General features: G+C 36.1%; 6 protein-coding genes and 3 pseudogenes across 13 annotated transcripts; 6 read left to right on the top strand and 3 right to left on the bottom strand.

Moving 5' to 3' along the window:
- Nucleotides 1–19,581: 19,581 nt before the first annotated feature.
- Nucleotides 19,582–24,357, bottom strand: LOC107636619 (uncharacterized; annotated as a pseudogene).
- Nucleotides 24,358–37,661: 13,304 nt separating this feature from the next.
- Nucleotides 37,662–42,241, top strand: LOC107632446 (uncharacterized). Its single transcript, XM_088484689.1, has 10 exons — nt 37,662–37,892; nt 38,078–38,178; nt 38,895–39,004; nt 40,077–40,132; nt 40,449–40,559; nt 40,701–40,794; nt 40,957–41,039; nt 41,504–41,606; nt 41,691–41,758; nt 41,978–42,241. Exons 1-10 carry the CDS (start codon nt 37,662–37,664, stop codon nt 41,987–41,989), a joined length of 969 nt encoding a protein of 322 aa, XP_088340815.1. The 3' UTR covers nt 41,990–42,241.
- Nucleotides 42,242–47,984: 5,743 nt separating this feature from the next.
- LOC107637840 (auxin-responsive protein IAA8-like) lies at nt 47,985–95,129 on the bottom strand (annotated as a pseudogene). Its single transcript, XR_015880999.1, has 6 exons — nt 95,013–95,129; nt 52,593–52,676; nt 52,379–52,405; nt 48,793–49,021; nt 48,555–48,696; nt 47,985–48,215 (listed from the first exon to the last, which is right to left on the bottom strand). The product of XR_015880999.1 is annotated as an auxin-responsive protein IAA8-like (transcript).
- On the top strand, nt 94,936–99,542 carry LOC148568407 (uncharacterized). The gene is made up of 2 exons (XM_088484688.1): nt 94,936–96,922; nt 98,699–99,542. The coding sequence occupies exons 1-2, from the start codon at nt 96,547–96,549 to the stop codon at nt 99,445–99,447; spliced, it is 1,125 nt and encodes a 374-aa protein (XP_088340814.1). The 5' UTR covers nt 94,936–96,546; the 3' UTR covers nt 99,448–99,542.
- On the top strand, nt 99,458–100,775 carry LOC148568406 (uncharacterized). The gene is made up of 2 exons (XM_088484686.1): nt 99,458–100,569; nt 100,661–100,775. Exons 1-2 carry the CDS (start codon nt 99,458–99,460, stop codon nt 100,773–100,775), a joined length of 1,227 nt encoding a protein of 408 aa, XP_088340812.1.
- LOC148568405 (uncharacterized) lies at nt 100,759–103,521 on the top strand. Of its 5 annotated transcripts, none has more exons than XM_088485190.1 (7): nt 100,759–101,688; nt 101,905–102,198; nt 102,330–102,445; nt 102,631–102,667; nt 102,845–102,913; nt 103,009–103,077; nt 103,171–103,521. In XM_088485190.1, the coding sequence occupies exon 1, from the start codon at nt 100,881–100,883 to the stop codon at nt 101,613–101,615; it is 735 nt and encodes a 244-aa protein (XP_088341316.1). In that variant the 5' UTR covers nt 100,759–100,880; the 3' UTR covers nt 101,616–101,688; nt 101,905–102,198; nt 102,330–102,445; nt 102,631–102,667; nt 102,845–102,913; nt 103,009–103,077; nt 103,171–103,521. The 5 variants fall into 5 exon arrangements, 4 of the variants coding, with proteins under 4 accessions (XP_088341316.1, XP_088341314.1, XP_088341315.1 ...); XM_088485188.1 differs by having other exon boundaries at nt 102,615–102,667; XM_088485189.1 differs by having other exon boundaries at nt 102,290–102,445.
- A 2,332-nt stretch (nt 103,522–105,853) lies between these two features.
- LOC148568404 (uncharacterized) lies at nt 105,854–110,767 on the top strand. Of its 3 annotated transcripts, none has more exons than XM_088485185.1 (9): nt 105,854–106,244; nt 106,641–106,787; nt 108,165–108,249; nt 108,334–108,384; nt 108,494–108,601; nt 108,681–108,813; nt 110,060–110,189; nt 110,276–110,599; nt 110,665–110,767. In XM_088485185.1, exons 3-8 carry the CDS (start codon nt 108,171–108,173, stop codon nt 110,498–110,500), a joined length of 726 nt encoding a protein of 241 aa, XP_088341311.1. In that variant the 5' UTR covers nt 105,854–106,244; nt 106,641–106,787; nt 108,165–108,170; the 3' UTR covers nt 110,501–110,599; nt 110,665–110,767. The 3 variants fall into 3 exon arrangements, with proteins under 3 accessions (XP_088341311.1, XP_088341310.1, XP_088341312.1); XM_088485186.1 differs by having other exon boundaries at nt 106,104–106,244; nt 106,641–106,816; XM_088485184.1 differs by lacking the exon at nt 106,641–106,787.
- Nucleotides 110,768–137,340: 26,573 nt separating this feature from the next.
- Nucleotides 137,341–138,460, bottom strand: LOC107639430 (18.1 kDa class I heat shock protein). Its single transcript, XM_016342926.3, has one exon. The coding sequence runs from the start codon at nt 138,355–138,357 to the stop codon at nt 137,839–137,841; it is 519 nt and encodes a 172-aa protein (XP_016198412.1). The 5' UTR covers nt 138,358–138,460; the 3' UTR covers nt 137,341–137,838.
- Nucleotides 138,461–140,469: 2,009 nt separating this feature from the next.
- Nucleotides 140,470–144,179, top strand: part of LOC107636618 (mechanosensitive ion channel protein 2, chloroplastic-like) — a 7,996-nt pseudogene continuing 4,286 nt past the window's right edge.

Here is a 144,179-nt window from a genome sequence, read left to right as displayed (position 1 = left end):
AAGAAGCCGCACTCAAGCGCCAGATGTACCAATTTGACTGGGACGCCGTTCTCAGAGTTATCGCACTACCTGGCAGCAGATGGAGCTACGGATACCATCGTACCCGTCCTAAGGGAATTTTGGCTTCAGCACTTACCTTGGAGGCTCGCGTATGGGCACAGATTATGTCCCATTACGTCTTTCCGAGCACTCACGAGTCCTCCTTCACTGCGGCCATGGCCGTTCTACTATGGTGATCCTTACAGACCAACCTCTGAATCTACCAAGACATATCCAGAATGCCATGGGACACGTACAAATCGCTGGCAACTTACCTTTTCTAGCCTTGGTCTTAGATCTTGTCTCAGCAGCTGGAGTTTCCTACAGAGCTGGGGACACCAAAGCCATGCTTCCACGGGATGATCAGTATGTCCCAATGGGAAGTACCTTAGACTTCCAGCAGCCATTTTTAGCCAGCCTACTGAACCAGTTGAAGATATTCCTTCTTCAACACCACAGGCACCTACAACAGCCCAACTGCTCCATCAGATACTTGAAAAGTTGGATCGGCATGAACAGAAAGCTAAGCTGAGAGAGCGCTGTAACAAGCGCCGATTCACATACCTCAAGGAGCTGATCCTGGGAAAATTCAAGGACTCAGACACCCCGGACTCCACTTTCTTTACCAGCACAGGGAGCCACGATGGCCCCGACGATGGAGATACTACTACCAACCCACCTTTGTTCCTAATAGATGGCACCGAAGACGATGAAAGCCTTAAGTGTGGGAAGGTCGGTCAGTACCTGACTTCCAGAGGTAATTTCTCTTCCCTAACACCAATAAATTAGGATATTTAGTTAGTTTTTCTTTTGTAGAATAGGATAAATTGCATAGTAATAGATTAGTTGCATGCATGTTCTGCTTAATTGAAAAGACAATAAGTTTCTTCTAAGACCCTATCGTTGGAACAAAAATTTCACTAATTTTAATTAAAATTTTTATGTCAAATTTGCTTGAAGTTGTATTTGGAACATGATTTTTGAGCTAAAGAACACACAACCTGTGAGATTTGAGCCTTTATGAATGGTTACATTATTTAACCATAATTATTTTATTCTTGTGTGTTTACTTATCTATGATTGTAATCTATATTTTGTTTCATCCTATATGTCTAATGTTTATTATATTTATATGTTTGCATATGATTGAGGCCATTATTTGTTTAGCTCACTTATCCAAATAAAGCCTACCCTTTCAATTACCTTTGTTAGCCACTTTGAGCCTTTAAATCCCATTTGTTCTATATTTTACCACATTACTAGCCTTAAGCGGAAAAACAAGTATATACCCCAAATTGAATCTTTGGTTAGCTTAAGATAGAATTATGTGTGTTATCCAAGTATGAAAAATTGTGGGAACAAAGGATAATAAGGGAATGAGTCATGATAATATAATGGGAATTTGGATACCTACTCATGTGAAACTATAAGAATTAAAACTCTATGTGCATTGATAAGCTATGTTATTTTTATGTTTCTATGTGTATGAAAAAAAAATCCAAAAATATTCAACAAATAAATAAGGGGACAAAATTACCCCAATGCTAAGTCAAGCATTCAAAGATCAATGCATGTATGATAAAATCAAAATAAAAGGTTGATACATGAGTATGGATGTGAAAGAGATTTCTGGGTAGCTAGGTATGAATTCTAAAGTTATATAGAATATATATAGGTTATATTAAAGCTTGGGTTAATTAAAGATTCAATTTATAAGCTTACTTAGCCATATATGTATCCTTACCCTTACCTTGGCCCCATTACGACCTTGAAAAGACCTCATGATGTTTGCATTGGTATATTAAATGTTGTTGATTAGTTAGGAGAAGAACAAAAATTAGAGAGCATGATTAGAGAAGGATAGAGTGATGACCCTATACACTAGAGAGACTAGAGTGTACATACATCATCAGTGAGGGTTCCATGCTTGAATTTCTATGTTCCCTGCTTTCATGAGCTATCTTCTTGCATTTTTATCTGTTCTTACTGTATAAGAATTGAGTTAGTGTGATTTGATTTGTAATTGTTTTGAAGAGCTTACCTACTTTTGATCAAGTGGACAAAAATCATATAGTTGCATTCATATATATAGGTTGCATTGCATTGCACAGGTTTTGCATGTTCCCACTCATTCATTTTATCTCCTTCAACTAAGCATGAGGACATGCTAATGTTTAAGTGTGGGGAGGTTGATAAACCACTATTTTATGGTTTATATTGCATTTAATTGTGTGGTTTTATCATGATCTTTACCCACTTATTCATTAAATAAGCATGCATTTATAATTCCTTCCTAAAGTTATTACATGATTGAAAACTTGCTTCCTAGAGACTTTTAATTGTGTATTTTATTTTTTCTTTATTCCATTCGATGACGTGATCTGTGCGTTAAGTGTTTTAGGCTTTATAAGGCATGAATGAGTTGGAGATTGGAAAGGAAGCTTGCAAAAATGGAAGGAACACAAGAAATTGAGGAGATGACCAGCGAGAAGCGACGCGGCCGCATGGACAACGCGACCGCGTGGCAAAGCAGAACGCCGAATGATGCGTCCGCATGAATGACGTGATCACGTGACGTGCGCGATTTGCATAATCTGCAGAATCGCTGGGGGTGATTTCGGACCCTATTTTGACCTAGTTTTCGGCCCAGAAAAGCAGACTAGAGCTAGAGAACATGCAAAAACCAAGGAGATAATATTCATTCCGCATAGTTTTAGTTTTTAGATCTAGTTTTCCTCTCCTCTAGGATTTTCTCTCTACACATTCATAGTTTTTAGGATTTGTTATTTTCATTGTTTTTGCATTGGGATATTGAGAAGAGTTATTGCCTCATCAAGACTTCGACATTCTAGTTCGTTCTCTTTACTTGTCTCTTACTCTTCCATGTTCCTTAATTTACTTAATTTTACTATTGGATTATTTTAGCATTTAGTAATACAAGAATTACTTTTATTTTCAATTAATCCTTTGATCATTATTTATCATGTCTTTCTTTAATTCCCTTTCTTATGTTATGAATTTTACATTTACAATGAGCGAGTAGTTCCCTAACTTGATGGAGAGTTGATTGAAGGGAACCCTTGAGTTGGGATGCTCAAGAGAAAGATTGTAATTGGGTTTATTGTTGGATTGCTCTCTAGTCACTGACACCAATCCTCCTAAGAGTAGATTGGAACTTGCGGATAGAAATAGCATTCCAACTTGTTTGACTTTTCCTTACTTAGTGAGGGACAACTAAACATAATAACCCTCAATTGTCAATTGATCTTAAGAGTACTCCAACAAGAATAGGGCTTCCAGCTAATCAACTCCCAGTCAAGGCTTTTATTTAAATTTATATAAATTCTCTAATTTAATTTTCTGCCATTCAACTCAAACCTTTTTAAAAACATCTGATTAATAAAATAGCACACTTTTCTGCAACTCGTTGGGAGACGACCTGGGATTCATACTCCCAGTATTTTAATTTTAATTTCTGTGACACCCTTCTAAATTGATAAGCGGATTTCTGGTTGGTTGAGAACTATACTTGCAACGCATATTTTATAATCATTCTTAACTTGCCAATTTCCGCCCACATCAATAGGATAGGAGAGTTGGAGACATTATCCTTGGGTAGTTCAATTTCTTCATTGATGGAACCTATTCCAAAGAAATGTGATGACCCTAGACCTTGTTTGGTGTCTTGTTGTATTGGTGGACGCACTTTTCATGACTGTATGTGTGATCTAGGAGCTTGCGTAAGCATCATGCCATTGTCCATTTTTGTGCGGTTGAATTTAGCTCCATTAAAGAAGTCGGCGGCAAAGTTTGCCTTAGCCGATAAAAGTGTGATCACAGTGATGAGAATAGCAGAAGATGTACTTGTGGCAATCAAGGACTTGGTCTTTCCGGTTGACTTTTACATCCTTGAAATGCCTCCAACAGAAAATAGAAGCTCATCCTCCGTTCTACTTGGTAGACCCTTCCTCAAGACCTCTAAATTCAAGTTAGATGCCTTCACCGGCACATATTCCTTTGAGGTTGGAGACAAGACTATCAAGTTCAATTTAGAAGAGGTCATGAAGCATCCTCCCGAAGAGCATTCCATTCTCCGATGTGATGTAATTGATGAAGTGGTAGCGAAAGTGCGAGAAGAAGACCACAAGAAGTTGTGCTACCATATTGTTGAAGAGACGGATGACCAAGAGGATGAACATGAGAAAGTTGTTGAGAATGAACTCCGTGAGCTTGATGAAAAAGAACCTCAGCTTGAGGCAAAAAGTGAACTGAAGTCTCTTCTATCTCATTTGAAGTATGCTTTCTTAGAAGACAACCAAAAGTTTTCGGTCATTATTGCTAGTGAGCTTTCGAGTGAAGAAGAAGAAAAGCTCCTAGATGTTCTAAGAAGGTACAAGAAGGCAATTGGTTGGAGCCTAGCTGATATTGTGGGGATTGACCCTCGCAAATGCATGCATCGTATATTTCTCTAAGAGGGAGCTAGGCCGGTTAGGCAACCGCAAAGGAGACTCAACCCGACCATCCTTGATGTGGTAAAGAAGGAGGTCACTAGGCTACTTGATGCGGGTATCATGTACCCAATTTCTAATAGTGAATAGGTGAGCCCGGTCCAGGTTGTTCCCAAGAAATCGGGCATCACTGCGGTTAAGAAGGATGATGGTGGAGTGGTCACCAAGAGAGTACAAAATGCGTGGCGAGTGTGCATCGGCTATAGAAGATTGAACGCCGCTACAAGAAAGGAACACTACCCTTTGCCCTTTATCGATCAGATGTTGGACCGTTTGGCGGGTAAATCCCATTATTGCTTTCTTGATGGATTCATTGGTTACTTCCAGATTCACATTGCTCCTGAAGATCAGGAAAAGACCACATTCACTTGCCCTTTTGGCACCTTTGCCTACAAAAGGATGCCATTTAGACTATGTAATGCACCTGCTACTTTTCAGTGGTGTATGACCAGTGTCTTTTCCGATCTAACGGAGAATTGTCTGGAAGTCTTTATGGATGACTTCAGTGTTTATGGAACTTCATTTGACTGTTGCTTAGAGAACTTGGCCAAGGTCTTAGCTAGATGTGTTGACACTAACCTTGTCTTGAATTTTGAGAAGTGTCACTTTATGGTAAGGCAAGGTATAGTGTTAAGACATGTAGTATCTCATGAAGGCATTTCTGTAGACCCGGCCAAGGTCGATGTTATCACCACTTTACCTCACCCCTCATCTGTGAGGGAGGTCCACTCGTTTTTGGGACATACAGGATTTTACAGGCGCTTTATCAAAGATTTCAGCAAAATTGCTTTGCCATTGTCGTGCCTACTCCAAAAAGATGTGGATTTTGAGTTTGACAGCGCATGTGTGAAAGCATTTGAAGAGTTAAGGAGAGTTCTTACCATGGCACTGATTGTGCGAGGCCCCAACTGGACGTTGCCATTCGAGATAATGTGCGATGCATCAAACCATGCTGTAGGTGCCGCGCTTGCACAGCGCGATGGTAAACTCCCTTATGTCATTACTTACTCTTCTAAAACACTGGATGCAGCACAATCCAACTATACCACTACAGAAAAGGAACTCCTAGCTATTGTTCATGCTTTAGATAAATTCAGATCTTATCTGCTAGGGTCCAAGATAATGGTATACACGGATCATGCAGCTTTAAAGTACTTTCAAGTGGGTATCTATATATTCTGTTAGCGGTTGACTACGTGTCAAAGTGGGTAGAAGCAATACCTACCCACCTTGACGACGCCAATACCGTTGTTTCTTTTATTAGAAATCACATTGTATGCCGTTATGAGTCGCCACGAGCAATCGTGAGCGACCAAGGATCCCACTTTTGTAACAGGAAAGTAGAGGCACTGCTCAAGCGCTATGGGGTGTTGCATAAGGTTGCCACTGCTTATCATCCGCAAACCAATGAACAAGCGGAAGTGTCCAACCAAGAGATCAAGAGTATCTTGGAGAAAGTGGTCAATCCACAAAGGAAGCATTGGAGTTTTCGGTTAGGAGATGCACTATGGGCGTATAGGACGGCCTACAAGACTCCGTTAGGAATGAGCCCCTTCTGGATCGTCTTTGGTAAGACATGCCACCTCCCGGTGGAAATTGAGCATAGAGCCTGTTGGGCGGTAAAGCAATGCAACATGGATCCAACCAAGGCGGGAGTGGCTAGAAAATTACAGCTAGAGGAGCTCGAGTGCTTGAGGAACGAAGCGTATGAGAATGCCCGAATTTACAAGGAAAAGACTAAGGCATTTCATGACCATCACATCCGAAAGAAGGATTTCCAAGAAGGTGATGAGGTTCTCCTCTACAACTCGAGGCTTAGATTCATGCCTGGCAAGCTCCGTTCTAGATGGGAAGGACCCTTCAAGGTGAAGGAGATAAAGCCCTATGGAGTGGTAGAATTGTTTGATCCTAAAAGTGAAGCAACTTTCAAGGTGAATGGACATAGAGTGAAGAAGTACCATGGCTACAAGCTCTCAAAAGAGCTAGAGGTGTTCCTGCTAACGGATGCACCTAAAGGAGGAGAAGCTTAAGCAACTGAGCGTCCAACTTAAGGACATTAAAGAAAAGTGCTTGGTGGGAGGCACCCCACCGTGGTAAGATCTTCCTTGTGTATACCATCTTGTTTTTAGCTTTAGATTCTTATGAATTTTGTGACTTCTTGATGTTGTTAATTGCATAGGATTGCTAGTTTTATTGTTCTTGTTGGATAGATAAGATGTTCATATAGTTTTCATCATTTTGGTATGGATGAATTATTGACGTTAGAGAAAATGCTTTGTCTTGAATGGGGCATGAATTTATAAGTGTTTTCTTGCCTACTAGCTTAACCACCTGCCAAGAATGTGTAGAATAGCTTTTCCCTATGTTGTAAAAAAAAAAAGAGAAGCAAGGAAAAAAGGGCATCCGCACGCGAGCGCACAGTGCGCGCGCGCGCGGGAGGTGTATTTCAAACTCTTGGGCCAAAAACTCGAGACTCATGCCCACTTTGTGCTCATTTTGTGCTAGGCACCCATGCGTCAGCGTACGTGCCGTGCGCGTGCACCTTGCAATTTAACCATCAACGCGCAAGCGCACTGTGCGCGCGCGCCGATGGTGCTACATAAACTCCCTGGTACAAAAACCAGAGATTTGTGCCACACTTGTGCCTAGTCTGTGCCTATACCGACGTGTCCGCGCACTGCGCGCATCCACGCCGGTCACCAATCCACTCAGGCACGCGTCAGCGCACTGTGCGCGTCCGCGCGCCTGTACTGAATGCTAACTCTGGTACATATTACCCAAGACTTGGGCCAACTTTGTGCCAATCCTGTGCCAGGGGCACAGCTATACTCGCGCGTCAGCGCCATTGACGCGTGCACGTCCCTTGTCCGACCCTCACCAACGCGCCAGTGCACTGTGCGCGCGCGCACCGATCGCGCGAATCAGTTTTAAAGCTGCGGGCCCTGCTTCTATCCCACTTTCTTTCTTATTTCTTTCTTTCTTCTTCCTTCTCCATCATCTCTCTTTTCTTCTCTTCTTCTTCCACAATCCACCATCACCATCTCCGGTTACTTACCGGCAACCACCACCGCTTCCGGTGGCTCTACACTTCTTCTCTCCTTCTCATTCTCACAAGAAGAGAACCTCACTTTCTTTTTTTCTCCTTCTCAAGGTCCTACTTCTTCCATATCTCATCTATTACTTTCTTTGTATAATCTCTTCTTCTAGTTAGATTTTTCTTCTTGTTTTACTTATTTTCTATTTTAGTTACATGATTACATTACTTGCTTTTTATTTGCTTACTTTTTCCTTTTCTTGTTTTTCCATGGATGGTGAATTTGAATTTTAATTTGCTTTGATAGGTTTTCTTGTTGTCTCTCGTTGTCTTTGTCATGTAAGTGATGTTATGTGATGATTGTTCCTTCATTTTGGAATTCAAATTGGTTGAGTATCTCATAATTGCTCATTGCTTGATAATTGCACACCAAGTGTTCGAGGAAATGCATGAATGCCATTTTGGTTTATTTTAATCATGTATCTTCACTTTGGTGCTTCCTCCTCACTCACTTGCTCTCTTCTAAATGCATTGAGTCCACTTTTCTTATCACTTGCTAATTAGATACTCGTTGAACATGACTTGCTTGTTGTTATGGATGCTTGAGATTATTCCTCTCATGCCAATTTGCATGCTTCACTCCCTCTTGCATCCCATGCCAAGTGTTGTGACCCATATCTCTATGATTACTTTGTTGCATTATTTCTTATCGGCAATATCTTTCACTTGCATGTTTTTGTTGAGATGATTCTTTGGGTTTAATGCTTTCCTTTTTCCCTTCCTTTTTCAGGATGGCCACCAAGAAAGGCAAGGAGAAAGCTTCAAGGAAACCGGCCACAAGAAGGGCACCCCAAAGGTTAAACTCTAAGGCGCACTCTTCATTAGGAGCTAAAACGCTATCTAAGAAAGCGAAGGCACCCGCTCCTATTGATGAAAACGAGAAAAGTATACCGGCAAAGGATTCTTCAAAGTTCCCCAACCGCTTCTGTGAGCTTGTGTTCCCCTCCATGGTGGAGAGGAACTATCATGCCGAGCATCAAGTCGCTCCACCGGACAAGGTTGCTCCTTGTATTTTACCCCGCATTGAACGGCGAGGATGGAAGTTTCTTCTGAGAAAACCACGAGAGGTCAACCTCTCATGGGTGGTAGAGTTCTACACTAACTACCATCTTCCCTCTCTTCAATCGGTATACGTGCGCCAGAAGTAAGTCTCAGTTTCAGAAGAGGCTATTCAGCATGTGCTTAATGTCCTACCGGTACCAAGTGACATGGATTGCTACCAAGAGGTCTTACGTCAGCGAGAAAAGTTTGGATTTGATTGGGACTCGATTCTCCGAGTCATTGTTGAACCAGAGGCATTTTGGACCCATGGTCGACTCCGGATGAGGCCCAAGTGCATTGACGCTCGCTTCCTCACTGTAGAAGCTAGAGCTTGGGCCCAGATCCTATCCCACTATGTGCTACCTAGCACCCACAAGTCGTCCTTCACGGCAAATCTCGCTTTGCTTGTTTGGTGTATTCTCACGGAGAGACCAGTGAACATTCCACTTCTTGTCAAGCAAGCGATGGGACAAGTCCACGGCTGTGGTAATTTGCCATTTTCAGCATTGGTATCTGATTTAGTTACTACTGCAGGTGTTCCTTGGGCAGACATGGACACGAAGGCTATAATTCCAGCTAAGGGCGATGTGGTCCCAAGCGGGAAATATTTACATCTTCCCATGAACAACCCAAGCTTTGACATAGCCCTTCCATCTACTATTCCTTTCACCTCATCATTACCACCACGACAAAGATCCACACATCAAAGGATAGAAGATATACACCAGAAGATTGATAGATATGAGCGGCGCAATCAACGCCGATACACTTATATCAAGAAGCTTCTGCGTTGTGTTACTCCTAGCATGGAAGAACCCGAAATATTCACATCCACCTCAAACCCAAGTGATGGAAGCTCTGATGGAGGGGATAGTGAAGGTTCCGGTCCCGACCGTCCTTTGCGCATTGTTGGTAGCACGGAGGACCGTGCTAAATTCTAAGTGTGGGGAGGTCGTTCGACCAATCTCCATGGGTAACAATCTCTTTCTTTCAACACCCATGGATTTATCTTTTGCTTAGTAGTTAGTACATTGCATGTGTAGTTAGTTTTGCTTGTAAATACTCCTTGCATGATAGTTAGTTTCTATAGAGTTTCTTGGTCAAAATAATGACTTCTTCCCCAAGAAACTGTGTTTTGGGGTACCCTACCAATTTTGAAAAAACTTTGCGGAAAACTTGCTTCAAGAATGTATTTTGGAACATAGTGATTGAGTTAAGAACACAAGCATGTAAGTTTTGAGCCTATTATGTGGTTATATCTTCTAACCACTATTTCCCATTCTTGTGTGCATTATTCTCTCTCTATGATTGTAATCCTTGCTTTGTCTGATTCTATATGTCCATTACTTTGTGTATGAATGCATTTACATGATTGAGGCCGTTATTTCAATAGTCACTTTTCCCAAACGGCCTTAACCCTTTTATCTACCATTGCCAACCAATTTTGAGCCAATGATAAACCCTTTTTGTCCTAAATATAGCACATCAATAACCCTAAGTGAAAAACAATGAATGTCCCTGGATTTGGATCCTTGATTAGCTTAGGTAAGTTAGGGTGTGTGTCATCAAATGGGAGGGTGTACTTGGGAACTTGGGTAGATATAAAGGAGTGTATTTATAATTGAATTGGAAATTTTGTGGAAGTGGGAACATACTCATGTATTGAATGATTGAGCCATGTGCATTGGAACTTTTGTACATGAAACCCCAAGAAAGAGGGGACCAAAAAGAAAAAGAAATTGTATGTGTATATATGAGAATGTAAGAAAAATAAATAGAAAAATAAAAGAAACAAAAATAGAAAAAGAGAAAGCAATGAAAGGGGACAAAAATGCCCCAAGAGAAAGTGATAATAACAATGCATATCGAATGTGAATTGAAAAAAATGCATGAGTATGCAAAAAGTGAAACCCATGGGTAGCTAGGTATTGTATTACAGTTGTATAGGTTGTCCTATATGTCTAGTGGGATCTTAGGTTAATCAAGGACTCAAATTTTAAGCTCACTTGGCCATATACATCCTTACCTTCACCCTAGCCCTATTACAACCCATGAATAAGACCTCATGATACTTGTAAGCATGCATTAAGTAATTGTTGATTGTTAGATGAAAGACAAATCTTGGAAAGCATGATTAGGAGAGGATTGAGTAACGAACCCTATACACTCAAGCGAATAGAGTGGATACACTTCCGGGGAGGGTTTGATGCTCAACCCCTTGTTCCCGGCTTTCACAAGCGTTCATCTAGCAAGTTATATGCACTTCATGTTGATGTTCAAATTGGTAGGATTCATGAACTAAATATCACTTTCACCCCATATGCTCATATGTGTTCTTGGAGGATAAATTTACCCTTGACCAAGTAGATAGATGATTTTACTTTAGTTGCATGCATTCATTTAGGAAAATTGCATTTCATAAACCCTTTCTTACCATGATCTTTGGTCTTTTTATTTTAAGCATGAAGACATGCTTGGTTTAAGTGTGGGGAGATTTGATAAACCCCAATTTTGTGGTTTATATTGTGTAGAATTCGGGAGTTTTTGTCAATATTTCTCACACTTATTCACAAGAAATGCATGGTTTTGTGTTCTCTTCCTAATATTGCTCCATGATGAAAAACATGCTTATTTTGCCTTAGAATTGCTATATTTTGATCCTCTTTTATTGCCATTTGATGCCATGATGTATTTGTTGAGTGATTTCAGGATTTATAGGGCAAGAATAGCCTAGAAGAGAGAAAGAAAGCATGCACAAAAGGAAGGAACATGAAGATTTGGATTTTGGGAACTTCAGCATCAGCGTGCACGCGCACTTCGCGTGCACGCGTGGATGAGGATAGTTGGAAGTGACGCGCAAGGATGGACGCATCCGCGCGGATCAGAGAATTCCCACCGACGCGCACGCGCACATGGCGCGCATACGTGGATCACAAAAGCAATCGGCGCGCACGCGCGGGAAGCTGCACGTGACCTCATTAAAGGAAATCGTGCCTGGCGATTTCTGAGGCTCATCAGGCCCAAATTCAAGCTGTTTCTGCATGGAAAAGACCCAAGGATGCTAGGGGGAAAGGGGGGAATCAATCATTTTGACACTTAGACATAATTTTAGTTAGTTTTTGGGTTCTTTGTTCTTCTAGAGAGAGAAACCTTTGTTCCTCTCTAGATCTAGCTTTAATTTGATCTTCCCTTGTTGAATTCTGAATTGGATCTTGTTAATTACTAGTTTTAATTGTTTAATTTGAATTCTCTAGTATAATTTTGCTTAGATCTTGTGTTAGTTTTATGTTTCCTTGTTTTTTGTCATTTTATACCCATTCCATGAATTTTGTAGATCTTGTTTTGTTATTGTTGCATTGATGATCTCCATGATTAATTGTGTTGTTTCAGTGATTGTATGTTGGTAATTGTTAGTGGGTACTTGTTAAATCCAATTTAATTGCAATTTAATTAGATCTTTTATTAATGCTCACCATGTGTTTGATGAAATGTTTCCTTTGATTATGGAGTAGTTCTCTTTACTCTTGGCCTAGGCTAAGGGAATTGGGTAAGCTTGAGTCATTGGGTCTAATGGATTTGATGATTTGGAAACCCTTAGTGGTCAATTTGATAGCTATTGACACTAACCTACTACCAAGTTAATTGGTAGTTAGGTTGGATCTTATGGGTTGATGTTGGCCAAACCATTTAACATACTTCAAGTATAGAAGTAAACTTAATGAGTTTGGTTCCTCATAATTGTCAAGATATGGTTATTGGACAAGGATAGTGACCTCAATTCCCATGCCTAGCCAAGAGTTACTTTTATCATTCATATTTGAAAACCCAAAAATCTTGATTGTTTTGTATTAGTTATAGTTACTTGTTTAGTTAGAATAGAATTGCATTGGATGTTATTTGATGAGTTTGGAATTATTCACATTTTGTTCTAATTATTTTCATTAGTTTCTTGCATTCTAAGATTACTTGCTTGTTAATATTCCTAGTTTAATTTCTTGCTCATGACTTGCAACCCCGGATTTCTAACCAATGTTGAAGCACATGTTTGCCCATTCTTTGTGAGATGACCCGAGGTTTGAATACTTCGGTTACTTTTATTGGGGTTGAACTTGTGACAACCAAATTCCTTCTAAATTTGATACTCGAGGATTGTTGTTGGAAAGAGCTATACTTGCAACGGAATTTTATTGATAAATTCTATACCAACATAGTCTCTTGAGGTGCATCAAATCACATCTTTTTTTAATAATTATTCATGCAATGAATATAAAAAATAGTTAATTTTACTTACATAACATTATGTAATTAGATACATGTATAATTTTTTTTTACCGATAATGTATTAAATTATATTAAAAAATAATTACTTTTAATTATGTCTCTGTAATACTTAAAATTAAATTAAGTTTTATACAAAAATTAAATTTTTTTTCAAACTAACAAGTTTAGTATAGTTATAATATTATCGTTTAATAATTTTTTTTACGATTATTTAAGTAGTAAGAATAAAAATGATTACTTTTACTTATGTATGTGTAATATTTTATCCGTTTTTATTTTTTAATTTCATGTCTCCTTTCTTCTTCTCTATATTCTTTTTTGAAAAAGGGTGTCACCTGCTCTGTTAAGCCACCAAAGCGATCTAAATTCTAAACCCTAGCATTGGTTGTTGTTTATACCTTGGCTCAATAACACATAAAGACCCACTAATAAAGGTGGACTTCACTATAAATCCGACCTCTTTAAGGAGGTTGGACAACGGCATAGTGATCCAGCTCTACTTGACCTAACAAGTAACTGCCTCTTTAAATCTCTCCTACTATCTCTACCTCATCTAGAAGGTAGATTCCAACAGACTCCCAGAATAAGGGGATTGCTTATCCATCAGAAAAGATGCAACTACTCCAACAAAGGTGGTTATCAAACTCTACTATAAATACACTGGCACCCCCCACGTATAACTCACGTTCTAACCTACTAAAAACCTGCTTAAAGCCCTCGCTAACTTAAGCATCGAAGTCTGTTGCAGGTACCACCCCCACCTCCTTAAGAGGAACTTGGACAGGCGGCACCTCGGCATCAACAAGTCAAACGCTGCCATACAAGGGAACCTGGACTTCATGTTCAGGCCCAAATCAATGTTTCAAGTAACCCTCGAAACATTGGCGCCGTTGCCGGGGATCTGAAATTCTCCCTCTAACAAATGGCAGAGCACGAGCATAGAGATGGCTACACAACATTTGAGTCTGAGCCAGAAGAACAGGTAGAAGGCTAAGCCCTCTTGCTTCCACCTTCGCCACCACACTAAGGCCCCCACGGGGAAGGGACCTCAGGAAATCCTAAAACAAGAAGGATCCATTCCAAGGTCCATCATTCCAAAGCTGAGAACCGATCTCATACAACCGAGATCCTATATCTCGTTCATGGCCAGGGGGATCGATTACAACAGCTCGAGTACGAGACTGAACGACGATGGAAAGTAGAACGGGAGTTGCGAAGAGAAGTAAGGCGACGAAAGGAGTTAGAAGACAAGCTATGAAACATAAAAGGCAACGGCAGCAAAAGGTGAAAACTCAAAAGAAAAAATCAAACCCAAGAAAAATAGAAATGAGAGTTCAAGAAAAAGGGAAGACGAAACCAACCTTGAAGCAGATTGTGAAAACAGGAGAGATCATGTCTAAACCGTAAACACACGAACGATCCCCTTCACGACGATGAGAGAAAAACCCCTTAAAACCTAAGAAAAATAGTATTAGAAGAAGACAGGAGTAGTCGAAACAGTGCGATGAAATTTTTAGAAGGAAGGAAGCAGTTTTTTTCAGAAGCAGTGAAAAGAGAGAAAAGATGAAAAGTCCTTTATAAGAGATAATGAACTAAAAACGGTTCCTTTTCTCCTCTTTAAACGAACGCAGACCCCAGGAACAACTGCCGCGCATTACTCGTGCATCATTAAAGCTACACCAATGTTCAAATTTTTTAACATGTCGGGTAAACCGAGGTACTATTACCCGACGTTCATAGAAGAAGTCGCGAAATGTTTGAGCCCGATCTCTAAAAAGAACGTACTCAAGTAGGGGCACTGTTCATACCCTGGCCCAATAACTGAGAGTCAGGCCTAATAACACATAAAGGCCTACCAATAAAGGTGGACTTCACTATAAACCCGACTTCTTTAAAGAGGTTGGACAATGGCATAGAGGTCCAATATCTAATTGACCTAACAAGTAACTGCCTCCTTAAATCTCTCATACTATCTCTACCTCATCTAGAAGGTAGATCCCAATAGACTTCCAAGATAAGGATAACGCTTATCCATTAGAAAATATGGTACTACTCCGACAAAGGTGGTTATCAAACTCTACTATAAATACACTGGCACTCTCAGGTATAACTCACGTTCTAACCTACTAAAAACCTTCTTAAAGCCTTTGCTAACTTAAGCATCAGAGTCTCTTGCAGGTACCACCCTCTACCTCCTCATGAGGAACTCAGACAGGCGGCACCTCGGCATCAACAAGTCGGACGCTACCATACAAAGGGACCTAGACCTCACATTAAGATCTAAATCAATGTTTCAGGTAACTCTCAAAATAGTTGTGTTTCTGGAGAGAAAGAAAGAAAGAAAGAAAGGAAGAAAAGGAAGAAATGTCTCGGGAGATCATAATGCTACAGGTAGGGCAATGCGGCAACCAGATCGGCATGGACTTCTGGAAGTAGCACTATGATGATGGCCTAAAGCGGGTTTGGAATTTCTCCCAAAAATAGAATTTCTCCGTTGCAAGTATAGTCCAAACCCAACAATTGACCATCAACCAAAGTTTAAATCAAAGAATAGTCACAAATCAAATCAAATTAAGAGGAGTTTTAAGTCCCGGGTCATTCTCGCTAGGAATTGCAATGAAATGTTCAATTATTGGCTATGAAATCAAGGGGGTTAAGATTGCAAGAAATTAAAATGCAAGAAATTAAATAAGCATGCAAGGGAATTAAAACTCAAAGCAAGTAAATTAAAAATGGAATGCAAGGGGCAAAAAGGACTCTTGGCAAAGATTGGGAAATTGAGGACTTCTATCCTAGTTATGGACCACAAACATGGTAATTTTGTAGAATTAATCCCAATTAGTTAATCCTAACATCGAGAATAAGTCAAAAGGGCATAATTGATCTCAATCCACAAGTCCTAGCCAACTCTATTAATGGAAGGCTTAGTGTTAGTGGAAATCAAATCAACTAACAATCCTCACACAATGTAGAATAGACATCCACCACTCAAGTTCATTCAATTACCCAATTTCCTAACCAAGAATGTGAAAAACTAGGCAAAAATCCAACCAAGTATTTTATCAAATACTTGGAAGGCATAAAAAGAAAGCATAGTAAAATAACAAGAAATAATAAATTCTACAACTACCAATTGCAAGAAAACAATAATAACAACTAAATTAAACAATAAAAAACATAAAACATAAATTACATTAATTTGAATTAAAAGTAACAAAGTGTCATAAACATAAAGGAACAAAAGAAAGGAAATAACAAGTAGAATTAAAGAACAAGAGTGCAAGAACAATAAATGGCAAGGAAAACCAAATAAAAACAAGAATTAAACCTAAATCTAGGAGAGATCTAACCTAATGTACCCTAATTCTAGAGAGAAGGGAGAACTTCTCTCTCTAGAATATGACCTAAAGCATGTTTCTAATCTACCCTAATTGCTCTCCACTTGACACGGAATGATGCCCCTTTGATATAGCACTCAATCAGTTTCAGAGAGTTCAAAACTGGGCTCTGGAGGCCCAGAAATTACCCCCAACGTTTTCCTTTAAGTGAGTCATGTGCGCTGATTCGTGCGTACGCACACGTGCTAAATTTTCCTCTTGTGCGTACTGATGTGAAAATTATTGCCGGTTTGGAATTTTCATAAAATAATTCCGTTGCAAGTATATTTCCAAACCAACAATGAACTCTCACAATCAAAGTTTAATCTAAAGAATGTCACACTCAATACAAAATAACCGGGAGTTTTAAATTCCCGAGTCATTCTCCCTAGGAATTGCAATGAAATGTTCAATTATTGGCTATGAGACAAGGGGTTTTGGGATAGCAAGTAACAAGAAATTAAAGTGCAAGAAAGCAATTAAGCATGCAAGGAAATTAAAACTCAAAGCAAGTAAATTAAAAATGGAATGCAAGTGGCAAAAAGGACTCTTGGAAAGGATTGGGGAATTAAGGATTCCTATCCTAGTCATGGACCACAAACATGGTAATTGTGTAGAATTAATCCCAATTAGTCTATCCTAACATCGAGGATAAGTCAAAAGGGCATAATTGATCTCAATCCATAAGTCCTAGTCAACTCACTAATTAACTTAGTGAAAAACTAGCGTCAATAGAAACCAAACCAATTAACAATCCTAACACAATGTGGAATGGACATCCATAACTCAAGTTCATCTAATTACCCAATTCCAAGTCAAGAGTGTGAAAAACTATACAAAAGCTAAAAGAGACATTTTATCAAACACCTAGCATGCATAAAAGGAAAAATATCATAAATTGCAATAAAAATAAATTCTATAACTATCAATTGCAATAAAATGATAATAATAACTCAAATAAGTATTAAAGAAACATAAAACTTCAAAATTGCATTGAATTAAATTAAAAGTAACAAAAGTGTTCATAAATATAAAAGTGGCAAAATTGAGAAATTAACAAAAGAAATGAAGATGATCAAGACAAGAGAGCAAGAACCATAAATGAAACTACATTAAAATAAGAATTAAATGCTGAAATTAAAGAGAAAGTAAACTAAAAGCCCTAATTCTAGAGAGAAGGGGGGAGCTTCTCTCTCTATAAAAACTAAACAAAAACATGTAAAAACCTAAACCTAAGTGCTCCTTCCTTCATCCTTCTTCACCTTGGCTTGAAATAGCTTCAGAAATGAGTTGGACTGGGTTTTGGAGGCCTAGAATTCACCCCCAGTGATTTGTAATTAATGAGCTCACGTGCCAGGACTTGTTTGCTAAATCCCAACTTGTGCATACCCACAAATTGTGTGTGTACACACACTTAAGATTATGTCCACTATAGTAAATTGTATATCATTTTGAAGCCCCGAACGTTAGCTTTCCAATGCCGCTAGAACTGCTTCATTTGAACCTCTGTAACTCAAGTTATGATTAATTTAATACCGAGAGGTCAGGATGGACAGCTTTACAAATCCTTCATTTTTTGAATTCTTCTACTTTGTATGCTTTCCTTCCACTTTTTCAAGCCATTCTTGCTTTCAAAATCTTAAATCACTCAAACAAACATATCAAGGCATCGAATGGGAGAAAAGTGAATTAAATTGGCAATTTAAGCATGAAAAGCATGTTTTTCACAATTAAGCATAATTAGGAAAGAATTCACAAAAGCATGCTATTTCAATGAATAAATACAAGAAAAGTGAATTAAATCCACCTAATTAAAGTAAATAAATACCAAGAAATGTGGATTCATCATGTATGCACAGAACGTTGTGCGCACGCACAGAATATTATGCGCACGCACACATGGCTGTGTGCTCCTCCTTGATTTCTTCATGTTTTCTCCCTATTGCATGCTTCTCCTCCACTCTCATCAAGCAATTCCAACTTATTATACCTAAAATCACTCATAAAAAATACCAAGGCATCGAATGGAATGAAAGTGAAATAAAATTGGTTAAATTAAGTTCAAAATAGCACGTTTTCACAATTAAGCTCAATTTAGGAAGAGAACACAAAAGTATGCTATTTGAATGAATAAATGTGATTTTATATGATGAAATCCACTCAAATCAATCCAAAATTTATCGTCAAATATGGATTCATCACACTGCCTCGAGCATGGCATCAGCAAAGATGGCATCCTCGAAGACTTCGTCATTTAGGTCTCACTTCATACCAATTTCCCTTTTCACTTTCCTCTTACAAAACCTTACTATCAAATTATCATTTTTTTTCTTACCAATTCGAACTGCGGGTTGTTTGTTTGAATATCAATAGCAACAACTTTCAGTTCACACTGAAATCTCATCTCAGTGACTAATAATTGCTTTATGTGATGAAATATTACTTAGTCTAGGTTAGGTTACACTACAAGAAAGCTTCAGAATAGCGACACGACCGATTTTAGTGACCGAAAAAATTAGTTGCTAATAGCAACTAATTTAGCAATCGATATAGTATTTCAAGGACTGAAAAAATATTGGTCGCTAAATCGGTTGCTAAATTACAATTAGCGACCAATTTTAATGACAAAAAAAAAATCGGGCACTAATAGCGATCGATTTAGTGACTGATAAGATTTTTATACGAGTAACATAAAATTGGTTACTAAAATCAGTCGCTATTTTTCAACTTAGCGACCAAATTATCAACCGAAATGAGGAAGTAACGCTTGGAATTGTTAGTCACAAATTGGTTGCTATTTTTTAATTTACTGACCAATTTTGCAACCAATAGAGAATTAAACTGAAAAAGGTTGGTCGCTAAGCTGGTGGTCGCTAAATTGGTTGCTAATAGTTAAAATAGCTACCGATTTAGCAACTAAATATAGATACAAATTTAAAGTGATTGGTCACTAAATCGATCGTTATTTTTAACTTAGCGACTGCTTTATAATAATGTTATAACTAATTAGTCACTAAATCGGTCGCTAATTAAAAGGTTACTAAAGTACTCTACCCTCACTAACCCTAACTCAGCCTCACAAGTGACCATTTTCACCTTCTCAAATGGTTACTGAGCTACACTTTTCAGCCAGAAGCACCGCACAACACAACACCTTCTCCTTTCGCGACGTCGTCGTCTTCTAAGTTCGCAGTGCTAGCGTCGTTGTTTGAGCTCGCAGTGCCACCATCGTCTTCTAAACTCAGAGCACCGTCATAGTCATCTTCAGAGTCTGTAGCACCATCGCCGTCGTCTTTTGGAGTCTTCTGTCTATGTGCAAGGCATGCTTGACAACTTCATAGAATGATACAACTATACCAACTAATGGACCGGCGCGGCCTACACGGGGACCAACACCTATGAATAGCCCTCTCAATCCTCCATCCCTGTCCTAAGAAGAAATGTTCCAATGTTAGTCCAAAGCTTATGATCTAAATGTAATGATATGGGGGACCAATCATCAGCTTATAAAAATGCACCTACCTCCAAATCTCTATCAATGTTGTTCTTGTTGTCATCTTTAATGCCCTTTCATGATCCTTATGTGAAAATGAAAAATAGATCATGTTAGAGAACATGGAATACTCAAAGGCTCAAACTATGTGTTCATTATTAATGTGCAGTAATTAAATGCATACGTTCTAAAATAAAAATTAGTAATATGGACGGAGAAAAAGAATTACAACAAACCATTACATAAAGTTAATGCAAAGAATAATTTTTAATCATCATGCATTAAAAAGGGTCAATTATGCAACTATATATGTTTGTCTAAGACAAACCAAACCCCAACAACTTACTAATGCATAAATATTCCAGCTACATTGCACTTACATTCAAAATTTCATCATTTTCTAAATGCAATGAAAATATTAATTCATGTAAAGGTGGACATTTGAAAAGTGTCCCCACAGTCCCAAAAATAGTCATTGAATAAGTGCGTATTACTTGTATACATGGCATATGTAATTGTGTCTGCGGCTTAGTTAACTGGAGTTAAAACTAAGAGCCAAATCAGCATAATGATGCTGCAAGTTTGATTTTAGCCAGCAATCTGTGTTGTATCTAATTTCAGCTAGTTAGCTACTTCTATTGATGATCTACCCAGCCTGACCTGGTCAGGAGCTTGTCCTGACTGGTCAAACAGGCAAATACTAGTGCCAGTTTGCCTGGCAAACTTGACTAGAGGTCTGTCTTGGCTGGCAAGGCACTAGGGCCAGTCTACCCGGTCTGACTTTGCTAGAGGCCTGTCCTGGCAAGACCCGACTCCTAGGTGACCAGACACTAGGGCCAGTCTATCTAACCTTATTCGGCCAAAAGCCTGTCTTGGCCGGCCAAACACTAGGGCCAGTCGGCCCCGCCTGACCCAGGCAGGGTCATGTCTTGGCCTAGTTATCATCTAAAAGCTTAGTTTCAAGAAACCACCTCTTTTTACCGTCGAGTTTTTGCCACATCAAGTGGACATGTGGCAGTAGCTGCGACCATTCCTGCAATAAAACCAACAGTAAAATTTGCCCCAAGGATAATGGCTGTAGTTGCTTCATCACCCACGAGGCCAAGAAGTTTTTTTTCTTATCTGTAAAGAAGCTCTATGGTCAAAAATAAAAAAAATCAAATGAGCAATACATTTTATTCATTGAATGTAGAAATCCTACTGGCTCAAGGGTTGACCAACAAATTCCAGAGTATGGAACATCACGAAAAAGTTGAGCTCTAAGGCCAGTCCACCAATAACGGTATCTATGTAGTGTGAGGAAAACATAATCAAAACCACAATAATTATTAATTGAGGTAACAAAATTATAACAGATATAATCATGTGTAACAGTAACAGCATACTAACTCCTTTGTAAGAGACATGTTGGAAAAATCTACCATAAAACGTAATAACTCAGAAGTGAAAGAGAGAAAGATGCTAGAAAAACACTTCCAACTTTGAAATCTCTCTGTAACCCTGATTGGGTTGATGGCTCCAATCAATGTCTTAAAAACCCCGGATACTTCCCACTTCCGGTTGCTTTAAATGCCTAAACAGAGAGATAGAACATGCAAGTGGAAAAAAATGAGTAATTCAATTCAGCTCAACTGAAAAAACTCGTAAACACTTTAGAGGAGCTATCAAGAATTTGTAGCAAAATCATGTAATGAATCCACATTTTAGGATTTCAAATCAACTACCTGCAAGCATGTCCTTGCAAGCTCTACAAGATAACATGAAACACAAGCCAATGAACGTGCAACTGATTCGGCAACTAATGGAACATAAAGTGTTTAGTTTGGAGCATTCTGAGTACTGAAATGTTGATTTTGTTGAGTTGAGGTTGAATTGAGGGAACCCGTGAGGAGTGATAAACTCTGGTTGTTAGGGGAAGTTCTACTAGAATTTTTGTAAGAATTTAAAGAGCTTTGAAAGTTTGGTTTAAATGAAAAATGAGTTCTGTGATTTCAATTTGTGAAAATGGTTTACGATTTAACTTATCTAATTTTAAATAACGATGAAAAAAAATTTATTTTAATTAGTTGAAGCTTTAAAGAAGCAAATTATTTTATAAAACCACGAGTTTGGATTATGGAAGTGTGAGAGAAAATAGTGTTAATAGAGTTAGGTAATGGAGTTGAAGGTAAAAGAGATATTTGAGACAGGATGTAGTTAAGTTTTGATTTATAAGAATTTTTTTTATAAATGGTTGAGGACTTTAGGAGTATTATATTAAAATTGAGGATTTAGAAAATTTTGGCTGGTCAATCTATAAAGTGATTAATTAGAGAAATGATTTAATGAGATTGAATGGGTTAGTTGTTGCTACCTTTGCTTGCCGTGTTAGCTATCATCATCGTCACCGTCGTTGTGCAGTTGTGCAGTAAGTCATCTGTTAATCCTCAATGTGTTAATTTAAGTTATGAATTATGACAAATCCTCAAAGTGCTGATTATCTTATTTCATAAAAGTGACTTTGACCTCGTATTAGTGGTTGAGTATTTTGAATTCTTGACATGAATTTTATTTTATTGTATTTTGTGTATTATTAGATTTGGTTCAGTTATAGCAGCAGATTCATCTTGTTCTACAAATTTATAGAAGGTTGATTGGCATAATATCAAAATTTAAATTCTAAATTAATAACTATTTGACTGAATTTTCTGATCTGCGTGAAGAATTTGGATTAGTGAGGTAGTCCTTTAATCTTCCTAACTCTTGTGCTACATCCATGATGGATGGTCTTGTTGATCTATGTTCTACATTCACTAAATTTTGTTTTTTTTTAAGTTGGTATATATGTTTTATAAGCATGATCAGCATGATTAAGATAATGACACTTTGCGAGAGGTGTGTTTTTTGTGAAATTTTCGTTATCCGTGGACTAGTTGATAACAAACTTTAGATATGGAATGCAGTGTCATAAATGATGGAAAGTACATCAATAATGAATATAATAATGTGTATCTTGTGACAACTATTGATCTGATTCCTCTAGAAAGTTTTACACTTTATTACTTGTGTAAGATGACACCTTTCTAACTTGTTTTCATTACTTTATTTATATATTCTTGTTGCACTGGGCATAAATTTCATGTAGCATGTCTTACTTGACTTGTCATTGTTTTTTGGTTCAATGTTGATCCAACGACTACGATCTTCTGTTTCAAGAAGATTGTGCTAGTCGTGAGCATGAGAAAATTGTATTAGCAATGATTTCGTTTAAAGCTGCAGGATGATTGGCCTTATTCCACCATTAGGACTAACATTGAGGCTCATATTGTTTATTGGTCCAACCGTAGTTTCAAATATCATATCATATTATGAGAGTTTAGTCAATTCCTATTTTGGAGGTCTTGATATATTGCAACAACATGTGATTTACACTGTTGTATTCAGACTTGCTAAATCAAATTATAAGATTTTATGCTGACTATTTTTTGTGATATTTTGAGTTTTTAGACCATCTCCAGTAGAGAACTCATCCGAATTTCTATTTATGGTTCACCTGTCATAAAAAGTAACTCCACATCAGTTTTTGCGTTATAAACAGTAAATAGGAACTCAAAGCATCTCTCTCTTCTCCATTAGTAGAAACTAACTTTAGTCCTTATTGTGGTTCCACTTAATTAATTAATCAAAATAATTAAAATTAATGTAGTTACTATTTTTTCAATAATATTATTTAAATTTATAAATTCAAAAATAATTTAATATTAAAATATATTAATATTAAAAAAAATTCATATATAACAATAATACACAGTATATAATTCGGAATTATACTAATTTGTAAAATTACTTAATACAAAAAAATATAATTAAGCTCTATAGTTGATGACAAGTATTGTGAAATTGCCATATGTGTTCAATCAAGTCCTCTTTCAACTGTCTATGCTACCGCCTATTTCGAAGTTCCGCATTTCTTTGGAGAAATTGTTGGTATGGTGCAAAATCTTCCTCTCCCAGCTGAGGTTGTCATAAGCCGTTTTCGACAGCGTCATACTCTAAGCCCTGAGCAAAATTTCCTGCATAAGTGTCTCTTTCATCCTCAACAATCATATTATGCAATATCATACAAGCTCGCATTATATTTGCAAGTTTCTTCTTTTTCCAAAAGCGCGTTAGACCACATATAATTGCAAAGCGTGCTTGTAACACTTCGAATGCTCGTTCTACATCTTTTCTTTGCCCTTCTTGATATTGTGCAAATAACTTGTGTTTCTCCCTTTGTGGTTTTGAGATTGATTTGAGAAATGTGACCCATTCAGGATAAATACCATTTACTAAATAGTATCCCATAGTATAGTTATTACCATTAATAGTACACTTTACCTCCGGAGCACGGTCATTCAGAATATCATCGAATACTGGTAAACGATCTAGCACGTTAATATCATTATTTGAACCAGAAACTCCAAAGAATGCATGCCATATCCAAAGGTCTGAAGATGCTACAACCTCAAGTACTATGGTTGTAACTCCACGATAACCACTCATGTACAGACGTTTCCACACCTTTGGACAATTTTTCCATTGCCAATGCATGCAGTCAATGCTACCCAACATGCAGTCAATTTTTCCACACCTTCCGCCATTTGTAGCAGGCGTCGTAGATCATTTAAATTTAGTTTTCGCAAGTATTCATCCTCGAACACCGAAATGACACCTTCAACAAATTTTTCTAAGCATTCAATTATAGTGCTATCGCCTATGCGCACATAATCATCTACGTATCAGCAGCTATGCCATATGCTAACATTCGTATCGCAGTAGTACATTTTTAGAGTGGTGACAAGCCTCTTCTCCTAGTTGCATCGACCCTCTATTGGAAATACGGATACGTATTTGAGAGAGCATCTACTATCCGAAGGAACACATGTCTTCTCATTTGAAATCTCCATCGAAAAATGTCAGCATTATACACCGGCTCATTTGCAAAGTAATATTGGAAAAGGTGATCATGTCCTGCTTCTCGATCTCTGTTGATCCATCTATGAGGAGTTGGGATAGAGCTTCTATCGATATCTTCTTCTTCTGAATCATCGAGTAAACACTCTGATGAGCGGATAATTTATACGCTTTTTGACATTGTTTTTAGTATGTTTTTAGTAGGATCTAGTTACTTTTAGGGATGTTTTCATTAGTTTTTATGTTAAATTCACATTTCTGGACTTTACTATGAGTTTGTGTGTTTTTCTGTGATTTCAGGTATTTTCTGGCTGAAATTGAGGGACTTGAGCAGAAATCAGATTCAGAGGTTGAAGAAGGACTGCTGATGCTGTTGGATTCTGACCTCCCTGCACTCAAAGTGGATTTTCTAGAGCTACAGAACTCGAAATGGCGCGCTTCCAATTGCGTTGGAAATTAGACATCCAGGGCTTTCCAGCAATATATAATAGTCCATACTTTGGCCAAGAATAGACGACGTAAACTGGCGTTCAACACCAGCTCTCTGCCCAATTCTGGCGTCCAGCGCCAGAAAAGGATCCAAAACCAGAGTTGAACGCTCAAACTGGCACAAATACTGGCGTCCAACTCCAAGAAGGACCTCTACACGTGCAGCACTCAAAGCTCAGCCCAAGCACACACCAAGTGGGCCCCAAAAGTGGATTTATGCATCAATTACTTACTCATGTAAACCCTAGTGACTAGTTTATTATAAATAGGACCTTTTACTATTGTATTAGACATCTTTGGATTATCTTTTGATCTATTGATCACGTTTTGGGGGCTGGCCATCTCGGCCATGCCTGGACCTTCCACTTATGTATTTTTACGGTAGAGTTTCTACACTCCATAGATTAAGGTGTGGAGCTCTGCTGTTCCTCAAAGATTAATGCAAAGTACTACTATTTTCTATTCAATTCATCTTATTTCGCTTCTAAGATATTCATTCGCACTTCAACCTGAATGTGATGAACGTGACAATCATCATCATTCCCTATGAATGTGTGCCTGACAACCACTTCCATTCTACCTTAAGACTGCATGAGTATCTCGTAGATCTCCTAATCAGAATCTTCGTGGCGTAAGCTAGAATGATGGCGGCATTCAAGAGAATCCGGAAAGTCTAAACCTTGTCTGTGGTATTCCGAGTAGGATTCAATGAATGAATGACTGTGACGAGCTCCAAACTCGCGATTGCAGGGCGTTAGTGACAGACGCAAAAGGATAGTAAATCCTATTCCAGCATGATCGAGAACCGACAGATGAATAGCCGTGCCGTGACAGGGTGCGTTGACCATTTTCACTGAGAGGATAAGATGAAGCCATTGACAAGGGTGATGCCTCCAGACGATTAGCCGTGCCGTGACAGGGCATTGGATCATTTTCCCGAGAGATGACCGAAAGTAGCCATTGACAGTGGTGATGTATCACATAAAGCCAGCCATGGAAAGGAGTAAGACTGATTGGATGAAGATAGCAGGAAAGCAGAGGTTCAGAGGAACGAAAGCATCTCTATTCGCTTATCTGAAATTCCTACCAATGAATTACATAAGTATTTCTATCCCTATTTTATTATATTAAATTCGAAAACACCATTATCAATTTATATCTGCCTAACTGAGATTTGCAAGGTGACCATAGCTTGCTTCATACCAACAATCTCCGTGGGATTCGACCCTTACTCACGTAAGGTATTACTTGGACGACCCAGTGCACTTGCTGGTCAGTTACACGGAGTTGTGAACCGTGGTTTTGGCATCATGTTTTTGGCGCCATTTCCAGGGAAAGAAAGAGCAATGAACTTTACATAATTAAAGTGTAATCACGATTCCGTGTACCAAGTTTTTGGCACCGTTGCCGGGATTGTTTGAGTTTTCGGCAAGCTTTTGGTCCGGTAACATCAGTGCCAAGTTTGATCCGGCAACAGTACCAAGTTTTTGGCGCCGTTGCCGGGGATTGTTCGAGTTTGGACAACTAACGGTTCATCTTGTTGCTCAGATTAGGTAATTTTCTTTTTATTTTATTTTCAAAAGTTTTTCAAAAAATATTTCAAAAATTTTCTCACCTGTTTTCGAAAAAAAAAAATTTAGATTCAAAATTTTTAAGAATGAATTCTAGTGTTTCATGAAGCATGTGAAGCCTGGCTAGCTGTAAAGTCATGTCTAAATTCTTTTGGACTGAGGCTTCCAACCATCAGCTGTTACACGACTGTAGGGTATGTCAGGTATGTCATGTCTGAATTACATGCTGAAGCTTGGCTGGCCATTGGCCATGTCTAGTGTTTTGGACCGGAGCTTTCATTGAAAGCTTGGCTGGCTAGTGAGCCATGTCTAATTCCTGGACTGAAGCTTTAGACTAACATGGCAAGATTCCTGGAATTCATATTAAAAATTTTGGAATCCTTATTTTTCTTTCTTTCTAAATAATTTTCGAAAAATATAAAATAAAAATCCAAAAAAAATTAGAAAATCATAAAAATCAAAAATATTTTGTGTTTCTTGTTTGAGTCTTGAGTCATATCATAAGTTTGGTGTCACTTGCATATGCATCTTGCATTTTTCGAAAATATCATGCATTCATAGTGTTCTTCATGATCTTCAAGTTGTTCTTGGTAAGTCTTCTTGTTTGATCTTGATGTTTTCATATTTTGTGTCTTTTCTTGTTTTACATGTGCATTTTTCATTTCTTAGAGTCTAAGCATTAAAGAATTCTAAGTTTGGTGTCTTGCATGTTTTCTTTGCATAAAAATTTTTCAAAAATATGTTCTTTATGTTCATCTTGACATTCAAAGTGTTCTTGGTGTTCATCTTGACATTCATATCATTCATGCATGCATTCATTGTTTTGATTCAAAATTTTCATGCATTGAGTCTTTTTGTTGTTTTTCTCTCTCATCATAAAAATTCAAAAATAAAAAAAAATAAAAAAAATATCTTTCCCTTTTTCTCTCATCAAATTCGAAAATTTGGATTGACTTTTTCAAAAATTTTTAAAATCAAATTGTTTCTCATGAGTCAAATCAAATTTTCAATTGAAAATCTTATCTTTTTCAAAATCTTTTTCAAAAATCAAATCTTTTTCAAAATTCTTAGTTATTTTCAAAAATTCCAAAAATAATTTTCAAAAATCTTTTTCTTATTTTTATATCAAATTTTCGAAAATAACATAATCAATTAATGTTTTGATTCAAAAATTTCAAGTTTGTTACTTGCTTGTTAAGAAAGATTCAAACTTTAAGTTCTAGAATCATATCTTGTGATTTCTTGTGAATCAAGTCATTAATTGTGATTTTAAAAATCAAATCTTTTTCAAAACTAATTCCTATCATATCTTTTCAAAAATATCTTCTCATCTTATCTTTTTCAAAAATTTGATTTCAAAATATCTTTTCTAACTTCCTAACTTCTTATCTTTTCAAAATTTGTTCCAACTAACTAACCAACTTTTTGTTTGTTTCTTAACTTTTTCAAAACTACTTAACTAACTCTCTCTCTCTCTAATTTTCGAAAATATCTTCCCTCTTTTTCAAAAATTTCTTTTTTATTAACTAATTATTTTTATTTTTGATTTTAAAAATTTTTTCGAAAAAAAAAATACTAACCTTTTTCAAAAAATTTTTTCAAAAATCACTAACTCTTTTTCAAAATTTATTTTCGAAAATTCCTTCTCTCTCATCTTATTCTATTTATTTATTCATCTATTAACATCTCATCTCACATCTTTACCCTCCTCACAGTTGTGTTTCTTCCATTACATTACATTCTTTGTCTCCCTCTTTTCTCCCACTCACAAAAGGATCCCTATACTGTGGTATAAAGGATCTCTATTATTATTATTTTTCTGTGCCATCTTCTTTGTCATATGAGCAGGAGCAAGGACAAGAACATTCTTGTTGAAGCAGATCCAGAACCTGAAAGGACTCTGAAGAAAAAATTAAGAGAAGCTAAATTACAACAATCCAGAGATAACCTTTCAGAAATTTTTGAACAGGAAAAGGAGATGGCAGCCGAAAATAATAATAATGCAAGGAGGATGCTTGGTGACTTTACTGCACCTAATTGCAATTTACATGGAACAAGCATCTCCATCCCTGCCATTGGAGCAAACAACTTTGAGCTGAAACCTCAATTAGTTTCTCTGATGCAGCAGAACTGCAAGTTTCATGGACTTCCATCTGAAGATCCTTTTCAGTTCTTAACTGAATTCTTGCAGATCTGTGATACTGTTAAGACTAATGGAGTAGATCCTGAAGTCTACAGGCTCATGCTTTTCCCTTTTGCTGTAAGAGACAGAGCTAGAGTGTGGTTGGACTCTCAACCCAGAGATAGCCTGAACTCTTGAAATAAGCTGGTCACGGCTTTCTTAGCCAAGTTCTTTCCTCCTCAAAAGCTGAGCAAGCTTAGAGTGGATGTTCAGACCTTCAGACAGAAGGAAGGTGAATCCCTCTATGAAACTTGGAAAAGATACAAACAGTTGACCAAAAAGTGTCCTTCTGACATGCTTTCAGAATGGACCATCTTGGATATATTCTATGATGGTTTATCTGAGCTATCAAAGATGTCACTGGACACTTCTGCAGGTGGATCCATTCACGTAAAGAAAACGCCTGCAGAAGCTCAAGAACTCATTGACATGGTTGCTAATAACCAGTTCATGTACACTTCTGAAAGGAATCCTGTGAGTAATGGGACGCCTATGAAGAAGGGAGTTCTTGAAGTTGATACTCTAAATGCCATATTGGCTCAGAATAAAATATTGACTCAGCAAGTCAATATGATTTCTCAGAGTCTGAATGGAATGCAAGCTGCATCCAACAGTACTCAAGAGGCTTCTTATGAAGAAGAAGCCTATGATCCTGAGAACCCAGCAATAGCAGAGGTGAATTACTTAGGTGAACCTTATGGAAACACCTATAACTCATCATGGAGAAATCATCCAAATTTCTCATGGAAGGATCAAAAGCCTCAACAAGGCTTTAATAATGGTGGAAGAAACAGGTTTAGCAATAGCAAGCCTTTTCCATCATCCACTCAGCAACAGACAGAGAATTCTGAACAAAATACCTCTAATTTGGTAAACTTAGTCTCTGATCTATCTAAGGCCACTGTGAGTTTCATGAATGAAACAATGTCTTCCATTAGAAATTTGGAAGCACAAGTGGGCCAGCTGAGTAAAAGGATCACTGAAATCCCTCCTAGCACTCTCCCAAGCAATACAGAAGAAAATCCAAAAGGAGAGTGCAAGGCCATTGACATAACCAAAATGGCCGAACCCAATGAGGGAGAGGAGGACGTGAATCCCAAGGAGGAAGACCTCCTGGGACGTCCAGTGATCAATAAGGAGCTTTCCTCTGAGGAACCAAAGAACTCTGAGGCTCATCTAGAGACCATAGAGATTCCATTGAACCTCCTTATGCCCTTCATGAGCTCTGATGAGTATTCCTCTTCTGAAGAGAATGAGGATGTTACTGAAGAGCAAACTGCCAAGTTTCTTGGTGCAATCATGAAGCTAAATGCCAAATTATTTGGCATTGATACTTGGGAAGTTGAACCTCCCTTGTTCATCAATGAACTAAGTGATCTGGATCAACTGACATTGCCTCAGAAGAGACAGGATCCTGGAAAGTTCATAATACCCTGTACCATAGGCACCATGATCTTTAAGGCTCTGTGTGACCTTGGTTCAGGAATAAACCTCATGCCCCTCTCTGTAATAGAGAAACTGGGAATCTATGGGGTGCAAGCTGCTAAAATCTCATTAGAGATGGCAGACAGTTCAAGAAAACAGGCTTATGGACAAGTAGAGGACGTATTAGTAAAGGTTGAAGGCCTTTACATCCCTGCTGATTTCATAGTCCTGGATACTGGAAAGGAAGAGGATGAATCCATCATCCTAGGAAGACCTTTCCTGGCCACAGCAAGAGCTGTGATTGATGTTGACAGAGGTGAACTAGTCCTTCAATGGAATGAGGACTCCCTTGTGTTTAAAACTCAAGGATCTCCCTCTGCAACCATGGAGAGGAAGCATGAAAAGCTTCTCTCAAAGTAGAGTCAACCCAAGCCCCCACAGTCAAACTCTAAGTTTGGTGTTGGGAGGCCACAACCAAACTCTAAGTTTGGTGTTGAACTCCCATATCCAAACTCTAAGTTTGGTGTTGGAGAGTCTCAACAATGCTCTGAACATCTGTGAGGCTCCATGAGAGCCCACTGTCAAGCTAGTGACATTAAAGAAGCGCTTGTTGGGAGGCAACCCAATGTTTATTTATCTAATTTTGTTTTTATTTTTCATGTTTTATTAGGTTCATGATCATGTGGAGTCACAAAATAAATAGAAAAATTGAAAACAGAATCAAAAACAGCAGAAGAATAATCACACCTTGGAGGAGCATCTGTCTGGCGTTCAGCGCCAGAACAGAGCATGGTTCTGGCGCTGAACACCCAAAATGGGCAGCTTCTGGGCGCTGAACACCAGAACAGGCATGGTTCTGGCGTTCAACGCCAGAATTGGCACACAAATGGGCGTTGAACGCCCAAAATGGGCACCAACCTGGCGCTGAACGCCCAGAGTTGTGTGCAAGGGCATTTTGCATGCCTAAATTGGTGCAGGGATGTAAATGCCTTGACACTTCAGGATCTGTGGACCCCACAGGATCATCTCAGGATCTGTGGACCCCACAGGATCTCCACATACCTCCACTCACTCTCTTCTCTCTTCTCAATCATCCTCTACTCCCAATAAACACTCTTCCCTATTAACCCTTTACCACTCACATCCATACACCCACTTACCTTCAAAATTCAACATCTCCTCCCCACCCAATCCCACCCATATGGCCGAATACACACCTCCCTCCATCTCCCCCATATCTTCTTTTTCTTCTTCTATTCCTTCTTCTTTTGCTCGAGGGCGAGCAACATTCTAAGTTTGGTGTGGTAAAAGCATAGCTTTTTTGTTTTTTCCATAACCATTGATGGCACCTAAGGCCAGAGAAACCTCTAGAAAGAGGAAAGGGAAGACAAAAGCTTCCATCAAGGGTCATTAGCTCAGTGGTAGAACATTTGACTGCAAATCAAGAGATCCCTGAGATACCTCAGGGGAGACATTTTCTTCCACACAATTATTGGAAGCAACTAAGGGTGGAACATCAAGAGCACTCCATCATGCTCCATGAAATAAGAGAAGATCAAAAAGAAATAAGGGAGGAGCAACAAAGACAAGGAAGAGACATAGAAGAGCTCAAGGACATCATTGGTTCCTCAAGAAAGAAACGCCACCATCACTAAGGTGGATTCATTCCTTGTTCTTACTTCTTCTGTTTTTCGTTTTCTATGTTATGTGCTTATCTGTGTTTGTGTCTTCATTACATGATCATTAGTAGTTAGTAACCGTGTCTTAAAGTTATAAATGTCCTATGAATCCATCACCTCTCTTAAAATAAAAACTGTTTTAATTCAAAAGAACAAGAAGTACATGAGTTTTGAATTTATCCTTGAACTTAGCTTAATTATATTGATGTGGTGACAATGCTTCTTGTTTTCTGAATGTATGCTTGAACAGTGCATATGTCTTTTGAAGTTGTTGTTTAAGAATGTTAAATATGTTGGCTCTTGAAAGAATGATGACTAGGAGACATGTTATTTGATAATCTGAAAAATCATAAAAATGATTCTTGAAGCAAGAAAAAGCAACAAAGAACAAAGCTTGCAGAAAAAAAAGGGGCAAAAAAAAATAAAAAGAAAAAGAAAAAAGCAAGCAGAAAAAGCCAAAAGCTCTTAAAACCAAGAGGCAAGAGCAAAAAGCCAATAACCCTTAAAACCAAAAGGCAAGGGCAAATAAAAAGGATCCCAAGGCTTTGAGCATCAGTGGATAGGAGGACCTGAAAGGAATAAAATCCTGGTCTAAGCAGCTAAACCAAGCTGTCCCTAACCATGTGCTTGTGGCGTGTAGGTGTCAAGTGAAAACTCGAGACTGAGCGGTTAAAGTCAAGGTCCAAAGTAAAAAAAAAAGAGTCTGGTTAGGAACCCTGGACACCTCTAATTGGGGACTTTAGCAAAGCTGAGTCACAATCTGAAAAGGTTCACCCAATTATGTGTCTGTGGCATTTATGTATCCGGTGGTAATACTGGAAAACAAAGTGCTTAGGGTCACGGCCAAGACTCATAAAGAAGATGTGTTCAAGAATCATCATACTGAACTAGGAGAATCAATAACACTATCTGAACTCTGAATTCCCATAGATGCCAATCATTCTGAACCTCAATGGATAGAGTGAGATGCCAAAACTATTCAAGAGGCAAAAAGCTATAAGTCCCGCTCATTTGATTGGAGCTATGTTTCATTGATAGTTTGGAATTTATAGTATATTCTCTTCTTTTTATCCTATTTAATTTTCAGTTGCTTGGGGACAAGCAACAATTTAAGTTTGGTGTTGTGATGAGCGGATAATTTATACGCTTTTTGACATTGTTTTTAGTATGTTTTTAGTAGGATCTAGTTACTTTTAGGGATGTTTTCATTAGTTTTTATGTTAAATTCACATTTCTGGACTTTACTATGAGTTTGTGTATTTTTCTGTGATTTCAGGTATTTTCTGGCTGAAATTGAGGGACTTGAGCAGAAATCAGATTCAGAGGTTGAAGAAGGACTGCTGATGCTGTTGGATTCTGACCTCCCTGCACTCAAAGTGGATTTTCTGGAGCTACAGAACTCGAAATGGCGCGCTTCCAATTGCGTTAGAAAGTAGACATCCAGGCTTTCCAGCAATATATAATAGTCCATACTTTGGCCAAGAATAGATGACGTAAACTGACGTTCAACGCCAGCTCTCTGCCCAATTCTGGCGTCCAGCGCCAGAAAAGGATCCAAAACCAGAGTTGAACGCCCAAACTGGCACAAATACTGGCGTTCAACTCCAAGAAGGACCTCTACACGTGCAGCACTCAAAGCTCAGCCCAAGCACATACCAAGTGGGCCCCAGAAGTGGATTTATGCATCAATTACTTACTCATGTAAACCCTAGTGACTAGTTTATTATAAATAGGACCTTTTACTATTGTATTAGACATCTTTGGATTATCTTTTGATCTATTGATCACGTTTTGGGGGCTGGCCATCTCAGCCATGCCTGGACCTTCCACTTATGTATTTTCACGGTAGAGTTTCTACACTCCATAGATTAAGGTGTGGAGTTCTGCTGTTCCTCAAAGATTAATGCAAAGTACTACTATTTTCTATTCAATTCATCTTATTTCGCTTCTAAGATATTCATTCGCACTTCAACCTGAATGTGATGAACATGACAATCATCATCATTCCCTATGAACGCGTGCCTGACAACCACTTCCGTTCTACCTTAAGACTGCATGAGTATCTCTTAGATCTCCTAACCAGAATCTTCGTGGCGTAAGCTAGAATGATGGCGGCATTCAAGAGAATCCGGAAAGTCTAAACCTTGTCTGTGGTATTCCGAGTAGGATTCAATGAATGAATGACTGTGACGAGCTCCAAACTCGTGATTGCAGGGCGTTAGTGACAGACGCAAAAGGATAGTAAATCCTATTCCAGCATGATCGAGAACCGACAGATGAATAGCCGTGTCGTGACAGGGTGCGTTGACCATTTTCACTGAGAGGATAAGATGAAGCCATTGACAAGGGTGATGCCTCCAGACGATTAGCCGTGCCGTGACAGGGCATTGGATCATTTTCCCGAGAGATGACCGAAAGTAGCCATTGACAGTGGTGATGTATCACATAAAGCCAGCCATGGAAAGGAGTAAGACTGATTGGATGAAGATAGCAGGAAAGCAGAGGTTCAGAGGAACGAAAGCATCTCTATTCGCTTATCTGAAATTCCTACCAATGAATTACATAAGTATTTCTATCCCTATTTTATTATATTAAATTCGAAAACACCATTATCAATTTATATCTGCCTAACTGAGATTTGCAAGGTGACCATAGCTTGCTTCATACCAACAATCTCCGTGGGATTCGACCCTTACTCACGTAAGGTATTACTTGGACGACCCAGTGCACTTGCTGGTCAGTTACACGGAGTTGTGAACCGTGGTTTTGCATCATGTTTTTGGTGCCATTTCCAGGGAAAGAAAGAGCAATGAACTTTACATAATTAAAGTGTAATCACGATTCCGCGTACCACACTCATCGATCTAATTATCTATGAGGTGTGTTATCTCGCCGTCTTCTTTTACCATACAAAGCCTCATTAAACAAATCATCAAAATTTATAGCCATAACTTGAGGTATGTTTTAGTATTTTTTTTGAGGTGAGAAACTAGATTTGGAATGGAGTTGCTAAATTATTGATAGTTGATATTTATAAGTGTGTCCGCAACCAGTAGCTACTTCTCAGTGGCTAGTTTCAACGGCTAGTTAATGGCTAGTTTTTTCTTGTCTTAGTTTAAAACGGCTGGTTAATGGCTAGTTTTTTCTTGTCTTAGTTTAAAACGGCTAGTTAACGGCTAGTTTTTTCTTGTCTAAGTTTTGAAACAGCTAGTTTTGCAACGGTCACTTTCATAAACAATAACGGCATAATAATATTGACTAATTTAAAATGTTACATCAGAAATGAATAAAATAGACTACATCACATACCAGTAATACGCAATAAAAATAAGAACATACTACTTAACTCTACGAATACAAGGAACCGTTAAGTAAACCACTTATTGATTATTTTCTCACATATAATCTCATGAAGAGCTCGTCGTTTTTCACTCATTGTAGACGTGTCAGCATTAAGTATTTGCGTATCCATTTCACTTTCCCTTTCCTTAGCCATCCTTTCCATTTCCCTTTCTTTTGCATTTATCTCCATTTCTTTAATATACCTCTGAGTTTGTAATTCTCGTTCTTTCATTGCCGCTTGCATTTGTAACTCCTTCTCTTTGATTGCCAGGATCTTTGCTCTATGTTCCCTCTCCTCTTCTCTTTATTTTTCCCTATCCATTAGTTTCTTTTCTCTAACATTCTTAATATATTCCATGAGAGATAATTTTTTAACAACCGATTATTTTTTTGCTAAGATTTTTAGACATTTGTGCTTTTTCCTTAACTTTTCTCTTGCTCTTCTTTGATCCTTGTGGGCGAACGGTAGAGTCCATACCAGTTTCGTCAGCCAACGGTGTTTCTGGATTTGATGAGGATGCGTATGCTCCAGTTGCACTAATCTTAGTTCTCTTTGAGCCTCCACTCTGTGTAGGTAGTTGGCTTCTCCATTTTTGCTCCAAACGAAGCATGTTCCAATGCCTCTCAAAAGTGAATTTTTTACCATAATTTGTAGAATAAATTTTATAAGCTAACTTCTTTATGTCATCAGCGTTCGAACCACTCCTTATGTTTCGACTAGCTAGCAACCAGCAAATTGTGTAATAGCCTTGTTGATCTTATACCATCGTTTCTTACATGCAACTACCCCCTGCCATGTCGGTGCAAAATTCTACACAGTAGCTGTGAATTCGACTCCAAAATGTTTCGCCCTTTTGATCGGTTCCAACTATAGGGTCAGTTGAAACATTTAACCATGCACTGATCAACATCTCATCCTCTTTCCAATGCCAATGTTGAATACTATCTTGCCTCTGATTTTCAATATCATCATCATTGAGGTCGATAGCATCTAATCCACGAGGGTTGACAAAATTTGAATATTGCGAATTTGGACTAGATTGTATCGGAGTCTTAGAGGATGGATTAGAAGAGCCACCAACACCAGATGAGTTATGTCTTGATGCACTGAATTGAGTTGGAAACGACAAAGATGTTGGAGTAACATTTCCAAAAGAGGGGTTAAATATGGATGGCAACGAAAAATGTGGTGTTTGTGAATTTTGATTTTGTGGTTGGAATATAGGAAATTGATTATTATAAGGAGTTTGAAATTGAAATTAAGAAGATTTTGTGCATTTGGATTTTGAAATGTATTTGGTAGTGTGAAGTTTTGATTTGGAACCTGAGAGTTTGAGGCACTACTAGAAAATTAGTTATTACAGACGGATATTTCCGATGGATTTTATCCACGAAAATACAGACAGAATTTCAGAGGGATTTTTTGTCAGAAAACAAAAAAATGAATTAGCATAAATTACAGACGGAAAAAAGAATCTGTCTGTAATTCTGTCGGCAAAATTAATTTTTTTTTCGTGAAAAATGATTACAGATGAAAAATCCGTCTGTAATTAAATGGATAAAACACTGCAATTTATTAAATTATTACAGACAAAAAATCCGTCTTTAATTTAAAATTTTCCGTCGGTAATATTGACTTAAATCCCCACCCTATCGAGCTCTATTCACACCACACATTATCAAACGAGCTTCTCCTCTCTCTGTCAAGGTGTCAACGAGCTACTTCTTCTCTCCGCCGCTGTCGCCGCCGCTCGCATAGCACGAGCTCCTCCGGTGCTGCTCGCATCGCACGAGCCCCTCCGGTGCCGCTCGCATCGCGTTGCTCCCTTTGTCACCATCGTCGCAGAGCCCTCTCCGCTGCTTTCGTCGTACGTCTGCCCCCTTCATCGCCATTGTTGTAGTGCTCTCTCCGCCACGCAGGTTATCTTTTCAACAACTATTGTATCCATATATTCAAGTTTCCATGTTTTCTGTGACATATATTCCTAGCTAGGTTTTCCGATCTGTGATAGCTTGATCTGATCTATGAATTTCTTTTTCTTCTTTTTTGTTAACATAATCTTTTCTTATTCCAACTCATAAACCACTTCAAATTTTCCTAAATCATAAAAACCCTACCAAAATCTGAACTAGAATTAACCCATAGAAGGTGGAATCAGAGCCTAACAGCAGTGGTGCAGGTTCTAGTAGTGGTGGTGCAGGTTCATGAGTTTATATTCTAGTAGTGGTGGTGCAGCTTCTAGTAGTGGCCATCATCAACATCAACATCAACATCAACATCATCATCATCAAGTAGTTGAAGAGGTTTCAGTGCAAAGGGTGAAGAAGGAGGAGGTTAATGCAAAGATATCAGCATGGCAGAACAATAAGATTGCAAAGATTAACAACAGATTCAATAGAAAAGATACTGTTATTGAAGGTTGGGAGAGTGAGCAGGTTTAGAAGGCTACTTCTTGCATGAAGGAAGTTGAGGTAATTAACTTTTTGCATTAGTAAAAATGGCACTGATGGTTCAATTGAATGGAAATTTTGCAAGTTCGGTTCTTTGTTTGGCTATTGCCATTGTTCAGTTGTACATTTTTGTCTTTCTGAGCTGTTGAGTAATAATCCTGTTTATGCAGACAAATAAGCTCTATCAGCTGTTGAGTAATAATCCTGTTGCCTTCTGCTTGCTTGTAGCCTGGGTTGGTTCTCTCTCTAAATTTTCACTCCCTGAACTACTGTATTTGTATTTGAAATTATTTCTTTGTAATCTGATTTATAAGGAGTAAAATCATACTAGTTTCTTCTAAAACCATATTTTTACCAATTGAGATAATGAGTTCACATCAACTTGCAAAACCCTTACTGTTTGATACATTTAAAAATGTCTGTACTCAGAACCTTCTTAGCTGTATGCTTATTTACAACTATTAATCACCAAAAGGCTTAGTAGTCATTGCTGACAATGATGTATGGTGGTTTCTATGAACCAAACAAATTAAAGGGTTCTCCCAATATAAGGAATCATGTTAGGTAACTCATGAAGTGATCATTAGAATGCCAGAATTGAAAAACTATTATCTTATGAGAAGGCTTCTTACTTCATGTGAGGAAAAAGTTAATGGATTGTATTAGTTGCTTCCCAAGAAACTGGAGATTTGTGGTATCAAAGTCACACTGGATTCTTGTGTCTGTGCAGAAACTTCTCTAATCTCTACTCATCTGTGTGTGGAGTGAGTGTGAGGCTGTGAGCATGAAATTTTGTTTATTTGTTTTTTTTTATTCACTTAAATATCTTTAATTGTTTTCAAATAATATGTCCTAGTTTTTATTTCCCAAATAATATGTCCTATTTTATGCCCATGCTTATTGAAAATGTGCTTCATTCAGTCATAATCCGCTCTTAAACTAATACTTTTGTGATCAACTGATGCAATATCAATCACTTGTGTACAGTAATGCTTCTAATAGCAATGAGCAACATGACATGGAGATCAATTCTGCTCGTGTTGCAGCAGAGGAAGATGTGGCAAAGAACAGCAAGGATCTCTTTGAGCAGTTTGATGGTAAGTGTATGGTTTCATTGCATAGCAAAATTGGTTGCAAAAAAGCAGCAAAATTGTTTTATTATTGGCATTCTGACGTGTGTGTCCATTAGCAATCTGGTTTCAGAACTCTACTCTTTACCATTTTAGCATGTTTCATACCTCCCACCATATTTAACCTGTTCCTGCCACATTGTTTCATTATGCAACTAGTATGTTTTATCACTAGTTAATATATATATTCCAAACTACCATTGTTTCATTATGCATATAACTAGTATTTTTTTTATCACTAATTAATCTCTTTGACAGTTTTAATTACCAATTCATATGTAAACTAATCTTGACTCTAACAACAGCAAGTTGAGAAATCTAGAGAAGGGTCTTCCACAATACAAAGCAGCACCTTTGTTTGATAAGCTTGTGTTTGATAAGGTATGCTTTAAACTTAATCAGTTGTGTTTTCTTTTATCCTTTCTTGGCTTGTGAGAGTGGTTCAAGTTTGGAATCAGTGTATTTCTATCTCTGATTTTTGTTCTTGAGACAGTTACCAGAAACAAAACACAGAATTTCAGAATAGAGATTTTGATATCAGCTTTAAGTTTGACTCATTCTGCACTGAACTTACTCATCTTAACGTCACATAGAGAGTGGTTCATTTTGTGCAGTATTTTATAGTTGTTTTTATCTTAATGGAGTTGTTCTTTCATTTCAGGCTAGAGGCAATGCTTTGGAAAAATGTACTTGGTTCAAGATTCAAGACAGCAGAAGAATATACTTGGTTCAAGTAGGAAGTTGGGACAGACGGGTCAAAGCTCCAACTCCAATGATGTCAAGGTGGGAAACAAAAAACATGCTCCTATGAAGAAGCAGACTCCTGTCAGCATCCAGCCCCAAGATACAATGAAGTTTGCAGACTTTTCGGGATAAAGATGACAAGGTTGACAAATTGCTTACTTCACCAACTCCCAAGGCTTCTGCAAAAGCTCTACCTTCAATGAGTAAATTAGGCTTGAAAAGGATAAATCCAGAACAAAGTGTGAATTTTGACACCAATCCAATTACTCTGAGCTACTCTGAAGTTGTGATATAGGCCATGAAAATAATTTCTTGATTGTGCACCCAGACATTCTGCTGTCTGGAACAAGGGTAGTTATCTTTTGATTTCCTCCTAAATTTACTATGCCATATTATTATTTAGTCAAAATTTATTTGGTGTCTTATAATCTCCAATTAAGTAGCTCTCATGTTACAAGATTTTCCTTCATATAAGAAATTATTGATCCTTATATTCTGGGTCTATCAATTTATTTCCATGTTCAATTTTTTTGGTGTATTTATTTATTTATTTTATCCTATGGCGTATTTAAATCCCTTTCAGTTTTAATTATCTGAGGTGAATTCCCCTATATTCAGAGAAATATTTGTGTGCTTGCTCATATTTGTGTTTATTGCTAACTTCCAGGTTGCTGGCAGTTTTGGTTGCCTTAGGAGAACTGTCTTAGATGAGAGGCTAAAATGCAATGAGTACTCTACTGCAACATTGACTGGAACCTTGCTTCACCAAATTTTTCAGGTCTATAAAATTCATATTGTATCGTTTTTATCTATCTGTTTTCTCATGCTAATGATTAAGTTATAAAGATTCTGGTTCTTTTTTTTCTTCTTCACATTTATATTTCTTCTTTGAGTGATGCTTTTTGGTTCATTGGTGTAGGCTGGGCTCACAGAATACAATTCATCTATTGACTTGGAAGGTTACACAGAAGTGGTATTACTTAGGAACATTGAGAGTCTGTATGCTTGTGGAGGTGTGAATTTGTAGTATTGTGTCTATATATGTATCATGTATTACATTATGCACCTCAAGTGTGGAATATATCAGGAGGAAATTTTATTTGATGTAGTTATTGAGATTTTCCACTCAAATACTTCATGGGGAGTATTAATTCCTCTGCATGTGAACATTGCAGTAAATGAAAGTGATGTTCGGAAAACCTTGATTGATGCTGTCCCGAGAATATTGAGTTGGATTTTACGGTTCACAAATAAGGAGGTATGTCAAAAAAGTGAGTGCTTTCTTTTGAAACTTTCTGCTGCCAAATGTTTCTGACTTAGTATGCCTATGTTCAATGTAAGAGAGTGGTTATGCTATGGTGGTCAAAGGAGGTAGAAGCTAGAAAAGAAGTTTTAAGATATTTTGAAACTGGATTCCCTAAGATGTATTTGGAAGTAAAGTTCATATTGAAGATCCCATTTCATTTTGTATTATTGGATGGATAACAATTAATTACTTGTTGTAAAATGTGTAGCTGTGAATGTAATTGGTTGGATATTATGGCAGAGTATTGAGAATATCTGCAAGTATATTAGCAGAATATTTACTCATTCAAATCTGCAATAATTCTTTTTATATATTAATTTATCTATTTATTTATTTTCTTAGTAAAGTGTTTAATTTCTTTTACTCTTTTTGTTTCTTGGTTAAATGTTGTGACTGATGACATGGAGTTTTGGCAGGAAAATGAAGATCCTAATGTTTGTTTTGGATTTCACAATAGGCCTAACAAAGTTACCATATCTGAGGCAAGCTCTAATCTAACCGATTCGTTTTATCCATTAGGTAATGTCTATAGCTCCTCAATTCCAAATCATGATTACTAAACTTAATACCCTTGTCTAATCTAGTAAATATCATTTAGCACAGACATGCATTGTAAGAGAACTACAAATGGAACATGTCACAGTTATTGCACAATGTGTAAGAATTTATTGGTAATATGTTTATTCATTTTTTTAATTGTTTTATTTGTGGTACTTTACTGCTTTAGTTATAACACTGTTTTTACATAGGTTGAATTATTGTGAACTGCAATTGTCTTGGAAATTATTTGACTTTCAAAATTTGAACCTGCTTCTCTTTTTATAATATGTTTATTTGATCTCCTGCAAATGGATTATGATTTTTAATTGAAAATTGTTTGGCTTATGCAGTTTGGATCTTAGAAGAATTGAACAAGTCGCCAGGAGAAAGAATTGATCTTAGAAGAATTGAACAACTTTAACTCAGTTTGGCCTTAATTTTAGACTAGGTTTATGTTTATATTTAGGCAATTCTGATAGTGATTAGCTACAAGACCAGATTGTTTTATACACCTTTAGTGTATGTCACGGTACAGATTTTACAGATTTTCTTTTTTTCAATGGTATTTGTTTTGAATTATAGTTGATGTATCAATTTGTTTGTGTTTTGAATTATATTGACTTGTTTGTTTATAATACTTTTCTTTTAATTTGATAATACGATGAATTTGTTTATTTTTTGAAATAATATAAATATTCAAATACAAATTAGATAAAAATTTGTATTAAATTTATATTTATTTTTTATGAAAACAAGTTTATTTTGCAATGAAAAAATCTAAAAAAAATTATATTTTAATTTACTGACGGATTTACAGACGGATTTTCTGTCTGTAATCAGAGTGTGAGATGATTCTCCAAAGTTCAAATTACAGACGGAAAATCTGTCGAAAAATCCGTCTGTAATTACAGACGAAAAATCCGTCTGAAAATCCGTCTGTAATTACAGACAGAAAATCTGTCGGAAAATCCGTCTATAATTACAGACGAAAAATCCGTCGGAAAATCCGTCTGTAATTACAGACGGAAAATCTGTCGGGAAATCCGTCTATAATTACAGACGGAAAATCCGTCGGAAAGTTCGTTGTCTTCGGAAAATGGATGGAGAATTTACAGAGGGAAAATCCGTCGGTAACTGGTAAAAATTCGTCGGTAATTTTTCGACGGAAAAAAATCCGTCGGTAAATAATTTCCGACGGGGCTTTTACAGAGGGACAAAATCCGTCGGTAATTTCGTCGGTAACCAAAAATCTGTCTGTAATAAAGACTAAATCTGTCTGTAAATCTGTCTGTATTAATTCATTTTCTAGTTGTGAGGTTTGAGATTGTTAGGTATTTAGAGTTTGAGAAACGTTTTGTAAATAATTGAAAAAAGAGTTGAGTTGGTTTGGATCCATTTTCCCGAACAAAAAATAATACCAACAGAACTTTGATTTTGTAAACTTTGAAGAAGATGAAGAAGAGTAGAAGAAAGTGTGAGAATAGAAGTGTATGTAAGTAGTATATATAGAGTAATAAAATATTAATTTATTAATAATAACGGTAACATAGTAACGGCTAGTTTTGCAACGGCTAATTTTAATAATGTGGTTAGCATTTTAAATTTTATAAATAAAAATAACCAACCTAACTAAATTATTTTGCAAGGTGTAAAAATTAGATTTATTTTTTTATATAAATTAATTTAATTAATTATAATTTAATATAAATAATATTCAATATTAATTATGATATAAATAATTAATATAAATTATTAATTATATAAAAATTTAATTATTTAATATAATTAAATATTATAATTATTAATAAATTAATTATGATTTAATTATTTTATTAATTATTATTTAATTAATTCAGATTTTATATAATTATTTATTTTTATAATAACTTGTTAAGTGGTAAGTTATTATTGGTTAATATGAGTCCCCATTTAGAGGACTCTCTCTTCTTAAATTAATCACATGAAAGATAGTAGTGTATGTGTCATTTAATTTGATTCTCTACAGTTATCTTTTTCTATTTATTGATTAAATTTCTATTTTCTATTTTGATGATTTGGTTCCTAAACATATGGTGATTGTTGCTATTATGCAATACATTTCCTAAAATAATTTAGAGTAACTACTTGTAGTTCAAATACTCGTCTTGTGGTCTGAAATCTCTGTTAGTTGTAGTTATTTATTTTATTTTTCTTTGAATTTATCTTTGGTGGTTTTATTTCTAGTTTTTTTTTTTGTCGTCAAATGTTTGGAGAAACTCAGGTTTCTTTTGCCGTGGATGAGACTTTGCTACTTGCTTCACTTTCTATAGCCAAAGCACTTCTTGAGGTATTTGCTTCACTTGCAATCTAGAATTCTATATTCTAGAACCAGCATGCTAGCTTTTCATGCATAGTAAGGCCTCTTTTGGAATGGACCTTATACCCATGATATAATAATTAAATAAAGACAGGAACTTACCTTGCTTGTTCTAAGAAAGTGAAAAAAAAAAAAAAAAAAAGACTTAAATGGGCCAAGTTGAATTTTATATTTGATGTGCTAAGATTATTCAATAATATAAATTTAGAACGGGTTATGTTAATGCAGCCACATACTTCTAATATTTAGGGAGACAAATTTTAATATTAGCTATCAGTTTATATACATACATTGCAACATAAAAATTCATCTCAACTTGCATGAAATGGTGGATTTTTTATTTTAGGCTACTATTGTTAGATCTTACTCTAGTGTAATCTTTTACTAAAAAAAAAAAATAGAGAATGGAGTGGATATAATTTAACATGCTATTTCTAGAAACTTGCACTTTGATTTGATGTGCTGATCTGATTAAATTATTGCTTTTTTTTTTTATATATAATATACTTATTTTAGTTACTTATTAATTTCCTTACTTCAAGTTGGTCATCTTAATTACATTTTTGACCATTTTGTTGATAATATGTCGTACTTGTGTTCCATGGTTTCCTTGGCTTATGATAAGCCTATCATCTCAGGTGAAGATAGAACTATATTCTTCTATTCGAATGTTTTATTCACGCATTAGTTTAACTTCTTTTTTATTGTGTAGACCAATGCCTTTCCCCCGTTTGATCTTAAGTTCATAACTATTATAGAAGAATGCAAAATGGCCTTTTGATTTGTGTTTGTTCGTATTCTTTCTATCCTCAATTAGTAGTAGGAATTTCCAATTGAACAATATATATATATATATATATATATATATATATATATATATATATATATATATATATATAAGTTTTATTATTCTGTGTGGGCCATCAACTTATTAGATGAAGTGGGGTTAGCGTATATATTAAAAGACTTGGTAGTTATAGGGTACAAAGGCCCCCTTCCTTGGTTCTTAGCTCTTGCTACTTGTTTGATTATTCTTTATTTAAATTTTTATCATTGATGTCTGTAGCTTTAAAGTGATTCTGATCTTCTTCCTTGGTGAAGGTTATAATAATCTATTCTTCTTTTGTCCCATCTATTAAAGCCAACTTAGCTTAATAAGTTAAAGGCGGTACCCAAATGAATTTTAGAAAAACTTGTTGAAGCAGATAAGTTTAAGAATGTTATCTAATGCTTACTTGAGCTTACTCAATTTGTTGATGTTAGGTTGAGCCAATTCGCAACTTTTTTGCCGCTCTGTTCTTGGCCAGCATTGGGATGCTTATACATGTCCAATTTCTTTGAAATCATGTCGACATCTTATACGACAAAAAAAAAAAAAAAAAAACAAAACAAACATTGAATACCGTTGAATTTATTAAAAAAATTCTTCGATAATATGTTTATTGTCAGAATAAATTCGATAGTATAAATTTTGTCAGTGATTATTTATTGGCGGATTTTTTCGTCCGCCACTAATTACCGGCAGATTTAGAGGCGAATATTAACTGTTAATTGGCGAAATTCTAGAGATCGTTATTGTCGGATTTATCCCTCGTTAAATCCAACAGTGATCTTAATTTTTTTTAAAAAAATTGTTTAAAAATTCAATATATAATTTTAAACGGTTAAATTCAATAACTTTAAAACTAACAAAATTTAAAATTTTATTATTTTTTATAATAATTTGTCTATAATTTTTCGTTAAAAGTTTACAAATAAGTTCACACATTAAAGTTTAAAAATAAAGAAGAAAAATGATAATTACTCTTGTATGGAAAAAAGTAGCACTATAAGAAAATTACTTCTGATGGTGGCTGCAGAGTGGTGGAAGCGTGGTGGTGACAGGAGGCAATAGTGAAATCTACAGTGATGGAACTAAGGTTTAGTAACATAACAAACAACAAAAAAAAAAATGGACAACAACCTTACTTTGGCATAGTGGACCTCAACCACGGTCATGGCAACGACCTCCGATCGACGGCAATGGACACCAACAGCGGCGGCACGGCGGAGGCTTTCCACGAAGATTCCAGTAGCAGTGATGACAACGATCTCTGACAACAATGTTGCTTATTGGTGGCGACGACAACTCCAGGTGGTGGCGGTGCACCCTTTTTTATTGGACCAGAGGGAGAGAGATGAGAGAGAGAGACGAGAAAGAAAAAGACAAGAGAGAGAGAGAGAAAGAGAGAGAAAGTTTGCAGAAGTGAGGGAGAAGGATTTCACGTTTGAATTTTATTCCAAATTTATGTCGGATTTATTGGCGGAAAAATCCGGCTGTAAAATGTTTGTCATTACCTAAACGATGTGTTTCACTAAATTCTGTTACCGTCAAAATTTTTCGATGGAAATTCTCACTGTAAATTTGGCACTAATAAAATTAATTTTCACGTCTCTATTTACCGTCGGATTTAACGGCAAAATTTTAAATCCAACGATAACTTATTCAAGGGACGAATTTTCATTCATAACCGTCAGAAAATTCGCCACTAAATCTGACAGTATATTCGACTGTACTCAATATTTTTCTTGTAGTGTTATTACTTCTTCTTGTAAGATTTGAAATCCGTAAATACAATTACATCTGCTTGTTGATTACATCATAAGTTTCATTGACGGAGGAACCTTAGGATATTCTACATGTGTAGGTTGGGATGTCTTTGGCACAAATCTTCATCTAGTGGAGGTGATTGCTTCATCATGAAAACATGAAATGTTGGTTTGAGCTTCTTTGTGCTTACGCTTAGGCTTAGGAAGACAATGAAACTTTTTTTTCTATGTAGTTGGAGACAACTTTAGCACTTTTCTCGTGGCTGTGTTATTATCATTTGAAGCATGAATTTTATTATTTTATTGCCTATAAATACTTATATGCAATCGAACTCATCCTTACCGTAGAAAACGTTTATGCAATGTAAGCATACGCAAGAAATAGAAAAATTGGCTTATTAATTTTAGTGTTTAAATATTTTGAGTTTAATTTGTAAAATGGGTGTAGAATATGTAATTGAAGAAAAAAATTTTAATTTAATATTTGTGCATTTAAATATTACTAAAGATTTATTGTAATATTTTTTTATTGTTAACAAAAAAGATCTTTTGTAACATTTTTTTAATGTTAGTAAAAAGATAAATTGTAACATTTATTAGAGTATTGCTATAGAAGATCTATTATAACATTTTTTAAAGTGTTATTAGAAAGACTTATTGTTATATTTTTTAAGTGTTAAATAAAATATCTATTGTAATATTTTTTAAATGTTACATAAAATATCTATTGTAACATTTTTTTAAGTGTTACAAAATATATCTATTGTAATATTTTTCATAATATTACTATAGAAGATCTATTGTAACAATTTTACTAAATGTTATTGAATCACTACAAGATATTATCAGGATAGCGACCGATTCTGGTGGTCACTAAAACCTTGGTTGCTAATTAGAAAATAGCGACCAATTTCGGTCGCTAACCGTTAGCGACTGATTTTTTAACAAGGCCACCAAACTCTCACCAAAGAGTATCGGTCGCTAAATGGTGACGAAAATTTTCGCCACTGAGTAAATCAGTTGCTAAATGGCGACCAACTTTTTGGTCACCAATGAAATCGGTCACTAAACTGGTCGTCGATGCCTGAATTGAAAATCTAAAATTGATCGCTAAATTGGTCACTAATTCCTGAACCAAAAATCTAAATCGGTTGTTGTTCCTGATCTTATGATTATATATTTTATTAATTTCACATTTATCACTATTAAAACTTAATTTTCATAAATAATTATATTTCCACAAAATATAAAAAGAATCAAACATAGATCAATTTTTGAAATAAATACTAAAAACATTCACAATGTCTACATAGAAACATAAAATTTAAAATATTAAAAATTTCTAAATACATCAAATGTATGATCTACAATCTAGACTAAAATATGGTAAAAATAATTCATGAACCACATAACTTTGCTCTATTCATGAACAATCAGTATAGTTCAACAATTTCTGCATTAGTTTTGGCTCTTTGATTTTTTCATTGCTCTTTGAGCTGCAACCAATACAAACCATAATAGAATCTTTAAACAATCTAAAATCTTAATCTAGTAATCTAACATGTTTAGTGTAAGATGTACCCAGTCTCATTGCCACAGACCTTTTCATGATCCTCAGCCTCCTGCATGAGTCAGTGAACAACCTGCATCAACAAAGAATTTGTTTATTATAATTGGATATGATCTTTAAAGAATAACATGTAAAGCAAAAATGCTATCTACAAACCGAAAATTCAACCGCCGAATCAGCCGCCGTGTATATTTATACATACTAATTCACACTTTTTTGGCCAACTAAATAATCGGTCATCAAAATAATCAAACATGCCATAGTAGAATAATTAAACTTGTTTACATTAATATGATAAAGAAAATTTATGAGATACCAAATACGTATTTTTATTATTCTATAAGCAATGACTTGATTGATGGCTAATTTTTTGTATATATGATTTTATATAACAAAAATAGATATAACATACTCCCAAGGAACATCTCCCACAAACATCCAATCTCCATCCTTGTCTTCATAAGTAAGAACATATTTAGAGCCATGGAGAAGATCCTTCAAAAAGCTCTCACTTAATCCATCTTTTCCAGGAAGCCCAGGAGAGTTGCACTGACCTAATTTTTCATTAGAGAAGTTGCAACTCAAATTAAAGAAAATTTTTTTTTATAAAAAAAAAAGAAAAAAAAGAAAAACGTAGTTAAAGAAAATACCAATGGTGAGGTAGCTGAACATCTTCTAAAGAGCTGAAGAAAGTTTCTTATAGTTGCTATAGGTTTTGAGATCAACCTTTCTTAGATAAGGAGCAACATCCATGCTTACCTTCACATACAAACAACCAAATCCTGGTTTCCCTTCAACTTCATCATTGTTCTTTGTCAAATTAGATGTCATGGTGTTCTTTCGAAATGATTGAATTGGTGGCCACCCCACAACTTGTGCCTTGTTGCAAAAAATGAAAATTTTGATATTTCAACAGCCTCTGGATTTGAATTTCCATGCTGCGAAGAACATACACAAACTATATAACACTGAAACACAAAAATTCAACTAACAATCACACTAACTAGTAACTATGAAAAATTCTTTTTCAATCATACTAAGACTAAAAGCTTATCTCAGATTTATTTTATTTTATTTTGATTAATGGAAGTTATCAGAAATACATTCAACACAGTAATTAATATCATAGTAGCATTTTTATTTGGCATTATAATTTTAAATTGTTTGAGAAGAAAACAACATTGTAACAACCAATCAGACTAGTTTCATGAATCATACATCTTTCTGTGCACCAAATATCAAGCTTTCAATCTGAAAGAGAAAAGAGAGGCGATTAATTAATTAATATAAGGGCTTAACATGTTTGAATTCATCATTTGACCTGTATACAGTATCACTTCCAGAACCAACTCTTCCAGAAGGCACAGACGTAAAGAAGGGAGAGTCACCAGAATGCAACCATCAAGGGTACATGTGATGTGTGAGCATCTTGTTCACTTTTTTATTAGGATTTTCTAGTTGTTTTTAGTTAGATTTTTTTAGTTTCACTTGAGTTTAGTGCAAAGATCCCAAGTGGATGCAACCTTGAACTGTTTTGGTATTTTTATGATTTTAGGTGAAATTCGGAGCAATTTGGCAGAGTTTGGAGCAAAAGAGAGAAAAAGCTGGCAGCACCCTCCCTGGGCGCTAAACGCCCAGCTGGCGTTTAAGGCCAACAAGGGACCTCAGTTGTGTACAACTTTGCTCCCTATGGGGTGTTTAACCCCATTACTGGCGTTAAACGCCAGCAAGAAGTCTGAATCACCCCCTCTTTGGCTTCTCAAGTGGATTTAGCAACTATTAGTTATTATATTTTATTTTCTTTTTGTAATTTTTATTTACAAATAATATCTTTTAGTCTTAGGATTTATTATTTTATTTTATTTTCGTATCAAATTAGGTTAGTATAAAAGGGAAAAGATACTTGGTGCGTACGATCCCCACACTTTCGTACAGCAGTACCAGCAAGTGCACTGGGTCGTCCAAGTAATACCTGAGCGAGTCAGGGTCGATCCTACGGAGATTGTGGTTTGAAGCAAGCTATGGTTATCTTGCAGGTCTTAGTCAGGCATATCAGAAGGTTTGATTGTTGGATATGGAATTGTATTAGGACTTTAGAATCAGTAATAGGGATAGGGTTAAGGATTGGAGTTGCTTTGTCTTTCTGAATTAACTCTGGTACTACTTTTAACTATTAAATAATATATATAAAGGCATAAAAAAATCTCTTCTGTTTTTTACTTTTAACTATTATAATTTCTAAAAGTATAAACAAATTATAATTTTTATATTCACAAACATTAAAGTCTTTGAAATTATAAATATCTAATAAACATAATTATAAACCAAATTTTCATCCAAAATGTAATTATAAATATTGTTCCCAAAGCAAAATAAACATAATTATAAATAGTCTCTAAAAAAAAAAACATAATCCAAAACACTCAATTTTCATCTTCATTCTCTTGTAAGTTGGGTTGGGAAAAGTTGGGTTTTGCCAAAAAAATTGTAAAAATACCCCTTGCCAAAAAAATACTAATCCCGGCGCCCGGCGGGGAAGCCCGCCCGCCCTGCCAAAGCCCGCAGTTTAAGCGATGCGGGTTAGGCGGGCTTTTGCTATTTGGCGGTCCCAATTTTCTAGCCTAGCCTGCCTATTTTGGTGGGTTACGCGGGCCGGCTCGGCGGGTTTAAGCCCGTTTGCCATCCCTACCCGTGGTCATTCAATCTGACGGAGGGTGAAGCTCTAGCAGTTCATTCTCTTAGCGATCCTACTCAAAATGCCACAGACAAGGTCGAATCTTCCGGATCAGAGAGTGCTGCTTCTATGGATTCTAGCCTATACCACAGAGACCCTAATCTCCCCAAAAATCGGTTGAATTGGTGTCTCGAGAAGTCCCCAACAAAGTCATGGAGTAGCCGTCTGAGAGATGCATAAACATAACTGTTGGCTCGTGCTTTCTGGCCAAGTATTCACACGAACCCAAGTAGACGCAGGTATTTGTTAGGCATGTTCATCTTAATGTGATGAACATAGCTAATTGGTTAGATCATCCTATTCACCACGATGTAGATTGGATAATACATCTTAGAGATAGATCAAACACAGATTGAAGAAGAAACAATAGTACTTTTATTAATTCATGGGACTTAGCAGGGCTCCTCCCCTCAACCTAGGAGGTTTAGAAACTCATACTGAAGTAAAATACAATGTAAAACGAAAATAATGCTGAATGGTAGTATGTTGTTTGAATGATTATGTAAAATATACTTTAAATACTAAACAGATGACTAGTAAGGATAAAACAGTCTATTTAGTGCTAAAATCTACTTCTGAGGCCCACTTGGTGAGTGTTTGGGCTGAGCTTTGATGAGATCCACGTTCTATGAGGTCTCTTGGGTGTGGAACGCCAGCTAGGGGGTCCTCTTTGGGCGTTTGTACATTGGTCTCTGCTCTTTGGACGCTAGACGCCTGGAAGGAGGCAGGTGGCTGGTGTTGGATGCCAGTTTTGGGCCTTCTAATCCGAAGCAAAGTATAGACTATTATATATTGTTAGAAAACTCTAGAAATCAGCTTTCCATAGCCGTTGAGAGCGCTTCATTTGGGTTTCTATAGCTCCAGATAAGCTCTTCCGAATGCAAGTAGGTCAGATCTAGATAGCATCTGCAGTGCTTTCTCTATCTCTGAATCAAACTTCTGCTCTAGCTCCTCAATTTCAGCCAGAAAATACCTGAAATTATACAAAAACACAAAAACTCATAGTAGAATCCAAAAATGTGAATTTAACACTAAAACCTATAAAAACTGAGTAAAAACTAAATAAAAACTACTAAAAACTATATGAAAGTGATGCCAAAAAGCGTATAAAATATCCGCTCATCATAACACCAAAATTAAACTGTTGCTTGTCCCCAAGCAACTAAAAACATAGTAGGATAAAAGGAAAATTAAGATACATAAAATTTCTATGTTTCAAATGAAGCTTAGTTACATTCAGTTGAGTGGGACTTAGCAGCTTTTTGCTTCTGAATAGTTTTGGCATCTCACTATCTATTGAAACTAAGAGATGTTGGCATCTTTAAGAACCTAGAATCCAGATGATATTATTGACTTTCCTAGTTAAGCTTATGTTGATTCTTGAACACAGCTTTCAGAGTCTTGGCCGTGATCCTAAGCACCTTGTTTTCCAGTATTACCACCGGATTCGATAATGCTACAGACACTTTAACTGGGTGAACCTTTTCAGATTGTGACTCAGCTTTGCTAGAGTCCCCAGATAGAGGTGTCTAGAGTTCTTAAGCACACTCATTTTGCTTTGGACCACGACTTTAACCGCTCAGTCTCAAGCTTTTCACTTGACACCTTCACACCACAAGCACATGGTTAGGGACAGCTTGGTTAGCCGCTTAGGCCAGAATTTTATTCCTTTGGGCCCTCCTATCCATTAAAGCTCAAAGCCTTGGGTCCTTTTACCCTTGCCTTTTGGTTTAAAGGGTTATTGGCTTTTTCAATCTGCCCTTCTTTTCCTGCATTTTTGGGCAGTAATGGATTTTTTTGCTTTTAATTTTTTTTTCACCATTTTTTCTTTCTTTTTTCGCATGAATATTATTTTTTTTCTTTTGCAACATACTATTTCTTTTTCTTTTTTCTGCTTTTTCTTGCTTCAAGAATCAATTTTTTTATTTTTCAGATTATCAATAATACTTTTCCTTTTTCCTTATTCTTTCAAGAGCCAACATTCTAAAATTTCAACTACAAATATGTACTGTTAAATCATACATTCAGAAAATAAAATCAATGCCACCACATCAAAATAATTAAACTACTCTTATTTTAAACTTGAAATTCATGCATCTCTCAATTCTTTTCAATTAAAATTTTTCTTTTAAGCAAGGTGAGAGATATATGGAACATTTTACAACTTTAAGACATCAAATGCAAATGATCATGCAGTAAAATAAGAGAACAGACAAGATAACATAGAAAATAGAAAAATAATAAAAGGAAAGGGAGTAAAAGAGAACGAATCCACCTGAATGATGGTGGCTAGTGCTCCTCCTTGAGGATACAATGTAGTGCTTGATTATCTCTTCAATGTCACTGCTTTGTCTTTGTTGAAGCAACTGCACAAGTTCATGTGCATACTTTCGAGTATGCTCCATCCTCTTCTTCAATACTTAAGAGTGGTAGAAGTCAAAAAGCAAAGCTTTTACAACACCAAACTTAAGAGTTGTGCTCGTCCTCGAGCAAATATGAATGATGAGGAAGAATAGGATAGAAGAAGGTGGGGTAGGTGGAGCTTCTATGGGACCTATTGGTTCTGAGAGGCTAGGGAATCCAGATTCCCTGCTTCTCTGCATTGGCGTTTGAATGCCCAGGGGATGCTCCCTGGCTGGCGTTCAACGCCAGCAATGCTGCCCATTAGGGGCATAGGACGCCCAGCCAGAGCTCCCTGGCTGGCGTTCAACTTTCATTAACACTCCATCCAGAGTGTTCTGTTTTCACTACTGTGAAAATTCTGTCTCTGTTCTGACTGTCGCATATGATCATGACTCTAAATATAACTGAAAGAAAAACAAAATAAAATAAAAATAAATAATTAATTAATTAAGGTTGGGTTGCCTCCCAACAAGCGCTTCTTTAATGTCATTAGCTTGACGGACAACTCCTTTCAAGGAGGAAGATAGTCATAGAGGAATAAATCCTTACTCCTTACTGGGAGCTTCCTTCCTGTGCTCTCATGGAATAGCCTAATAAGCTCAAGAGACAGGATTTTGTTCACTGCCTGAGGCAGGGTTGGGCTTGCAGCAATATGCTGGTGTCCCTGTTTGTCACTTCCCTCTTCCATGGTGAATACCATGATGAGATAAGTGAACAGTACCATTTTCCATGGTGAAAAGCTCTTAGTAGGGATATTTTTATTTTTCCAACCCCTAGGTATCTTTTTTTGGGGCCTTCCTCCTTTGTGGATAGTGTACATCCCACACCAAACTTACATTTAGTCTTAGGAGGGATTGAATTGGTTCTACCCAAGGGAGGAGGCTTGGATGCTGAATCCTTTATGCAAGTGCCTCCCTTGTCAGGGGGTAATGGTGGGTCAAGAACCTTGAACACCATCCAATCCTTATGTAAGGTAATCCTTATTTCTTGTGCCTCTTGGATTCCCAGCTTCTCCATTACAAAGAGTGGCATGAGACTTATACTTGACCCTAGGTCACACAGAGCATTTTCAAAGGTCATAGTGCCTATGGTGCAAGGAATCAGAAAGCGTCCAAGATCTGGAAGCTTCTGAGGTAGCCTCTGCTGAACCAAAGCATGGAGTTCTTTGGTAAGCAGTGGAGGTTCTTCCTCCAGGGGCATTGTACTAAATAACTTGGCATTCAGCTTCATAAGAGCTCCTAGGTACCGAGCAATTTGCTCTTCTCTGGTGTCTTCATCCTCATCCAAAGATGAGTAGTCATCAGAACCAATGCACTGCAGAAGTGCATGCAAAGGAACCTCAATGGTCTTTATGGTTTTCTTTGGGTCTGAGATAGAGGGTTCTTGAGTGGGGTTTAAGCACTTAAAGGGTGTGCTTTTACTAGCGTTCAATGCCAGCTCTGATAGCTCTTTGGGCGTTGAACGCCCTTACTATCTACCGTTACTAGCATTAAACGCCAATTTCTCTAGCATTTGGGCGTTGAACTCCCAACAGGGATGTCGTTGCTGGCATTCAACGCCAGCTTCCCTGGGTGTGTGGGCAATGAACACCCAGTGAGGGGTTTCTCACTAGCGTTCAGTGCTAGAAAGCCTGGGTGTTTGGGAGTTGAACGCCCAGCCAATGCTCCCTGTCTGGAATTCAACGCCAGCTCTGCTACCAGGATGGGCGTTGAACACCGAGTGAGGCGTTCAGCACCAGGCTTGCTGCCAGGTTGGGCGTTGAACGCCAAGTGAGATCTTTCTCATTGGCATTCAATGCCTTCCCAGTCTCTCCAGATTGGGCCTCTGCCTCAGTGGAAGGTATCAGATTTAAACTTAAGCCAAGATCATACAGGGCTTTGTCAAAAATGATCTTTCCAGTAGTCCATAGGATCTGAAAGGTCCTTGGATCTGGCATCTTCCTTGGCAGCTCATGCTGAATTAGGATACTGTACTTCTCAGTAAGTATCTCTATTTCATCTCCCTTTAGGTCCTTCTTTTCAAATTCCTCTGTAAAAGAGATATTGACTTGCAGCCTCTTAAGTGTTGCTGGGAAATGAGCCAACTACCCATCTGCCAGTTCTTTCTGCATGCCTAGGAAAGATGGCTCTTGAGGCTCTTTCACCTTTGTAAGGGCGTGCTCTATGGGAGTCACAGGCTTCTCTTGCACACCCAGAGAAGATTCAACTCGAGTTCCTTCTCCTCTGTAGGGGCGTTCTCAATGGAATTCTCAGGATCCTTCTAGTCCGTGATTGCCTTAAGTCCCTCAGTAGCATGCTCCTGAGGTTCGGCCTCCTCGGTACTAATAAGGGCCAGACACTCTTCTCTTGGATTCACTTCTGTGGCTCTGTGAAGAGTGTTAGGGTGTTTTTGCAACTTCTAAGGAAGGTTCCTCTGAATGACTGCATTGCACTCCTTAGTAAGAGCTATTGTCTCTATTTCCCTCCAATCCCTCTTGTTGTTCAGTATTTTCTTCATGAACTTAGCGTATGAAGGCATTTATTCAAGAGCCTCTGCAAAGGAGATTTTGATCTCCAACTTCTTAAAAGCTTCTGAGAATTTGGCCAATTGCCTATCCTTTTCTGCTTTCTGGAGTCGTTGAGGGTATGGTAACTTGGCCTTGTACTCATCAATCTTGGTTGATGAAGGCCGAGTACCTTGTGTATTGGAAGGGGGGTTACTAGCTTGCTTAGGAGAGCTATTATCAATACGTGACTGGCCTCCCTTGCTTGGGCGTTCAACGCCCATGCTGCTGCCCCCTAGGCGTTTGAACACCCAATCTCTACCCTTTTCTAGTGTTCAATGACAAGAGAGATACCTCTCTGGGCGTTTGAACACCCAGTCTCTGCCCTTTCCTGGCGTTCAACGCCAAGAGGGATACCTCTCTGGGTGTTTAAACACCCAGAGTCATCGTGTGCAGAGACCTGGTTATCCTCTATGGGCTTTTCGTTCTTATTGTACTGAGGTTGGATGCTTAAGATTTTCCCACTCCTCAGTTGAATAGCCTGGCATTCATCTGTTATTTGCTTAGATAACTACTGCCTTGTTTGACTCAACTAGGCTTCCACATTCCTGTTAGAAGCCTGAGTTTCTTGTAGAGCCTCTTGCAGTTCCAGTAGTTATTGGGCAAGGGCTTGCAGTTGCTGAATCAATGGGCCATCCTGCTCTGGAGGGTTAGGTTCAGCAGCTACTGCCTTAACCTCTCCTTTTGTAGAGGCCTCAGGAGATGAGTACAGATGCTGATCAGAGGCAACTGTCTCAATAAGCTCATGAGCCTCTCCAATGGTCTATCTCATATGTATGGAACCACCAGCAGAGTAGTCCAAAGACATTCTAGCCGTGTCTGAAAGCCCATAGTAGAAGATGTCTAACTGTACACGTTCTGAAAAAATTTCAGTGGGACATTTTCTTAGCATCTTCCTATACCTCTCTCAGGCATCATAAAGAGATTCATTGTCTCCTTGTTTGAAGCCTTGGATGTCCAGCCTCAGTTGGGTCATTGATGAGCGGATATTTTATACGCTTTTTGGCATCACCTTCATATAGTTTTTAGTAGTTTTTATTTAGTTTTTATTAAGTTTTTATAGGTTTTAGTGTGATGAGCGGATAATTTATACGCTTTTTGGCATTGTTTTTAGTATGATTTTAGTATATTTTAGTTAGTTTTTATTAGTTTTTTTAAATAAAAATCACAAATCTGGATTTTACTATGAGTTTGTGTGTTTTTCTATGATTTCAGGTATTTTCTGGCTGAAATTGAGGGACCTGAGCAAAAATCTAATTCAGAGGCTGAAAAAGGACTGCAGGTGCTGTTGGATTCTGACCTCCCTGCACTCGAAGTGGATTTTCTGGAGCTACAAAAGCCCAATTGGCGCGCTCTTAATTGCGTTGAAAAGTAGACATCTTGAGCTTTTCAGAAATATATAATAGTCCATACTTTGCCCAAGATTTGATGGCCCAAACCGGCGTTCCAAGTCAGCTTAAGAATTCTAGTGTCAAAACGCCAGAACTGGCATAAAAGCTGGAGTTAAACGCCCAAACTGGCACAAAAGCTAGTGTTTAACTCCAAAAAAAAGTCTCTACACATGAAAGCTTCAATGCTCAGCCCAAGAACACACCAAGTGGGCTCGGAAGAAGATTTCTGCATTAATTACCTATTTTTGTAACCCTAGGCTACTAGTTTTCTATAAATAGGACCTTTTGCTATTGTATTTGAAGACTTGGATACACTTGATCAGATTTTGATAGACCTTTTCATGTTTGGGGGCTGGCCTCATGGCCATGCCTAGTCCCTTTCGTTCTTATGTATTTTCAACGGTGGAGTTTCTACACACCATAGATTAAGGTGTGGAGCTCTGCTGTTCTTCATGAATTAATGCAAAGTACTATTATTTTTCTATTCAACTCAAGTCTATTTCTTCTCCAAGATATTCATTCGCACTTAAGAACATGATGAATGTGATGATTATATGACACTCATCACCATTCTCACCTATGAACGCGTGCCTGACAACCACTTCCGTTCTACATGCAAACAAGCTTGAATGTGTATCTCTTGGGTTTCTAATCTAAGATTAGAACCTTCGTGGTATAGGCTAGAATTATTGGCGGCCATTCCTGAGATCTGGAATGTCTAAACCTTGTCTGTGGTATTCTGAGTAGGATCTGGGAAGGGATGACTGTGACAAGCTTCAAACTCGCGAGTGTTGGGTGTGTGACAGACGCAAAAGGATCAATGGATCCTATTCCAACATGATCGAGAACCGACAGATGATTAGCCGTGCGGTGACAGCGTGCGTAGAACATTTTCACTGAGAGGACAGGAAGTAGCCATTGACAACGGTGATGCCCAACATAAAGCTTGCCATGGAAATGAGTATGAATGATTGGAAGAAGGCAATAGGAAAGCAGAGGTTTAGGAGGAACAAAGCATCTTCATACGCTTATCTGAAATTCCTACCAATGAATTACATAAGTATCTCTATCTCTATCTTTATTTTATGTTTTATTTATCTTTAATTATCAGTCCTCCATAACCATTTGAATCTGCCTGACTGAGATTTACAAGATGACCATAGCTTGCTTCAAGCCGACAGTCTCTGTGGGATCGACCCTTACTCATGTAAGGTATTACTTGGACGACCCAGTGCACTTACTGGTTAGTTATGCGGAATTGTGACAAAGTGTGATTCACGTTTGAGAGCTCCAAGTCTTTGGCGCCATTGTTGATAATCACAATTTCGTGCATCAAGTTTTTGGCGCCGTTGCCGGGGATTGTTCGAGTTTGGACAACTGACGGTTCATCTTGTTGCTTAGATTAGGTACTTTTCTTTTTATTTTTCAGAATTTTTAAGAATGAATTCTAGAGTTTCAAGGTGATGTTCTTATCATCACAAAAGCTGATTGATTCTCATCAATTTAGCTACTGAATGTAATGTCCTGCTGAAGCTTTAGACTAACATTGCGTGATTCCTGGAATTCTTATTAAAAGTTTTGAATCTCTTTATTCTCTTTTCCATATGATTTTCGAAAAATCACAAAAAAAAATTAATAAAACCATAAAAATAAAAAATATTTTATGTTTCTTGTTTGAGTCTAATATCAATTTTTAAGTTTGGTGTCAATTGCATGTCTTTATTCTTGTTGCATTTTTCGAATATATGCATTATGTTCTTCATTGATCTTCAAGTTGTTCTTGATGATTTCAATGCTCTGATCTTTAATTTCTCTTATTTTGTGTCTTTTGTTGTTTCTTACATGCATTTTCAAATTGTTATAGTCCTTAGTATACAAACTTCTAAGTTTGGTGTCTTGCATGCATTGTTTATTTGATCTTAGTTGCATTCTTTATTATTTCTCATCATTAAAAATTCAAAAATATGTTCAAAATTGTGTCTTTTCAAGTCAATAACACAGAGAATTGAAGATTCAGAACATTCAGCAGAGGAATTACACAAAAAAAGCTGGGCGTTCAAAACGCCCAGTGAAGAAGGAAAACTGGCGTTTAAACGCTAGCCAGGGTACCTGGCTGGGCGTTTAACGCCCAAAAAGGTAGCATTTTGGGCGTTAAACGCCAGAATGGATACCATTCTGGGCGTTTAACGCCAGGAGGACACTAGAGGGAAGATTTTGTTTTTAATTCAAATTTTTTCCAAATCTTCATAATTTTTCAAAATCAAATCTTTTTCAAATCATATCTTTTCAATCATATCTTTTCAAAATCAATTTCTTTTCAATTTTTTATTTATTACTATTTTTGAAAATACTTGCTACAATTAGTGATTTAATTCAAAATTTTCAAGTTGTTACTTGCCTATTAAGAAAGGATCAAATTTTAAATTTTAGAATAATATCTTTTAATTTCTTGTTAGTCAAATAATCAACTTTAATTTTAAAACTTTCTTTTTTAATTTGATTTTCAATCATATCTTTTCAATCACATCTTTTTCAAAATTAATTTTCAATCATATCTTTTTAATTTCTAATTCCAAAATCTTTTTCAAAATCACTTAATTTCTTTCCCAATTTTAATTTTCGAAAATCATCAATCAAGTTTTCAAAATTTCTTTTAATTATTTCAAAATCTTTTACTTTAATTTCAAAAATTCTTCCCCTCTTCTCACATCCTTCTATTTAAGGACTAACACTCCTCCACTATCAACAATTCGAACTCTATCCTTCTTGATAAGTTCGAATTCTCTTCTATCTACCTTCTCCTTCTATTCTTCTTTTCCTCTGACACTTCAAGGAATCTCTATACTGTAACATAGAGGATTCCATACTTTCTTGTTCTCTTCTCTTTCGTATGAGTAGGAGCAAGGATAAAAGCATTCTTGCTGAGGCTGATCCTGAACCTGAAAGGACCTTGAAGCGAAAGCTAAGAGAAGCTAAATTACAACTCTCTGTAGAGGACCTAACAGAGCTTTTCAAACAAGAAGAAGCCATGGCAGCCGAAAACAACAACAATGCCAACAATGCAAGGAAGGTGCTTGGTGACTTTACTGCACCTACTCCCGACTTCTATGGGAGAAGCATCTCAATCCCTGCCATTGGAGTAAACAACTTTGAGCTTAAGCCTCAATTAGTTTCTCTAATGCAACAAAATTGCAAGTTTCATGGACTTCCATTGGAAGATCCTCATCAGTTCTTAGCTGAATTCTTACAAATCTGTGACACTGTCAAGACCAATGGGGTTGACCCTGAAGTCTACAGACTTATGCTCTTCCCTTTTGCTGTAAGAGACAGATCTAGGACATGGTTGGATTCACAACCCAAAGAAAGCCTGAACTCTTGGGAAAGCTAGTCAATGCCTTCTTGGCAAAGTTTTTTCCACCTCAAAAATTGAGCAAGCTTAGAGTGGAAGTCCAAACCTTCAGACAGAAGGAAGGAGAATCCCTCTATGAAGCTTGGAAAAGATACAAGCAATTGATTAGGAGGTGTCCTTCTGACATGCTTTCTGAATGGAGCATGATGTTAGGATTTTTGCCAGTAAAGAATTTTATAAAAACAGTCGCGTTGTAGATACAGTCTCTAAATCAACAGAAATCCTATCGTACAAACGTTTTGGTTGTCACAAGTAACAAACCCCTAAATAAATTGATAACCGAAGTATTCAAACCTCGGGTCGTCTTCTCAAGGAACTGCAGGGAAGTATGTTCTTATTATTGGTTATGGAGATTGTAAATTGGGGTTTTGAGAATGAGGAGCGAATAGTCTAATTAGCAAATAAAGTAAATGAAGAACAAGCAATTTAAATGGCAAGTAAAATAAATGAATGACTGTAAATAAACTTTTAGCAAGGTTTGAGAAATTAGAGGTCCTATCCTAGTTATCCTTATCAATGATGATGATAATTGAATCTTAATTCCACTTTGTTAACCTTTTCTAAGATAAAGGAAGGTCAAGGGATTAATTGGTTTGATCTTCGGATCCTATTTATTTCCTAAGAAAAGATTGGGATTATTGAAGTTCAATTTAATTAACAATGACAACAATTATCAATCATGTTTGAGTTTGATAACTCCTGAATTACTGATTTCTTAACCAAGACCAAAAGGAGAAAAGTAAATCTACTGGAATAAAAATGTCTTCAGATTGGGAATAATAGCAACATAAATAAAAGAAAGCAATATTAAACTGAAATACCTCAATTAACATTAATTCAAAAGAGTAATCTGTAACATGGAAGAATTCATAAATTAAATTGCAAAAGTAAATAAAAGGGAATATTGAACCTGATAGAGAGATAATCCTGAAAGCGAATAAAATCCTAATTCTAAATCCTAATCCTAAAGAGAGGAGAGAGAGGAGAGAACCTCTCTCTAAACTAAATCTAAATCATGAAAACTAACTAAGGTTCGAGACTCTCCTTGAATGGATGCATTCCCCCACTTCATAACCTCTGGTCTATGCCTTCTGGGCTTGGATTTGGGCCAAAAAGGGCTTCAGAATTCGCTATGAGCATTTTCTGCAATTTCTGGTGCGTGGCCTCTGTCACGCGTCCGCGTGGGTCACGCGATCGCGTCATTCGGAGTTTTCCTTGTCACCCGGTCGCGTCAGTCATGCGACCGCGTCATATGTGTTTCGCTCGAGGCGCGCGGTCGCGTTAGTCATGCGGCCGCGTCAATGCCTTTTCGCGCTGGCATGCGGCCGCGTCGCCCATGCGATCGCGTGGCTGCCAGTTTCTTCAAAAACTCTGTTTTGTGCTTTCCTTCCATTTTTGTATGTTTCCTGTCCATCCTTTAAGTCACTCCTGCCTTAGAAGATCTGAAACTACTCAACACACTAATCACGGCATCGAATGGAAATAAAGGTAATTAAAATAATTAATTTTAAAGCATAGGAAACATGTTTTTCACATACATCACATAATAAGGAAGGGAAAGTAAAACCATGCAATTAATATGAATAAGTGGGAGAAGGATTGAATAAATCACTCAAACTAAGCATAAAATATATCATAAAATATGGGTTTATCAACCTCCCCACACTTAAATAATAGCATGTCTTCATGCTAAGTCCAAGAGTAATGTTAGGTTAAAGTGGTGGAATGCCATGCAATGCAATCTAATCTAAATGCAACTACCTAGATGCATCATGCAATTCTAATTTTTATGCACTTGTATATAAAGCTTGCATGTAGTTGAATTAATTCACATTCTCAAGGAGTCATATATATATAGCCAAACCTTAGATAGTTGATAAAGTGCCTTTACAATTGAAATGGGAGAGAAAAACATTTTATAAACTTGCAAGACAATTAATAATTTCAGCAGAGATATATGTTAATGAGCTATTGAACCCTCACTGGATTTTGTGTTTAATCTCTAGTCACTCAGTGTTTGTTGGGTTAATCACTCTATTCTTCTTTTTATTCTTACTTTCTATAACTTTGTTCTTCATCTAACCAATCAACAATTATAGAATATAGACATACCAAAAATCATGAGGTCTTTAGTTAAGGTTGTAATGGGGCCAAGGTAAAGGTAAGGGTATATGTATAAGGCTAAGTGAGCTAATAAGTGAATCCTTAATTAGTCTAAGATCTCACCTAACATACATACTTTGTAAAGCAAAGCTTCTTTACCTATTTTTCTATATTTTCCCACTTTTGATGTTACATGCTTATGTTTCAATGTTTATTATTTTTTATCCCATGTGCATTGCTTTATTTCACATTTGGGGAATTCTTTTGTGTCCTCTTTATTCAACCACTGAAAAATAACACTTTTTTTTAATGCACATGGTAATTCAATTATTTTGATTTCACATGAGCATGCTTCCCAAAACTTTTATTTTGAATTATTTTATTCTTTTCAACTTTTCTACCTTTTATTTTTATCATCCATGTTCCCAATAGGTTTCCCACACTTAAACAATTACACACTTTCTATCTTAAGCTAACCAAGGATCCAACTTGGGATTTTTATTTTGTTTTTCTGCTTAAGGCTAGTAATGTGGCTGATAGAATAAGAAGGGATTTAAAGGCTCAAGGGGGGCTAACAAGGGTGATGTAAAAGGTAGGCTATTTTGGGATAAGTGAGCTAAAATCAAATAATGGCCTCAATCACTCTCTTGGTATGTATTTCTATTCTATAATTGGACATATAGATTAAAATAAAGTAAAGAACATCAGAAAAAAAGAAGGGCGGAACACACAGAAATAAAAATTATGGTTTGAATGTAACCATACAATTAAGCTCAAAACTCACAGGCTGTGTGTTCTCTAGCTCAAAAATCATTTATCAGTTATGTATGTCATGCAAGTAAAAGTAAAAGTTCCCATTATTCTCAATGTAAAATTTATTTTGAATGGCTTTAAAGTTTGTGTTTCTCCTTGATGAAATGTTGTTAACTAACTAACATATAATGCTATATATACAAGGTGTGGGTTGTTTCTATTATGTTCAAGTTCCTAGTTTACTCCTTTTTTATATTTTTCAATTTAAACTAAGCTATCTTATGCTAAAAAAGGTAAACTATACTAATTAATCCACAATTTCTATAACTAATAAGTTAGAATTGCAACTAAACTAAATGGCTAAAATATGAACTGAAGTGCAAAATGCAGAAATAGAGTAAAAATACATAAAAATAGCAATATATAAGTACTGAGAAAAGAAAAATAAAAATAAAAAGAAAAATACAGAAAAATAGCAAAATAAAATGAAAAGAGTCTGTAGTGGTTCACCAAAAAAAATGTACGCCAGAGATGGCGACCTCCCTACACTTAAAATGAAGCATCGTCCCTGATGCTCACTCAAGCAGGGTGTGAAGGGGTGTCATCACTGGAAGGACGGGTAGCTGGAGTCTCTGTGGTGGTGGTCTGAGGATCTGCCTGCTGCAGAGGAGGTGCTGACTGGATAGGGATCTCAGGGTGTACAGCCTGAATTTGAGGCGGAGCCTCCTGATGTGATGCGGCCTGCTTTGTGTCTGCCTGCGCAGCCTCGCTCTGTGGATGGGTCTCTGCCTCGTGATCATCTGCCTCCTCCTCAGATACCTCGGATGGTGTGTCAGGCTCGGAGGGGATGTCGCCAGATCGTATCATCAGCTTCAGGTGCTCATAGCGTCGCTTGTTGCGATGCTCCATCTGGTCAAGCCGTCAAAACAGGCGGTGCACTAGATGATAGACGGGCTCTAGGGCAGGTGGAGGTGCAGTGGTGGTGGCAGGGGTAGCTGTAGAGGAAGAGGGGCCGGCAGATGGTGTGGCTGTCTCAGCAGTAGCAGTGAGGAAAGGAGGTCTGTAGCCCAAAGCCAGAAAGTTCCTGCTGTGAGGGATAATCTTCTTGCATTCTGCAGCAGGTGGCTTCTCATCAGCATCCTCTCAAGGCACGTCAGCTCGACGGCCTAGCTGTGTAATCAGATAAGGAAAGGGAAGAGTGCCTCGGACGTGGACCCTGGCCATATAGTACCGGATAAAGTGTGGCAGGTACAGGTCCTTACCCTCCATCACACACCATAGGAGGGTGATCATAGCAGCTGGTATCTCAGTCTCGTGAGTACTCGGCATAATGAAGTTGCTAAGTATCTGATGCCATAGCCGAGCCTCATCATTCAAGTAAATCCGCTTGATTCCTTTTGGCATAGTAGTGTTCTGACTCATAATCCAAGGAACGGTCGAGTCAAGGGCTATCCTGGCCTTGACTGCATCCCAATCAAGCTTCATGAAGCGCATGTCCTCCTCAGCTATTTGATAACCATCCAGCTGATCAGATTTAGGCAGAAGTTTCAGAACATCTTCAATGGCCTCTTCAGTTACCAGAATCTGCTTCCCTCTAAGGTTTACTGCATCTAGGGAAGTCTTGAAGTAATTGCATTAGAATTCCCTTACCCAAGATGCATTGACCTCAGTCAGGTTTCTCTCCAAGAAGAACCAGCCTCTTTGTTTGATCTGATAAGAGGTGTATTGCTGGAGTTCTTCTGAGATCTTCAAAGTCCTCTCCAGGTATAGGTTCCTAGAGGTTGCAAACACCGGATACTTCAGCTCACAGTATCGGTTTGCAAACTTTACTGGATCAGTAGCAGGGAGTAGCTGGTCGGCCTTCTCCTGCGGGATAAAGTTTTTCTTCTGCCAGGAGTCATCGTGCATAATATCCATGATGGACATAGCGGATTCTCCTCTTTTACGTTTGCCAGTAGTTGCCTTTGCTTTTCCCTTTCTCTGGGTGGCAGACATCCTGAAAAACAGAAAACCAGGATATAATAAAAACAGGAAAATAAGTAGGCAAATAGTCAAAAGAAACACAAAGTGGCAAAGGAGCAATAGGATAAGGAAAATGAGTTAAGTAAATGTGCATTAAGGATTGTATAGGAGTTAAAAGTCTGAAAAGAAGAATTCACAATCCAAAATGTAATAGAAGGCATGTTAATTAGGAAAAGTTATCAGTATGCCATGGTTAGAAGGTTAAAGAGAAAGTGAAAAACCATGAAGAGAGAGTATGAAAGGTTAGGTTGGTTAGAATTGAAAAAGAGTTTAAGAAGTTAAAATTAGTGAGTTAGTAAAAAGTGGGTTAATGTAAGTAGCATAATGACAAGTTTCTAAGTAACAAGCATTCACAATTAAAGGCTACAGGTAACTCATAACCAACAAGGAAATTAGGTTGATGATGATTCAGATAGATATAGAAATAGCAAAAAATTGGAATCTAAACATCAAAAATGCAAATTATGAACCAGGAAATCAAAGAGAATGAGAAAGCTTGCCCTAGCATTCATGAATTAGTTTGGTAAAAGCGGAGTAAAGCAGAGTTTAAATAGCCAAAACCAAAACATGAATGAAAGTAAAAAACAGTTTATAAAAATTTTGGCAGCATTCCGGCTGAAATTGGATTGTCCCAGAAAATAAACAGCAACAGAATAGTTCATATGAATCAAAAGTAAAGCTGCAATTAAATAGTATGAATAAGAAAGAGCATAGTAGCATGAACTTGAAGAGTAGCATATGAACATTACTAAACTTCACAACAACAGCAGAATTGCAAATTGATAAAACAAGAAACACGAACAGTACAATTGAACAGGCCTAAATCCACTAACCACATCCTAGGCTACCTAACAACCTAGAATCCACTACAACATGCATATCTAACTAGCCTAAATATGAACATAAATAGAAAAATATGAATTAACTATGAATGGAGAGAAGGGTGGCGTTTGTCGGAACCTGGTAGGCGAATTAAGGAGAGTGGGGCAGAGAGGTGGCTGGGGATGGTGGCGGTGGTGTCTGGCGCGGCAGAGGAGGGTGGCGCGGCGGCGGTGTAGTGGTGGTGATCACGGAGGAGGGCAGTGGCGGTGGAGAAAGGAAGAAGAAGGAAGAAGAAGAAAGAAGGGGGGAAGGAAGGGGGTGGGTGGCGGCGGGGTCTGGGTGGTCGGTCGGTGATGGTGGCTGGGTGGTGGTGGTGTGATTGGAGAAGAGGAGAGGGCGGAGAGGGGTTTGGGGGGGGCGCGAATGGTAGGGTTCGCATGACTGGGGGGGTTATAAATTTGAATCCATGCGATCGCGTGGGGCACGCGGTCGCGTGGCTTGAGTGAAATGGGGGTCGACGTGATCGCGTGAGTGGCGCGATCGCATGGGATAGCTAAAAGAGTGAATGACGCGATCGCCTGGGGCATGCGATCGCGTCGCTGGAAATTGTGCTAAACGCACGAATCCAGCGTCGTTTCAGCGCAACTCTCTGTCTCTTTTTGGGATGTTGTGTAATCCATGCGACGCGATCGCGTCGCTCACGCTGTCGCGTGGGATTGATGTTGTGCAAGTGACGCGATCGCGTCAGGGACGCGACCGTGTGGGTCGTTTGTGCGAAACGCACAATGGCCTTACGATTCCAGCCTAACTTTCTGGACGTTGGAATTTTACGCCGATCTCCAGACCACGCGGCCGCGTGAATGACGCGGTCGCGTGAGAAGTGTTTTTCGTAACTTGACGCGATCGCATGAATGATGCGATCGCGTCGCACACCCTTTTTTTTTGTGCAAAATGCAGAATGCAATGCTTATATGAATGTTATGCATGATTCCAGGTTCAATGAAGTAAAATAAAATAAAACTCAAAAATAAACAAAACGGAATAAAATTAAAATTGAAAAAAAAGAACGATCATACCATGGTGGGTTGTCTCCCACCTAGCACTTTTAGTTAAAGTCCTTAAGTTGGACATTGGATGAGCTTCCTGTTATGGTGGCTTGTGCTTAAATTCATCCAGAAATCTCCACCAAATCTTGGAATGCCAATAGCCTCCGGGGTCCCAAACTAGGCATGTAAAGCTTCTGAGCAGCTTCAAACGGATTCTCAGGCTCCCAGGGTGACGAATGTCAGAATAGATTCCAGGATCCCAAACTTTGCCTTTAAATCCGATTTCGTCTTGATCTATACTTTTCCATCTGGGCGGTTTAGAAATTAGATTCTCACCAGGATAACCAAACGTTTTCTGAGATCCATCCGATTGATCATGATGCCAATCCGTGCACTTCGAGTTGAAGCGTGGAACCTTATTAAACCTTGTGCACCATCTCTGAGTACGAGCCATTTCCCGCTTACTCTTAAAGCCGCAGAGAGCTCTAAGCTGGCCATCTGTTTCAAGCAAACCATATTCAAGTGAAAAAATACAGTTAAAGGTTAAGGATTGTACCCACTTGAAACTTATATTGGGTGGTAATGGCCTTGGGATAGGTGGTTCCAGTGGTTCTGTGAGTTCTACTCCCTTGTGCTCTTCTGTGAATTTCTCCACTTTTTTGCAAGATTCTTCAAATGTATCCATGTCCTGATCAAAGCCATCTATGTCTTCCTCATCACTTAAGTCATAGACTGGAGGTTAAAAGAAATCTACCTCCGTATCACCTTCGTATTCACTTGGGGAAGATTCTTCGATCTCAGAGAATTCACTCGCGGATGCAAGCTCATTACTAGAAGAACTTGACTTGAGATTATCATTATCAAGGAGACTTGCTTCTTGGGTTATTCTGTCTAGTTCTTTATGAAAGACTTGCTCTGGGGATTGCGCACAATCCTCCTTAGCATCAATTGTAACATCCTTGACAGAATGCTCGACAACTTTGGATTCCCATGGAGGTTCAGCGTCTCCTAAGTCTTCAACCAACTCTTCTTCTTTAATAATAACAGCTTCCTCTACTTGTTCCAGTACGAAGCCATGCTCTTTCTTGTCCACTGGGGTTTCTAGTATCTCCTTCATGCTACGCTCTTCTTTAGATTGTCCACATGGGGTTGTGGGAGGTTCTTGAATATTCGAACGTCTAGAAGATAATTGCCTTACTGCTTGCTCCAGTTGATGAAGGGTTGTTTGAAGTTGATCTACTGTTTCCTTGAGGCGAATCTCTAATTCTCGGGGTGATAGATTTGGATATGGTACATGGGGAAGTGGTGATGTTTGGGAGTAATTGGACTGGAATCGGGATAGATGAGGATCATACGGTGGTGAATGGTGAAAAGGAGCTTGTGAGTGTGGTGGTTCGAAGTTATGTTGAGAGGATGGTCTATAAGCACAAGGTGGGGCTTGTGGGTAATTACAAGGTTGTCCACCATGTCTATTGGCTTGGTATGCATTGTAGAATGGTCTTTGTCCATGATATCTTGGAGGGTGTTGTTGCCTAAAGGGTTGATCAGATCCTCTTGGCTCCATCCATCTTTGATTATTCTGACCTTGATGCATGTTCCTATTATAACTTCCATTCCTTTCAATAACATTAGAACCAAACTCAAAGCGAAAGGGGTGAGAATTCTTAGTAGCTAATAGAAATAAAAAGGGGAAGATAAAGACAAATAAACAAGTAAAAGAAAAATATTTACAATAACCAATAATAAGGCACACGATTGCAGTTCTCCGGCAACGGCGCCATTTTGACGTTAGGATTTTTGCCAGTAAAGAATTTTATAAAAACAGTTGCGTTGTAGATACAGTCTCTAAACCAACAGAAATCCCTTCGTACAAACGTTTTGGTTGTCACAAGTAACAAACCCCTAAATAAATTGATAACCGAAGTATTCAAACCTCGGGTCGTCTTCTCAAGGAACTGCAGGGAAGTATGTTCTTATTATTGGTTATGGAGATTGTAAATTGGGGTTTTGAGAATGAGGAGCGAATAGTCTAATTAGCAAATAAAGTAAATGAAGAACAAGCAATTTAAATGGCAAGTAAAATAAATGAATGACTGTAAATAAACTTTTGGCAAGGTATGAGAAATTAGAGGTCCTATCCTAGTTATCCTTATCAATGATGATGATAATTGAATCTTAATTCTACTTTGTTAACCTTTACTAAGATAAAGGAAGGTCAAGGGATTAATTGGTTTGATCTTCGGATCCTATTTATTTCCTAAGAAAAGATTGGGATTATTGAAGTTCAATTTAATTAACAAAGACAATAATTATCAATCATGTTTGAGTTTGATAACTCCTGAGTTACTGATTTCTTAACCAAGACCAAAAGGAGAAAAGTAAATCTACTGAAATAAAAATGTCTTCAGATTGGGAATAATAGCAACATAAATAAAAGAAAGTAATATTAAACTGAAATACCTCAATTAACATTAATTCAAAAGAGTAATCTGTAACATGGAAGAATTCATAAATTAAATTGCAAAAGTAAATAAAAGGGAATATTGAACCTGATAGAGAGATAATCCTGAAAGCGAATAAAATCCTAATTCTAAATCCTAATCCTAAAGAAAGGAGAGAGAGGAGAGAACCTCTCTCTAAACTAAATCTAAATCATGAAAACTAACTAAGGTTCGAGACTCTCCTTGAATGGATGCATTCTCCCACTTCATAACCTCTGGTCTATGCCTTCTGGACTTGGATTTGGGCCAAAAAGGGCTTCAGAATTTGCTATGAGCGTTTTCTGCAATTTCTGGTGCGTGGCCTCTGTCACGCGTCCGCGTGGGTCATGCGGTCGCATCATTCGGAGTTTTCCTTGTCACGCGGTCGCGTCAGTCATGCAACCGCGTCATATGTGTTTCGCTCGAGGCGCGCGGTTGCGTCAGTCATGCGGCCGCGTCAATACCTTTTCGCGCTGGCATGCGGCCGCGTCGCCCATGCGATCGCGTGGCTGCCAGTTTCTTCAAAAACTCTGTTTTGTGCTTTCCTTCCATTTTTGTATGTTTCCTTTCCATCCTTTAAGTCATTCCTGCCTTAGAAAATCTGAAACTACTCAACACACTAATCACGACATCGAATGGAAATAAAGGTAATTAAAATAATTAATTTTAAAGCATAGGAAACATGTTTTTCACATACATCACATAATAAGGAAGGGAAAGTAAAACCATGCAATTAATATGAATAAGTGGGTGAAGGATTGAATAAATCACTCAAACTAAGCATAAAATATATCATAAAATATGGGTTTATCAGAGCATCATAGGTATCTTCTATGATGGTCTGTCTGAACTGTCCAAGATGTCATTGGACAGCTCTGCTGGAGGATCTCTTCATCTGAAGAAGACGCCTGCAGAAGCTCAGGAACTCATTGAGATGGTTACAAATAACCAATTCATGTACACTTCTGAAAGGAACCCTGTGAATAATGGGACAAATCAGAAGAAAGAAGTTCTTGAGATTGATACTCTGAATGCCATACTGGCTCAGAATAAAATATTGACTCAGCAAGTCAATATGATTTCTCAAAGTCTGTCTGGAATGCAAGTTGCATCAGACAGTACTAAGGAAGCTTCCCCTGAAGAAGAAGCTTATGATCCTGAGAACCCAGCAATAGAAGAGGTGAATTACATGGGAGAACCCTATGGAAACACCTATAATCCTTCATGGAAAAATCATCCAAATCTCTCATGGAAGGATCAACAGAGACCTCAACAAGGTTTCAACAACAGTAATGGTGGAAGAAACAGGTTTAGCAATAGCAAGCCTTTTCCATCATCTTCTCAGCAACAGACAGAGGATTCTAAGCAGAGCCACTCTGACTTAGCAACTATAGTCTCTGATCTAATTAAAACCACTCAAAGTTTCATGACTGAAACAAGGTCCTCCATTAGAAATTTGGAGGCACAAGTGGGTCAGTTGAGTAAGAAAATTACTGAACTCCCTCCTAGTATTCTCCCAAGCAATACAGAAGAGAATCTAAAGAGAGAGTGCAAGGCCATAAACATGTCTCACATGGCCGAACCTGGAGAGGAGGAAGAGGCAGTGATCTCCACTGAGGAAGACCTCAATGGACGTCCACTGGCCTCCATGAAATTCCCTGATGAGAAACCATGGGAATCTGAGGCTCACACAGAGACCATAGAGATTTCATTGAATTTACTCCTGCCATTCATGAGCTCTGATGAGTATTCTTCCTCTGAAGAGGATGAAGATGTTACTAAAGAGCAAGTTGCTAAGTACCTTGGAGCAATCATGAAGCTAAACGCCAAGTTATTTGGTAATGAGACTTGGGAGAATGAACCTCCATTGCTCACTAAAGAACTGGATGACTTGACTAGGTAGAAATTACCTCTGAAGAGACAAGATCCTGGAAAGTTCTCAATACCTTGTACCATAGGCACCATTACCTTTAAGAAAGCTCTGTGTGACCTAGGGTCAAGTATAAACGTCATGCCTCTCTCTATAATGGAGAAGCTAGGGATCATTGAGGTACAAGCTGCAAGAATCTCACTAAAGATGGCAGACAATTCAAGGAAACAAGCTTATGGACTTGTAGATGATGTCTTGGTAAAGGTTGAAGACCACTACATCCCTGCTGATTTCATAATCCTAGAGACTAGGAAGTGTGTGGATGAATCCATCATCCTTGGCAGACCCTTCCTAGCCACAGCAAAAGCTGTGATTGATGTTGACAGAGGAGAATTGATCATTCAAGTGAATGAAGACTCCATTGTGTTTAAAGCTCAAGGATATCCCTCTGTAACCATGGAGAGGAAGCATGAAGAGCTTCTCTCAATACAGAGTCAGACAGAGCCCCCACAGTCAAACTCTAAGTTTGGTGTTGGGAGGCCACAACCAAACTTTAAGTTTGGTGATGAACCCCCACATTCAAACTCTAAGTTTGGTGTTGGGAGGTTCCAACATTGCTCTGAACATCTGTGAGGCTCCATGAGAGCCCATTGTCAAGCTATTGACATTAAAAGAAGCGCTCAATGGAAGAGAGATTCAAGAGGGAAGCCGGTTCAACTAAGAAGGCATGACCTCAAGTCCGTGGCTAGGGGATGGTTGGAGTTCATCCAACGCTCAATCATTCCCACTAGCAACCGGTCTGAAGTTACTATAGACCGGGCTATCATGATCCATAGCATCATGATTAGGGAGGAAGTAGAAGTTCATGAAGTTATATCCCAAGAACTCTACAAGGTGGCGGACAAGTCTTCTACTTTGGCAAGGTTAGCCTTCCCTCATCTCATTTGTTACCTCTGCAATTCAGCTGGAATTGACATAGAGGAAGACATCCTCATTGATGAGGATAAGCCCATCACTAAGAAAAGGATGGAGCAAACAAGAGATCCCACTCATGGACATGAGGAAATTCCTCACCATGAAATTCCTGAGATACCTCAAGGGATGCATTTTCCTCCACAAAACTATTGGGAGCAAATCAACACCTCCCTAGGAGAATTAAGCTCCAACATGGGACAACTAAGGGTGGAGCACCAAGAGCATTCCATACTCCTCCATGAAATTAGAGAAGACCAACGAATCATGAGAGAGAAGCAACAAAGGCAAGGAAGAGACATTGAGGAGCTCAAGCACTCCATTAGATCTTCAAGAGGAAGAACAAGCCGCCATCACTAAGGTGGACCCGTTCTTTAATCTCCTTGTTCTTTATTTTCTGTTTTTCGAATTTTTATGCTTTATGTTTATTTATGTTTGTGTCTTTATTACATGATCACTAGTGTCTAAGTGTCTATTCCTTAAAGCAATGAAAATGAATCCATCACCTTTCTTAAATGAAAAATGTTTTTAATTGAAAAAGAAAAAGAAGTGCATGAATTTCGAATTTTAAAACAGTTTAGTTATTTTGATGTGGTGGCAATACTTTTGTCTTTCTGAATGAATGCGTGAACAGTGCATATTTTTGAATTTGTTGTTCATGAATGTTAAAATTGTTGGCTCTTGAAAGAATGATGGAAAAGGAGAAATGTTATTTGATAATCTGAAAAATCATAAAAATGATTCTTGAAGCAAGAAAAAGCAGTGAATAAAAAAAAAGCTTGCAGAAAAAAATATATGCGAAAAAAAAGCGAAAAAAAAGAGAAAAAAAAAGAGAGAAAGAAAAAGCAAGCAGAAAAAACCAATAGCCCTTTAAACCAAAAGGCAAGGGTAAAATAAAAAGGATCCAAGGCTTTGAGCATCAGTGGATAGGAGGGCCCACAGGAGTAAAATCCTGGCCTAAGCGGCTAAACCAAGCTGTCCCTAACCATGTGCTTGTGGCGTGAAGGTGTCAAGTGAAAACTTGAGACTGAGCGGTTAAAGTCGTGGTCCAAAAGCAAAAAAGAGTGTGCTTAAGAGCTCTGGACACCTCTAATTGGGGACTCTAGCAAAGCTGAGTCACAATCTGAAAAGGTTCACCCAGTTATGTGTCTGTGGCATTTATGTATCCGGTGGTAATACTGGAAAACAAAATGCTTTGGGTCACGGCTAAGACTCATAAAGTAGCTATGTTCAAGAATCAACATACTTAACTAGGAGAATCAATAACACTATCTGGATTCTGAGTTCCTATAGAAGCCAATCATTCTGAACTTCAAAGGATAAAGTGAGATGCCAAAATTGTTCAGAAGCAAAAAGCTAAAAGCCCCGCTCATCTAATTAATACTGATCTTCATAGATGTTTTTGGAATTCATTGTATATTCTCTTCTTTTTATCCTATTTGATTTTCAGTTGCTTGGGGACAAGCAACAATTTAAGTTTGGTGTTGTGATGAGCGAATAATTTATACGCTTTTTGGCATTGTTTTTAGTATGTTTTTAGTATATTTTAGTTAGTTTTTATTATGTTTTTATTAGTTTTTAAATAAAAATAACAAATCTGGACTTTACTATGAGTTTGTTTGTTTTTCTGTGATTTCAGGTATTTTCTGGCTGAAATTGAGGGACCTGAGCAAAAATCTGATTCAGAGGCTGAAAAAGGACTGTAGATGCTGTTGGATTCTGACCTCCCTGCACTCGAAGTGGATTTTCTGGAGATACAGAAGCCCCATTGGCGCGCTCTCAATTGTGTTGGAAAGTAGACATCCTGGGCTTTCCAGCAATATATAATAGTTCATACTTTACCCACGATTTGATGGCCCAAACTGGCGTTCCAAGTCAGCTTAAGAATTCTGGCGTCAAAACGCCAGAACTGGCACAAAAGCTGGAGTTAAACGCCCAAACTGGCACAAAAGCTGGCGTTTAACTCCAAGAAAAGTCTCTACATATGAAAGCTTCAATGCTCAGCCCAAGCACACACCAAGTGGGCCCGGAAGAAGATTTCTGCATTAATTACCTATTTCTGTAACCCTAGGCTACTAGTTTTCTATAAATAGGACCTTTTGCTATTGTATTTGAAGACTTGGATACACTTGATCAGATTTTGATAGACCTTTTCACGTTTGGGGGCTGGCCTCATGGCCATGCCTAGACCCTTTCGTTCTTATGTATTTTCAATGGTGGAGTTTCTACACACCATAGATTAAGGTGTGGAGCTCTGCTGTTCTTCATGAATTAATGCAAAGTACTATTGTTTTTTCTATTCAACTCAAGTCTATTTCTTCTCCAAGATATTCATTCGCACCCAAGAACATGATGAATGTGATGATTATGTGACACTCATCACCATTCTCACCTATGAACGCGTGCCTGACAACCACTTCCGTTCTACATGCAAACAAGCTTGAATGTGTATCTCTTGGGTTTCTAATCTAAGATTAGAACCTTCGTGGTATAGGCTAGAATTATTGGCGACCATTCCTGAGATCCGGAACGTCTAAACCTTGTCTGTGGTATTCTGAGTAGGATCTGGGAAGGTATGACTGTGACGAGCTTCAAACTCGCGAGTGTTGGGCGTGTGACAGATGCAAAAGGATCAATGGATCCTATTCCAACATGATCGAGAACCGACAGATGATTATCCGTGTGGTGACAGCGTGCGTAGAACATTTTCACTGAGAGGACGGGAAGTAGCCATTGACAACGGTGATGCCCAACATAAAGCTTGCCATGAAAAGGAGTATGAATGATTGGAAGCAGGCAATAGGAAAGCAGAGGTTTAGGAGGAACAAAGCATCTTCATACGCTTATCTGAAATTCTTACCAATGAATTACATAAGTATCTCTATCTCTATCTTTATTTTATGTTTTATTTATCTTTAATTATCAGTCCTTCATAACCATTTGAATCTACCTGACTGAGATTTACAAGATGACCATAGCTTGCTTCAAGCCGACAGTCTCCGTAAGATCGACCCTTACTCACGTAAGGTATTACTTGGACGACCCAGTGCACTTGCTGGTTAGTTGTGCGGAATTGTGACAAAGTGTGATTCACGTTTGAGAGCTCCAAGTCTTTGGTGCCATTGTTGATAATCACAATTTTGTGCACCATAGTGTTAAATTCACATTTTTGGATTCTACTATGAGTTTTTGTGTTTTTGAACAATTTCAGGTATTTTCTGGTTGAAATTGAGGAGTTAGAACAGAAGTCTGATTTAGAGACAGAGAAAGCACTGTAAATGCTGTCCAGATCTGACCTGAGCTACAGAAGTCCAAATAGAGAGCTCTCAACGGCTATGAAAAGCTGACTTCCAGATCTTTCCCGCAATATATAATAGTCCATACTTTGTTTGGATTAGAAAGCCCAAAACTGGCGTCCAACGCCAGCTTCCTGCCCCTTTCCAAGCGTCCAGCGCCCAAAAGAGCAGAGACCAATGTAGAAATGCCCAAAGAGGACCCCCTAGCTGGTGTTCCACGCCCAGAGACCTCATAGCACATGGATCTCATCAAAGCTCAACCCAAACACTCACCAAGTGGGCCCCAGAATAAATTTTAGCACTAGATAGACTATTTTACCCTTACTAGTCATCTGTTTAGTATTTAAAGTGTATTTTACATGATCATTAGAAAAACATCTACAACTTTATGATATTTTTGAGTTTTACATTGTATTTTCCTTTCAGTATGAGTTTCTAAACCTCCTAGGTTGAGGGGAGGAGCCCTGCTGAGTTCTATGAATTAATAAAAGTACTACTGTTTCTCTTCGATCCGTGTTTGATTAAATTTAAGATGTATACTCGTACTTCATCATGGTGAATAGGATGATCTAACCAATTAGCTCTATTCATCACATTAAGATGAACGTGCTTGCCAAACACCCGCGTCTACTTGGGTCAGAATGCGTCTTTCACCGGACAAGGACGACCAACAGCTTGAATATACATCACTTAGACGGCTAATTGATAATGAGTTTTGCTCGATGGTCTAGATTTTCTTCTTATAGAAAGAATTACTTCGTTGTAAGCATAGCTCTAAACCATCAAACAATTCCCACATCAAAAATTTGGATTGTCACAAGTGCAAACTCCAAATGAAATTAACCGGAGTATTTGGACTTCGGGTCGTCTCACGAGGAATTGCAATGAAATAATCAATTATTGGCTATGAAGGGGTGAAGGGGTTTTGATTTATAAGAGGGGCAAGAAAATAAATGACAAGAAAGTAAATCAAGCAAGTAATTAAAGAAAGCAATTAATAAAGAGAGACATTCATGGCAAGGATTGAGAATATAGGCTTTCTATCCTAGTCATGCAATGATTAATTCATCTTATTTAGTCAACTCCAACAAATAGGGAGAAAGTCAAACAAGATTAATCAATCATACCACAATAATAACAAGAATTTATCTTATTACGTCATCTCTAACATTGGAAGAAGGTATCATATTATCTTCCATGAGAGAAAGTCTAATAAGACTAGCTAATCTCAATCCAAAAGTCCTAATCAACTCACTAATTATATTAGCAAAATATTAGCGTCAATGGAAACAATATTCTAAAAGTCCTAATCAACTCACTAATTAAATTAGCAAAAGATTAGCGTCAATGGAAATAATATTAGCTAACAACTCTAGATCACCAACATGAGTTGGGTTTTTATGACTCAAGATTGCCTAATTACTCTTTCCAAGCCAAGAATGCTCAAAATCTACTCTAAGGCCCAACCAAGCATTTTTTCAAACACTTGGTGGGTACAAATGGAAAGCATGGTAAATATGCAAGAATAGTAAAATCTACCAACTACAAATTGCAAGAAAAGTAAATCAACAACTCAAATCAACAATTAAAGGAACATCAAACATTGAATTGCATTAAAGAAAAGATCCAAATCCAACATGGGTTCATGAATATAAAAGGAGCATAAAAGTAAAATTAACACTACAAATCATGAGAATGAAGGAGTAGAAGTAAGAAATCATAAAAGAAACAAGATGAAAACATGTAATTAAACCTAGATCTAAGATGGATTAACCTAACCTAACTCTAGAGAGAAGAGGGAGCTTCTCTCTCTAGAAAACTAACTAAAGGCTCATGTTGACTAAACTAATTGCTCCCCCCTTGCCCAACCTTGAATTCTGCATGAAATAGCATTAGAAATGAGTTGGGTTGGGCCCAAAGTGCTTTAGAAATCGCTGGGGGCAATTTCACCTTAGTGGGCCACGGCAGAATCGACGCGCACGCGTACATGGTGCATGCGCGCCCCTGAGCGCGAAGTAACATATGGCAAATTTTATATCATTTCAAAGCCCCAGATGTTAGCTTTCCAACGCAATTAGAACCGCCTCATTTGGACCTCTGTAGCTCAAGTTATGGTCAATTGAGTGCGAAGAGGTCGGACTTGACAGCTTTACGGTTCCTTCATTTCTTCATGAGTTCTCCCACTTTGCATGCTTTTCTCCTCACTTCTTCCATCCAATACTTGCCCTATGAACCTGAAATCACTCAACAAATATATCAAGACATTGAATGGAATTAAAGTGAATTAAAATTACCAACTTTAGGGCCTAAAAAGCATGTTTTCACATTTAAGCACAAATCAAGAGAGAATTGCAAAACCATGCTATTTCATTGAATAAATGTGAGAAAATGTGATAAAATCTCCCAAATTAAACACAAGATAAACCACAAAATCGGGGTTTATCAAATCTCCCCACACTTAAACTAAACATGTCCTCATGCTAAAATCAAGAAAGAAGCAAAGGGACATCAACATTTATTCAATGCAAACTAACTACATGCAACCTATCTATATGCAATCTATCTATATGAATGCATCCACTTAGTCAAAATAAATCAATTCCCAAGAATACACATACAGACACAAGGCCTAAGGCAATAGCAATCACTCACCCCATAATTGAATTGAATTATTAAAAAGATTTTACAAACTTGCAAGAAAAGAGATGATCATGGGTGGAAACATGTAATTGAGCAATTGAACCCTCACCGGATGTGTATCCGCTCTAGGCACTCAAGTGTATGGGGTTGATTCACTCAATTCTCCCCTAATCATGCTTTCCAAGATTTGTTTTTCATCTAACAATCAACAATTATTTCATGCATGCATACAAATATCATGAGGACTTTCCCATAGGTTGTAATGGGGCTAGGGTCAAGGTAGGATGCATATGGTCAAGTGAGCTTGAAATTTGAATCTTTGATTAACTTAAACTTCCCACCTAACCTATGACAACCTATACAATTCTAAACAAACGTAACTACCCATTCTTCACTTTTCTACACACTCATGCATTCTCTTCTTGATCACAACTCATATGCATTGACTTTTATTGAACCTTGCTTTGGGGCATTTTGTCCCCTTTTTATTGCAATTCTTTTTCTATATTTTTTTCTTATATATATATTTTCTCATTTTTTTTCATTATACTTTTTTTTCTTTTCAACTAAAATATATACAAGAACATCAATGCATATGGTTTACACATGATTAATACATGAGTATGTACCCAATTCCCAAGATTCTCAACACAAATATAAAAACACACTTTTATCTCTACCCAATGTTCCCAACTCTCCCAAAATCAAATGATAAACACTCTCACTAGCTTAAGCTAGTCAAAGATCCAAATTAAGGGATATCTATTGTTTTTCACTTAGGCTTGTAATGTGCTACAATTAAGAACAAATTGTTAAGCATAGGCTCAAGATTGGCTAACAATGGAAGATAAAAGGTAGGCTATATGGTTAAGTGAGCTATTTGAACAATGGCCTCAATCATGTAAATGCATGTATACACAAAATAATGGACATATAGAATTAAACAAATCAAAGATTACAATCATAGGAAGAGAATAATGCACACAAGAATGAAAATAAGTGGTTATATATGATGTAACCACACAATTAGGCTCAAATCTCACATGCTTGTGTTCTTAGCTCAAGAATCATGTTCCACAAAGTATATAATTCAAGCAAGTTCTAAATTTTTTTTTCAATTGGGGTGCCCTATAGATAAAATCTTTGGAAAATATCATGATTTTGACTAAGCTTAATATATACATATGCAATGCAACCAAAAATCCTAAAAGACCTAAAAATGAAATTTTTATTGCAATTCTTTTTCTATATTTTTTTCTTATATATATATTTTCTCATTTTTTTTCATTTTACTTTTTTTTCTTTTCAACTAAAATATATACAAGAACATCAATGCATATGGTTTACACATGATTAATACATGAGTATGTACCCAATTCCCAAGATTCTCAACACAAATATAAAAACACACTTTTATCTCTACCCAATGTTCCCAACTCTCCCAAAATCAAATGATAAACACTCTCACTAGCTTAAGCTAGTCAAAGATCCAAATTAAGGGATATCTATTGTTTTTCACTTAGGCTTGTAATGTGCTACAATTAAGAACAAATGGTTAAGCATAGGCTCAAGATTGGCTAACAATGGAAGATAAAAGGTAGGCTATATGGTTAAGTGAGCTATTTGAACAATGGCCTCAATCATGTAAATGCATGTATACACAAAATAATGGACATATAGAATTAAACAAATCAAAGATTACAATCATAGGAAGAGAATAATGCACACAAGAATGAAAATAAGTGGTTATATATGATGTAACCACATAATTAGGCTCAAATCTCACATGCTTGTGTTCTTAGCTCAAGAATCATGTTCCACAAAGTATATAATTCAAGCAAGTTCTAAATTTTTTTTTCAATTGGGGTGCCCTATAGATAAAATCTTTGGAAAATATCATGATTTTGACTAAGCTTAATATATACATATGCAATGCAACCAAAAATCCTAAAAGACCTAAAAATGAAATGCAAAAGTGTTGGGATTAGAAACTTGTCACCCAAAAATGCCGAGCGGTCGGACAACCTCCCCACACTTAAAAGTTTGCACCGTCCTCGGTGCATCCAAAGATGAATAAGGGGGTTCGGCGACTTTCCTGGTTGCTACCTTCAGTTGGTAGGTCAACCGATGCTGCGTGTTCTTCTCCCACTTCCATTTTTGCTTATGATGATTCATCCTGAACATAGGAAACAGGAGATAATAAGACAAGTAAATGCACAAGCAAGGAAGCATGGATTGTTGGAATGAGGTAAATTACTAGAATTGAGTGAGTGAATTAGTGTGACATTAATGAAAAATAAGTATGTGGGTCCTAAAATTACGCGCGGTTTAGAATACACACACAGTAGTACAAAAAGTTATGTCACAATTACACAAAAGAAAATATGCACTTCACTCATTCTAGTGTGCTCGAGATACTTTAAAAGACTTGTAGGCTAAAACAATCCAACAAGTAGTGAAGAAGCATAAAAGCATTCAAGCAAAAATCAAGTAATTGTGAAATTGGATAATGCATGGACATTGATTGATGTGTAAGTGAACTTAATGAACATAATGGTATATGAAACTTACACCACAATCAATGACACCTATTGAAGTTGTTGCAAAACCTAAGTGACATAGAGGTGAAACACATGGATGCTATGGGACTTAGGAAAAAAGATATAGAAGTCAAGAATCAATCACATAGGAAGCATGGTCCACAAAGCTTTACAAAGCTAAAAAATATGTCACTAGGTAAGCTTTCGATCCAATTTCACAATTTCACAAACTCAATGCATGAAATAGGTGATGATCAATTAGAACAAGCATCCTAAAAAAAATGCATTGATAATGTACAATTGCCTAACAATGGATGATGAATGCATGGTGGCCAAAACATGCAATTCAAAGAGTTAAGATACATGAAGGCAACGTAACATGTACTTGGTATTCACAAATGTTCAACATGAAAATTCAGGACCAAGTAATAAATTGCAATCTCAACAAAGGAATCCAACAATGACAATAACAACAATGATGTTAAACTAACATCCTATTAATAAGCAGCAGCAGTAAACAGTAAACAAGATTAATAATCCAACACTTATAATGGAAAAAAAATTAAACTAACTAACTAACTAAAAGAAATGGTGCTACATGATGCTTGGTAGTGTTGGATGATGTTTTAAGAGTGGAAAAGAAAAGAGAAGAAGGAACGAAATGGAAAGAGGAGAAGAAAAGAAGATGAGTGAAACAGGGCAATCCACGCGTGTGCGTCATGTACGCGTAAGCGTGGATTGACGAAATGGAAGCGACGCGTACGCGTGCAGTGCGCATACGCGTGCATGGCGAAGTAGAGAGTCGGCACGGACGCGCAAGGTACGCGTTCGCGTGCCTTTGGGCACAAAGTTGGCACACTTCAAGCACAACTCTCGGGTGAATGTATGGGAAGTGGAAAAATTCAATCCACGCGTTCGCGTACATGGCGCGTCCGCATGGATGGCCGAAATTGCTTGATTCACGCGTACGCGTGGAGTGCGCGTGCGCGTGGGTGGTGCTCTATTTTTTAAAATTTTTCTATGTTTTTGCACCAAACCAAGCATTCTCCAAACGACTACCAAAACATGATAAAACCTTATTTAACCTACTAGACTCCCAATTAAACTCAACTAATCAAACAAAACATGAAATTAAACTTATTTTACCAATATGTACAAAAGGAAAAAAGGAAAGAGTTTACCATGGTGGGGTGTCTCCCACCTAGCACTTTTGTTTATTGTCCTTAAGTTGGACTTATGGGGAGCTCTTCATCAAGGTGGCTTGTGCTTGAATCCATCCTTGAACATCCACCAATGCTTGGACTTCCATTGTGCTTCATCATTCAAAGTTAATAACTCTAAGATTTGATGGAGTTCTTCACAAACCATAGGCTCCCAAAGTTGATCTTCCTTGTGCAATCCGGGATCCCACACTTTGTTTTCACACCCATCCTTGAGTTGATCATGGTGGTTTCCTCTGGGTGGCAAGAGAGATGAATTCTCATGGAAGTACCAAACTATCCTCCTAGACCCATCCAATTGAGCACTAGTCCAACCTTTACTCCTTGAAGCTTCAACCATAATGAGCCTTGATTTGCAATGCCAACCACGAAACATTTTTCTTTTACGCTTCATCCCACAAAGCATCCTAAGTTGACCATCCGTTTCAAGCAAACCATATTCAAGTGGGATAACAAAGATAATAGAAATGAGTTTCATCCACTCAAATGAAGGTGTAGATGGCAACCTAGGTAAAGGTGATTCCAAGGGTCTTGACAAAGCGTATTCAATTCCCATCCTCCTTTTTCTAAGGATTTCCACCTCTCCACAAGATCTCTTAATTTCAATCCTTTGTTCAACAATTTTATCTAAACATTTTCCCTTACTCAAATCACAAATGGGAGGACGAGAGAGATTTACCTCCACATTGCTTTCAAATCCAATGGGGGAAAGTTCTTCATGTTCAAAGGATTCTTCACCACTAAGAATTGGTGCTTGATCTTCCTCACCAAGGGAACTCAATTCTTGCTCTATCCCATCCGATTCTTCATAAGGGATATGCCTTGGAAGGTGTGCATTTTCCTCCCTAGCATCAATTTCAATCATTTTGAAGAGGTTTTCTTCAATCCTAGACTCCCAAGGTGGTTCCGCATCTCCTAAGTCTTCAACCACTTCTTCCTCTTATTCAATAATCTCTACCTCCTCCTCTTATTGCATTGCTTGCTTTAACTCTTCTTCTTCACCTTGGAGCTTCAAGTTCACTCCCTCACTAAGCTCCTTGGTTGCTTCTCCACATTCCACAATGGAAGTGCCTTGATCGCATAGGCTTAGGCGGGATGAAACTATGTTGCCAATGGCTTCTACCATGATGGCCATTTTTGCTCTTAACTCCTTAAAATTTTTTTCATCCTCCTCGTGTTGCCTTAAGATATGAGATTCAAGATCCCTTAATTCTAGCATAGAGGCTTCATCGGGGGGTGATGGTGGAAGAGAGGGTTCATTGTTTGAGGGAAAGGTATTATAGTCGGAAGGTGGTTCTTTTAGGTAGAGTTGTGGTTGAAAGTTTTCATGTATTGGAGGTGGTTCATCTTGGTAATAATATGGAGGGGGTGGCTCTTGAAAATGTTGATGTTGGAGTAGTGGTGGCTCTATGTGTGGTTCATATGGCTCATATGATTATTGGTAGGATGGATATGGATTAGAGTCATATGGAAATGGTTGGTAAGAAGGGGCTTGTGAGTATGGTTGAGGGTTATGTTGAGGATATGGCTCATAGGTGTATGGTGGTGGTTCTTGAAAGTCACAAGGGGATTCACCATAGCCATTAGATTGATATGCATCATAGAATGGCTCTTCTTCATAGTGCATTGGTGGAGGTTGTTGCCATGAGGATTGATCATATGCATATGGCTCCTCCCACCTTTGATTGTCCCATCCTTGATACACATCCTCATTGAAGCTCTCATTTTCTACAACATAGTTAGAACCAAACTCATAGCCAAAGTGAGAATTCATAGTGAAAAGTAAAAACAAGAAACAAAAGCTAACAAGAAATAACGAAACAAAGTCCTAGAACTAGCAAAAACTAACAAGCAATCCAAAAATCAAGCTATTCGCAATATTCACATATATACGATAACCAATAACATAACACCATTGCAACTCCCCGGCAACGGCGCCATTTTGATAATGAGTTTTGCTCGATGGTCTAGATTTTCTTCTTATAGAAAGAATTACTTCGTTGTAAGCATAGCTCTAAACCATCAAACAATTCCCACATAAAAAATTTGGGTTGTCACAAGTGCAAACCCCAAATGAAATTAACCGCAGTATTTGGACTCCGGGTCATCTCACGAGGAATTGCAATGAAATAATCAATTATTGGCTATGAAGGGGTGAAGGGGTTTTGATTTATAAGAGGGGCAAGAAAATAAATGACAAGAAAGTAAATCAAGCAAGTAATTAAAGAAAGCAATTAATAAAGAGAGACATTCATGGCAAGGATTGAGAATATAGGCTTTCTATCCTAGTCATGCAATGATTAATTCATCTTATTTAGTCAACTCCAACAAATAGGGAGAAAGTCAAACAAGATTAATCAATCATACCACAATAATAACAAGAATTTATCTTATTACGTCATCTCCAACATTGGAAGAAGGTATCATATTATCTTCCATAAGAGAAAGTCTAATAAGACTAGCTAATCTCAATCCAAAAGTCCTAATCAACTCACTAATTAAATTAGCAAAAGATTAGCGTCAATGGAAACAATATTCCAAAAGTCCTAATCAACTCACTAATTAAATTAGCAAAAGATTAGCGTCAATGGAAACAATATTAGCTAACAACTCTAGATCACCAACATGAGTTGGGTTTTCATGACTCAAGATTGCCTAATTACTCTTTCCAAGCCAAGAATGCTCAAAATCTACTCTAAGGCCCAACCAACCATTTTTTCAAACACTTGGTGGGTACAAATGGAAAGCATGGTAAATATGCAAGAATAGTAAAATCTACCAACTACAAATTACAAGAAAAGTAAATCAACAACTCAAATCAACAATTAAAGGAACATCAAACATTGAATTGCATTAAAGAAAAGATCCAAATCCAACATGGGTTCATGAATATAAAAGGAGCATAAAAGTAAAATTAACACTACAAATAATGAGAATGAAGGAGTAGAAGTAAGAAATCATAAAAGAAACAAGATGAAAACATGTAATTAAACCTAGATCTAAGATGGATTAACCTAACCTAACTCTAGAGAGAAGAGGGAGCTTCTCTCTCTAGAAAACTAACTAAAGGCTCATGTTGACTAAACTAATTGCTCCCCCCTTGCCCAAGTTTGAATTCTGCATGGAATAGCATTAGAAATGAGTTGGTTTGGGCCCAAAGTGCTTCAGAAATCGCTGGGGGCGATTTCACCTTAGTGGGCCACAGCAGAATCAGCGCGCACGCGTACATGGCGCGTGCGCGCCCCTGAGCGCAAAGTAACATATGGCAAATTTTATATCATTTCGAAGCCCCGGATGTTAGCTTTCCAACGCAACTAGAACCGCCTCACTTGGACCTCTGTAGCTCAAGTTATGGTCGATTGAGTGCGAAGAGGTCGGACTTGACAGCTTTACGGTTCCTTCATTTCTTCATGAGTTCTCCCACTTTGCATGCTTTTCTCCTCACTTCTTCCATCCAATACTTGCCCTATGAACCTGAAATCACTCAACAAATACATCAAGGCATCGAATGGAATTAAAGTGAATTAAAATTACCAACTTTAGGGCCTAAAAAGAATGTTTTCACATTTAAGCACAAATCAAGGGAGAATTGCAAAACCATGCTATTTCATTGAATAAATGTGAGAAAAGGTGATAAAATCCCCCAAATTAAGCACAAGATAAACCACAAAATCGGGGTTTATCACTAATCCATGACTTCGTTGGGGACTTCTTGAGACATCAGTTCAGCCAACTTCCGGGGAGATTAAGGTCTCTATGGTAGAGGCTAGAATCCATAGATACAGCATTTTCTAATCTGAAAGATCTGACCTTGTCTGTGATATTTTGAGTAGGATCATAAAGGAGAATGGACTGTACGTGCTTCACCCTCAAGTAGAGATGGATCCACACTAAACCTGAGGTTTAGATCCGGAGGAGTATTGGCAGTTGCTCAAACCAGTACTGTCAATCACATACAGTCTGCCATTGAAGAAATCACTCACAAGCAAGGAGAGCAGTAGTACTAGAGTAAATTCAGAAAGACAAAGCAACTCCAACTTTCAACTCTATTCCTATCCTTATTCCTTATTAACATCTAAATATTTGATATAACAAGTACTTATACAAAGTTCCACCCAATGACCTTTTGATTCCGCCTGACCAAGACCTGCAAGATAACCATAGCTTGCTTCAAGCCACAATCCTTGTGGGATCGATCCTGACTCGCTCAGGTATCACTTGGATGACCCAGTGTACTTGCTGGTACTACAGCTGTACGGAAGTGTGGGGTTTACTTACACGCTACCAGTCATCTTTCTTAGGGAGAAGTATTGATTTAAAAACTTGTCCACTAATTGTTTCCAAGTTTTTAGATTTAGGCTAGTTATCCAACCACTTTTTTGCTTGGTCCTTTACAGCAAAAGGAAAAAGCAATAATCTGTAGACATCTTGGTCTACTCCCTTACTGTGTACTGTGTCAGCAATCTTTAAGAAGTCTGCCAGGAATTCTGTAGGTTCTTCCTGAAAAAGCCCAGAATACTGACAATTTTGTTGCACTAAATTAATAAGCTGAGGGTTGAGTTCAAAGCTACTAGCTCTGACGTGAGGTATGCTGATGCTTCTTCCATAGAAGTCAGTAGTGGAATTTGTATAAGATCCCAGAGTTCTTCTGAACTCTACATTCCTACTTGGGTTCATGATTAAGAAAGAAGAATGAGGATAGAAGGGGTAGAAGAAGAGAGAGAAGTAGAAGAATTGAGTAAGAATTAAAATATTTTTGTTTTTATTTTATTTGTTTAATTAAACCGAATTTAAAATTAATTAATTAAAAAGAAATAAAAGTTCGAAAAAGAAGAAAGAGAAGTAGAAGAGTTAGTTAGGAAGTTTTAAAAAAAAAGAGAGAGAAGATAAGTAATTAATTAAGAAAAGATTTGATTTTAAAACAAAAATTTTGAAATTAAAAATTTTAAATTTTGAATTTTTTTTAAAAAGTCAACAAGATAAGATAAAGATTTGAAAAATATAAGATTTGAAATTTTATTTTTGAAAAAGATTTGATTTTGAAATTTGAAATTTGAAAATTCAGTTTTAAAAATTGAATTTTGAAATTTATAATTTAAAATTTAAAATTTGAAATTGAATTTTAAAATTTTGAATTTGAAATAAGATAAGATAAGATTTTGAAAAAGATGTGATTTTTGAAAAGATTTGATTTTGAAATGATTTGATTTTTGAAATTTAAAGCTAAGATAAGACAAGATAAGATAAAAAAAATTTTAAAATTAAAATCTGAATTTTCAAAGGAATTTTCAAAAATTATAATTAAAATAAAGATAGAAAAGATATTTTTTATTTTTGAATTTAATGAGGAGAGAGAAAAACAAGTAAAAGACACCAAACTTAAAATTTTTAGATCTAGTTACTCCTAGTGTGCGAAAATTTGAGGAAAAACACAAAGGAACACCAAACTTAAAAATTTTAAGATCAAAACACAAAAAAGACTCAAGAACACTTTGAAGACTAACAAGAACACAAAGAAAAAATTCAAAGACTCAAAGAATACAAGAACATGAAAAGAACACCAAACTTAAAATTTTTAGAAAACTAAACATAAATTTTCGAAAATCAAAAGAAAAATAACAAGAAAACACCAAACTTAAAGACTTGACACAAGATTTAAACAAAGAAAATATTTTTGAAAAATTTTTAGAAAACAGGACTCAAAGAAAATGCAAGACTCAACAAGAACAAACACAAAAGACTCAAACTAAGAACAAAGATTAAACAAGAAAAATAAAAATTTTTGAAAAGGGTTTTTAATTTTTTTTCGAAAAAAAATAAAAGATTTAATAAAAAAACACAAACAAAGACTCTCAAACAGAAAGCTAAGGATGCTCAAAAATAAACTATATGAAAAAGGTTTTTGAAAGAGTTTTAAAATTTTTGGAATTGAAAAACAGGAAACAAGAACATGGAAGACTCAATACCAAGAACACAAATTAAACAAAGAAAAGAAAAATATTTTTTTGAAAAATATTTTAATGATTTTTCGAAAATTTGAAGAAGAAAATAAAAATTAAAAGACTAAAAAAAATAAAAATTACCTGATCTAGGGAGCAAGACAATCCTTCAGTTTGTCCAAACTCAACAATCTCTGGCAACGGTGCCAAAAACTTGGTGCATACGATCCCCACACTTTCGTACAGTAGTACCAGCAAGTGCACTGAGTCGTCCAAGTAATTCCTGAGCGAGTCAGGGTCGATCCTATGGAGATTGTTGTTTGAAACAAGCTATGGTTATCTTGCAGGTCTTAGTCAGGCAGATCAGAAGGTTTGGTTGTTGGATACGGGATTGTATTAGGACTTTGGAATCAGTAATAGGGATAGGGTTAAAAATTGGAGTTGCTTTGTCTTTCTGAATTAACTCTGGTACTACTGTCTTCTTTTCTTGTGAATGATCTTCTTCTATGGTAGGCTGTATGTGATCAAAGTCATTGCCCGTGGTCATTCAATCTAACGGAGGGTGAAGCTCTAGCAATTCATTCTCTTGGCGATCCTACTCAAAACGCCACAGACAAGGTCGAATTTTCGGCATCAGAGAGTGCTGCTTCTATGGATTCTAGCATATACCACGGAGACCCTAATCTCCATGGAAATCGGCTGAACTGGTGTCTCGAGAAGTCCCCAACGAACTCATGGATTAGCTGTCTGAGAGATGCATAAACATAGCTATTGGCTCGTGCTTTCCGGCCAAGTATTCACACGAACCCAAGTAGACGCAGGTGTTTGTCAGGCACATTTGTCTTAATATGATGAGCAGAGCTAATTGGTTAGATCATCCTATTCACCACAATGAAGATCGGATTATACATCTTAGAGATAGATCAAACACGGATTGAAGAAGAAACAATAGTACTTTTATTAATTCATGGGACACAGCAGGCCTCCTCCCCTCAACCTAGGAGGTTTAGAAACTCATACTGAAGTAAAATACAATGTAAAACGAAAATAATGCTGAATGGTAGTATGTTGTTTGAATGATTATGTAAAATACACTTTAAATACTAAACAGATGACTAGTAAGGGTAAAACAGTCTATTTAGTACTAAAATCCACTTCTGGGGCCCACTTGGTGAGTGTTTGGGCTGAGCTTTGATGATATCCACGTGCTATGAGGTCTCTTGGGTGTGAAACGCCAGCTAGGGGGTCCTCTTTGGGCGTTTTTACATTGGTCTTTGCTCTTTGGGCGCTGGACCCTTGGAAGGGGGCAGGTAGCTGGCGTTGGACGCCAGCTTTGGGTCTTCTAATCCGAAGCAAAGTATGGACTATGAAAGTCAGCTTTCCATAGCTATTGAGAGCGCTCCATTTAGGCTTCTGTAGCTCCAGAAAAGCTCTTCTGAATACAGGTAGCTCAGATCCAGACAGCATCTGCAGTGCTTTCTCTATCTCTGAATCAGACTTCTGCATCAGCTCCTCAATTTCAGGCAGAAAATACCTAAAATTGTACAAAAACATAAAAACTCATAGTAGAATCTAAAAATGTGAATTTAACACTAAAATCTATAAAAACTGAGTAAAACTAAATAAAAACTACTAAAAACTATATGAAAGTGATGCCAAAAAGCGTACAAAATATCCGCCCATCAATACTCCTCTTAAGGGGGTTCGAACATTATCATTTTTCCTTTTGCAGTTTTTAGAACCCTAGTTTTCTCTGTAAGTCATGAGCAACTAAACCTCTCGATTAAGGTTAGGAGCTCTGTTTATTTCTATGGATTAGAACTATTATTCTTCTATTTTAATTTATGTTTTGATTCAATTTTATAGATTGTTTTCGTTCTTAAACTTATGAATTTGGGTGGAGCGGGAGCATGACCCTTATTCTACTTGTGTTCTTGTGATTCTCGAAAGAATTATCTCGCTTGAACTACAGCTTGAAAATAAATTCCTCCTAAACTGCTAATTACATGAACTAACTGGGATATGTGACATATAATCCTGTTAGCTTTGGGTAATTAGGGTTTTTGTGGCCATAAACTAGTTTTTGAACTTAACCCTCTAATCGGAATTAAGTGACCACGGGAGTGGTGGTTAATGATGGTTAGAGGAAACAAAATCACTAAGGGATTAGGGTTTAGTTATTTACAATTTGCCATAGAATGAATCATGCATTGTTAAAATAGTTGGTAAGAACTTTTAATCCAAAAGAGTAAACTTCTCCGAAGCCTTAACTATTTTCTCATACTGTTTTTACACCAAACCTTTATTTGTTTATTTACTTGCTTATTTACCGTTTTATGTGAATTGACTCACCAAACCCCTTTTTGATTCGCCTAACTAAATCCAACTGGATATCCATTGTTGCTCAGTCCAACAATCCTCATGGGATCGACCCCCATTCACCTGAGGTATTACTTGGATGACCCGATGCACTTGCCAGTTAAGCTGTGCAAAATCTCAGTTCACGCACTAACATGCAGGGGGTGAAAGGAAAACTTCAGCATCGGATGGACAGGCATGTTGAGGTATCCTAGTATCTAGCTTAGTTAAGACAATTACAATCCTTGATAGCTCAAGATCAATCTATAAATAAACAACAAAACTTTTTATTGAAGCTGTGATTTATATATTTCACTTTTTTGTGCTCCAAATCCCAGCAGATTAGCTAGAGAAGTGTTCTTTATATCCTCAAAAATGTTCACCCCAATATAATCTGATTTTTTTTCTTGGTCTCTTTATATTACTTCTTTTTACAATCTATAGATATGGCATGAAAGATTGAAAGCATTCAGCTATGACACCAACTTCAACTACCAGATACTCAACAAATTTATGGAAATTAATCAAGAGAAGAAAGCGCAAGGACAAAGAGAGGCACATACATGCATCAATACATGCCTTGTAGTAGCATTGCTCCAGTCACTACAATCTTCAAGGCAAACTATAATAAAATCCTTATGCTTCATTTCGGCTCGCACCAAAGACTCCATGATAAACCACTATTTTATGGTTTATCTTGTGCTAATTTGAGTGGTTTTTATCAACTCTTTACTCACTTATTCATATGAATTGCATGATTTTACAATTCCTTCCCAATTTTATTCTATAATTGAAAACTTGCTTCCTAAGCCTTTAAATTATGTATTTTTTATTCCCCTTTATACCATTCAATGCCGTGATCTATGTGTTAAGTGTTTTCAGGCTTTATAGGGCAGGAATGGCTTAGAGGATAGAGAAGAAGCTTGCAAAAATAGAAGGAGCACAAGAAACAAAGGAGACAACCAGCGAGGAGCGACGCGCATGCACGGCTCACGCGTGCGCGTGAATTGGAGTTCGCACGGCGACTCGTGTGCGTACCTGACGCGTACGCATGACACGCGAAGATGATCAATGACGCGTACGCGTGACCTATGCATACGCGTTACATGCGCTACCTGCAGAAAACACAGAAAACGCTGGGGGCGATTTTGGGCTGAGTTTGGACCTAGTTTTCGGCCCAGAAATGCAGACTAAAGTCAGGGGACAAGCAGAGACTCAACACAGATTGATACAACATTCATTCACCACTACAAGAATTTCACAAATTAGCGACGAATTTTTGCGAGAAATATTTTTTGTCACTAATCCATCACTAACTTGCGAGGAATTAGTGACGTACTAACGACAAAATTAATGAGCGGTCACAAAATACCCGAACTTGAGAAAAACGACTGATTAGCGAGAGATTCACGACTAAGTTTGTTTCTCGTAGATTGACTTTTGTAGCTAAACAAAGAGCGAGGAAAATTTCCTCGCTAATTTCTCACAAATTAATTAGCGAGTGACAATGTTCTAGCAAATCAGTCACTTAGGGGTTCAATCGAATAAAAGTAAAGTAGCGAGGGATATTATTGTCACTATTCCTTCGCAAGTGTTTGATATACAATTAGCGAGAAACAATTTACACACTAGTTCGTCGCTAAATAAACTTTGTGTGAAAAGGCTAATTAGTGAGGAACAATGTCCCTAGCTAATCCGTCACAAAGACTTGAAATGCATTCTGCGATGGAAAAATTCCTAGCTAATTTGTCGCCAAAGTTTTTATTTTTAGCGAGCAATTCGTTCCTCGCTAATTTGTCGCATAATATTGTAAAATTCAAAATTAGGGTAGCGACAGAAAATAGTCGTCGCTAACTCGTCGCAATGGATATATCATTCAGCTAGGAAATTGTTCCTTGCTAATTAGTCGCTAAAGTGAAAATACGGATATTGAGCGCCTATGACCTAAGTAGCGAGAAATTTGCGACCGTTTAACAACTGACACACTTCGTTCGCTGATTTCAAGTCGCTGATTAGCGGGCGAAATATATCTGTCGCTAAGTTGTCGCAAGTTTAATTTAGCGAGCGACTTGGCAACTGCAATCTTGTCACAAAGCAAAAGCTATATCCTACCTATTTTGTAGCAAATTACTCGCTAACCTTGTTGAAAATCTGTCGCAGAGTCGTAATAAATCCAAAGCTAATCGAGAAAATGTTAGAAGTAATTGGTCGCAATTGTTACTTATAATAACATCGTAATAATTTTAGTATTATACTTAAATTAATTCAAATTTTATTATCTTATACATTAAAAAAATTAGGGTAAAACACCTCAATAAACCAAATGCACATCAATATTACCCGAATGTCCCAGGCCAGAAAATGCAACGTCAAAGTCCCAAAGCACATTTGATTAAATTCGATTTAATAAAATACGTAGTAAATCGAATCCAATGAATTCGAATGAAGTGCATGGTTAAAATACTAATAAATCGGATGGATTGGCTTGATTTACATATTTGATTCGTCTCCCATAATTCGAATCTAATAGATTCGATTTGCGTGGACTTTGGCTATACATTTTTTATTTTGAAAAATAATTTATTAAATTAGTTTTTAAAAGATAATTTTTAAATAAACTTTTAGCATTTAAAAAGTTATTATTATTATTATTATTATTATTATTATTATTATTATTATTATTATTATATGATCAATTTTATATTTATTTTATCCAAAAAGGATCAACAATTCATGCATAATAATCTTATTATTGAGAGTACTAAAAAGAGTACTAAAAAAAAGGTCTCATAAATATTTATAACGTATAAAATAACATATTTTAGTACTCTTCTTAGGTACTCTCAATAATAAGATTATTATGTATGAATGACTTTTTTGGACAAACTAAATAAAAAATTGATCATATAATAATAATAATAATAATAATAATAATAATAATAATAATAATAATAATAATAATAATAATAATAATAATAAAATTATTGAGAATACTTAAAAAGAATACTAAAAGAGTATGTTGAGTGAATAAGTCTATAATAAAGTGGATATAATATATTTTTATTTCTCTTTCTTATAGAAATATTTCTGCAAGTTTTTAATTTGTTCTTATTAAAATTAAAAAAATTTAATATAACTTTATATATTAATAAATATATAAATTTATTTAATTTTTATATATTTATATTTATTATAATATTTTTAAAATTAAAATACTATTATTAAATATAAATATTATTAGTTGTGCTTATTGAAAATTATTCTTAGTTTAATTTATCAAAAATAAATACTAAAAATTTATTTAAAAATTATCTTCTAAAAACTAATTTAATAAACTATTTTTCAAAACATAAACTTTATAGCCAAAATTTCATGCATTTATTATATTCGAATTACGGGAGACGAATCAAACATGTAAATCGAAGCCAATCCATTAATAATAATAATAATAATAATAATAATAATAAAAATAATAAAAATATTGAGAATACTTAAAAAGAGTACTAAAAGAGTATGTTGAGTGAATAAGTCTATAATAAAGTGGATATAATATATTTTTATTTATCTTTCTTATAGAAATATTTCTGCAAGTTATTAATTTGTTCTTATTAAAATTAAAAAAAATTTAATATAACTTTATATATTAATAAATATATAAATTTATTTAATTTTTATATATTTATATTTATTATAATATTTTTAAAATTAAAATACTATTATTAAATATAAATATTATTAGTTGTGCTTATTGAAAATTATTTTTAGTTTAATTTATCAAAAATAAATACTAAAAATTTATTTAAAAATTATCTTCTAAAAACTAATTTAATAAACTATTTTTCAAAACATAAACTTTATAGCCAAAATTTCATGCATTTATTATATTCGAATTATGGGAGACGAATCAAACATGTAAATCGAAGCCAATCCATTCGATTTATTAGCATTTTAACCATGCACTTAATTCGAATCCACTTTATTCGAATATATTGGATTCGATTTATATAGAAATATGTTTGGAACTTTGACATTGTATTTTCTGATTTGAGACATTCAGATAACATTAATGTATATTTAGTTTATTGAGGTGTTTTGCCCAAAAAATTAAATAACTCATAAAATTCTTATTTTTATTTTTATTTTTTATTTATTAATAATTTATTATTTATAAAATTGTTATTCTTTATTTTAAATTTATGATTTAAAAAAGCATAAAAATTAATTTTTTATTCCTACCCCATCCATCTGAAAGAACTCAAACGTCTCTCTCCCTCAAGCTCGCTTACGTTGCTCACGCCTCCTCTCCCTCAAGCTCTCTCATCTCGCTCACACCACTCTCTCCCTCAAGCACAGTCGCCGCCGCCAGTTGGTTAGCTTTCTTCATTGTCACCATCTCACACCCAGCCGCGGAAGAAGCAGCAGGTCCCGGGGCTCTCTCCCTCGTCATCCCCTCGTACTCAGAAGCACGCCGTCCCTGTGCAAGTCGTCGCCGGCAGCAGAGATAGCAGGTCCCGGTGGGCGGGTCTTCATTCTTCGTCTTACTTTGAGCCTCGCCGTCAGCTTCCTGCGGCGCACCCCGATTTGGTCAGTTCCAATTAATTTCCCCTTTCTTTTTGTTTTAGTTGTGTTGCTGTAATTCATCAATGTACTTTGATGATGTCGTTGAAAATTGAATTTGTTGCTGATATTTGTCTTTGAAATCTTTGAATTTGTTGCTGTTCTGAAATGATCATCAAATGTGTTCATGGCTGAAATAATTTGTTACTGATTGAACTTGAATGCACTTTGATTTTGTTGTTGAAAGTCGAATATGTTGCTGAAATTTGTAATTAGAACTTTGAATTGGTTGTTGTTCCAAAATGATTACTTAAATTTGTTCATTATTGAAAGAATTTGTCACGGATTGAACTTGAATGCAATTTGATTTTGTTATTGAAGGTTGAAGTTTTGTTTAAGGTTGAATGTGCTGCTGAAATTTGTTGCTGGAACCTTGAATTTGTTGGTGTTTTGAAATGAAATGATCACTTAAATTTACTTTCTCTGTAACTGAATTCTTTACTGATTGAACTTGAGTGTTTTGTGTTGTCTTGCTTCATATTGTCATGAATCTTAAGTTCCTCTTTTCTTGCTGTTATGGTAGTTCTATCAATCTGTTGGGTTTTTATTATATTAAAAGATATAATTGATATTTAGTTTATTGAACCCAGTATATCTCCATATTTTTTAACCTCATGATTTGAAGTTCTTGACATGAGATTAATGATACCCAATTATTTTTGGTGTTTCTAATGCTTCAAACCGTTTATTACAGTTTCCTTCCTGCTTTGTATATTATATTTTTATGATTTATATCTTTATTTTCAAATTGAATGTATTAAGTTTGTTACTTTATGACTTGTAGAAGGGGTTATTTAATGTGATTGTGAATAAAAATATATGAATGAAATTTAGGAAAAAAATACACGAGACTATGTCATTTTTATACACGTTAAACATTGGTATTACAACTAAAATGAAACCTTAGTCCAGATAATCATGGCGCCTGATAGGAGTTGGATGTCATGAAGGCAAGATTGCACTGGTCATCTAAGCGAGGAATTTAAGAAAGGTGTTGTGGAATTCGTAGATTTTGTAGAAAGAAACCCGACAGTCATTGATAGTTTAGGTCGCATTCTTTGTCCATGCACAAAATGTAAGAACAGGATTAGGGATGAAATAATTTGGGTCGAAAAGCATTTGTGTGATCGTGGGTTTATGGAGGGTTATACAAACTGGACTGCTCATGGTGAGGAAAGATGGGTTGAACAGGATGCACAAATGTTACCCAAGAACATGAGGAAGAGAATACAAATCCATATGTAGACATGGTTATTGATGCTGCAGGTGATAACTTAAATGTAATGGAAGGTTTAGAAGAGGATCCAAATCCATCAGCGTCGAAGTTTTATAAGTTGCTGAGGAGTGCTGACGAACCTTTGTGGGATGGCTGCACCAAGCATACAATATTGTCAGCTGTAACCCAGCTAGTAAACTTGAAATCAGAATTCAACATGAGTGAGAGCTGTTATAATCGAATGGTTGCCATAATCAAGAGCATGCTCCCAGAATCAGAGAAGTTGCCAGAAGATTTTTATCAGTCAAAGACAATGATTCAAGAATTAGGATTAGGATATGAGAAAATTGATGCTTGTCCGAATCACTGTATGCTATATTATAAAGAAACAAGTGACAAGATGATGAGCGGATAATTTATACGCTTTTTGGCATTGTTTTTAGTGTGTTTTTAGTAGGATCTAGTTACGTTTAGGGATGTTTTCATTAGTTTTTATGTTAAATTCACATTTCTGGACTTTACTATGAGTTTGTGTATTTTTCTGTGATTTCAGGTATTTTCTGGGCTGAAATTGAGGGACTTGAGCAGAAATCAGATTCAGAGGTTGAGAAGGACTGCTGATGCTGTTGGATTCTGACCTCCCTACACTCAAAGTGGATTTTCTAGAGCTACAGAACTCGAAATGGCACGATTCCAATTGCGTTGGAAAGTAGACATCCAGGGCTTTCCAGCAATATATAATAGTCCATACTTTGGCCAAGAATAGATGACGTAAACTGGCGTTCAACGCCAGCCTTCTGCCCAAATTTGGCGTCCAGCGCCAGATAAGGATCCAAAACCAGAGTTGAACGCCCAAACTGGCACAGAAACTGGCGTTCAACTCCACAAATGGCCTCTGCACGTGCAACACTCAGGCTCAGCCCAAACACACACCAAGTGGGCCCAGGAAGTGGATTTATACATCAATTACTTACTCATGTAAACCCTAGTAGCTAGTTTATTATAAATAGGACCTTTTACTATTGTATTAGGCATCTTTGGTCTCAGTTTTAATCCATTGTTCATCTTAGGAGACTATTGATCTCGTTTAGGGGGCTGGCCATCTCGGCCATGCCTGGACCTTTCACTTATGTATTTTCAACGGTAGAGTTTCTACACTCCATAGATTAAGGTGTGGAGCTCTGCTGTTCCTCAAAGATTAATGCAAAGTACTACTGTTTTCTACTCAATTCTTCTTATTTCGCTTCTAAGATATCCATTCGCACCCAAGAACGTGATGAAGGTGATGATTATGTGTGACGCTCATCATCCTTCTCCCTTATGAACGCGTGCCTGACAAACACTTCCGTTCTACATGAAATAAGCTAGAATGAATATCTCTTAGATCTCCTAACCGGAATCTTCGTGGCGTAAGCTAGAATGATGGCGGCATTCAAGAGAATCCGGAAAGTCTAAACCTTGTCTGTGGTATTCCGAGTAGGATTCAATGATTGAATGACTGTGACGAGCTCCTAACTCGCGATTGCAGGGCGTTAGTGACAGACGCAAAAGGATAGTAAATCCTATTCCAGCATGATCGAGAACCGACAGATGAATAGCCGTGCCGTGACAGGGTGCGTGAGCATATTATTCACTGAGAGGATAAGATGAAGCCATTGACAAGGGTGATGCCTCCAGACGATTAGTCGTGCCGTGACAGGGCATTGGATCATTTTCCCGAGAGATGACCGAAAGTAGCCATTGACAGTGGTGATGTATCACATAAAGCCAGCCATGGAAAGGAGTAAGACTGATTGGATGAAGATGGCAGGAAAGCAGAGGTTCAGAGGAACGAAAAGCATCTCCATTCGCTTATCTGAAATTCCTACCAATGAATTACATAAGTATCTCTATCCCTATTTTACTATATAATATTCGAAAACACCATTATCACTTTATATCTGCCTGACTGAGATTTACAAGGTGACCATAGCTTGCTTCATACCAACAATCTCCGTGGGATTCGACCCTTACTCACGTAAGGTATTACTTGGATGACCCAGTGCACTTGCTGGTTAGTTGTATCGAAGTTGTGACAAATTATGAATGTGTAATCACGATTACGCGTACCAAGTTGCTCACATGCCAGGAATAGTTTGAGCCTGGAGATCACAATTTCGTGCACCACAAGACTAGTTATGCAGCTTGCACAATGTGTGGACACCCACGATTTAAGTCAAAGGCAGGGGATACAATTAATAGTAGTAGGTGTGTGCCATACTCAATATTGAGATATTTTCCTATTACTCCAAGGCTTCAACATTTGTTTATGTCTAAAACTACTGCGCAATATATGAAGTGGCATGTGGATGGAGTACGCCACGATGAATCGGTTATCACACATCCGACTGATGCTGATGCTTGGAAACAATTTGATGCCACCCATGAACCATTTGCCCAAGAATCTAGAAATGTTAGGCTTGGACTTTGTACTGATGGTTTTAATCCATTTTCTGGCTCGAAGACTCCATACTCATGTTGGCCTGTGTTTGTCACACCTTACAATCTTCCTCTAAGTATGTGCATGAGAAGAGAGTACATATTCCTTAGTCTTTTGATCCCTGGACCGAAGTCTCCCGGAAAAAGATTAGATGTTTATCTTAGACCGCTGATTGACGAGTTAAAGGTTTCGTGGGACAATGGTGTTACTACTTATGATGCATGGCAAAAGAAAAATTTTAACATGAAGGCAGCATTATTGTGGACTATAAACGATTTTCCGGCTTATGGAATGTTGTCTGGTTGGAGCACTCACGGCCGACTTTCTTGTCCGATTTGCATGAAGAACACTAAATCGTTTCGACTACAACACGGCGCTAAACCCTGCTGGTTTGATTGTCATCTACAGTACTTGCCTACTAGTCATGCATTTTGTCGTGATCGGTACTTTTAAAAAGTCAACCATGGAAAGTTCTTTTCCACCGAAACGAATGAGTGGAGTTGACATCTTAAATGAGTTGGACAGACTCGAGGAAGCTAACTTTGGGGCTAATTCGAGAGGAAAAAAGGGTGACTTTGGTACCATTCATAATTGGGTGAGAAAAAGTATATTTTGGGAGTTGCCTTATTGGTCAACTAATTTGATAAGACACAATTTAGACATTATGCATATTGAAAAAAATGTTTTTGACAACATCTTTAACACTGTTATGGACGTAAAGGGCAAGACAAAAGACAACGCGAATGCAAGAGAAGATTTGAAGCTAATATGCAAGCGCCCTAACTTGGAGTTGGTATTCGAGAATGGAAAGTACAAAAAACCAAAATCCACATATGTCTTAGATTCTCAACAAAGGAGGATAGTATGTGACTGGATAAAGCAATTAAAATTTCCTGATGGTTATGCATCAAATATTTCACGATGTGTTAATCTAGCGGATGGGAAGATATATGGAATGAAGAGTCACGACAGTCATGTTTTCATGGAAAGACTAATACCGTTGGCATTTCGAGACGTGTTGCCAAAATCCATATGGGGAGTGCTAACAGAACTCAGCTTGTTCTTTAAAGAAATTTGTGCTACTGAAATACGCCCTAATGTTGTGGAGCAGGCAGAGATTTCCATTATTGAAACGGTTTGTAAGCTAGAAAAAATTTTTCCGCCAACTTTCTTTGATGTGATGGAGCATTTAGTTATCCACATCCCCTATGAAGCTAAGGTTGGAGGACCTGTACAGTATCGATGGATGTATCCATTTGAAAGGTGTATGCTATTCTTAAAACGAAAAGTTCGAAATAAGGCAAGAGTTGAAGGATCTATTTGTGAAGCATATATTTTGGAAGAAATTTCAAACTTTACTTCTATGTATTTTGAATCAACAGTACAAACAAGGCGGACTCAAGTTCCCAGGAACGATGATGGTGGCTCAAATATGGACGAGAATCACTTGTCTATTTTTAGATACCCATGTCTTTCCATTGGGCGAGGTTCAAAAAAATACTTAACTGATGAAGAACTTCATATCGTCCACACATACATTCTTGTCAACTGCGAAGAAATAGAACCTTATCTCCAGTAAGTTAGAACTAGTTTTTATATTCATATTATATATACACTAGTTTTAAAGAAATAAATTGAATGTTATATTCATTACTTTATTTATTAGACAATTTGAGGATTCACTGAAAGAGTTAGATCCAAATATCTCCGAGGATGAAATACTAATTGTCCGCGATAAGGACTTCAGTAGATGGATAAAGAATCAAGTGAGTGATTTTTGAAATTAAATATTTATAACATTAAAATTATTTGTATTGCAAGAATGTATAACTTTCAATTGTTATCATATTCATTTGTAAGTAGATACAGGTAATATTAGAAGTAGAATGATTCAACAGATAGCTTATGGTCCTTCTAAATCTGTCACTTCGTACAACGGCTTAAAAGTTAATGGATATAGATTTCATACTAAGGATCACGACAAAAATAGAGCTACTATGAATAGTGGGGTATGTGTTAAAAGAAATATTTATGGAGAAAATGACTTAGACTACTATGGCATTCTTGAGGAGATATTGGAACTGTCATACTTGGGTGATGGAAATTCTGTATTTATCTTTCGATGCTGCTGGTTTGACCCAATTAACGGTGTCAAAGTTGATGAGAGATATGGGTTAGTTGACATAAAGTATAAATCAAGACTACAATCAAATGAGCCGTTTGTTTTGGCTGAACAAGCACAACAGGTATATTACACAAAATACCCACATAGTGGGAATAAGTCCAACGGGGAATGGTGGGCGGCTTGTAAAGTTAGAGCCAAGCTATATATAAATGAAACTTTGCATGATCCAGATGAAGAACCCAATGGGCAAGATGACAGTAATGACTTTTATCAAGATAGTGTTTCTGAATTAAGAGCGCAAAATGTCATTTCAGAGGATGAAGTTATTTCATTGTTTGATGCAAATGCTCCAATGGAAGAGGTAAATGCAGAAGATATAAATTGTCCAATGGACACTTTGCTGAATGATGAGTTCATCAACGATAACGAAGATTTTGACGGTGAAGATAGTGAAAGTGCTTGTTCCGAAGACGAGAATGAAGACTATGTGATGTAAATTTTTACAAGTTTTGTGTTTTTATGTATCTCATATGTTCGATGAAATGCCTCAGCCACCCTACAAAATCACGGTAAGCTATGAGTAAAACAAATTTTGTTTCTTTGATTTCTTTACCTTTTTTTTATCAAGAAACTGGGGTTATTTAATTGTATATGTCTACTACTCTACAGCTTCATTTTGAATTGGTTCATGTTCATTTGTTGAAATGCTCTTGTTTAATTTTCAAAATCTAATTGATCCATTCTATCAATCTCAAACTACATTTCTTGATTAGTCCTGTGCTCAGATTTCTTGTAGGAGGCAGTAAAATTGGAAATTTAGTAATGAATTCTTTGTTGAAGTGTGCAAATGACAGATAAGTAAGACCAGAAAATTTTTCTTAAAGTGTTAATGTCATGGCCTGTTCTCACTACCATCTCCAAATACCAGGATTTTGTCAGAATTGAAGGCAGATCAAACAAGACTCATTTGACATTTTTGTCAGAGGGATTGAAAAGTCCGATATTTCGGTCATATTTTACTAATTGGCCTAAATCAGCAGAGCCTAGGCTTCATGAGGAAGGATAAGAAAAAGTAGCAGGTTTAGTACCTTATACAATTTAGTTGTTGGCAGATAATCATGCTTGTATTTTTAGCCAGTGTTGACTGTTAACTGAATACCGCAAATTCAGGTGTGGCTGGTGGATGGTGATAAATTTTCTCTTCTTTCAGTTGCAGAACTGACAAGGCTTTACAGTGGTGATAGCTATATAGTACAGTATACATTTCTTGGAAATGGAAGGGATGAAGCTCTCTTTTATGCTTGGCTTGGCTGCAAATCTGTAACAGTAAGCAATAGGCAATGTTTTTGGTTATGTATCATCTAAGCAAATTTTTCTATTGAAAGTCACATAAATTTATTAAGTTTTCAAAGCTATATTATTTAGAGACAATCTAATTCCTTCTCTTTAAAATAAAAATTATATATTATAGGATAGTCTAATGATGTTTTCTTAGTTTGTTGGAATTGCAGCCCATGACATCTCAATAAAAGTAGAAGTGATTTGGAGGTGAAATTTTATTTCCAAAAGCTGTCTAAGTTTTACCTTCAATCTTGTAATTATTATTAATTTTATTCTTTTTGTGGCCACGAATAAACTCGAACTCATGTATTTGGATAAGGGTTGGTGGTGGGGGTTGTCATTGTGAAGAAACTCTTAATATGTTCTATGATTTTTGGCTCGCAGGAGGATTAAACAGTGGCCATTTCTCTCATGAATAGTATGGCTGATTAAGCAAGAACTAATTCAGTTGTGGTTAGTGACATTCTTGCCTGCTCTTTCATAATAAGTTGTTGAATAATTATGTGCAACAAATAAATTAATCTAATTTACATCTCATGCCTGTTCAGGCTCAAATTCATGAGAGTAAGGAACCAATTCAGTTTTGCTCAATAAATCAGAGACTAATCATATTTAAGGTATGTACACAATATAATCTCATTTTAAGGCTATAGCTCGTAATTTTAATAGAAACCAGCATGAGCTGAATTTTTCATTTTTCTTCTTGTAAGGGGGGAAACAGTTTTGGATCTACAAAGTTCATAGAAGAAAAAGGTACCACAGATGAAAGCTACAATGAATTTTAACCATTTGAACAAGTGGGAATATATTTGGTGTATTACTTGAGTGTGACAGAAATATCTCACTGCTGTTGCCAACTACAAAATAAATTTTAGTTTCTTGCATATGGATTTTCTGAATGGCATTCAGTTTTTCAATTTTTTTTAGGATTATTTCATGGTTTATGATCGATGCTTCTGATCCGAGTGTTTAATCAGTGAATGTATTGAATTTAGTGCTAAATTCCTGGTCTATATTAATCCGAGTGTTTAATCAGTGAATGTATTGAATTTAGTGCTAAATTCCTGGTCTATATTACATAATGAACTGATCTTGTTAGGTAGATTAGGAACCGTTTTAATATTTTTCTTATTTTTTCTAAATTTATTATTTAAATGATTTCTGAATGCATTGCAGCCTTTCTGTTTCTGATATTGAACTCTCGGGATAAGACAGCTAGTCCTTGGATGGGATAAAGTTACTTGTTTTATAGGATCATGGCAGCAGATGACATGGATCCTGTTGTGGTGTTTAATATCAATGGATTTCTTCTTTCTATAATTTCTTATATAGGCAATACCTAGTGATGTATTCTTTATATGCGAGAGTAGCTATAGAATTCCAATTTTGATATATAATAAGGTAGTAAAATAGCTCATTTATCTTTTATATAATAAGGAAGTAAAATATAAGCAAATTATACCAACCTTTGGCTTAGCTTATTAATCTTTTTTATAATAAGTAATAAAAAATAAGTAATTATACCAAAGGAGCAAATGAAGTTCGAATTCAAAATAAATAATTTACTATCATTCATCAATAATGATATTATATCATAATTTAATAATATACTATTAGATATTATATGGTATTAAATTGGCAAATTTTATTTTATTTTACTTAATTCGACAATCGGAGCAACCCACTAAAAAAAAAGTAACATACAATTAATTTAAAGGTTACTGTTTTTGTTCTAGAAACATCTTGTAAACTCCTCCTTAAATTGATTTTTTGTTTAATTTAAAAAAAAATATTATACGAATCAACTTGTTTAACTCGTTGAATTATTTTAATTTACACATACTTTATTGTAAAAGAGCTTATTTATTATACTCTAAAAAAGAACTTATTTACTATAATCATAAAGCATTTTTTAAACATTTTAAAGTTGTCGTCTATTCATTATATATATATATCCTTTTCGGGTTTGATTTTTCATAGTATCCCTTTATCCTAGGGGTGCACATGGGCTGGGTGAAGTCGAGTTTGATGTGACCCAGACCCGACCCGAAATATACACCGGGTCTATTTATTAGACCCGAACCCGGCCCTAGACCCGATGAAACCAATACACTTTCGGGCCACAATTATACCGGGTGAAAACTGGGTGAAAACCGGGTCGTTAACATTACATTACGTTGATACCTTCTTGTAAGCTAGCATGTAAAAATATCCAAATTTCCAAGACTCCAACCATTAGTTAACATGGTAAAATTCACTTAGAAAAATATAACAAGAACCAATCCTTCTTCAAAATTAAAGCATAACCACAATCAATACTAAAGCATAACCACAATCAATACTAATATTGTCTAATAATACCAAATATTTAAATCAATACAAATAACACAATCTTATGTATTAGTCTAAAGTCTTATGCATTCTAAACATAAAACATTAATTTATAGTCTTATAATGACTAATAACACAAAATATTAAGGTTTACAATATTTAAATTCAACATAAGAATAGTCATGATCCATCACTAATAACACAAAATATTAATTGTGTATGATGACCGGGCCACCGGACTGACTTCGGGTGACCCGAGCTATGGCCCGGACCCGACCCGAAATAATGACCGGGTCTATTTTTGAGACCCGTACCCAACCCTAAACCCGATGAAATCACACCAAATTAATCCTTAAAGTGTTCGGGACCGGGCCGAGCCTTCGGGCCGGGCCGGGTCTGTGCACCCCTACTTCATCCTATATGCAGATCAAGGATTTAAATTTCAACACTTAGGCTACGTGTAGTTTCCAGAAAAGAAATTAAAAAATGACATTAATTAAAAAGAATAAACAGAAGACAAAGATACAAAAATTAATGCTCTTATATTTGATTCACTGATAAATTAAAATAAATTAAAAAAAGAAATATTTATTCTTATTTTTTCATTCAAAAGAATTAAAAAAAATATAATGATAAAAAATATAATTATAAAATTTTGATAGACATTATTTATTTAACTTGTTGAATGTTGAGGTGATTTTGACTTCAATTTAATTTGGATTATGAATTTAGAATTAAATTCAATTTAGTATTGGGACCAATATATCCGAAATATATAATACTACGAGTATATATTTATTTTGTATTATTTTACATATATCTTGGATATATTTAAAAAGATTTAATTGTTAATTTTTTAATTTCAAAACTTTATAAGTTTTTTTTAATCAAATATATAAACATAATTAATCATACTAGTAATAACTAAATATGTCTATTTGTATTAAATTGATTAAATGGTTAATTTAAATTATGTTCATTTTTATTAAAACAAAAAAAATTCCCACAAGTAATAATATAATAACAAGGTGCCCTTTTTGGCACCATAACAAAGAAAAAAAGAGAAACAAAAACAAAACCAAAACACCCTTAAATCTCGTTGCCCTCAGCTCTCTGTGACCTCATTCCCAAACCTCCAAAAGAGCCCCTTTTCTTGGAAGCTTAGAACGCAGCAGAAATTTGAACATGCAACCTCCATCTCTTCGTCATTCTTCAACCTGCCCAACCACTGCCGCCACCGCGTCTGCTCCGCCGCGGTACGCGCTGCTCAAGCGTCATCCAAATGCCTTTGTTCCTATGCATTTTCGGGCCTCCACGCAGTCGTCATTTTTCGGCTGTGAAGTCTCTCATCTGCGGTTGTGCAACCCTTCGTTCAGCCATATCCATCAAGTATGAAAGCTTCAGCTTTCTCTCCCTTCTGCTGCTGATTTTTTCAAAACATGTGAAAACTAAGGTAATTTCTTTTTCTTCTTCTTTATTGTTTTAATTTTTCATTTATTGATTTAGTTGGTCTTTGTTTTAATTGGTGAGTTACTGTTTCAATTCATCTTGTTCTAGCCATTGTGGTTTTCTGTCAGTGAGGATAGTTGGTTTTTGAGTTGCCTTTTTTTGTTGCTTGGTGTTAATTGTGTTAAAATTTTATTACAAATTTAATTCTTTTTTAAAAAAATAATTTTCAAATTTAAAAATAGAAATACAAAAATTTAAAAAAGTTATAGAATATATAATTAAAAAAAGCGCTAAAAGCAAAAAATAACAACCGCGCGCACTTTTAATTTACAGTTTGTAATACTTGAAATCAAAAATTAAAAACCCCACTATCCCCACTATCTCCCTTTCTGCCATTTAGCCATCGTAGAACAAGTAAAACAAGGATTTCTGGTGGTGGAAAAGGAAGGACTGTTGGTGCCGTTTGTTTAAGGAAGGAGGTCCGTTGAAGGAGGTCCAGCCCATAACACCGCTGAAGGAGGTCTGATCCACGACGTCGCTGTAGCAGGTCCGCTATTCCTTTCTATCTAGTTGCAGGTTATCTTAATCTCTTCTCATGCTTGTTCTTATCATTAATTTAATATGAAAGATGATACTACTTGCATTCAAAGTTTTATTGGATTATGGCATCTTCATTGAATTAGATTATGCTATTGCTGTGAATTTTATTGTTCATGGAGGCCCTGTATCTTGAGATTGAAAAATATTTTTAAACCTTTAAAATCACATCTTCCCAAACTCAAATCATTTTTTCTCAAATCCTTTAAAGGTATAGTTATATTCCATAATTAAATACTCTTGATTAAATAAAATAAATAGAGATATTATTTTATTTTTGCGCTGTTATTTTTGGTAATGACTTTTTTTACACAGTTTATTATAAGTTCATCCAATTTTAGTGTATCCATCAATTATTGCTTTCATTAATTCTATATATACGTGTACCTATGATATTTTAGGAAGTGTTTTAATTCAACGCAAGTAAAAGTGAGGGACCCAAAATTAGTAATCATGCATGGTTCTTTTTCTTGGTCTAGTTACTTGGAGGTTTCTTTGTCCATAATTAAAAAATTTGGTTGGCATGCGCTAGTGAATTACCATTGAGAAATGAAAATAGAAGTGGAATAGAATAGCTAGATGCTTAGATTCACTTACTAAAAGCGCTAAGATAGAGATTTTTGTTGCCTCCAACTCTTCCAATCCGAGTTTGCCATCTATTATGTTTGAAGATGCCTGAATTCATATTTTAAAATAGAATAATGAACTCTCTAATAACACATTGATATTTGGATAAGAGAAAGCCTTAACACAGTTTGGGACAGGCAAAAAAGAATAACATTAATTCTTTATATTTTAATACTTCACATATCAATTAAGTTTCCTGCATATTCAAATTTTAATTATGCCAATTATTAATAATTACATTATACACTATTGTATAGACATCTTTTAGGTTCTAATAATTAAATGTACCTTGTTAATCTACGATAGATGGATGCAGCATGTGAAAATCTACTACTCTTCCTACATTCATATTGAGTGTTTTATTTATTTTTTTGCTCCTTGAACCAGGGGCTCGCAGTGCTATATCATGTTAATAGACAAAATTTGATGACTATTTCTTCTTCTAGTTTGTGGTAATATCATTATAGATTAGTTGTTTACGGTAAATCCTTTTCTCGGTGCAATCTTTTCATTATGTTGTATGGAATATCTTTTAAATTAATTTTACTAGAATATGGTAATTCAACTTTTGTGATCTAAACTGTTGAATAATGTTTTATTATTCTTTTTTATTGGTAACTATCGCTTCTAAATATATTAACTGCTTGTATTTTAAATATTTTAATAACACTTTCTTTTTAATTTATTTCTTATTTGATAGATAATCATGGCGCCAAAAAGTAGAGGTGGACGAATAGTACGAAACACTCGTCTCGATCAATCTCAGCTTTCCTCACGTAGGTCAGGTATACATTCGCCGTTTAATTTATTTTACCATTAACAACTCTTGATTTAGGAAATATGATGTATGCTTATTTTATTGAGTTTAGGTGAGCAAACTGTTGACATTGATTCTTCTCAACCACCAATACATGTGTTAGGTATGTAGTTGTACTATACGTTCGAGTTGTATGTCTTTATTGTGATTTAATTAATCCTGGTGAGGAAGTGGTTTTATTTTATCTATTTTTTTGGCTGTTTTTTGTTTAGGTCAACAGAACTCTAATAATGATGAACCTCATCTTACACATTTGAATGTGGGATCAGCATCAAACCAATCCCCACAAGTTTTATCACAATCATCACCTCAATTAGATGGTATGATTTACTTCAGATAAATGTTTATGTATTCACAAATAACTACACATCTAATTGAAAATTCTCTTATTCATTGTAGGTGTGAATTCGTCTGATGCATCTGCTTTAGATGCAGAAGATAATGAGCTAACTAATGTTGGACAATCAAGTGTGCATGCTGAAACTAGGAGTAACGGAAAGCTGGTAATAGCTGTAGAGAAAGGCGATAAACCGTAAGTAGTTATACTACTATGTTGACCTTCCTATATCATCATACTTTCTACTTAAAATGAAAAAGAAGAGTATCACTAGGTGCATGATCTTTAATTTACTAGTTTATTACTAGATTTATTAAAATTGACCTAATTTGTACCTAGTTTTTTTCATGCAATCACAAATTATCACAAAGGTGTGTTTGCTGTTAGAGTCTTATATATGTCTCATTTATGTTATATTATTTATTAATTATTATTATATTTATTTTTATGAAATAAATAAAAAATAAATATAAATATGTGGACATTCTTCCTCTTTGCAAAACATTGATATTAATCTAAGCTTAAGTTCACGACACAGGGAATCCATTTCACTAAAGTCCAAAACATATGGCCATTTTATATCACTATGGAGAAATCTATTAGTAAATAATTTCAAAGAAATAAAGCATCTCTTTTATTTTATATCCTCTGATCCAGTATTATCACTTCTGCTCAATTAAGAAAAATAAATATAAATATGTGCATATTTCTTGTATTCCTTTCATCTGAAATTTGTCAAAACAGCAAACATAAATATGGATAACAGCAGCTCCATGAAAATGGTATGTAACCAGCAGTTAATACATGCCTCTTGAGTAAAATAAATATTTGTTCTGATTATTACTTGTTTTTTTTCTGATCTGCCTCTTCATTTCCTGTGGCTTTTACAGTTTGAGCTAAAATATATTTGTCTTTAATGCAAAAGACACTAACCTCCCGAGGTTTGGTGAATTTGTGATAACTTCTCTCTATTTGTCCAAGTGACATTCATCTCTCTTTAAATGGTGCATTAGGAGTGTTTACAGTTTACCATTATATTTTAGAAAATATAAGAGTACAACATTATTATTACCTGAATTTCATTTAATCAATGCATGATTTTAGAGAAATGGGATCAGGTTTATATTTTATCACACCTCAAAAGGGGTGAGTCATGTGTGTAATTTGCCTTTGGTTTTATGATGATACTTTTATAGTGTATTTTATAAACTTGATTTTTATTTGAAAAACTGTTTGTTGGGATTGCTTGCATGAAGATAACAATGGTTGCTGCTTTAGTCTTGCACTATTGGGAGCTTTATATTCTTTTAATCTATTTTATTTTCATGAATTATTTTAAAGTTATGAGTAGTATAGCTAAGCCTAGAATTTTTTGTTGTTTTAATGATCTATGTTATTGTGTGTTAAACTGTTTTTGATAGTTGTGTATTTTTTAATGTAGGAAGAGATTTACAGATCATACGGTAACTCGTGACATCACGAAAGATTTATTAAGTAGGATGCCTTCTCCAGCGCCAAGATGGCAGGATTATTGTCCAAACATGAAGGACGAATTGTTTAAAGGTTTTCTGGTTAGTAATTATAATGTTGTTTCACTGTGATTTTTTACAAATAATTGGATTGAGTATTTGCTAATTCTTTCACTCTTTAAATTTAGGAAAAACATGAATTTTCATCGAATTATGATAAGGCTATGGCAAGAACTGTTTGGAATAAGACAATGCATGACCGCTATCCTGATATTTTGAAAAGAGCAAGGGATAGAGCTTTTAAGGAGGCAAACTCTACTAGTATTGCTGATATTAAGGGTCATGGACCTAAAGCAATGAAAGTTGATGTTTGGAATGGCTTAGTTGATCATTGGTTAGATTCAAAGTGGTAAAACAAGTCTGTGGCCGGTCAAAAAAATAGGGCTGCTATGCCTACTCATAAACTACACACTGTAGGGTCTATCAGTTTTGGCGAACACAAGAGAAGAAAGGTATAAAAAAATATTGTCTATAACAAATGACTTATGATAGTATATTCTAATAAAGTTTGTTACAGGAAGCTAAGTTGAAGCGTCGTGTATCTTTCCTTGAAGTATATGATGATGTTCATAAGAAAAAAAGTGGAGAATATGTTTCTGAAGTATCCAAGGAAATTATTGTAAGTGTCTTTAATTTTGTAGCATAATTTAGTTTTAGTTTTCTTAATAATATGTCCTTATTTTTCTGCTGTAGGACTCATATGGAGAGGCAATATCACAAAAATATGGAGAAGATTTAATAGATCAACCTGAAGTTGATCCTGACGTGTGGATAGAAGTTGCAGGAACCAACAAGAAAGGACGAGTTCATGGGTTAGGCCGCAGTCTGGATATTGGTATTCATGATCATAGAGATGTGCCATTACCTGAAGATACAGGTGTTTCTACAGTCAAGTCAGTCTCACAAACAGACATCACTGAGGCTATTAAAGAAGCATTGCCTAGTGCTATAAATGCAGTGTTGCCTAGTGTTGTGAATGAAGCTATACAGAATAATTTACTGTCTCTCCTTTCTAAGATTCCAGGATTCCCCCAAGAGAAGAACCATTAGAGTGATTTTGTTGGGAATAATATTTGGTTAGGTGGCTTATGTTAATGCATTTTGTTAGGCTTAACTTATTATCGTAGTTTATTTCTTTGATAGATAATTGATTAGGCAATTTGTTTCATTTTCAGTTTTTATAGAAGTTGGCTTACTTTTATTGGTAGTTTACTTGGTTGATAAATAATTATTTGGATTGGTTTTTATAGTTATTGATATTGTTAGATTTAGCTTGTTTTGGTATTTTATTTGTGAAGTATTTATGTTGGAGATGTTGCATTAGACTTTTATTTTAATAAATATGTTGGGTTTGATTTTTTTTTAAACATGTATAATTTTTATGAACTAATTTTATATTTATGCATAATCTTTCATTTCAATCAATAAAATAAAAAAAATAATATGATGTTTATTTTAGTATAACGAAAAAATTGGAATTCTAACTGATATTCTAGTAAAATTAGCGACATACTCGCTGTTGATGATGGTGACAAATTAAAGACTCTATTGCGACTGAAACAATTGTGAGATACCTATCGATTTGTTACTATTTTAAAAGGAATTTGCGATGACATTTTGCGATAATATTGCAACTAATTGACTACATATTATTTCTTAGCAAATTAGCGACTATTTCATAACTCTACTTTATCATTTTCGAATAGCTTTGGTTTAGCGACAAAATTCCTACAAATTTGATTAAGGATTTTTAAAGGTTAGCTATAGATTTGCTACACAATGTGACAGATTTGCGACCATATTAGCGGATAACTTGCGACGAGTTAGGTTCGAAAAAATTCCTCGCTAATTAGCGTCAACCAACCATTTCATTTTGTCTACGCAGTTAGCTTGCATTTAGCGATGAGTCTGCTGCAGTAGAGTTTATCGCTAATTAGTGACTACCTTTTAGTCCATTTCTTCTACGGAATTAGCTTTTACTTTAGTGATTGATTTGCGACTATTTATTCGGTAGCTAAAAAACTTTCCGATGAATTAGCGACTGTTGTGTTTGCGTCACTGATCTGCGACTTGTAATCAGCGAGGAAAGCATTAGTAGCTAAGCGGTAGCTAATCTGTCACAAATTATATTTTGCGTCGGATTAGCGACGATTTTTCGACTCTTTTTGTGGTAGCTAATCGGCCATATTCTTGACAGCTTTACGGTTCCTTCATTTCTTCATGAGTTCTCCCACTTTGCATGCTTTTCTCCTCACTTCTTCCATCCAATACTTGCCCTATGAACCTGAAATCACTCAACAAATACATCAAGACATCGAATGGAATTAAAGTGAATTAAAATTACCAACTTTAGGGCCTAAAAAGCATGTTTTCACATTTAAGCACAAATCAAGAGAGAATTGCAAAACCATGCTATTTCATTGAATAAATGTGAGAAAAGGTGATAAAATCTCCCAAATTAAACACAAGATAAACCACAAAATCGGGGTTTATCAAATCTCCCCACACTTAAACTAAACATGTCCTCATGCTAAAATCAAGAAAGAAGCAAAGGGACATCAACATTTATTCAATGCAAACTAACTACATGCAACCTATCTATATGCAATCTATCTATACGAATGCATCCACTTAGTCAAAATAAATCAATTCCCAAGAATACACATACAGACACAAGGCCTAAGGCAATAGCAATCACTCACCCCACAATTGAATTGAATTATTAAAAAGATTTTACAAACTTGCAAGAAAAGAGATGATCATGGGTGGAAACATGTAATTGAGCAATTGAACCCTCACCGGATGTGTATCCGCTCTAGGCACTCAAGTGTATGGGGTTGATTCACTCAATTCTCCCCTAATCATGCTTTCCAAGATTTGTTTTTCATCTAACAATCAACAATTATTTCATGCATGCATACAAATATCATGAGGACTTTCCCATAGGTTGTAATGGGGCTAGGGTCAAGGTAGGATGCATATGGTCAAGTGAGCTTGAAATTTGAATCTTTGATTAACTTAAACTTCCCACCTAACCTATGACAACCTATACAATTCTAAACAAACGTAACTACCCATTCTTCACTTTTCTACACACTCATGCATTCTCTTCTTGATCACAACTCATATGCATTGACTTTTATTGAACCTTGCTTTGGGGCATTTTGTCCCCTTTTTATTGCAATTCTTTTTCTATATTTTTTTCTTATATATATATTTTCTCATTTTTTTTTCATTATACTTTTTTTTCTTCTCAACTAAAATATATACAAGAACATCAATGCATATGGTTTACACATGATTAATACATGAGTATGTACCCAATTCCCAAGATTCTCAACACAAATATAAAAACACACTTTTATCTCTACCCAATGTTCCCAACTCTCCCAAAATCAAATGATAAACACTCTCACTAGCTTAAGCTAGTCAAAGATCCAAATTAAGGGATATCTATTGTTTTTCACTTAGGCTTGTAATGTGCTACAATTAAGAACAAATGGGTTAAGCATAGGCTCAAGATTGGCTAACAATAGAAGATAAAAGGTAGGCTATATGGTTAAGTGAGCTATTTGAACAATGGCCTCAATCATGTAAATGCATGTATACACAAAATAATGGACATATAGAATTAAACAAATCAAAGATTACAATCATAGGAAGAGAATAATACACACAAGAATGAAAATAAGTGGTTATATATGATGTAACCACACAATTAGGCTCAAATCTCACATGCTTGTATTCTTAGCTCAAGAATCATGTTCCACAAAGTATATAATTCAAGCAAGTTCTAAATTTTTTTTTCAATTAGGGTGCCCTATAGATAAAATCTTTGGAAAATATCATGATTTTGACTAAGCTTAATATATACATATGCAATGCAACCAAAAATCCTAAAAGACCTAAAAATGAAATGAAAAAGTGTTGGGATTAGAAACTTGTCACCCAAAAATGCCGAGCAGTCGGACAACCTCCCCACACTTAAAAGTTTGCACCGTCCTCGGTGCATCCAAAGATGAATAAGGGGGTTCGGCGACTTTCCTGGTTGCTACCTTCAGTTGGTAGGTCAACCGATGCTGCGTGTTCTTCTCCCACTTCCGTTTTTGCTTATGATGATTCATCCTGAACATAGGAAACAGGAGATAATAAGACAAGTAAATGCACAAGCAAGGAAGCATGGATTGTTGGAATGAGGTAAATTACTAGAATTGAGTGAGTGAATTAGTGTGACATTAATGAAAAATAAGTATGTGGGTTCTAAAATTACGCGCGGTTTAGAATACACACACACTAGTACAAAAAGTTATGTCACAATTACACAAAAGAAAATATGCACTTCACTCATTCTAGTGTGCTCGAGATACTTTAAAAGACTTGTAGGCTAAAACAATCCAACAAGTAGTGAAGAAGCATAAAAGCATTCAAGCAAAAATCAAGTAATTGTGAAATTGGATAATGCATGGACATTGATTGATGTGTAAGTGAACTTAATGAACATAATGGTATATGAAACTTACACCACAATCAATGACACCTATTGAAGTTGTTGCAAAACCTAAGTGACATAGAGGTGAAACACATGGATGCTATGGGACTTAGGAAAAAAGATATAGAAGTCAAGAATCAATCACATAGCAAGCATGGTCCACAAAGCTTTACAAAGCTAAAAAATATGTCACTAGGTAAGCTTTCGATCCAATTTCACAATTTCACAAACTCAATGCATGAAATAGGTGATGATCAATTAGAACAAGCATCCTAAAAAAAATGCATTGATAATGTACAATTGCCTAACAATGGATGATGAATGCATGGTGGCCAAAACATGCAATTCAAAGAGTTAAGATGCATGAAGGCAACGTAACATGTACTTGGTATTCACAAATGTTCAACATGAAAATTCAGGACCAAGTAATAAATTGCAATCTCAACAAAGGAATCCAACAATGACAATAACAACAATGATGTTAAACTAACATCCTATTAATAAGCAGCAGCAGTAAACAGTAAACAAGATTAATAATCCAACACTTATAATGGAAAAAAAAATTAAACTAACTAACTAACTAAAAGAAATGGTGCTACATGATGCTTGGTAGTGTTGGATGATGTTTTAAGAGTGGAAAAGAAAAGAGAAGAAGGAACGAAATGGAAAGAGGAGAAGAAAAGAAGATGAGTGAAACAGGGCAATCCACGCGTGTGCGTCATGTACGCATAAGCGTGGATTGACGAAATGGAAGCGATGCATACGCGTGCAGTGCGCATACGCGTGCATGGCGAAGCAGAGAGTCGGCGCGGACACGCAAGGTACGCGTTCGCGTGCCTTTGGGCACAAAGTTGGCACACTTCAAGCACAACTCTCGGGTGAATGTATGGGAAGTGGAAAAATTCAATCCACGCGTTCGCGTACATGGCGCGTCCGCGTGGATGGCCGAAATTGCTTGATTCACGCGTACGCGTGGAGTGCGCGTGCGTGTGGGTGGTGCTCTGTTTTTTAAAATTTTTCTATGTTTTTGCACCAAACCAAGCATTCCAAACCTCCAAACGACTACCAAAACATCATAAAACCTTATTTAACCTACTAGACTACCAATTAAACTCAACTAATCAAACAAAACATGAAATTAAACTTATTTTACCAATATGTACAAAAGGAAAAAAGGAAAGAGTTTACCATGGTGGGGTGTCTCCCACCTAGCACTTTTGTTTATTGTCCTTAAGTTGGACTTATGGGGAGCTCTTCATCAAGGTGGCTTGTGCTTGAATCCATCCTTGAACATCCACCAATGCTTGGACTTCCATTGTGCTTCATCATTCAAAGTTAATAACTCTAAGCTTTGATGGAGTTCTTCACAAACCATAGGCTCCCAAAGTTGATCTTCCTTGTGCAATCCGGGATCCCACACTTTGTTTTCACACCCGTCCTTGAGTTGATCATGGTGGTTTCCTCTGGGTGGCAAGAGAGATGAATTCTCATGGAAGTACCAAACTATCCTCCTAGACCCATCCAATTGAGCACTAGTCCAACCTTTACTCCTTGAAGCTTCAACCATAATGAGCCTTGATTTGCAATGCCAACCACGAAACATCTTTCTTTTACGCTTCATCCCACAAAGCATCCTAAGTTGACCATCCGTTTCAAGCAAACCATATTCAAGTGGGATAACAAAGATAATAGAAATGAGTTTCATCCACTCAAATGAAGGTGTAGATGGCAACCTAGGTAAAGGTGATTCCAAGGGTCTTGACAAAGCGTATTCAATTCCCATCCTCCTTTTTCTAAGGACTTCCACCTCTCCACAAGATCTCTTAATTTCAATCCTTTGTTCAACAATTTTATCTAAACATTTTCCCTTACTCAAATCACAAATGGGAGGACGAGAGAGATTTACCTCCACATTGCTTTCAAATCCAATGGGGGAAAGTTCTTCATGTTCAAAGGATTCTTCACCACTAAGAACTGGTGCTTGATCTTCCTCACCAAGGGAACTCAATTCTTGCTCTATCCCATCCGATTCTTCATAAGGGATATGCCTTGGAAGGTGTGCACTTTCCTCCCTAGCATCAATTTCAATCATTTTGAAGAGGTTTTCTTCAATCCTAGACTCCCAAGGTGGTTCCGCATCTCCTAAGTCTTCAACCACTTCTTCCTCTTATTCAATAATCTCTACCTCCTCCTCTTGTTGCATTACTTGCTTTAACTCTTCTTCTTCACCTTGGAGCTTCAAGTTCACTCCCTCACCAAGCTCCTTGGTTGCTTCTCCACATTCCACAATGGAAGTGCCTTGATCGCATAGGCTTAGGCGGGATGAAACTATGTTGCCAATGGCTTCTACCATGATGGCCATTTTTGCTCTTAACTCCTCAAAATTTTTTTCATCCTCCTCGTGTTGCCTTAAGATATGAGATTCAAGATCCCTTAATTCTAGCATAGAGGCTTCATCGGGGGGTGATGGTGGAAGAGAGGGTTCATTATTTGAGGGAAAGGTATTATAGTCGGAAGGTGGTTCTTTTAGGTAGAGTTGTGGTTGAAAGTTTTCATGTATTGGAGGTGGTTCATCTTGGTAATAATATGGAGGGGTGGCTCTTGAAAATGTTGATGTTGGAGTAGTGGTGGCTCTATGTGTGGTTCATATGGCTCATATGATTGTTGGTAGGATGGATATGGATTAGAGTCATATGGAAATGGTTGGTAAGAAGGGGCTTGTGAGTATGGTTGAGGGTTATATTGAGGATATGGCTCATAGGTGTATGTTGGTGGTTCTTGAAAGTCACAAGGGGATTCACCATAGCCATTGGATTGATATGCATCATAGAATGGCTCTTCTTCATAGTGCATTGGTGGAGGTTGTTGCCATGAGGATTGATCATATGCATATGGCTCCTCCCACCTTTGATTGTCCCATCCTTGATACACATCCTCATTGAAGCTCTCATTTCCTACAACATAGTTAGAACCAAACTCATAGCCAAAGTGAGAATTCATAGTGAAAAGTAAAAACAAGAAACAAAAGCTAACAAGAAATAACGAAACAAAGTCCTAGAACTAGCAAAAACTAACAAGCAATCCAAAAATCAAGCTATTCGCAATATTCACATATATACGATAACCAATAACATAACACCATTGCAACTCCCCGGCAACGGCGCCATTTTGATAATGAGTTTTGCTCGATGGTCTAGATTTTCTTCTTATAGAAAGAATTACTTCGTTGTAAGCATAGCTCTAAACCATCAAACAATTCCCACATCAAAAATTTGGGTTGTCACAAGTGCAAACCCCAAATGAAATTAACCGGAGTATTTGGACTCCGGGTCATCTCACGAGGAATTGCAATGAAATAATCAATTATTGGCTATGAAGGGGTGAAGGGGTTTTGATTTATAAGAGGGGCAAGAAAATAAATGACAAGAAAGTAAATCAAGCAAGTAATTAAAGAAAGCAATTAATAAAGAGAGACATTCATGGCAAGGATTGAGAATATAGGCTTTCTATCCTAGTCATGCAATGATTAATTCATCTTATTTAGTCAACTCCAACAAATAGGGAGAAAGTCAAACAAGATTAATCAATCATACCACAATAATAACAAGAATTTATCTTATTACGTCATCTCTAACATTGGAAGAAGGTATCATATTATCTTCCATGAGAGAAAGTCTAATAAGACTAGCTAATCTCAATCCAAAAGTCCTAATCAACTCACTAATTAAATTAGCAAAAGATTAGCGTCAATGGAAACAATATTCCAAAAGTCCTAATCAACTCACTAATTAAATTAGCAAAAGATTAGCGTCAATGGAAACAATATTAGCTAACAACTCTAGATCACCAACATGAGTTGGGTTTTCATGACTCAAGATTGCCTAATTACTCTTTCCAAGCCAAGAATGCTCAAAATCTACTCTAAGGCCCAACCAAGCATTTTTTCAAACACTTGGTGGGTACAAATGGAAAGCATGGTAAATATGTAAGAATAGTAAAATCTACCAACTACAAATTACAAGAAAAGTAAATCAACAACTCAAATCAACAATTAAAGGAACATCAAACATTGAATTGCATTAAAGAAAAGATCCAAATCCAACATGGGTTCATGAATATAAAAGGAGCATAAAAGTAAAATTAACACTATAAATAATGAGAATGAAGGAGTAGAAGTAAGAAATCATAAAAGAAACAAGATGAAAACATGTAATTAAACCTAGATCTAAGATGGATTAACCTAACCTAACTCTAGAGAGAAGAGGGAGCTTCTCTCTCTAGAAAACTAACTAAAGGCTCATGTTGACTAAACTAATTGCTCCCCCCTTGCCCAAGCTTGAATTCTGCATGGAATAGCATTAGAAATGAGTTGGTTTGGGCCCAAAGTGCTTCAGAAATCGCTGGGGGCGATTTCACCTTAGTGGGCCACGGCAGAATCAGCGCGCACGCGTACATGGCGCGTGCGCGCCCCTGAGCGCGAAGTAACATATGGAAAATTTTATATCATTTCGAAGCCCCAGATGTTAGCTTTCCAACGCAACTAAAACCGCCTCATTTGGACCTCTGTAGCTCAAGTTATGGTCGATTGAGTGCGAAGAGGTCGAACTTGACAGCTTTACGGTTCCTTCATTTCTTCATGAGTTCTCCCACTTTGCATGCTTTTCTCCTCACTTCTTCCATCCAATACTTGCCCTATGAACCTGAAATCACTCAACAAATACATCAAGGCATCGAATGGAATTAAAGTGAATTAAAATTACCAACTTTAGGGCCTAAAAAGAATGTTTTCACATTTAAGCACAAATCAAGGGAGAATTGCAAAACCATGCTATTTCATTGAATAAATGTGAGAAAAGGTGATAAAATCCCCCAAATTAAGCACAAGATAAACCACAAAATCGGGGTTTATCACTAATCCACGACTTCGTTGGGGACTTCTTGAGACATCAGTTCAGCCAACTTCCGGGGAGATTAAGGTCTCTATGGTAGAGGCTAGAATCCATAGATACAGCATTTTCTGATCCGAAAGATCTGACCTTGTCTGTGATATTTTGAGTAGGATCATAAAGGAGAATGGACTGTACGCGCTTCACCCTCAAGTAGAGATGGATCCACACTAAACCTGGGGTTCAGATCCGGAGGAGTATTGGCAGTTGCTCAAACCAGTACTGTCAATCACATACAGTCTGCCATTGAAGAAATCACTCATAAGCAAGGAGAGCAGTAGTACCAGAGTAAATTCAGAAAGACAAAGCAACTCCAACTTTCAACTCTATTCCTATCCTTATTCCTTCTTAACATCTAAATATTTGATATAACAAGTACTTATACAAAGTTCCACCCAATGACCTTTTGATTCCGCCTGACCAAGACCTGCAAGATAACCATAGCTTGCTTCAAGCCACAATCCTTGTGGGATCGATCCTGACTCGCTCAGGTATCACTTGGATGACCCAGTATACTTGCTGGTACTACAACTGTACGGAAGTGTGGGGTTTGCTTACACGCTACCGGTCATCTTTCTTAGGGAGAAGTATTGATTTAAAAACTTGTCCACTAATTGTTTCCAAGTTTTTAAACTAGCTTTAGGCTAGTTATCCAACCACTTTTTTGCTTGGTCCTTTACAGCAAAAGGAAAAAGCAATAATCTGTAGACATCTTGGTCTACTCCCTTACTGTGTACTGTGTCAGCAATCTTTAAGAAGTCTGCCAGGAATTTTGTAGGTTCTTCCTGAAAAAGCCCAGAATACTGACAGTTTTGTTGCACTAAATTAATAAGCTGAGGGTTGAGTTCAAAGCTACTAGCTCTGACGTGAGGTATGCTGATGCTTCTTCCATAGAAGTCAGTAGTGGAATTTGTATAAGATCCCAGAGTTCTTCTGAACTCTACATTCCTACTTGGGTTCATGATTAAGAAAGAAGAATGAGGATAGAAGGGGTAGAAGAAGAGAGAGAAGTAGAAGAATTGAGTAAGAATTAAAATATTATTGTTTTTATTTTATTTGTTTAATTAAACCGAATTTAAAATTAATTAATTAAAAAGAAATAAAAGTTCGAAAAAGAAGAAAGAGAAGTAGAAGAGTTAGTTAGGAAGTTTTAAAAAAAAAGAGAGAGAAGATAAGTAATTAATTAAGAAAAGATTTGATTTTAAAACAAAAATTTTGAAATTAAAAATTTTAAATTTTGAAAGTTAAAATTTGAATTTTGAAATTTGAAATTTGAATTTTAAAATTTGAAATTTTGAAGTTTTAAATTTTGAATTTTTTTTAAAAAGTCAACAAGATAAGATAAAGATTTGAAAAAGATAAGATTTGAAATTTTATTTTTGAAAAAGATTTGATTTTGAAATTTGAAATTTGAAAATTCAGTTTTAAAAATTGAATTTTGAAATTTAAAATTTAAAATTTAAAATTTGAAATTGAATTTTAAAATTTTGAATTTGAAATAAGATAAGATAAGATTTTGAAAAAGATGTGATTTTTGAAAAGATTTGATTTTGAAATGATTTGATTTTTGAAATTTAAAGCTAAGATAAGACAAGATAAGATAAAAAAATTTTTAAAATTAAAATCTGAATTTTAAAAGGAATTTTCAAAAATTATAATTAAAATAAAGATAGAAAAGATATTTTTTATTTTTGAATTTAATGAGGAGAGAGAAAAACAAGTAAAAGACACCAAACTTAAAATTTTTAGATCTAGTTACTCCTAGTGTGCGAAAATTTGAGGAAAAACACAAAGGAACACCAAACTTAAAAATTTTAAGATCAAAACACAAAAAAGACTCAAGAACACTTTGAAGACTAACAAGAACACAAAGAAAAAGTTCAAAGACTCAAAGAATACAAGAACATGAAAAGAACACCAAACTTAAAATTTTTAGAAAACTAAACATAAATTTTCGAAAATCAAAAGAAAAATAACAAGAAAACACCAAACTTAAAGACTTGACACAAGATTTAAACAAAGAAAATATTTTTGAAAAATTTTTAGAAAACAGGACTCAAAGAAAATGCAAGACTCAACAAGAACAAACACAAAAGACTCAAACTAAGAACAAAGATTAAACAAGAAAAATAAAAATTTTTGAAAAGGGTTTTTAATTTTTTTTTCGAAAAAAATAAAAGATTTAATAAAAAAACACAAACAAAGACTCTCAAACAGAAAGCTAAGGATGCTCAAAAATAAACTATATGAAAAAGGTTTTTGAAAGAGTTTTAAAATTTTTGGAATTGAAAAACAGGAAACAAGAACATGGAAGACTCAATACCAAGAACACAAATTAAACAAAGAAAAGAAAAATATTTTTTTGAAAAATATTTTAATGATTTTTCGAAAATTTGAAGAAGAAAATAAAAATTAAAAGACTAAAAAAAATAAAAATTACCTGATCTAGGGAGCAAGACAATCCTTCAGTTTGTCCAAACTCAACAATCTCTGGCAACGGTGCCAAAAACTTGGTGCATACGATCCCCACACTTTCGTACAGTAGTACCAGCAAGTGCACTGAGTCGTCCAAGTAATTCCTGAGCGAGTCAGGGTCGATCCTACGGAGATTGTTGTTTGAAACAAGCTATGGTTATCTTGCAGGTCTTAGTCAGGCAGATCAGAAGGTTTGGTTGTTGGATACGGGATTGTATTAGGACTTTGGAATCAGTAATAGGGATATGGTTAAAAATTGGAGTTGCTTTGTCTTTCTGAATTAACTCTGGTACTACTGTCTTCTTTTCTTGTGAATGATCTTCTTCTATGGTAGGCTGTATGTGATCAAAGTCATTGCCCGTGGTCATTCAATCTAACGGAGGGTGAAGCTCTAGCAATTCATTCTCTTGGCGATCCTACTCAAAACGCCACAGACAAGGTCGAATTTTCCGCATCAGAGAGTGCTGCTTCTATGGATTCTAGCATATACCACGGAGACCCTAATCTCCATGGAAATCGGCTGAACTGGTGTCTCGAGAAGTTCCCAACGAACTCATGGATTAGCCGTCTGAGAGATGCATAAACATAGCTATTGGCTCGTGCTTTCCGGCCAAGTATTCACACGAACCCAAGTAGACGCAGGTGTTTGTCAGGCACATTTGTCTTAATATGATGAGCAGAGCTAATTGGTTAGATCATCCTATTCACCACAATGAAGATCGGATTATACATCTTAGAGATAGATCAAACACGGATTGAAGAAGAAACAATAGTACTTTTATTAATTCATGGGACACAGCAGGCCTCCTCCCCTCAACCTAGGAGGTTTAGAAACTCATACTGAAGTAAAATACAATGTAAAACGAAAATAATGCTGAATGGTAGTATGTTGTTTGAATGATTATGTGAAATACACTTTAAATACTAAACAGATGACTAGTAAGGGTAAAACAGTCTATTTAGTACTAAAATCCACTTCTGGGGCCCACTTGGTGAGTGTTTGGGCTGAGCTTTGATGATATCCACGTGCTATGAGGTCTCTTGGGTGTGAAACGCCAGCTAGGGGGTCCTCTTTGGGCGTTTTTACATTGGTCTTTGCTCTTTGGGCGCTGGACCCTTGGAAGGGGGCAGGTAGCTGGCGTTGGACGCCAGCTTTGGGTCTTCTAATCCGAAGCAAAGTATGGACTATGAAAGTCAGCTTTCCATAGCTATTGAGAGCGCTCCATTTAGGCTTCTGTAGCTCCAGAAAAGCTCTTCTGAATACAGGTAGCTCAGATCCAGACAGCATCTGCAGTGCTTTCTCTATCTCTGAATCAGACTTCTGCATCAGCTCCTCAATTTCAGGCAGAAAATACCTAAAATTGTACAAAAACATAAAAACTCATAGTAGAATCTAAAAATGTGAATTTAACACTAAAATCTATAAAAACTGAGTAAAACTAAATAAAAACTACTAAAAACTATATGAAAGTGATGCCAAAAAGCGTACAAAATATCCGCCCATCAATACTCCTCTTAAGGGGGTTCGAACATTATCATCTTTCCTTTTGCAGTTTTTAGAACCCTAGTTTTCTCTGTAAGTCATGAGCAACTAAACCTCTCGATTAAGGTTAGGAGCTCTGTTTATTTCTATGGATTAGAACTATTATTCTTCTATTTTAATTTATGTTTTGATTCAATTTTATAGATTGTTTTCGTTCTTAAACTTATGAATTTGGGTGGAGCGGGAGCATGACCCTTATTCTACTTGTGTTCTTGTGATTCTCGAAAGAATTATCTCGCTTGAACTACAGCTTGAAAATAAATTCCTCCTAAACTGCTAATTACATGAACTAACTGGGATATGTGACATATAATCCTGTTAGCTTTGGGTAATTAGGGTTTTTGTGGCCATAAACTAGTTTTTGAACTTAACCCTCTAATCGGAATTAAGTGACCACGGGAGTGGTGGTTAATGATGGTTAGAGGAAACAAAATCACTAAGGGATTAGGGTTTAGTTATTTACAATTTGCCATAGAATGAATCATGCATTGTTAAAATAGTTGGTAAGAACTTTTAATCCAAAAAAGTAAACTTCTCCGAAGCCTTAACTATTTTCTCATACTGTTTTTACACCAAACCTTTATTTGTTTATTTACTTGCTTATTTACCGTTTTATGTGAATTGACTCACCAAACCCCTTTTTGATTTGCCTAACTAAATCCAACTGGATATCCATTGTTGCTCAGTCCAACAATCCTCATGGGATCGACCCCCATTCACCTGAGGTATTACTTGGATGACCCAATGCACTTGCCAGTTAAGCTGTGCAAAATCTCAATTCACGCACTAACATGCAGGGGGTGAAAGGAAAACTTCAGCATCGGATGGACAGGCATGTTGAGGTATCCTAGTATCTAGCTTAGTTAAGACAATTACAATCCTTGATAGCTCAAGATCAATCTATAAAGAAACAACAAAACTTTCTATTGAAGCTGTGATTTATATATTTCACTTTTTTGTGCTCCAAATCCTAGCAGATTAGCTAGAGAAGTGTTCTTTATATCCTCAAAAATGTTCACCCCAATATAATCTGATTTTTTTTTCTTGGTCTCTTTATATTACTTCTTTTTACAATCTATAGATATGGCATGAAAGATTGAAAGCATTCAGCTATGACACCAACTTCAACTACCAGATACTCAACAAATTTATGGAAATTAATCAAGAGAAGAAAGCGCAAGGACAAAGAGAGGCACATACATGCATCACAACATGCCTTGTAGTAGCATTGCTCCAGTCACTACAATCTTCAAGGCAAACTATAATAAAATCCTTATGCTTCATTTCGGCTCGCACCAAAGACTCCATGATAAACCACTATTTTATGGTTTATCTTGTGCTCATTTGAGTGATTTTTATCAACTCTTTACTCACTTATTCATATGAATTGCATGATTTTACAATTCCTTCCCAATTTTATTCTATAATTGAAAACTTGCTTCCTAAGCCTTTAAATTATGTATTTTTTATTCCCCTTTATACCATTCAATGCCGTGATCTATGTGTTAAGTGTTTTCAGGCTTTATAGGGAAGGAATGGCTTAGAGGATGGAGAAGAAGCTTGCAAAAATAGAAGGAGCACAAGAAACAAAGGAGACAACCAGCGAGGAGCGACGCGCATGCACGGCTCACGCGTGCGCGTGAATTGGAGTTCGCACGGCGACTCGTGTGCGTACCTGACGCGTACGCATGACACGCGAAGATGATCAACGACGCGTACGTGTGACCTATGCATACGCGTTACATGCGCTACCTGCAGAAAACACAGAAAATGCTGGGGGCGATTTTGGGCTGAGTTTGGACCTAGTTTTCGTCCCAGAAATGCAGACTAAAGTCAGGGGACAAGCAGAGACTCAACACAGATTGATACAACATTCATTCACATCAATTTAGGTTTTATATGTAGTTTTATATCCTCTCTCTAGGTTTTAGGATTTCTCTTAGTTTTAGGTTTATTTCTTCTTAATTTCAGGTTCAATGTTCCTTTAATTTAGTTTCTCTTCTACTTTTATTTATTCTAGCATTCTAGTTTATTTATTTTCCCAATTTGGTTTATGAACTCCATGTTAGATTTGATTTCTTTATTTAATGTAATTTGAGGTATTTCATATTTATGATTTTAATTTAGCTTTTTACATTCTTAGCTTGAATTGAATAATTGGAGACACTTGAGTTATCAAACTTCTTTTGTTGATTGATAATTGAAAGTTGTTGATTGACTTGCATTCTACTAACTCTAGTCTTTCCTTGGGAGTTGACTAGGACTTGGAAAATCAAATTAATTTATCCACTTGACCTTCCTTCATAGTTAGAGGATTAACAAAGTGGGAGCAACGAACAATTCTCATCACAATTGATAAGGATAACTAGGATAGGACGTCTAATTCTCATACCTTGCCAAGATTTTTCTTAATTATTAATTTACTTTCTTGCAATTTATTTTTCTTGTTCCTTATTCAAAAACCCCAAAAAGATAATCTTCCATAACCAATAATAAATACACCTCCCTGTAATTCCTTGAGAGACGACCCGAGGTTTAAATACTTCGGTTATCAATTTTATTAGGGATTTGTTACTTGTGACAACCAAATTTTTGTACCAAAGTATTCGTTGTTGGTTTAGAAACTATACTTACAACGTAATTACTTTTGTGAAATTCTAAACTGGCTAAAATCCACTCGTCACTCCACGACACGCACGTGGGCCTGTTGGTCAAGCAGAGCACAAAAAAGTCCACCATGAACAAAAACAAAGACAACGTCCATGGGAAAACTCAAAATGTTACCTACAATGCCCTATTTTTACCCATAAAAATAGTTACCTAATTAGATTAGATTCTCAAAATGTGTTAGTCAAAAACATAATAACAAAAATCTAATAATCACATAAAAATCAAGATTCAAATAGAGAAATTGAAAAATCTAAAATTTGAATCATACAAGGAGAAGGCGAGATATCAGAAAGAAACAAAAAATTACAAGATTAGTTGCATCTGGAATTCAAAGCCGAGATTGTTCATGCACGAGAAGGTGGACTATGTGCTTGTGCTTATTAGATATATTATCCTTATGCTAGCAACAAATGATCGTTATTTGGGGCTTCGGAATATCAAATAAATTAGTTTGAGAAGAAGTTACCGGAGAGACTATTGTTGTTGTTGTTGTTGTTGTTACCGGAGAAGAAGTTACCAGAGGAGGTGGCGGTGAGAAATGAACTATGCGACAAGGAGCAATGGCAAATTTCGATGGCAAGGCGATGATCTGTAACAAAGAAGTGAGCAGAGGAGGCGGCGCGACCAAAGGAGACGACGGTGAGAAAAGAACAGCACAACAATGACAAAGTTAGATCTGGACGGTGATGAGATGATCCACGAACTTAGACAACGCCAACGCCGCCGAGATATCAAAGATGAAGGCGATAGCGCTGAGACCTTAGAAGGCGACAACGAGGAGACCTCAAAAGATGGCACTGCAATCAGAAGATGACGAAGACAACGTTGCAATGAAGAAGACAACAATGGTGTGGGTAACGGATGAGTGGATATTTTATACGCTTTTGGCATCAGTTTCATAAAGTTTTCATTATGTTTTGTTTAAGTTTTATTATGTTTTCATAGATTTTAGTACAAAATTCACATTTTTGAATTCTACTTTGAGTTTGTGTGTTCTATGGTGATTTCAGATATTTTCTGGCTAAATTGAGGAGCTTGAGTAAAAGTCTGATTCAGAAGTAGAGAAAGGACTGCAGATGCTGTCAGGATCTGACCTCTGTGCACTCGAAGGAGCTTTTCTGGAGCTACAGAAGTCCAACTGGAGCATGCTCTCAATGGCTATGGAAAGCTAACATCCAGGGCTTTCCAGAAATATATAATAGTCCATACTTTGCTTTGGAAATGAAGGCCTAAAATTGGTGTTCAATGCCAGCCACCAGCCCTATTCCTGGCGTCCAACGCTCACAGGGGAGCAGCTGGCATCCAACGCCCAGGATGGAGTCCCTAGCCAGTGTTCAATGCCCTTAAGAGGTACTAGCTCATGGGAGACACTCAATCTCAGCCCAAACACTCACCAAGTGGGCCTGAAAAGTTGATTTTCGCACTACAAGACTAGTTTATCTTATTTTTGTAATTCTTAGTTAGCAGATTAGTATATATATACAAGAGTTCACCCTTGTTAGAGACTCTTGCCCACTTTTAGATCTTTGCCCATTCGAATACTATTATGTACAGTATGAGTCACTAACCTCCTAAGGTTAAGGTTAGGAGCTCTGCTGAGTTTTATGGATCAATAATATTACTGTTTTCATTCAATATGTCAAATTCTATTCTCTTATGCAACCTCGTTCTTCATCTTATGAATTGAGGGTGACCCGTGACAATCACCCTTGTTCTACATGGTTCCGTGCGATTCCTGACCCAGATAGCATTAAACTAAAGCTAGAGATTGCATTGCGGATTCCAATAGAGCATCTGAGCAACTTTGGGTATGTGACATAAAATCCTGTTGACTCTGGGTGCATGAGATCTCTATGGCGTTAATGCTAGAGTTAGAGAAGCAGCACTTTCTGATCCGGAAGATCTGCCTTCTCTGTGGCACTTTAAGTAGGATCGTGAAGGGGAGTAGATTACTTAGAGCTTCATCTACTACTACAGTGAGAAACCTAGAGGTGGGTTGATGAGAGGACATAAGTCATCTTAACGTGGTGGATTGTTACAGTGGAGGAGGTTAACTTGATGTGAGGACATGAGTTAATCACTTACGGCTGCCATTGAAGGAATCAGAAGGTTATTGAAGAAGACAGTAAGAAAAGTTAATTCGGAAAGACAAAGCATATCCGAAGCCTCAACCATTCTATCACCACTGAATTATCATCTATCTAGTAACGTTCTATTTATCTGTTTTATATGTTTTTCGTGACAAACTATAATTTTTATCCGCCTAACTAAGATCTGCAAGGTATCCACTGCTTGCTCAAACCAACAATCTCCGTGGGATCGACCCTCACTCACCTGAGGTATTACTTGGATGACCCGGTATACTTGCCGGTCTATCTATGTGAATTCTACGAAGCCAGTTTCGTCACTACAAGAAAAACACCCATTCAGGTACACTTGAAAAGTGTAGCCAAAAGTGAAGAAAAATGATGCCTTAGGCTACGGCTACGCTTTTTGGGCTACGGCTACGCTTTTTGTAGTGATTCCTATTCGGCCGTTGCCTATTCTCAAAGGCTACGCTTTTGGCATTTGGGAATAGGCTACGCTTTTCAAGTGATGCTGTCCAGGACCAAAGGCTACGCTTTTCAGCTTTCATTTTTTCAGAATAAGCTACTGCATCACTTGTAAAGCGTAGCCACATTGTATACCATAGCTACTTTTTATAAGCGTAGCCTTAGATTCCTCTTTTTTTTTGTATACTATAGCTACTGTATATAAGTGTAGCCTTAGGTCCCTCATTGTTTTTTTTTTATTTTCTATATATATATATATATATTCTAATAATTTTTTTTCTAAAACCTAATATTTAGTAATATGATTATATATATAATCCTATTTTTTTAATTAAATTAGTTAAAAATTATAAAATAAAAATAAATATATAATAATACCATACAATATTCTTTAAATAAAATTATCCTTTAACAAAATATATTTATAATGAACTAAAAATATTGGGATGATCATAAATGAGTATTCATACATCTCACACTAAATTAAACATACCCATATCAAAATATACATTAGACCACTTAGAATTTACTACTAATAAACTATAAAAAACCAAAATATTGTATCCTACATAAGTATCTTCTAATAAAAGTTATTAACCTTCTGATAGAAGAGAAAAAAATCTTGTTCTTTAAATATCTTGTTCGACGGAAGATCGTATTTGGGAGATTTCTGGTTCTTCATCTGCCTCAAATCTTGTTCTGTAGGTTCTAGCAACTACAAAAGAAAAAAATCAAAATTATATAACACTTACTAAACCCCTTAAGGCTTAAATTTGAAAGCATACATAGCACAAAAATGGAAAAAAATGAAATTCACAAACAAAATCAGAAACAAGGTAAAGAAGTGTATATCATACCAATTCAATGTGACTCTGAGGGAAATAGAAAACTCTGTCTTGAACACAAGGAACATCCATTAATGGCCCTGCACAGCCTCCATAGCCCTTTAAACAAATCATCACCAGCCCCATCTGCCACAAAACAAAACACAAACATGTTGGAAACTTTGCATGGTTTTTTTCAGACCAAAAGTTGGAAACTTTTTTCTCTCATTTTTGCATTAAGCTCTTCCTTAGTAACCTCCATGTTCACAAGGCAAAAAGGGTCATTCACTTCATATTGAAAAATTAAAGGAAAACATTAAAAATAAAGGGTCCCAACAACATTAGTCAATTGCTAAAAGAACACAGACATTACTCTTTTTCAGCTCAACACTCACATTAACCAAACATGGTAACAACAAAACCACATGAAAATAAATAAATAAGTGGGAGATATTGAGCAGAGGAAGAGATATTATTAGATCCATTAATACTTAAAAGAGTCAACTATCTAAGGTAAAGAGTCAACCATAGTCTCTTCAAAATCAGCTCCAAGATAGCCACTAGAAACATGGAACCAGTTATACAATAACAAGTAGTTTGCCACAGTACCAGAAATATATAGATAATAATAAGAGACAATCAAGAAGACATGAAAGGAGAGAATGAAGGGCACAGACCTCATTTTGGATCCTGTTGCATAAAGATTCAACCAATTGATTTCTGTCAAATCCCATATTAACCACTTCCTGAAGAAGCTCTTCGTCAATCTGCAAAACCATGATATTGGTGGATTTTGTAAGTGAATAATAGTCCACATTATAATCCACATGCAACAAAAATAATTAACATAAAATCAGTAAACTACTCTAGACAAATGAATAATAGTCCCCATTAGTACTTGATTTTTATTTATTAGAACATTACCATTTACCACTACAAAGTAAACTGCTGATTAAGAAAGCAACAATCATTCACATACAGATCCAAGAATCAAGCAGCTGACTGGTCAATAAATATATTATATAGCCTAACTTATTTGAGAATAAGCATACTCAATGGAAAGGTTTCTGCCATTTAATCACCAAATACAGCTAAAATCAATATCTAACTATTCTAACCCTTACCTCTTTGTTGATCAAATACACAAGACTTGTCCCTATTTTTCTCTTGAGCCCAAACCTTAACCGTTCCAAGAACCAGAATTTTGGTTACATTTCACAAGGCCATTCGACCAAATTAAACATAGAGGAGAGAAAATCACTCACCTTTCTTTGCTTGTGGTGGTAGTTGTGTTAAAAGAAATTGAATAAACTGAAAAAAATGGAGCAAGAGAATTATCAGAATTTTGAATTAGAGGAGAAAAGAAAGAAGATGAAGTTGCTGTCCTCACCTAGCAAAGAAACTCGAAGAACAGTTGGGTGAGTGGAACGCAGCTCCCTCTTAAGCTTCAGTCAGCTCCCTCCTTGGCCATCATTCTCTTTCTCTTGGTGCTATGATTGATGAAGAGCCAAAAACTTGAAGAACGCTCCTGTTTTTGCTCCCTGGTGCTTTGGTTATTCCTCTGTTCCTTACCCTCTCTCTCTACTGTCTGTGAATTCATGAGGGAGACAGACGGAGACACAATGTTATGTTATGATTTGTGAATTCATGAAATAATAAGTATAATTTAGCAAATTAAGTCAAGTCACAAGATTCCTCGCCTCAAGCCTTGGATTCGCTACGGGCAATTCTTTATCTGCAGAACATATTTGACTATATGCTTAATAAGATCAGCATCACCCCTAGCATAATATGAAAATAAACCAGAATTAAAAAGCATACTAGATATACTTATTCTTTTGCTAAAAAAAATCTAAATTGGAGAGAATAAGAGTTTCACACACAACTCAACTGCCATATTAAACCAACTGACTTATTTTTAATTGAAATAATAATTTTTGTATTTTATAAAAAACCGGGAGAACTTCCTGTCCTTTTTATTTCCTGGTCTCTAATATCTTGACCAATTCATACAAGCACCACTCGCTGGAAGCATAGTCCTATGAGAAAACAACAATAGATACATGTGAACTTTCAATAGCCTTTGAGAGTGAAGGCCCTATGCTTTGCCCCTTTGGGAGATCCTCATCTATGAACACTTTGACTTGCTGTTCGTTGTTCAAAGCTTCACGGAGATGAATCACGAAGTTGGTGCGCGTGTCGTTGCCCCTAAAGAGAGGAAGTGTCAAGTCAAAGAGTGATCCAGCTGACCCAAGAAAGGAAATGAGCTCAGATTCAATGTAAGGTCCATGCTGATGCACGTGTGGATAAAGATCGCACGAGGCAAAACCTGCATAGCAGTTATATTGGCCGGCTAGCCAAGATTCGCGGAATGGAGCTTGGCTGACGACATAGGATCCAAGAACTAGTTAGTTGGTTAGTATAAATAGGACTCGGTCTCCTCCCACATTCTCGGATTTATGTTTTTCTTTCTAGCCTTCTTTTGTTTTTCATTTCACTCTATATATTTAGTATGCTTTTTTTTTAAAAAAAAGAATAGTTTAACAAGATTACGATTTTCTTCTAAGGATTTATGGTGATCATTACCAAGTTGCTGAGTACCCCTCTTGGCATTAATCATATAGTAAAGGTAATCATGAAGAGTGAGTTTCGGACAGTTTCTTGTTTTGAAATTTAATCAATTCAATTTTAACCAAACAATAGTTATGCACATATATCATTAACCAACACAGCAAAAAGCAGAATAAAATTGCCACCCTATTTCCACAAAAGTGTAACATACTGTGGTTTGATCCGTGGATTAATAACTTTTTCAAAATAGTAAACACCAACACCAATTTCGTTCCATTGATGTAGAAAACCTTTACCTCATGAGCCAACAATGTTCCTTCAAGTTATAGTTTAGCAAATTTCCCTCCAATTGTTAATAATAAGCTATGGGTTTGAAAAAAGCTGAAATGTAGGAATAGACCATCATTTCAAGAATCATTAGAGCTAACTCAACTCAATGGTGGAGATTAATTAGCCACTTACAACATTCTTGCATTGTGCTCCACATGAGGTTTATATTGAACTATCACAACAAAGTTCATGTCATAACAATTTTTTCAAATCTAGCACAAACCCTCATGCCAATAACTCACAGAACAAACAGAGTTCAGCAAAAAAATAAATAAATAACAAATAAAAAAATCAAACACAAACAATTTTAAACCACAGGTTCTAGCAGAAAGCCAATTACCGCACTAACAGTTTAAAAGAAAAAAAAGTATCAAAGAGAAACATTTAATCAAGTACAAAAACTTTCAAAACAAAAAGTGTTTCAATATTATACACATATCACATTAAATCATTCACCTATTCAAGAAATCAACTTCAGTCTCAGAAAAGAATTACCATAAGAATCAGCAACTGAGGGAAAAATTGTAGTTTTAGTCAAAAGGGGTATAAGTAACTATAATGTCCCCATTTTTATAGATGAATACCTAGATTTCTACAATGGAGATGTCAAACAATCAGATTTCTACAACTGAGGCATCCTAAACCCAATTCATACCTGAAGTAGAAGATCTTGTGCTTGAAAAAGATGAAGAAGTTGCAGAAGACAAATTAAACTCTCTTTGGGGTTATTGCTGAGAAGCACCTGAGATAATATTTATTCTGATGAGGACACCATAAAACTAGCAAGGAATCAGACAAGCTTTTAAATATATCAGTATATCAATATTTTAATAAATTTTAATTATTAATTTTAATTATATATATTATAGCTTAAATAACATAGTCTTTTTATATTTATTGGTATTTACAAGGTTATTGCCTTTGTTGAAGGCTCACCTGATATGGCTACATAAACAGGATTGTATATGATTGGTTTTCATGTTAATCAGATTTATTCTTTCAATTCAATTTACAATTCAGCTCACCTTTCTTCTTCCTCTTTTAATTCTTTACATTCTTCACACCATTTCTGTTTCTGGATAACCAAGAAACCGTTCAAACTACAAGAACTCTGTTAGAAATAAGAAGCTGAAAACAGGAAGCTGAAAACAGAGAAACGGAAGCCAACTTATTCATTGAGAAATCACAGAAACAAAAGCTTATTAACGCTGCATTTGGATTTAGTCTCAGAAACAAAAATACAGAGAAAATAGACAAGCTGTATATTAAATCACAGTTCACAAACCCTAAAATACCACACATCTTCATCAACAACAGCATGCATGTTATCAAATTACAGTTCACAAACCCATATTTCAGAGATTAAAAGCCCCAAATTAAAACCCCTAAAATAGGAACCCTAAGCCACTGATCAATTTCAGAAGCAAATAGAAATCAATACATACCTATTCAATGATGTGAGCACAGCGAAGACGATGATGAGAAGCACGGAGATGACGATGGTGAGAGCGGCGCAGCAACGATGGTGAGGGCGGCACAGCGACGATCAGTGCAAGCGATGGCGAAGGAGTGATGATGGTCAATGTGGAGAGTAGTGCAGGTGAGTCGTGAGTGGGAGGCGACGACTCTCAATGGCGAGAGTGAGAGGGTTTCCGCTTGTAGTGAGAGGGTCAATGGCGAGAGTGAAGAAAGTGAGTGGGGGGCGACGATGGTGAGCTATCGAGGGTGACTGAGCTATCGAGGGTTTACGAGGATGGAGGTGATTGAGCTATCGAAGGTGACTGAGACTCAAGAAGTTTGCTAAGTTTTACTAAGTGTTAAGGTCATCACTCATCAGTTTGCTTCAGGAAAAACAAGGAAAAAAATTACTAAGTGTTAAGTTTTTGGCTCTAGAGACATTAGGCATCACTTTTAAAACGCACCCAAAACTTAACAAATAGGCTATCCTTTAAAAGCGTCTCCTTTGATACGAAAAGCGAACCTATAGATATCAACCTACGGCTACGCTTTATAAGTGATATCTTTAATACCTAAGGCTACGCTTTTTAAATGATGCCGCATTTGTGTATCCTTTTCTCTTATAAAAAGGCAACACGGAGAAAAGCAATAGGCTATGCTTTTCAAATGTAGCCTAAAAAAAGTGTGGCTGAATGGGTATTTTTCTTGTAGTGCGTGCACCAGTAACTTAGAGGACGGTGTTGTGCTTTCGGCGGGTAACTCAGTAATTGTTTGGAGAAGATGAGAATGGTGTGGGGGAGCTGAGTTAGGCTTAGTGAGGGTAACTCAGGAACTATGTTATTTTATTAAATTAGTGACCGATTTAGTGACTAATTAGTTTATAACATTATTTTTTAGTTGGTTGCTGAAATTGGTTGCTTTCTTAATAATTAGCAACGGATTTAGAGATCATAGTCTTAGCGACTGAATTAGTGACCAAACAATTTTCATCCTATTTCTCTATTGGTTGCAAATATCGGTCGCTAAATTAAAAAATAACGACCGATTTTGTGACCGAGAATCATAAAGACGTTACTTCTCTTGTTTTGGTTGCTAATTCGATTACTAAATTAGAAAATAGCAACCGATTTAGCAACCAAATTTATTCTAGTTGTATAATAAACTTATCGGTCGTTAATTCGGCTGCTATTAGTGACCGATTTTATTAGACGCTAAAAGTGGTCGCTAGCTTAACAATTAGCAACCGATTTAGTGACCATTTTTTTAGCAAATGAATTAGCGACCAAATAATTTTTCGCCCTATTTTTCTATCAGTTGCAAAATAGGTCGCTAAATTAAAAATAGCGACTGTTTTGTGACCAAGAATTCCAAAGAAGTTAGTTCTCTTGATTTGGTTGCTAATTCGGTTGCTAAATTAAAAAATAGTAACCGATTTAGCGACCACCATTATTCTGGTTGTATAATAAACTTATCGGTTACTAATTCTGTAGTTATTAGTGACCGATTTTGTGGGTCGTTAGAATCAGCCGCTGAATATAATTTAGCAACCAATTTTTTTCTGGTTCAAGAAATTCTATATCGGTTGCTAAATCAGTCGCTATTAGCAACCAATTTTTTCAGTCGCTAAAATTAGTCACTATTGTGGTAATTTCTTGTAGTAAACCTTTAGAAGAATGTTACTACAACTCTTTAGTAACATAGAATATATTTAACATTTGTTAAAATGTTACTAATATACATAGGTAATAGTTTAATATGATTTGGTAACATTTTTTAAATATTAGTAAAAGTCAAGTATGTAGTAGTAATTTATTGTTTTTGGCTATACTTAGGTGGATACTACAATGAAGACTTTATAATTGTCTTCATGTAAAAATATTTTCTTTTGACCCTTGGATGAATGATTGTATGATTAGATTTTGACATGATATAAAAGTGTTACTTGTCTTTGTTTAAAATATGACTAGATAAATAAATCACACTTTTAAATAAAGCATCTACATAAAAAAATATTTTTGTCATCTTCATTTGAGTAGTTGCCATACTTTTAATCATCAACTCAATTCTTTTAATTTAGTAATTCAACAACATATGTTAGTCTATACTTTTAAATATTGATGACTAATTGATAGTCGAAAATAATAAATTTTGATAACTCTCTCGCATTTTTTTTCAATATTCGTGTCACTTGTTGTAACCAGTGGCGGAGCTTAGTTCAGACAAGGGGGCATGGCCCCCCAAACTTTTTATAAAAAATTAGTAGTACTTTTTTAAAAGATAAAAAATAATTCAATTGGTTTAAATACTTTATTATGACTTAAAGTACCCAATAAGTTCAATAAGCAACACTCTTTTTACTTTTAAGTTCAAATATAAAAAAATAAATATTTTTTATTTATTTAATTTAATATTATTTTATATTTTACTATTTATTTAATTTAATTTTTTATATGATAAAAAATAATAAAATATTCAATAAGTATTAATATTATTGTATTTGTATAAATTGATAAAAAAATTTCAATAAATATTATAAATTTTAATATTTGTCCTTCTAACTTCTTCCTTACATATTCTATAGGATATATATTCAAATTTTTATATAAAATAATAATAAAAATCAAAGAATTGATGCATTTTTTAAGAGAAATGATAATATTTAAGAAGGAGAACATATAATTTTTATAATATTAACACTTGTAGTTCTTCTACTTTAATGAATCACAAAAAAAGTGAGATACAACCTTCAAAAGTTTAAAAAATTACATCTGATGAGTTTGACCTTAATTTTTTGGAACGAAGCCCTAAAAAAGGGGATTTAAATTTGGCAATATCACCAAAACTAGAAAGATGAGATTAGACGAGCTTATCTTAAATGGGGTCTATATCAAAAGTATTTTAACAATTATCTTCTATGTGGCCCCCAAAATTTTGTTTCAAGTTATCAAAAGTATTTTAACAATTATCTTCTATGTGGCCTCCAAAATTTTGTTTCAAGTTCCGCCACTGCTTGTAACTATCCACGTTTTACTGTCGCTTGACCAGCAGCGCGCTCTCCCCCTCTTCCCCCACTAAAATTTTGGTATGTGGTTGGATTTTAGAAAATTTAGTAAAATCTTGTAGAAGTCCACGATTTGGTAGGACGACGGTTTTAAAAAAAATTATAGCGCGGGTTTTATGAATAAACCTCTAATACTGAGTCATATATGTATCACAAATTATATACGTTAAAAAAAGGACAAATATCTGTCAAAAGTTAGTTTAGAAATATTGAGTAATTTAGTTTCTCATATCTTATTTACTGGTATTAGTATAAAAAATAACAACAGATAAAATAAGACATAAAATGAATCATAGCTAGTATATAAGTTATATATATAACTATTTACCAATTTCATATTTCTCCCGTTGAAGAGGCTAGGGTAGCCGCCAGTACTCCAACTATTGGTCTACTATATAATTAATACATATATGGATCATCAGTTGAAAGAAAGCAAAAACAAAGGTCGCAGACACTCACAGACACTCAGAGTACATCAATTATTTATATCTTTCTAGGTACTTCCGCAAATACGACGTATTACCATTACATATGTATCACAAACGATCACACATACATACATACATAAATAGAAAAAGTATAACTATAATATAAGCTAATTAAACCAACTCTTTTTTTTTATTTTAAAATTTTAAAAATTAAGATAATAGGAGGTTATTTTTCATTTTGTTTTATAACAAACTTGTTTTTCAACTAGTTAATTAGATATGGCTTCACTCCTAATTGATTTTTTAGCGAAACTGATATAAATATTACATATCATGTATTATTCTCAGTGTCCAGAAATGTTAACGTTCCTAACGTGATGGTTCACAGTTCTATGGTGCTTGGGAACCGTAACAGTAAGAACCCCTTTATCCATATAAGCCTTAACATGGTCAACGTTGGCGTTTTGAGGCAACATCACACGCTGAACGAAGTGGCCACTTGACATCTCAACAACGTGCCAACCTCCTCTTTGTTCTTGCTTCTCCACGCTTCTCTCACAAACTATGCATAGAACCTTATCATCATCCACTTCCACCCTCACGTCCGATCGCCGCAGCCCCGGAAGCTGCGCCTTAAACACGTACGCTTCTGGGGTCTCCTTCTTCTCTATTTGTGTGTTCACAACTGGTGATGGCTGCCCTGGAAAGCCAGTCATCGCCATATGTGATGTGCCACCGGTTATGGTGGTTCCATAACCGCCATAGCCGTAGTCTTGGTGGTAATTAGGTTCCCATGTTTGGTGGGGACTGTGTAGTAGTGGTGGTGGTGGTTCATGTCTCCGTCCAAAGAAGCTACTAGACATGATCTGGTGCTACTGTTATTAGTTTTATTTTGTGTTTGATATATGGTGGTGTTATATTGATGGAGCTGAATTGGTTATGATTTTTAGTTGCTTTAGTGTGTGAAGAAGAAGCTCTTATTTATAGAACAAATTAATAAGATGGTTTAATATTTATGAGGTATGATGCATGACGCATTAGATAGGGTTTTGTCACTAATTCCATAGAGAATCCACTTTGTGAGTTTGTGGTAAGTTCGAATAACATAGTGACAATAAAGACATATTTAAAATTAAAATGTTGCAGAATATAATATATGGTGCCTAACTATGGTATAATAGCTTTTTTTTTTCTATTTGAGGTCATTATGTTCGACTTAGATAAGAAAAATTATTTAATTTTGATAACATATATATATAACTAGAGTATTAAAACGCAGAGATTGAAGTTTTAAACAAATAAATAAATATAGAATTTAGTATATGATTTTATACAATTTTGTATGAAAACAAATAAGATAAATATAAATTAACTATCTGCGGTTTATCGTAAGCTGATCAAAAGAATCAGATTGAGTTTTGTCATTTCAATAGAGAATCCACTTTGAAATAAGATGGAACAATAGGAACAGTCACAAAAGCATATTACACAGAGAGAAAGAAGAAAAAATGTTTCAGACTATATGATAAGATATGGCTGGCAGCACTATGAAGCTTCCTTTCTAAGGTTCATAATTGATTCCATGCACTGACAAAGCTGTTCCAAATTCTGATCCTGTGCAAAACTCTACAGTTTCTTGTTTAACATTGGTGGATTATACCGTGAACCTCTTGTTTAGTTTAGTTGTAGAGGAATGCTAGGGCCAGCAATTTTTATGATTTGTAGCCATCAAATAATCATCAATGATGGTTTTAATGGTGTGAGATTGGTGTGAGATTTTATCTAAATGACTCATTTTTCTTTGCTGGTTACATGCTGGCCAGAATTTAACAAGATTGCTGGCCCCTAGACTTTTTCTTATTGGTATGTTGGCTAGTGTAATCATTATAGATTTACCGATTTTTGCTGGTTTATTGATGTCCTTGTTTTTTTCATGGAAAAATGTTAGAAAATTAGTAAAATTTATTATTTTTATTTGCAGTTAATTAATAATATTTAAAAGTATGGGTTAAAAGTATTTTATTATTTTATTAGGTTAAAAAAATTAGACCAATGTCTAAAAATACTAACAAAAAATAATAAATTATATTGATTCTTGAACCTTTTCTTTTTATTGGAACGAACACTCAATTTTTTTCTAATTATTTTAATAATTGTGATCTTTTACAATTTAACATCTTTTCTCACATTTTTTTGTTTGATTCTACTTAAAAAACAGATGATAAAAAATTATACTTTACGAGAATAATATAAAAAAATTTATTAGATAATTAATTAAAATACTAGCCAACTATAGTCAATTAGTATATGGACTGCATAAAAAGCCTAACAAGGAGGAGAAAAAACACACCTAAATCTACACATTGCAGTCCAAAAATGCGCCGTTTACAATCTTTCGTCGCTCAGAAGTTGCCCGCACCGCCCACCACCGTTCGTCGCTCAGAATCGTCCGCCCACCCCCTTCCGTTGAGTCTTTTTTTTTTTTAGTTTTCTCTTTGGAGGGAACAGGGAACGTGAATTCAAATTATCATGAGAAACATTCAAAATCAAATAAAAACAAGCATTTGAAATCTTTGTAAAACGAATATCCAAAACCTAATAAAAAGACATCTAAAACGTAACGAAAAGACACATCTAAAATCTAACAAAAAAAAAGATATCAAAAATCATTTTAAAAAATTTAAAATCTAACAAATGAGACATTCAAAACTATTGGAAAAAGAACATTCAAAAACTAAGAAAAGAAATATTTAAAACTATTAAAAATAATTCAAAACCTAAAAAGAAGACACGTATAAAAACTTCTAAAACATGTAAAAAAGTCGCATCCGAAATATGAGAAAAAGAAATATCCAAAACAAGCAAAAAAATCATCCAAAACTAAAAGAAGGACTTTGAGGTGATAGAGGAAGAGGGAGCGGCATCACGACAGGACAAAAGGAGATGGAGGAAGAGGGAGCGGCTTAACAACGAGAATGGTTGGAGGAGAGGATGCGGCGTTGTTGCAAGAAGAGTTGGGAAAGGGTGGAAGGGACGGCGACGCGGCAAGAAGGGTTGAAGGGAGAGCCGCGACATCGAGGTGAGAGGAGTTAGAGAAGAATGTCGTGATGTGAGGGGGTGGAATGGGAGAGCCCGTGTATTTTGAGAGCAAACCTAGTTTTTTAAAATTTAAAATCCAAATTTTTTGAAAAATTGGCACTACCTGGCTACATTTAGAGATGGACCTATACTTTCTCAAAAAAAAATTTAAGAACATCCATTACCTTTTTTATGCCTACATTGTTGCAAATTAATTTTGTTCCCATTAATATTCTAAAATTGTATAACGTTTAAAATGGTGGAGTGACACTACAATTGCCTCGTTTTGGGGCTAACCTATTTTGATTTAGAAATATAAAAAAGGGCTAAACTAATTTCTATTGTTATTTAACAAAAGAATCATATTATTTTAAAATACTTTTATTAGGAGTTAAATTTTTTTTTTTACAAAGATTGTCTTGTCCTTCAAAAAAATGGACAGAATCAATGCAAGTTGAATGCTTACTCGACTAACTAAATATATTTTATTTAATGCAGAAAATGGAAGCAATCATTACTAGAAAACTATTTATTACAAATGGATATTTTCGACAGATTTTATTCTACAGAAATACAGAAAAATTTTGCGAGAAAATTTCTGTCGAAAACGAAAGAAAATGAATTAGCATAAGTTACAGACGAAAAAGAGAATCTGTTGATAATTCTATCAAAAAGACTAATTTTTTTGTAAAAAATAGTTACCGACGAAAAATCTGTCTGTATTTAAATGAACAAAAATATTGTGTTTTGTTAAATTATTAAAGACAGAAAATTTATCTGTAGTTTAAAATATGCTGTCAGAAAAATTGAGTTAAACTTAGCATTGCCCCCACCCTATCGAGCTCCATTTACACCATACAAATCAAACGAGCTTATTCCTCTCTCTGTCAACGAGCTACTTCTTCTCTCCACCGTTGCCACTGCCGCCGCTGCTCGCATTGCACGAGCCCCCTCCGCAGCCGCTCTTGTCGCATCTGTTCCCTTCATCGCCGTCGTCGCAGAGCTATCTCCGCCGCCGCTCTAATCCAAAGACTAATTTTGTGATTCTGTTGCTTGGAGGTTAGATTTTCAATTTCATGCAATTAATTCTTCTTTTCAATTTCATGGAATGGTTTGATATAATTCAGCAAGATATATGCTGTTCATAATCTCTGACTTGTTTGTAATTCCTCTTTTCAATTTCATGGAATGGTGTGATATATGCTATAGTTGTCTAACGCAGAAATTTAATTCAGTTAATACTAGTTTGGATTCATCAATTTCAGCTTTCTGCTATCTCTTGTTCAGCAGTTAGTTCCTTCGGCATTTTGTTCCTTTCGTTGTTCTTGTTCTACAATTTAATAATGGTGATTGATGATTCTGTTATGTTAATTTTTGCAGGAGCTTAATATAGCAAGGGATAGGGTAAGCATTTGCAATGACTTCATCACTGTACTCTTAATTTCAGAAATGTAAATTATTTTGTTAATTTCGATTTGATGCATTTTGTTTCAGATAAAAATATTGCAACATGAGATTTCATGCAAATCTGCTTTAATAAAAGCAAATGCCCTAAAAGCTAGTAGTAACAAAGATGGGGACACAACAACTTTACAGCTATCATAATGCATAGAAAGAGATCATTGTCATATTCCCCTCTGCAATGATACAAACCAATCTGTCTTCATGTATCTCTTGTTCTAATCTTTGTTTTCCTTCTGCCACATTAATGGATTGATGCCAATTTACAATTGAAAATTTGACCATATTTCTTGTAGTCTTGTAGACCTCTTCTTTTAGTTTTAATTGAATGAAATTACCATAGCTAAAGAATAATCTAATTCAGGGGAACTCCTTTGTCAACAACAATATGGATCATGTTATTGAATAAAAAACAACAATATAAATTTTGTGATTTTTAGCCTAGTAAGTGCATGCATTTGAGTTCTCTTTTATTAGCTTATTCCTTTTGGTGTTGGTATGCAATTACAATTTTTTCCCTTTCTTTTCTGCAGGTCTATTAATCAGATACATAGTAATCCTGTAATATTAAAGTTCATGCCTTCAGTTGCCATTATCGTTTTTGTAACATGTCAGATAAGGAAATTGCTTTTCCAGGTTACACTGTAGTTATTCTATTCTTCATATTTATATTAACTGATTCAGGGCTATTAGTATGCAAGTCTAATTTGCTTACTTTATTTTGCAGAGGAGTGATAACAGTTGGAAGAAAAGTAAAACACATTATATAGTAGCTTCTTACCTTCGGCCATTACTTTTATGGACTGGAGCAATACTCTTTTGCAGGTTTCGTTGTTATAGCATATTAAAATTTATCAGAAGATGAATAATTTATATCTTTCTATATGCATCAATTTTCTGCATAGTGAATATTTATTTAATTTCAGAGCATTACAACTAGTAATTCTACCTACAGAAACTAGCCAGGTTATAAAGGAACGACTTCTGCATTTTGTAAGATCATTGTCAACTGTTCTGACCTTTGCCTATTGTTTATCAAGGTATGCCGATTCCCTTGATTTTGTCATGATCTATTAATACTGCTGAACAATTTGATCACTATTCACTTAATAATGCACCTAATCACTTCCAGTAGAAATAACTTGTGCTTAACTGCATATGCCCATTGGGGTTTTCTCTATTGGACTATTAAACTGTATGTTTTCCAAGATATCAGTGCTGTCAGCTTGAGTTCCTCAATGTGATTTTTTTTTCAAAATAATTTTTTACTATGTTTTGCTTTGATAAAACTAATCATGCAATATGCAGTGTGATTCAGCAAACGCAGAAATTCTTATCTGAGAGCACTGATCCAAGTGAGACGAGAAATGTATTTATTCTTTGTGTTCTGTGAAGGATACTACCATGTTAGTCTTGTTTGAAGTTTGAAAATGGAAAAACTACAATCTAGTTTCCAATTTTTACCTGTCAACTTCATAAATTTAATATACTTATTGTTGAAGCTTGGTTTCCCGTAGTTGGGGAATACGTTTTCCCTGCTATACCATGTTCTATTATATTTAGAATTCAGCATCCTTGCTCTCTCTCAGTTTGTTTTACACATTGATAGCAATTCACAATTCTAGTATGTCTTTTTTATGTTAATTGGTTTGGTTAAAAGAATTCATTCTGGCTGTGTACATGTATTTAAATGATATGATAATGAAAACTAGGCTGCTTGCAACTTAAATTTGTTGATGTTGATTGTTAAAAACTAAAAAGCCAGATTGTGGTGATTTGTTGGTTACTAGTAACATATTAATTGTGGCTCAATTTCTAATGTATATAATAAATTTCTTATTTTTACCAGATGGGATTCCAATTTGCAGGAAAAGCTATCTATTCGGCCGTATGGACCTTTTCACCGTTCATTGAATTGCTAGGCTTCTCTACATAGAGATGGGTTACTGCTGGAGGTCTTGGAATAGTTTTGTTGACTCTTGCTGGTTGTGAGGGGGGAACTGTTGTGCTTCTGATCTTTTGATTCCATTATATTTTGGCGCACATTCACATAAAATGTTGTGTATTTTAGATATTTACAAATTTCCTTTCAAGTGCGATGATCCATGGAACTCGTCCTTTTGTGATTAATGAGTGGATTCAAACA

The sequence above is a fragment of the Arachis ipaensis genome, chromosome B4 (assembly GCF_059453495.1).
Source record: "Arachis ipaensis isolate K30076 ecotype BB chromosome B4, ASM5945349v1, whole genome shotgun sequence".
Classification (NCBI taxonomy): domain Eukaryota; kingdom Viridiplantae; phylum Streptophyta; class Magnoliopsida; order Fabales; family Fabaceae; genus Arachis; species Arachis ipaensis.
This window is presented reverse-complemented; position numbering and strand designations above follow the sequence as displayed.

Bases quoted from the DNA above. Each gene is read 5' to 3' on its own strand.
- LOC148568407 (XM_088484688.1), top strand. From the start codon at position 96,547: ATGGTTATTGATGCTGCAGGTGATAACTTAAATGTAATGGAAGGTTTA. The intron at 96,923-98,698 runs GCGGATAATTTA...CTAGTTATGCAG, and splicing joins AACAAGTGACAAGATGATGA to CTTGCACAATGTGTGGACAC.
- LOC107632446 (XM_088484689.1), top strand. From the start codon at position 37,662: ATGAGTTTATATTCTAGTAGTGGTGGTGCAGCTTCTAGTAGTGGCCAT. The intron at 40,560-40,700 runs GTCTATAAAATT...TCATTGGTGTAG, and splicing joins TGCTTCACCAAATTTTTCAG to GCTGGGCTCACAGAATACAA. The intron at 41,607-41,690 runs GTAATGTCTATA...CATTTAGCACAG, and splicing joins CGATTCGTTTTATCCATTAG to ACATGCATTGTAAGAGAACT.
- LOC148568405 (XM_088485190.1), top strand. From the start codon at position 100,881: ATGATTCAACAGATAGCTTATGGTCCTTCTAAATCTGTCACTTCGTAC.
- LOC148568406 (XM_088484686.1), top strand. From the start codon at position 99,458: ATGGAAAGTTCTTTTCCACCGAAACGAATGAGTGGAGTTGACATCTTA. The intron at 100,570-100,660 runs GTAAGTTAGAAC...TTTATTTATTAG, and splicing joins GAAATAGAACCTTATCTCCA to ACAATTTGAGGATTCACTGA.
- LOC148568404 (XM_088485184.1), top strand. From the start codon at position 106,074: ATGCCTTTGTTCCTATGCATTTTCGGGCCTCCACGCAGTCGTCATTTT. The intron at 108,385-108,493 runs GTATGTAGTTGT...TTTTTTGTTTAG, and splicing joins ACCACCAATACATGTGTTAG to GTCAACAGAACTCTAATAAT. The intron at 108,814-110,059 runs GTAAGTAGTTAT...TTTTTAATGTAG, and splicing joins GTAGAGAAAGGCGATAAACC to GAAGAGATTTACAGATCATA.
- LOC107639430 (XM_016342926.3), bottom strand. From the start codon at position 138,357: ATGTCTAGTAGCTTCTTTGGACGGAGACATGAACCACCACCACCACTA.